The sequence below is a fragment of the Muntiacus reevesi genome, chromosome 3 (genome assembly GCF_963930625.1).
Source record: "Muntiacus reevesi chromosome 3, mMunRee1.1, whole genome shotgun sequence".
NCBI lineage: Eukaryota > Metazoa > Chordata > Mammalia > Artiodactyla > Cervidae > Muntiacus > Muntiacus reevesi.
The window spans coordinates 129,379,888-129,495,124 of record NC_089251.1 but is presented as its reverse complement, the minus strand read 5'-3'; the positions used below and the strand labels follow the sequence as shown (position 1 = coordinate 129,495,124).

At 50.8% G+C, this 115,237-nt stretch overlaps 11 protein-coding genes across 30 annotated transcripts; 6 read left to right on the top strand and 5 right to left on the bottom strand.

Annotated features, from left to right (window-relative positions):
• Window positions 1-7,622: 7,622 nt before the first annotated feature.
• On the top strand, window positions 7,623-10,515 carry ZFAND2B (zinc finger AN1-type containing 2B). Of its 6 annotated transcripts, none has more exons than XM_065930532.1 (10): window positions 7,623-7,698; window positions 7,824-7,885; window positions 8,148-8,242; window positions 8,483-8,614; window positions 8,744-8,895; window positions 9,130-9,225; window positions 9,301-9,361; window positions 9,448-9,515; window positions 9,834-9,906; window positions 10,220-10,515. In XM_065930532.1, exons 2-10 carry the CDS (start codon window positions 7,843-7,845, stop codon window positions 10,271-10,273), a joined length of 774 nt encoding a protein of 257 aa, XP_065786604.1. In that variant the 5' UTR covers window positions 7,623-7,698; window positions 7,824-7,842; the 3' UTR covers window positions 10,274-10,515. The 6 variants fall into 6 exon arrangements, with proteins under 6 accessions (XP_065786604.1, XP_065786601.1, XP_065786602.1 ...); XM_065930529.1 differs by having other exon boundaries at window positions 7,628-7,698; window positions 7,824-7,897; XM_065930530.1 differs by having other exon boundaries at window positions 7,656-7,698; window positions 7,821-7,897.
• Window positions 10,516-10,628: 113 nt separating this feature from the next.
• On the bottom strand, window positions 10,629-18,406 carry ABCB6 (ATP binding cassette subfamily B member 6 (LAN blood group)). The gene is made up of 19 exons (XM_065930528.1): window positions 17,534-18,406; window positions 17,099-17,236; window positions 16,667-16,853; window positions 16,369-16,470; window positions 16,018-16,201; window positions 15,064-15,185; window positions 14,453-14,562; window positions 14,203-14,268; window positions 13,906-14,031; window positions 13,688-13,764; window positions 13,536-13,599; window positions 13,339-13,424; window positions 13,067-13,124; window positions 12,399-12,503; window positions 11,809-11,983; window positions 11,560-11,672; window positions 11,222-11,316; window positions 11,083-11,151; window positions 10,629-10,893 (listed from the first exon to the last, which is right to left on the bottom strand). Exons 1-19 carry the CDS (start codon window positions 18,080-18,082, stop codon window positions 10,785-10,787), a joined length of 2,535 nt encoding a protein of 844 aa, XP_065786600.1. The 5' UTR covers window positions 18,083-18,406; the 3' UTR covers window positions 10,629-10,784.
• Window positions 18,407-18,781: 375 nt separating this feature from the next.
• ATG9A (autophagy related 9A) lies at window positions 18,782-28,274 on the bottom strand. 8 transcript variants are annotated; one of them, XM_065930516.1, is made up of 17 exons: window positions 28,091-28,274; window positions 27,725-27,793; window positions 27,034-27,091; window positions 26,480-26,611; window positions 26,314-26,357; window positions 25,728-25,792; window positions 24,844-25,005; window positions 24,521-24,662; window positions 23,547-24,295; window positions 23,310-23,463; window positions 23,021-23,200; window positions 22,377-22,625; window positions 21,992-22,170; window positions 21,768-21,885; window positions 20,549-20,768; window positions 20,201-20,346; window positions 18,782-19,917 (listed from the first exon to the last, which is right to left on the bottom strand). In XM_065930516.1, the coding sequence occupies exons 4-17, from the start codon at window positions 26,580-26,582 to the stop codon at window positions 19,912-19,914; spliced, it is 2,517 nt and encodes an 838-aa protein (XP_065786588.1). In that variant the 5' UTR covers window positions 26,583-26,611; window positions 27,034-27,091; window positions 27,725-27,793; window positions 28,091-28,274; the 3' UTR covers window positions 18,782-19,911. The 8 variants fall into 8 exon arrangements, with proteins under 8 accessions (XP_065786588.1, XP_065786585.1, XP_065786586.1 ...); XM_065930513.1 differs by lacking the exon at window positions 27,725-27,793; XM_065930514.1 differs by lacking the exon at window positions 27,725-27,793 and having other exon boundaries at window positions 27,034-27,088.
• Window positions 28,275-28,425: 151 nt separating this feature from the next.
• ANKZF1 (ankyrin repeat and zinc finger peptidyl tRNA hydrolase 1) lies at window positions 28,426-34,728 on the top strand. 4 transcript variants are annotated; one of them, XM_065930524.1, is made up of 14 exons: window positions 28,430-28,720; window positions 28,832-29,010; window positions 30,070-30,182; window positions 30,396-30,498; window positions 30,618-30,811; window positions 31,207-31,319; window positions 31,413-31,560; window positions 31,839-32,067; window positions 32,249-32,395; window positions 33,091-33,562; window positions 33,723-33,834; window positions 33,967-34,134; window positions 34,272-34,363; window positions 34,588-34,728. In XM_065930524.1, exons 2-14 carry the CDS (start codon window positions 28,863-28,865, stop codon window positions 34,709-34,711), a joined length of 2,163 nt encoding a protein of 720 aa, XP_065786596.1. In that variant the 5' UTR covers window positions 28,430-28,720; window positions 28,832-28,862; the 3' UTR covers window positions 34,712-34,728. The 4 variants fall into 4 exon arrangements, with proteins under 4 accessions (XP_065786597.1, XP_065786596.1, XP_065786593.1 ...); XM_065930521.1 differs by having other exon boundaries at window positions 28,431-28,720; window positions 28,835-29,010; XM_065930525.1 differs by lacking the exons at window positions 34,272-34,363; window positions 34,588-34,728 and having other exon boundaries at window positions 28,426-28,720; window positions 28,835-29,010; window positions 33,091-33,543; window positions 33,967-34,128.
• A 285-nt stretch (window positions 34,729-35,013) lies between these two features.
• GLB1L (galactosidase beta 1 like) lies at window positions 35,014-42,900 on the bottom strand. Its single transcript, XM_065930527.1, has 17 exons — window positions 42,732-42,900; window positions 41,413-41,539; window positions 41,067-41,233; window positions 40,666-40,816; window positions 40,444-40,504; window positions 38,198-38,292; window positions 37,925-38,099; window positions 37,778-37,836; window positions 37,553-37,674; window positions 37,402-37,442; window positions 37,090-37,208; window positions 36,723-36,797; window positions 36,534-36,623; window positions 36,306-36,419; window positions 35,901-36,032; window positions 35,461-35,676; window positions 35,014-35,292 (listed from the first exon to the last, which is right to left on the bottom strand). Exons 2-17 carry the CDS (start codon window positions 41,479-41,481, stop codon window positions 35,035-35,037), a joined length of 1,944 nt encoding a protein of 647 aa, XP_065786599.1. The 5' UTR covers window positions 41,482-41,539; window positions 42,732-42,900; the 3' UTR covers window positions 35,014-35,034.
• Window positions 42,901-43,033: 133 nt separating this feature from the next.
• On the top strand, window positions 43,034-46,152 carry STK16 (serine/threonine kinase 16). Of its 2 annotated transcripts, XM_065927647.1 has the most exons (8): window positions 43,034-43,175; window positions 43,382-43,571; window positions 44,122-44,341; window positions 44,590-44,723; window positions 44,894-45,014; window positions 45,140-45,235; window positions 45,641-45,762; window positions 45,870-46,152. In XM_065927647.1, exons 2-8 carry the CDS (start codon window positions 43,486-43,488, stop codon window positions 46,006-46,008), a joined length of 918 nt encoding a protein of 305 aa, XP_065783719.1. In that variant the 5' UTR covers window positions 43,034-43,175; window positions 43,382-43,485; the 3' UTR covers window positions 46,009-46,152. The 2 variants fall into 2 exon arrangements, with proteins under 2 accessions (XP_065783719.1, XP_065783720.1); XM_065927648.1 differs by lacking the exons at window positions 44,122-44,341; window positions 44,590-44,723.
• Window positions 46,153-47,207: 1,055 nt separating this feature from the next.
• LOC136164894 (tubulin alpha-4A chain) lies at window positions 47,208-51,610 on the bottom strand. Its single transcript, XM_065930512.1, has 4 exons — window positions 51,547-51,610; window positions 49,555-49,777; window positions 49,092-49,240; window positions 47,208-48,847 (listed from the first exon to the last, which is right to left on the bottom strand). Exons 1-4 carry the CDS (start codon window positions 51,547-51,549, stop codon window positions 47,876-47,878), a joined length of 1,347 nt encoding a protein of 448 aa, XP_065786584.1. The 5' UTR covers window positions 51,550-51,610; the 3' UTR covers window positions 47,208-47,875.
• A 10,238-nt stretch (window positions 51,611-61,848) lies between these two features.
• On the top strand, window positions 61,849-67,794 carry LOC136163205 (tubulin alpha-1D chain). Its single transcript, XM_065927646.1, has 4 exons — window positions 61,849-61,967; window positions 65,388-65,610; window positions 65,918-66,066; window positions 66,811-67,794. Exons 1-4 carry the CDS (start codon window positions 61,965-61,967, stop codon window positions 67,792-67,794), a joined length of 1,359 nt encoding a protein of 452 aa, XP_065783718.1. The 5' UTR covers window positions 61,849-61,964.
• A 4,160-nt stretch (window positions 67,795-71,954) lies between these two features.
• Window positions 71,955-72,641, top strand: LOC136163204 (large ribosomal subunit protein eL15-like). Its single transcript, XM_065927645.1, has one exon. The coding sequence runs from the start codon at window positions 71,978-71,980 to the stop codon at window positions 72,590-72,592; it is 615 nt and encodes a 204-aa protein (XP_065783717.1). The 5' UTR covers window positions 71,955-71,977; the 3' UTR covers window positions 72,593-72,641.
• Window positions 72,642-76,345: 3,704 nt separating this feature from the next.
• On the top strand, window positions 76,346-83,688 carry DNAJB2 (DnaJ heat shock protein family (Hsp40) member B2). 3 transcript variants are annotated; one of them, XM_065930511.1, is made up of 10 exons: window positions 76,346-76,485; window positions 76,739-76,840; window positions 77,523-77,632; window positions 78,695-78,748; window positions 78,931-79,053; window positions 79,955-80,047; window positions 80,254-80,356; window positions 80,545-80,615; window positions 81,458-81,664; window positions 82,764-83,688. In XM_065930511.1, the coding sequence occupies exons 2-10, from the start codon at window positions 76,776-76,778 to the stop codon at window positions 82,772-82,774; spliced, it is 837 nt and encodes a 278-aa protein (XP_065786583.1). In that variant the 5' UTR covers window positions 76,346-76,485; window positions 76,739-76,775; the 3' UTR covers window positions 82,775-83,688. The 3 variants fall into 3 exon arrangements, with proteins under 3 accessions (XP_065786583.1, XP_065786581.1, XP_065786582.1); XM_065930509.1 differs by lacking the exon at window positions 82,764-83,688 and having other exon boundaries at window positions 81,458-81,964; XM_065930510.1 differs by lacking the exons at window positions 79,955-80,047; window positions 82,764-83,688 and having other exon boundaries at window positions 81,458-81,964.
• A 1,516-nt stretch (window positions 83,689-85,204) lies between these two features.
• On the bottom strand, window positions 85,205-105,014 carry PTPRN (protein tyrosine phosphatase receptor type N). 2 transcript variants are annotated; one of them, XM_065930507.1, is made up of 23 exons: window positions 104,868-105,014; window positions 103,383-103,433; window positions 103,015-103,128; window positions 100,213-100,309; window positions 99,026-99,287; window positions 98,589-98,943; window positions 98,029-98,163; window positions 96,768-96,802; window positions 95,821-96,095; window positions 95,521-95,607; window positions 95,134-95,213; window positions 94,857-94,921; window positions 93,986-94,204; window positions 93,360-93,560; window positions 93,112-93,259; window positions 92,887-92,960; window positions 92,600-92,677; window positions 92,358-92,477; window positions 90,935-91,101; window positions 87,687-87,740; window positions 86,967-87,031; window positions 86,668-86,741; window positions 85,205-86,462 (listed from the first exon to the last, which is right to left on the bottom strand). In XM_065930507.1, the coding sequence occupies exons 1-23, from the start codon at window positions 104,980-104,982 to the stop codon at window positions 86,391-86,393; spliced, it is 2,943 nt and encodes a 980-aa protein (XP_065786579.1). In that variant the 5' UTR covers window positions 104,983-105,014; the 3' UTR covers window positions 85,205-86,390. The 2 variants fall into 2 exon arrangements, with proteins under 2 accessions (XP_065786579.1, XP_065786580.1); XM_065930508.1 differs by having other exon boundaries at window positions 85,206-86,462; window positions 98,029-98,160.
• Window positions 105,015-115,237: the final 10,223 nt, after the last annotated feature.

Here is a 115,237-nt window from a genome sequence, read left to right as displayed (position 1 = left end):
CCACAACGAGAGAAAAACCTGCACAACGTAGCCAAAAATAAATAAATAAATATTTTAAATAAAAATCAGACAGCTATATACTAAAAGTATTTATAAAGCCCTGGCAGTAATTTAAAATTAAAAGTAAACAAAAATAAATCAATAAAAATAAAAACAAGTAAACAGAATATGAATCCACAGAATATGATGTCACTGTATCGGGAGTCTTTCCAGAGCTGTGAGGGGAGGCTCTCTAAAGTTGATTGGGAAGTTCAATGATCATTCCACTGCTGCCATCACAGCTACCAATATATGTTGCCAATACATGGCAAAAATTCCAACTGGGTGAATCAAATGTTCATTTGTATTAAGATGAGCTGCCACAACAGGTGTATCACCAAGGGAGCTTTGGGTTGCAAAATGTAGAAAATGTTGCTAATAAGGACATTTACTCTCTTACATAACAAGAGGCCACATGCAATATCCCCAGGCTGGTTAATTTATCAGTGACCCTGGAACTTTCCCATCTTTCTTCGTGTCCATCTTCAGCATGTTGGCTTGTCCTCTCTGCTTGGCTGCACTCATGGTCACAAAACCTGAGTGCTAGATGTCACAGGTGATGTCCAGAGCAGAAACAGATTTTTATCCAAATAGACTGTATGCACACAGAAAGTTTTCATTTAAATCATTAGTGAGGGAGCTGATAAAGAATGCAAAAAGTTAACTGAGTGCTTTCAGGTAAGAAATGTATACATATCAATAAATGAACAAAATTATTAGGTTAGGTACAAAACTGATTAACATTCCACAGGGCTAAAAAACAACACCTTTCAGGTTAATGTTTCTTCAAGGCTATACAAGAACAACACCTTATTAGTTTCTACAGGTTAATGTTACAGAAGTATAAACTCTGTGCTTTTATCAGTAGTGGATTCTTAATCAAATATACTGTGACAACAGTTATAATCCCAAGAGTATTAGGTAAAGGTTAAGTTGGCTTATTAGGAAAACTCTAGAAGTATATTTTAAAAAGAATGATCAATTTTTTTCTTCTCTAAAGTTTGGGATAAATTTTTCTTCCAGACACAAATTGTTTTACATGCCTCAACAAAGGAGAAGTTTTGCTGATTTAGAAAAGTTGCGTGTTTTTGGTTTTTTTTTTCCAAACTGAAGGTTATACAGCCCTTTAATGGGATGGTAGATGAAAATCAATGTAGTATTTGGCAATTAAAATGTTTTAAAAATGAAATATAACAGAATATCAAAGTATATCAAGCACAGTAAGATCAAGTATTAGGGGTGTGTGTGTGTGTGTGTGTGTTAGGTTATAAAATGTAATTCTTCTTGTGAGCAATGGTTTAAAAGTTTGAAAAATATTGACTTAGACCATTTAAGACTCCTCATGGGAGCAGGAAAGGGACCCATGTGAAACACAACTGCTTGGAAAAGGATGATTAAAATCAGAGTTTTGTCCTCAAGAAGGGATCTGGGGAATGGCTTTTTGGTTGAGTAGCCTACAACTGAAGACTGACCAAGCATTGCTTGGTCTTGTTGTTCTCCTCCTCAAACCCCCTAAGCTGAGAGAAATGCCTTCTGGCTATTGTATACCCGTGTTTCACTATCTGCTTCATTACTTCAAGCTCAGGATGGCTCAAATATCATAAAAGTCACTCTTCCCCCCACCTTTTAACACTAGTTGTCCCCCAAATATCTGTTCTCCTTCACTGACATAATTGAAATTTTATTTGGGAACATGGCCACCCAGCTAAAGACTACCTTTCCCAGTCTCTCTGGAGCTAAGTACGATCATGTGACTAAGTGCTGGGCTATACCAGGGTCAGAGAAATGATGTAGGCAAAATCAGGGTCATAACTTTAAATGGCGGGTGATGGGGGGAGGGGGCAGGGAACGGATGGAGGAGATGCCTTGTTTTTCTTCTCTCTCATTCTGCTGCCTAGAACAAGGACTCATTTGGGACCACGCAGACAAAGGCAACACCTTAGGGATGGTGATGCAACAAAATAGGAGGTGTCCAAGTCCCTGACAGGTGCTGTCATACCAGCCAGCCCTATTTAATTACATAAGGAAGAAATTAAACTTCTTTCTTGTTTATGCCACTATTTTTGAGTCCCTGTTATGGCAGCTTAACCTATATCATAACCAATATGCTCTCTTTATACACTGTTAGCAGAAAACAGTGCAAGTTTGAAGTGCTAAGGTACACAGACTTATTAAAAAGCAGAGACATTACTTTGCTAACAAAGGTCCATCTAGTCAAAGCTATGGTTTTTCCAGTAGTCACATATGAACCATAAAGCTGACTACCAAAGAAATGATGCTTTTGAACTGTGGTGTTGGAGAAGACGCTTGAGAGTCCCTTGGACTGCAAGGAGATCAAATCAATCAATCCTAAAGGAAATCAGTCCTGAACATTCGTTGGAGGGACTGATGCTGAAGCTGAAGCTCCAATGCTTTGGCTACCTGATGCGAAGAGCTGACTCATTGGAAAAGACCCTGATGTTGGGAAAGATAGAAGGCAGGAAGAAAAGGGGACGACAGAGGATGAGATGGTTGGATGGCATTGCCAACTCGATGGACATGAGTTTGAGCAAGCTCCAGGAGTTGGTGATGGACAGGGAAGCCTGGTGTGCTGCAGTCCATGGGGTCACAAAGAGTTGGACTCGACTGAGCGACTGAACTGAAGGTGCACAGACATTTGACACATCTGATTTTAAGGTGTGTGGACTTATTATTATTGTTATTTACTGCACTGGGCAGCATGTGGGATCTTAGTTTTCTGACCAAGGATCAAAACTGCACCCATGGCATTGGAAGCACAGTGACTTAATTGCTGAACCACCAGGAAGTCTCTAGACTGTACATCATACTCTCACAGTGCTTGTTTGTCTTATCTGGGCTCCAAAACCCAGCAGGATGAGGATTAGATAGGAAGTCAGAGGAAAAATAATTCTTGCCTGTGACATGTGCTGCTTATTAATAAACTATATGTGATTGTTGTTTTGGTAAATAAAACCAATAGTCAAGTCTTAGCAATTTCATATGCTTGTATCTATCAGAACTGTTACTGGATTTCACAGATTTGGAGTCTTGGAACTTACAAACAACAAGCTCTTCAAAAACTGTCCTTCTAAAGGGCCTAGGCTGAAAGTTGAATCCCCATGACAGGTGCATACCCAGATCAAGAATCTCCCACATATCAACAGCCTGACTTCACGGTGTGACCAGAGAGTGTGATAGTGCCTTGAGAAATATCCTGAATCTAAGGAGATAACTTATAACTATCCTTAAAAGGGACAATGTGAAACTAATTCAATAATGGCATTTAGCCATAGTTTTGTTGGGCAGTGTAGACTTTGGGAGGAGGCAAGAGTCAGGTAATGATATGACTTAAAACCCTGTGTGTAAGCTACAAGATCAGTCTCTTTTTATGGGACTGTGTCCCATCAGTCAGAGGATGGTAGATAACAATCCCTCCCTGTCCCTTAGTGAGTATGACAGTATGGTAGTATGGCAGATGGCAAGCCCACAGCTTATATGCTACAGAATACTTTATGAATACTGATTCTTCTGGCCTTGATTCCAAATTCCCAGGAAGGAATCTGATTGGCCAAATATAGCAGATGCTCCTGATGCCTTGCCTGTTTGGTGCATTGGACTTCAGATGTCACTGTGGACAGCTCCTGAGTCCTGATGGCTTCCCACTTCTAAGCCAAGCCAGATTTAGTATTTCTGCCTCCAGAATTTTCCTCAAAACCCTCGTACCTCAATCAGCTTGAATCAGCTTGCATACAGGTACAGGCTCATTGTGCCAGGAGGACAGGGGGGAGTTATTACCTCCTAGGAGAAACCTTCAACTTGAATACAGGAGTCAGCCCAGCCTTCTGTCCTTTAGAAGGATGATTCTGAGGCATATTTTATATGCCTTCTCTGAGGGTTCCCATTGGAACTGGGAACCACAGTAGTAACCAGTTCAATAACTCTTCACTGGTTTTCCTTCCTTCCCTATCTCCCTCTTCTTTACTCTCTTACTCTGGCTAGGATTACCTCCTACATGCATCATCTGCATCGAAATTCTTGTTTCGGGTTATGCGTTTGGGGAACACAAACTCAGATACCCAGTGTGGGTCAGATGTCCACTCCCAGATCAATCATCTTTGGCAGAAACACTGCTCCCCAGAGCCTACCCTAGGGGTGAGGATGGATGGAGGAGGAAGCTGCCAGAATTTCCCTGAAAGATTTGCTCTTACTGTCAAGGGCTGGGGTTCAATCCCTGGTTGGGGCACTAAGATCCTATAATCCGTGTGGTGTGGCCAAAAATTCTTTTTTCTTTTTTATAATCATTTATTTATTTTTATTTTTGGTTGTGGTGGGTCTTTGTTGCTTTGCACAGGCTTTCTCTAGTTGCAGCGAGTGGAGGCTACTCTTTGCTGTGATGCGCAGGCTTCTGCTTGTGGTGGCTTCTCTTGTGGAGCACTGGCTCTAGGCAAGGGCTCAGTAGTTGCAGCTCAAGGGCTCTAGAGCATGGGCTCAGTAATTATTGCGCTCAGAATTAGTTGCCCTGTGGCATGTGGAATCTTCCCAGAGGAGGGATTGAACCCATGTCCCCTGCACTGGCTGGCAGATTCTTATCTACTACGCTACCAGGAAAGTTTTAGAGTTCTTTTCTTTTTTTTTAACCATTTTATCCTCTCAGTGATTCATTGGATAGCTACTTAAAAATTTTTGATGTGAACCATTTTTAAAGTCTTTATTGAATTTGTTACAATATTGCTTCTGTTTTAAGTTTCAACTTTTATGGCCCCAAGACATGTGGGAGCTTAGCTTTCCGACCAGGGATTGAACCCACACCCTCTACATTGGAAGACAAAGCCTTAACCACTGGACTACCAAGGAAGTCCTAAAAGTTACTTATTTTAAAATATCTATCTCACATCTAAGTTCTATACTGAGCTTTCATTAATTCTAAGCATCATCCCCACCTAGTTCAGGCCATCATTTTCTCTTGCTTCTATTATAGCAACAGCCTTCAGCCTAGCCTCCCTTCTACCAATCTGTCCTCCATTCTGAAGCCAGAGTGATTTTCCCAAAATACAAATCTGATCATATTACTCTCCTTCTTAAAGCTATCTATAGTTCCTCATTTGTTGTTGTCCAGTTCTTGTGAACCCAAGGACTGTAGCCCGCCAGGCTCCTCTGTCCATGGGATTTTACAGGCAAGAATACTGGAGTGGGTTGCAATTTCCTTCTCCAGGGGATATTCCTGACCCAGGGATCCAACCTGAGTCTGCCATATTGCAGGCGGATTTTTTTTACCACTGAGTCACAAGGGAAGCTGATATTATGTTTATGTTAAAATTCTCAATAACTAATGTGGCCTCAATGATCTGAGATTTGACCCCTGCTAACTCTCCGGTCTCTTTCCTGTCTCCTTCGTTTGCTGAACCATAGCATGAGTAGGCCTCCAGGTGCTGTTACTGGGAACACACATTCAGTGTATGGAACCATATTGCTGCTACACTGCTGTCTGCTGGGATTTACGATGGACTTAATAGCTGAATTGACTGCAGTATGCGCCAAGAGAACCTGAGTCTCCCTCCAATCCAATTACCTCCTTTTAGTGTGAACAGTCATAAAGGAATGATGGAACCAAAGATAAGAAGGACCCATGAAAAGCAGGCCAGGTTTAGAGCAAACAATGAAACAGTCATAACACGGGTATGAAACAACAGTCGCAATCCAAGCAAGGCAGGTATGAGTTTCCTCCTCAGGGGTTTTCCTAAAGAAAATGCTCTGCTGGTTGCTGATGGCATCACCAACTCGACGGACATGAGTTTAAGTAAACTCCAGGAGTAGGTGATAGACAGGGAGGCCTGGCGTGCTGTGATTCATGGGGTCGCAAAGAGTCAGACACGACTGAGTGACTGAACTGAACTCTCCAGCTTTATCTCCTGCCAAGCTGTTTCTTACACTCTAAGATCCTGATGCTATCAGCTTTTTAAAAGCTCATCTGAAGAATCTTGTTTTCTCTTATCTCCAGGTCTTTGTCCCTGCTGATTCCTCTGCTTGAAATAGCACCTACTTCCACCTCCTTCCTTTCTCCTTTGGCCTTCACCTAGCCAATATCTACTCACCCTTCAGGTTTTGCCTTGTCAACTCCAGAATAGGTGTACCTGAAATGCACTGCCGTCTTGCCTAGTACTTCCTGGTCTTTGCACATGTCATCCAGTGGCAAGCACATGGGAGGACACTCAGTATATTGCTGAATGAAGGAAGGAATTGAATGGACTTTCTTGGGTTTTCTAGGATTGTCCAAGCCAGTTTGGTAATTTTCACTTTAGTGGTGCTGACTTCCTTCCCCCAAACATGAGACTCAGGCCTGGCCCATCAGAACATCACATACCCTGACCACACACCCTGGGCCACACAGGTCAGTGCTTGGCAGACCATCCAAGTCAAGGCAAATGGGCACAGCCGGAGCTGAAATTAGGCCTTCTGCTTGAGAAACCAGGGAAAAGTGGTTTTAATTTCCAGTAGCCTTAGAGCTGTAAGGATGTAAGAAGCAGACACAGAGGGAAGCAAAACCAAAAGCTGGAGGGAGAGAGGGAGAAGAGAAGAAAGCTGTCTCATTCCCAGTTGTAGCTGGTTCTCTCTCCATTTTGGAGGACATGTTCAACTCTAAGTATTTCATCTGTTTACTTATCTCCATGCCCAAATTTATGGGAAGCTAGGGCAACCAAGCCCATGCATGAAGGGCCAGAGAGGCATGTAAGAAAACGTGTTGAAATGGAAGTCTCAACCTGGGGCTCCCTAGGGTCAAGCAGGACACCAATTCAGCGACTCTCTAGCTTCACTCAAGAAACATTAAGTAAGCATTCAGAATATTTCAGGCATGTGTTTTTCAAATTATAGTAGATGGATAATCTGTCCGAATTCTCTCCTGTGCTTCCTTGGGTGGGGAGGGGGTGGGAGCTCAGGAATCCTCATTTTAAAGCAGGTGATTCACACTAAGGTCTGAAAACCACACAGTTCCAGGCACTGCACTGGGTGCTGGGTCCAACTCAAGGGAAGGCAAACGTGGTTCGTCTTACCACTATATTTATGTGGGAAGGGTGCAGTGAGGGAGTGAGATAAGAGATGATTACAATAAGGTGATAGGGTGCTAGAAAAGAACGACGGGAAACCACAAGAGATGCACTGGGCTCAAACTGAGGAGGGTCAGAGAAGTCTTACCAAAGGACAGCGAAACCAAACTGGAGGAGCTACGGCTCTGAAGAGAAATGTGTATCTCACAGAAACATGGGTGTTTTCAGTTCGTAGAGTAGGTATAGCAGCGGCTGTAAACGAGATGGCTGGGGGAGGGTGCAGAGTGAGAAGCAAGCGAAGGACCCAACTGTGAAAGACCCCAAACCACCCCAGCCTCGAAGATGTAATCTCTCCTTGTCTTCGCCCGCCCTAACGCCTTCGTGGACCTAGGCCCGCGCCCAGGGTCTCCAAACCCACCCGCGGCCACTCGGAAGCCCAGGAGACACCATCCAGCTCCCCGACGCCTAGCAAAACAGGACGGGCCTCGGCTCTTCCGGGATGAGCCCCGCCCCCGCAGACTGAGCGGGACGTGCCCGCCCTGCGCGACGACGTCAGCGCGCCCGCGCGCGCCAAGGGAGGAGTGAGAACTGCGGTCCGGGAGGCGCTGACGCTCCGGTAAAGCGGCCTGAGTCGAGGGGAGGAAGGGGCGTGACGAGGAGTTCCCCCCAGAGTACGGGGTCGCGATTTGGATCCAGAGCTGGAGCCCTTGGGGAGCTCAGCATCGCGTCCTCTCCCAGCAGGTCCCCGTCCGGCCCGGCGATGGAGTTTCCGGACCTTGGGGCTCACTGTTCGGAGCCGAGCTGTAAGCGCTTGGGTAAGCGGGTAAAGGGGTGAGGGGCGGAGCACGCGGGAGGCGGGGCCGGGCGGAGTGGAGGGCTCCTGGGCTGGGAGTGCCCGAGGAGGGCGGGGCTCGAGCTTGGGGCGCGGCTTAGGAGATAGTGGAGTAGGGCCAGGGTCCAGTTGGTTCCTAATGCGGCAGCGTTTTCCTGCCCCTGAGTGGAAAGCTTGAGTGAGCGGGAACGTCGAGGTCCCACTGGACCTGCAGTCTGACCCACTTCCTGCAGATTTTCTGCCGCTCAAGTGCGATGCCTGCTCGGGCATCTTCTGCGCAGACCATGTGGCCTACGCCCAGCATCACTGTGGATCTGCTTACCAAAAGGTGAGGGGGCGGTCTGAGGGTGAAAGGGGGCGGGTGGAGGATGCGTGCAAAATCTCCGGAACCCCTCTGCCTCACACTTTCCCTTCTTTATTGTCTTCTTGAGGCTCAGTGCTGGGAACATTATTTCCTTTTGCGTTTATGGAGGGCATGTCCAGGTTCTTTCAGGGGGATTCTCTCAGGATCAGAGATCTGACTGCACTGGGAGTAGGCCACAGACCGACCCCTGCTCCCTAACTATAGGATATCCAGGTGCCTGTATGCCCACTCTGTAACGTGCCTGTTCCTGTGGCCAGAGGGGAGTCCCCTGACCGTGCTGTTGGGGAGCACATTGACCGAGACTGTCGCTCAGATCCAGCTCAACAAAAACGTAAGGTAAGTGTTAGAGGGATCAACCATGGTCACCTGGGACTATAAACGCCTGGAACTCTGCACAGCTGTTAGGACAGGGTTGAAAAGGGAGCAGAGATCTCAGCAGAGACAATCCTTCCTACTCCACCTCAGATCTTCACCAATAAGTGTGAACGCGCTGGCTGCCGGCAGCGGGAAATGATGAAACTGACCTGCGACCGCTGTGGCCGAAATTTCTGCATCAAGCACCGTCACCCACTGGACCATGATTGCTCTGGGGAGGGGCACCCCACCAGTAGGGCAGGGTAATTGCAACCAAGTTCTCTACTTGCTTTTGGGACCTGAATGAACCTTTGTCTTAACAGTTGGGAAGCTTCACCCTGTCTCCTTTGGCTAGGGAGTCTTTTCTTTCTTTTTCAAGTGCATGTTTTCCAAATCTTTTGGAGGAGCTCCCTTCCTGACTTCCTGGGTCGGGAGGTGAGAGGAACCTGTTAAGCCGAAGGTACCTGGAGGCATGCCCAGAGTGTCTCTTCCTACAGACTGGCTGCCATCTCCAGAGCACAAAGCCTGGCTTCTTCTACAAAGACCATCCCCAGCCCGAACCAGACCTTGCCTTCGTCTTCCTCTGCCAGCAGGTAGGCCTGCCTGTTTCCCTTCTCCCTTTTTCCCCTTCACATCTCTGACCTGAGCCTCTTGAATGTCTGCCATAGAGCCACAACTCAGTCTCCAACCCGGACAGCCCCTCCAGTGATTACTTTGCAGAATGGCTTGGTGAGTGGGGCAGAGGTTGGATGGACAGAAGCAGACCCACAGAGAGTGAAGTCCAAGGCACCTGGTCTTATTTTTTCCTTTTGCAGAGTGAGGATGAGGCTCTGCAACGAGCCCTGGAACTGTCCCTGGCAGAGACCAAACCCCAGGTCCCAAGGTACCTACTCACTGGTAAAGGGTGGGGCGTGGGTGAAGGCTCAGTTTGGAGGGAGGGAGGGAGGTGGGACTGCTTTCATCCAACGCAGGATAATAGGAACTTGGGCTCAAAATTAAGTTTTTGAACTATATGACCTTGGACAAGTTCTTTGGCCCCTTATGGTCTTAATATGTTCAACAAAATGAGGACAATACCAACACCCTGTAAAAACCTACATGTGAAAATTGAAACAATACTTAGAAGGGCTCAGCACAGTGATGCCTAACAGATGAGATGCTCACATTTTAGATACTAAGTTAAGCCGTTCCTCCCTCCCAGTTCTCAGGAGGAAGAAGACTTAGCTTTAGCACAAGCACTATCGGCCAGTGAGGCAGAATACCGACAGCAACAGGTATGAGGACGGCGTAGAGATGGGCCCTGTGCCGGGAATAAGTAAGGAGTTTGCGGGGTAGGGGGGAAGGCAGGGAGCATGTTCTTCCAAGTGGTAGAGTTTACAGGGGTGTTTATCCTTTTGTTTTCCTATGACTCCACTCAAGGACTGTCCCTCATTTCCTTGACGTCGCACCCTGTCTTCCTCTCCTTCCCCTCCCCTTGCTCCAGGCTCAAAGCCGCAGCTTGAAGCCGTCCAACTGCAACCTGTGCTAGGGCCCTGGGCTTGGGGAGGGAGGCTCAGCTGAGGAAGACTGTGGCCCTCGCACCTCTAGGGTCCACAGGGAGAGGAGGCCCGGAGCAGCCGGAGTGAAGACGAGGAGGAGTGACGTGGAGGCCACCTCCAGGGAGCATCTGGAGAAACAGCATGTGGAGCTGAGCCTACAGAGGGCTCTGCTGGCCACTCCAGCTGCGTGGGAGTGAGCCGCTCTGAACTGCTCCCTGGCCAGGTCCCACTTGGCCCCCCTGCATCTTGTCATCCCCCATATACTGGGGCTCCCCTTCATGTATAGGGGGCAGGGACGGGGACTAGAAACAATAAAAGGATGGGCAGTCTATAAGACACCAAAGTGGTGTGTTTCTCTTTTCCAATCAAAAACACAAGAGTCCCGTCACGAATGCTCATCTGACCTGTGGTGGAGGCCTGCTGTAGTTCCCCACACCACAAAGTCATAGTGATCCTAACACAGTCCACACTTTTATTTCCCCCACAATGCTCTTCTGAAAATCCCATCACTGTAGCTAGCACCAAGACCAGGATGAAACATGGCAGGGAAAAGGGATACAGTATATTCCCCTCAGAGTTATCCTTCAGGAAGGAAGTGGCCACAACTTTTGTCATCATGCCTTAGTCTGGGGCTTGGTGTCTTCAGAGACTTCTTCTTGTCCCTGCTGCTGTAGCTGCCACATGTCAGCATACACCCCACCTCGGGACAACAGAGCCTCGTGCCTGGGGCAAGGAGAAAAATGTAAGTCCCAACCAACTGTTATTTGTACCCCAAGAGTCCTTGCCACCAGTCTGTGAGATGACAAGGAACTGGTGAAGGAGATCCTTCCAGAAACCCCTGGGATTCCACAACCTTTCCTTGGGGCCCCCACTTCAGAGGCCCTTCCCTGTTTATCACGCTGTGTCCCTTACCGTCCTCGCTCCACGATGCGGCCATCCTTGATGACGAGGATCTGGTCAGCACTGACCACCGTGGAAAGCCTGAGAGGTCAGAGGTCAGTCACCCACCACAACATCTGAGGGGGCCCCCCACCTGCTGCCTGTCCCATACCTGTGTGCCACCACGATGGTGGTGCGGTTGGCGCAGACTTTGGCCAGAGAAGCCTGGATGGCCCGCTCATTGTGGGTATCCAACGCAGATGTTGCCTACAGAGAGGAACTTAGGTAAAACTGTCCCTCCCACCAGATCCCTGGTGGGAGGAGGATGCAAGTGGCTAGCCGAGGCTTCAGGAATCAACAAGGACCTTGTTTTGAACTTGAAAACTGTAAAGTGTTTTTGTGAAACATGCATTCGTGCCAGCTCTCCTACATGAGAACGGTGCTCAGCAGGAATGGCTGGGCACAGGCTCGGGGAGGAAGGAGGTGGGGAAGGCGTCTCAGGGCCCTCACCTCATCCAGCAGAACAATGTCTGGAGCCTTGAGAATGGTGCGAGCGATGGCGACACGCTGTTTCTCCCCACCACTCAGCTTCAGTCCCCGCTCGCCCACCTGCGTATCATACCCTGTGGAAATTGCCCACCTCTCTCAAGTCACATGTACTACACTTGGTTTCTGTGACCAGATGGGCAAGGACGGGGTAGACCAGAGGCAGTAACGGGTCTGAACTGGGCGGGGGGAAACCCTGAAGGGGAGGCTCACCTTCAGGGAAAGCCATGATGGTGTCATGGATGCCTGCAGCCTGAGCCGCAGCCTTCACCTCGTCGTTCCCAGCTGTGATGCGGCCGTAGCGGATATTGTTGGCAATGGTGTCGTTGAAGAGGACAGTGTCCTGGGGCACGACTCCAATGTGAGACCGGAGAGAAGTCTGGGTCACCTGGGGCCAAAAGACCATATACTCTGGCCTGTGAGATCCCTCCAGGCCTGGAAGGTAGGATGGGCTGGTGGGAAGCACATGGGATGAGAGGCTCTGTGTGAGTCCTGCCTTCACCTCCCCAGACCCCAGCTGTGTGGGCAAATCGCTTAATCTCTGTTTCCCCATTGATAGAAAATTCATTTTCTCTCCCTGCTGCCCTGGATGGCTGCAGATCTTTGTGTCTCATACGGCATCCTAGGAATCGCTCCCGTGACTACTTTCCTTATACAAACCATGTGCCGCTAGAAAAGATGAGGTATCCTGACCCAACTTTTTGTAGGGGTGACAGCTCTTTCTCTACTCCCTGGATGCCCAGCACGCACTGTTCTTTCACATACGGGCCCCTAAGTTATAGTCTTCCCCTGAGCATCCTTACCTGTGAAATATCCTGCCCATCTATTCGAATGCAGCCAGAGCTGATGTCATAGAAGCGAAATAGCAGACGCAAAACTGTGCTCTTCCCTGCTCCCGATGGGCCCACCTGTTGCATGAAAAACAGAGGGAGAAAGGACTTCCCTGGTGGTGCAGTGGGTAAGAATCTGCCCACTTGGGCACATGGGTTTGCTCCCTGGTCTGGGAAGATTCCACATGTCTCGGAGCACCTCAGCCCATGCACCACAACTACTGAGCTTGTACTCTAGAGCCCGAGAGCCGTAACTACTGAGCCTGCATGGTACAACTCCTGAAGCCCATGTGCCTGAAGCCTGTGCTCTGTAACAGGAGAAGCCACCACAACAAGAAGCCTGTGCGTGGCAACAGAGTAGCTCCTGCTCGCTGCAACTAGAGAAAACTTTCACACAGCAATTAAGACCCGCCACAACAACAACAAAAAAAAGCTTAAAGAAAGAAAAACATTCTCAGGCCCGTTGGCTTTTAAGACTTTCTCTCCAAGAGGCCACCAGTGTCCACAGAGGAGCCACATTCAGTCCTGTGACCCAATATGACAGGGCTCTCTGACTCTACAACCTGGATCCTCAGCTACCACGGGCACTGGAATAAGGGAAGCTCAAGGAGTCTTGGTCAGAGCGCTGGGTCTCCTCTCACCAGGGCCAGTGTCTGTCCAGGCATCACGGTGAAGGACATGTCCTGCAAGGTCTCCCGCCTGCAAGGAAGGGTGAGCATGGTCGGCAGGCTGGCTATACTGCCAGGGGCCCCTCTACCACTAGAGCTAGTACTGGGCCCTGCCGCCTCTCCCTCAGTCTGTCTTCCCAGATGGTGGTGGGCTGAGAAGCAGGGTGGAGGGGCAAGGGGAGGAGCAGTGTGTAAATGGACACAGGAAAAGGGGGCTGTGGGAGGGTGGAAGGGGAGGGGCTCACCCATCAGTGTAACTGAAGTGCACGTTTTCAAACTCAATCTGACCCCTCTGAAAGCGAAGGGGCCCTGCGCCGGGAAGGTCCTTCACCTGGGAGAGTGCCAACCATTGTATGCCATTATAGGCCTGGTATCCTCCAGACACGAGGGACACCATGCCAGCTCCCACTCCCTACAAACCCACTCCTCTCTCCTCACTCACTTCTGTCTTCTCTTTCAGCAGGTCAAACATGTTCTCCATGTCGATGAAGTTGGTCTGAATCATCCTGCAAGAAGAGGGCTGGTTGGAGCGCCTCCCGGGAGCTGGGGAGATAACAGTGCACCCTGGACAGGTGAGGGCTGGCATCAGGTTACCTGTAGTAGGTGCCAAACCAGTTGAGAGGCATGTATAACTGGATGATGTAGGTGCCAAACAGCACAAAGTCCCCGACCTATGGACATCCGGGGATGAGGACAGAGTCACAGGAGGCTGGTGGGCTGTCACCCTGCCCACTAGCTACCCCCCTACCTACTTCCCACCCATGAACCTGATGGCCCAGACAAAGTCCCCAGGCCCAGGACAGTTCCCTCACCTGTAGCTTCTGCTCAGTGACAAAGTAGGCACAAAGCAGGGAGCCGGCGAGGAGCCCAAGTCCAATCACCAGGTTCTGGGTCTGATTTAGTAGAACCAGTGAAGCATTTGACTTCCACTCTAAACTCTTGGGCAAGGACAAACAAGGAAGGAATGTCATACACATGTTGACAGTCACCAAATCCCAACCTGGGCCCAGGCACATCAACCTCACAGCCCAAATTTTACTCCTCTCAGGCCTGGTGATTCCACAAGTCCTGGCTGTTGCTCTCAGTAGGCCGCAAACCAGCATCCTGACCTGATATTTGATGATGGCCTCGCGATAGCGTTCCACTTCATAACTCTCTGCGTTGTAATACTTCACCTGATAAATTTCAAACCAGTGCTGTTTCACATGGCCACAACTTTCAGCTCCATTCCCCATCCCTCCTCCCTGATTGTAAGCAGCACACTTCGCATCCTCCCTGCTCCTTGTCAGCCCCAACGACCCCAGGCACACTCCTCTACATCTCCAAAACTCACAACACTGCCACTGAGGTCTCCGTTACCGTCTCAAAGTTTAGCAAAGAGTCCACAGCCCGGGCCCGGGTAGCATTCTCCTGCATGTTCATGGCCCGTCGAAACTTTGTTCTCCACTCAGTGACCACGATGGTCAGGGCTAGAGAGTGACAGGAGAAGCGAGAGGGAGGAGGAGAGAGCAAGTCACTCCCAGCAGCAGAGACCACGTGTATGTCTGCTGCTGGTCACGTGTACACTAACCCTGTGTTATAACCCAGGGACCCAGATTCCCAAGGGAGGGAGTCCTAAGCTCCCTGAGGGAAGGGGCTGTGTCCAAGACATCATCAAAGTCTGCATAAAGCCTGTGTGAAAACAGTTTTGGTGAACCAATGGAGACAAGCTGCATCCTATCACGTGAAGTTCCTCCTTGACTTGAGGTTCCACAGCAGGAATCTAAAGTGACCAGGATGTCCTTCCCTAGGGAGAGCTGGGGCTTCCTTGACAGAGGATGCTCACCCATCACACTGGGAAGCAGCAGGAGCCTATTGGAGCCCATTGATCTACAGCTTCTCAAAGCTGGGCCATCTGAGTCGGGGAAGGACTCACGTTCAAGGCACTCCGTAAATGATTCAGGGAGATGGTTTCACCAAGCAGCACTCACCAAGGTAAAAACCCATGCACAGGAACACAATGAGGCCAAACCAAGCATTGAAGAACATGCTGAAGTAGACAATGCCAATGATGATGTCAGCCAGCGTGGGGATGATGTTGAATACCAGGTAGCTAGGAGGCAAAGTCAAGCAATAAAGAATACGTTAAGGGCTCAGGGTCAGTAACTCTACCTAGAAGGTTTCAACATAGTGTTGTGTTTTCTGTAGCAACAGACTAGAATCAAGCTAAATGCCCCTTAAGCATCGATGCCCCTTACCTTATTATGGCTAAATAAACCATAGCATGCCCAAACTATAGAATGCTTTGGATCAATTATAATGCATGAGAAAGATCTTCACGTATGGATGAGACTGTTGTTGTTTAATCACTAAGTTGTGTCTGACTCTTTGCAACCCTGTGGACTGTAGCACGCCAGGCTCCTCTGTCCCTGGAATTCTCCAGGCAAGAATACTGGAGTGGGTTGCCATTTCCTTCTCCAGGGGATCTTCCCAACCCAGAGATTGAACCTGCATCTCCTGCTTGGAAGGCAGATTCTTTACCACTGAGCCACCAGGAAAGCCCGGATAAGAATACAACTCCATAACATTTTGATAATAAAGCCATTCTGAGAAATGACGCCTACGTCACGTCATGATACCATCTGTTTTAGGAAACACCTCCACAATACCTACTAGTTCTACATGTATATATGTAAAAAAATGCAAAAAAGCAGAACTCTACATACTAAACAGAGTGGGAACCTCTAGTGAGTGGAATTCAAGAGATTTGCTCTGTCTGCTTTATTGGAATTATTATAAGGGCATGTGTATATTAATTTTATAATCTAAGAAAAAAAACAAAAGACAGAGAGGCAACTCCTCCAGCTGGGTGGGTTGTCCTGACAGCCCCTCCACCCGTTTCCCCAGCCCTGCCCTCCCGCAATTCCTTTCCATTGGCATGGCACCTGAGCAGCCCCGTGACACTGGACGTGCCCCGGTCCACGATTCGCAGCACCTCCCCCGTGCGGCGCCCCAGGTGCCAGCGCAGTGAAAGTTCGTGCAGATGGGAGAAGAGGCGCAGTTCCACCTGCCTCGAGGTGAACTGCTGCACTCGGATCCATAGGAACGTGCGAAAGTTGGTCACAAAGCCTGCAGGGAGCCAGCGGAGGACTTGGTAGGGCTGAGTGGCCCAATGACGTCAGCCCAGCAGCAAGATGTGAAAGGTCTGAGAGCACCAAGGGGCCCCGGGGAGGGACGCCTATGGAAGGAGGGACAGTGGCCAATGCCAACCAGGGTAACAGCAGAGTCCCTCATACCTGTACTGCCAGTGCCACCCCCCTGGAGGAACTTGAGGAAGACATAGATGATGACCGTCCAGACCAGGGAGTTCCAAGGTGCCTTCTGGGTCAGCAAGTTCACTACGGAGAAAATGAGTCCAAGCCCACTCAGAGACCCGAGCACTCTCTTCGGGAGAAACTGCCCTAGGCATCAGCCACAGCCGCTACTGACCACCCAGTTCTCAACTCTGTCACACTTCCCTGGGCTAGTCTCTGCCACCATCCAGGCCAATGAAGGACCAGAGTGCTAAGCTGACCCCCTCCTTCTCCCCCTCACCTATGTCCCTATAGAAGATGGGGACCAACACGTTCAGTCCCCGCTCCAACCCCATGAGCCCCAGGCAGAGGAGCACAACGAACTGCAGAGCTGGACTCCCCCGAGGCCACAGGTAGCCACTCAGTAGGCGGAGCTTCCTGCCTAGGTCTCGCCAGGTAGACCTCGGTGGCCCCTCTGTTGATGGAACCTAGGATGGTGAAACATGTATAGGGGAGGGGAGCTCAGAAATCAAAATGGTATTAGGCAGAAACCCCCTAAGGAAAATGTATGGGATTATAGCTCCCAGGTAACTTGGACCCACATGTGACCCCTGATGGGCTCAGGAAGGCTAACAGGGATTTAGATTTAGGAAAGTGAGTTATTATGGTGAGTAGAAATGATGACGGGGAATGGAATTACGATAGACCCTAAGTTTTAGAAATTGAGATGTACCTGGCTCCTCTCTACATCTTGATCCTCTTCATTGACCCGCAAGGTGTAAGACTGCGGTCGGAGTCCAGGGGCCCAGAGCCCCAGGACAAAAAGTCCTCCAGAGACCACATACCGCAGCACCCACAGGCTAAACTGAACCTAGAATTAAACAGAGGCGGGGAGACTATCACTGAGGGCCAAAGTCCCATTTTCACTACTTGTAATATGGCTGGGCACTGGGGTAGTACACACACCCAGGTCCTCTTCAGGGGCCCAGCATCTAATGGGCTTTAAAAAAACCTACAGTGACTCAGCACTGCCACTCCCCACCAGCTGGCTATCAGCTCGCAGCAGTACTGGCCCCTCCTTTCTTTTCTTTCTTAAAGGCATTTGAAAAGCGTGGAAGCAATGTGAGCAGACACGTCACGCATCCCTTCCCCCCACGAGGTCCCTCACCTGCTGGCTCAAGTTCGTCCTTGCCCACCACCATTGTGGGTTGTTCCAAGACACCAGGGCCAAATTCTCGGCTGCAAAAGACACAGTCCAGAGGAGCAGGAGACCCGGGCTGTGCCTGAACTTGATCCAGACGCCCATTGCTAGCTTCTGCAGCGCCTGGCTCCGTTCTGTTAGGAGCATCGCCAGACCACAGGCGCTGGCCACAGTCCCCAGTACAGAAGCCAGGAAAAGGTAACCTGGTAGTGGGGCACCCTGGGCAGTGCCCACCCGGCCAACGAGGCCGGCTAGGGGCAGCGCTACCTGAAGTGTGGCCAGAAGCAGCTGCAGCACGTAGGGAGCGACGCGAGGGCCGGCCGCCCAAGACACCCTGTCGGCGCCACCAGGCCGCTCCGGACGTCTGCAGGGAAAAGCCGGCACAAGGGCCAGAGCCCCCAGGGCTAACAGCGTCGAGGGCACGAGCGTGAAGAAGAAGCAGGGGCTGAGCCCACCCTTCGCCCAGACCGGACCCGCGGGGCCTTCGGCCTCACAGTAGTTGCCCACAGTCACCATGGCAATGCGTGGCCACCGACCGAGACTGCGGGGACTAAGGGACCGGAGAGCCGGAGAGGCGGCCGCTCGGGGCGGGGCGCGGAATCCCGAGTGTCTCGGATCATGGATACTCTGGTCACTGAGCCGCAGGGGTCGCCGGGCTGGGTCGCACGTGGACCCAGCCACACCACCCACTCGCTTCGCGCACGCGCCGCCGCCACGCACTCACGCCGGGCACGTACGCGGTCTCCGCCGTTCGCCCTCTGCTCGCGGCAGTTGACCCTCCGGCCAGGTCCGGGCCCACTGGAGTGTTCAATGTCCGACTCCGGCGCCTCTCTTCCGCAGCAGCCCCGCCCACCGGGGCCGCCCCTGGCCCCTACCCAGGTCCCCATTGGCCGAGAGTCTCCGAAGGGGCGGGGAGGGGGAATGGCGCACGCAGAGAAGGGCAAAATAGAAGGGCGGAGCCGGCACGGTCACGTGCTCAGGGCGGGAAATCTGACCGCACGTCCTGCCGGAGTCCTTGACCTCCGAGGAACCGTGGCTTGGGAAGCTGCCCTTCTGCTCGCCCGCTAGGTCGGTATATCCAAGAGATCGCATAGACCAGCTTTCTCACGGGGCGGACACCCAGTCCCCAGCCACCTGGGTGGTTCACAGACACCCCACCCCTCCTGCCCCCCCAAACCCTAGCCGCTCCGGACAAGAAGCCACGACTTAGTCAGTCCCTTCTTTATTAAAGGTTGTCAAGCTGTACACGGTCCCCCACCCCATTCCGCTGTAAGTTCGGCTGCGTAGTTCAACCGCTCACCTGCAGCGGACCCGAGCTGGGGGAGAGGGGCGGGGGTGGGGGGGAGGGAAAGGAGTTGGTTCCCAGCATGCAGTGCGGCAGCCCAAAGCCGAGGGCGAAGCCATCCTGTCGCCCCTCCATCCCCCTCTCGGGACAGCGGGATGCAGGCCAGAGCGCTCTTGCTGGGAGACAGACAGCCGAGGTCACACTCTGGCCCTTTCCATCCCATGTGCAGGTGGTACGGGGTACAATAAGCAGCAATGGGGGCCAGGAAGGCCGCAAGTCTCCCGGGGCCCATCCTAAAAAGTTGGACAGGACAGCAAATCCCTGCTGTCCATCCCTGCTCCACAGTTTAGAAACCTTCCTTCTTAGTGTCAAAAGATAGCATGAGGGGAGCTGGGAGCTAAAGCCTCCACACCAACACAAAGCAAAAGCTGAACAGAAGGGGGGAGCAAGGGAACAGAAGGGAAGCAAGTGGCAAACATGCCAGTGATGTATGTGCAGGAAGCAGGGGAGAGGTGAGCAGGCTGCAGCACTGGGAGAGAACTGGGGGTGAGGTAAGGGCCACAGCCTGAGCTGCTCATCTGTTTGGGGGTGGGGAGGGAGGCTGCAGAGGTTGAGGGTCCAGGCCCAACCTCCCCACTCCACAGTTGGCACACGTTCTCCCTGCTTGGCAGCTTCTGGGGTGGGCAGTCCTCTGGAGACTTGCAGGGGTGGGTGCAAAGGTGGCAGTACTGGGGCTGGGCTGGGGACCAGTTTCTAGCACCACACTCTGAGCCAAGGGGGGTCCTGGGGATGAGGCTAGAGTCCCATGTGCCCTGTTTCCTAGGTCCCCTGTCTCTCTCCTGGGGCTGTGGCGAGCCCAGCATTGGCACCTCCCTTGGCCAGGCACGGACACACAAACAATACACGCGTGGAGCCAGGCAGCACTCGGGAGCCCTCCATGACGGACGGATGGGGTGGCAGGGCAGCAATGGCCTCCATCCTGGGGCACAGGGACCCTCCTCTGGGATGGCAGGGCAACGATGGCCTCCATCCTGAGGCATAGGACCCTCCTCCGCCTCGTCTATACCTGTGGAGAGAAATGGGTTGGTTATGGAGCTGGTCTTCAGCAATCTGCTTCCACAACAGAAGCCTAGAGATAAAGGAAAAGGAAAATTTGATTCTGAGGCAGGTAAGCAAAGGAAAAATCGAGTCCTGGGTTTCACAGTTGGTGAGGGGAGAGAAGGCAGTCTACTTTGGAGGAGAAGTTGCAGCATCTGTGCACAGGAGGCCACCTCCCTTCACATGAGAAGCTTGACCTCAGCCTGAAGTTACTACTTCTGGCTGTCGGTTTCAGGTCTTGGAGCCCTTACCTTATGCACCTGAGGGGGGAGCTCATCTTCTGAGCCCTCTTCGGGCACAGGCTCCGGGTGCCTTGATGCTGACTGCCCATCTTCAGCCCATCCTCCCAGGGGCAGCCGAGAGAAGTGAGAGGGAGCCCGGGGCACTGTGCCAGGATCTACAGACACAAGTGAGTACTCTTAGTGTGCACACAGACAGGAATGAAGAGATGGGCTCTGGGGCTGCTGGGGGAGTTGGAGGCGCCAGGGAGGGACTAGTCTTCTTGGGTCTGGTCCCTCTGACCTCTCTCCTCCCCTAGAGGCCCCAGAAGGACCACTCTTCCCTGAAGGCTCAGTCTCTTCTGCATCCCCAATGCATACCTGTGATGCCTCCGTAGCGCCTCTGGAAGCCCCCCTGCAGGGCAGTGGTCTCAGGAGCTCCAGGCCGGGGTGCAGCACAGGGATAGCTTGCAGAGCGGGGGATAGGCTGGGCCCTGGCCCCCTCTCCCCCCTCTTCGGGGGCACTCTCCCCACTCTCATCACTCTCCCGGCGGTGCCACACATGCCGCTCAGGTTCAGCCTGGGCCTGCTGCTTGTGGAGCTGAGAAGTGGGGGATTCGTTAGTTGGGGACAGAAAGTGAGTCGCTCAGTCGCGTCTGACTCTTTGCGACCCCATGGACTGTACAATCTGTGGAATTCTCCAGGCCAGGATACTGGAGTGGGTAGCCTTTTCCTTCTCCAGGGGATCTCCCAACCCAGGGATCGAACCCAGGTCTCCCTCATTGCAGGTGGATTCTTTACCTGCTGAGCCACAAAGGAAGCAGTTGGGGACAGAATAATATCTGAAATAGTTACCCTCCACCATGGTATTGGCCAGTTCTGGTTATAAATTATAAATCGCCTCATCTAGAACCACTCACCCAGAGTACCTGTTATGTTAATAACATGTAACATACATGTGATGTTTTACAAGTTAAATTCTCAGCAGATTCCTGGAACAAGCCTGTGCACAGATTGTAATGGCTCTCATTTTTCCCAGTCATTTGATTCCAGAATAAATTGTTTGTGAATCTAAGTGCCAGGAGCTCTTTTAGGTGCTGGGGATACAGCAGTAAACAAAATAGACAAAAACCCCAACTCCCTGGGGCTTATATACTTGGATGGAGTGGGGGGAGATAAGACAATAAACAAATAAATAAGGAAAAAATACCAGTGTCAGATGATGCTAAATGCTATGGAGAGAAAAACAGAACTGGAAGATTCAGGAGGGTAGGCAAGGGAGGCTTTTACTCAGGGTGGCCAGAGATGGTCTCATAGCGTGGGAAAGAGCAGACCTGAATGAGAAAGAGGGAGCCATGTGGATATGTCAGGCAAGTGGATTCTTAGCAAGGGAAACCACAAGTGTGGAAAAGCCCTGGATGAAAGTAAGCTTGGCTGAAAAGGATAGGAAGAGGAAATAAGCGGGAATGGAAATTGCAGAGCAGGTACATGGCAGAGAAGGGATTCGAGCCCATGTTTTGCTTCTCCACGTCTAAAACCCTCTATTCTATTTTCAGCTGCCACCTTGGTTCTACAGCCCTGCCCCTTCCTGCCCACTCACCTGGTGCATGTAGAGGGCATGCAGGCTCATCTCAGTGGAGGCATATTCTGACAGCACCAGGCTCTGCAGCTGGCCTTCCCACACGCTGCTCCCGGAGCTGGTGGTCCTGGCATCCACCCTGTCCCCCACGCCAGCACAGACAGCAGTCATCAACATTTCCGAGACCCGCACAAACTGCTGGGGGCTACTGCCATGCCCTCCCCTCTCGGCCCACTGCTACTCACCCAGAGCCTGTCATGGTGCTGGGAGCCCGGCCTGTGGGAGCCTGACCAGGCTGCAGAGGCGAGAAGGAGCGCAGAGCAGAGGCGACTTCAGCCCTGTGCCTGGAGCCCTGCAGGTCTCTAGGCAGAGGGGGGCCCCGGCAGGATGAGCCGGCTACCACATTTGCAATAAGGCTCAGTGGCTGTGAATAAAAGGGGTGGTAGAATTCTCAGGGCACAAGGAGGCCTCTGGGTCCCCCAGGACTCTGCACATTAGGACCCAGTGGCACAGACTGAATGAACAGAGAGAAGGAAACCAACAGGAGGGTGGACCCTTCTGCCCCACACCCTCAAGTCCCAGCTCCTGGTGTCCACTCTGCCCATCACCTCCCAGTCCCTAGGAACGCACCTCAGACTCGGATTGTAAGGACTGGATGGACGTAAAGAGGGCATTTTCCGGGAGCAGGCCCCCTTGGGCAAGGCCAGCAGCTGCTCCGTCCCGCTGAACTTGCTCCTTGAGGAAACCTAGGAAGGCCGTGCTCTCACGTGGTGGCTGCCAGCCAGGGTTGGTGATGGCAAAGTGCATGAGTGACAACTCTGTCTTTCCATCCTCGGCCTGCTGGTACACTGAGGCCTCCGTCTGCCCACCGGACAGCCACTGCACAAGGGAGGCTGCAGTGAGCAGGACTGGCCCCTTACAGAAGCCCTTTTGGTAACTTTCCTGCAGTGGAGGGGGGAGGCCTTGCCCCTGGAGGACAGAGACCACAATGCACTGCTGTATCTCGTCCGGGGGCCCTAGTGGCCGCCCTACAAGTAGCCACATACTGTGCTAGCTGCTTGGTTTGTGCCTTTCTCAGGGGAGCTTGGCCAAGGATGCAAGTTTAAGGCTATAATCCAGTCTAGGCTCCTGTTTATAAAGCTGTGTGTGCCCTGGTGCAGGGCTGCCACTTTGTGATTCATTGGCTCAGAAGGGGTATCTTTTTGCAGTATACCCCAAAATGCTGTATAGGCCAGCATCGCCTCTGGCCAACTGCCCCCCTGCTTTCCTAATACCTGGGGATGCCCATGCTGGCGAACATCCATCTGCGCGAAGGAGCAGGTGTCTCCAACACCGACAACCTCCACAGTGAAATTGCGGAAGAAGTCTATAATCTCCAGGGCCCGTGGGCGCAGGCAGAAGATGAGGATGAGAGGTGTGACAATGGGGCTCAGTAACTCCTCCAGGATGAACACCTAGAGAGGAAGAAAGGGACTGAGGTCACAAGAGAGCAGGAGGGAGACCAGCCCTCGGCACCGAGCTGTCAGCCAGTCTCTAGCAGGCCCTGACTCCAACTCCACTCACTGCCTTGTACTGGAAGAGCTGGGCAAACTCGTCCCGGGTCTGCGAGCGGTGGGCATTACCCTGCCAGTGGTCAGGCATGTAGTGGATGTGAGCGAGGATCACGCGGAGCAGCTGCTCAGGGCAGAACACCATGTGCTGGTCCGGGATAAAGGACCTGGTAGGATCAGGGACATGGTGAGATGGAAGCCCTTCCTGGAAATGACAGGCAGCCTGCTCCCCTCTGCTGCCCTGGCCCACCTGCACACGGTCACGGTGACCCCCAGGAGTGTGACGGTGGTGAGGACGTGTTCCACAGCCAGCACGTCTTCATCATAGATGGTGAGGGCAATAAGCACGGCCAGGATGGAGCCAGCGAAGAAGGCGCAGTTCTTGGCCAGCAGTGTCAGCAGTGGTGACAAGAAGCAATTCATGTACTTGGACGCGGGCTTGTAGCCTCGGTTGAGGCGGGACTGCAGCTCATGCTCCAGCTCGTTGAAGTGGCGGAGGTAGCAGCGACCGTAGAGCGACCAGCAGCGCGCACCCAGGGCGCCCGGCTCCCGCTTGAGCACCTCGGCATAACTGAAGAAGGCGTAGAGGATCTGCCAGATGAGGATGAGGGGGCACAGCAGGAAGTTGGCAACGCCGATCCACAGGATGCGGTTGCTGAGGCGCTGGGCCAGCTCCAGCCGTTGCCCCCCACGTTTATACTCAGCCTTGAGGCTCCATTCGTTGAGAAAGAGAGAGCCAGGTCCCCAGAAAAGGATCAGCTCGAAGTTGTACTTGAGGCCCCGGGTGAAGAAGACAACCTCCCCGAGACCCGGCAGGCGGAAGCGCAGGGGCAGGAGGGACTTGTTCACCAGGGCCACCATGTAGTTCTGGAACCGGAGGATGCGGTGGTAGATGTCCAGCTCTGTCAACTCACGCTTGTGGATGCAGATCTGGTGCTCCTTCTGGGTCTGCACGATCCGGGCCTGCACTTCTTGCCATGTGCAGTATGGAAGTGCTGACTGCGGTGGGGAAGAGACGGGGGATGGAAGGCAGGGTGGTTGCCTCAGCCCCTTGCCCTCCATGAGCTGTGAGGCTCAGGGGTCCTTGGGAGCCTTTAAGCAGACCCTGCCTGACCTACCAAGGATGGAGGAAGTTGCCTGATGCCCAGGAATATACCCCACCCTTCCCAGTCTGTGGAAGACATCCTGGACTGTGGTGCTAATTGCCCAACTTCCCAGTCTCACCATGGGGATGCGCAGAGCATGCAGGTAGAAGGAGTGGATCTCCCAGTAGCAGCAAATGTTATAGATAAACTTGATGAGCCGGTGGACCCAGAAGACACCAGCGATGACCAGGATGGTGATAAGGGAGCCATTTTCCTGAATCCTGGTGGGGGAACAGGGAAGGGGAGGAAGAGTGGCCTGAGGCCTCTGGGCAGAAATGCTGCTGTCCTGAAGGATTCGGAGAGGCTGAGCCTGTGTTCTGGGGAATGTTACTGCCTCACACCCCATCTCCCACCTGCTAGCTGAACTACAGGTTCTAGTGCCCTCTGACCTGCAGTGCTTACCTGGCACTACAGACTTGGGCAGGCAGAAAGGCATCTGGCAGAGTGACCTTGACAGGCTCGGTTGGGTGAAGACTGTGGTTCACCATCTTGTTGGCGAATAGGATGTCATAGTCCACACAGCTGACCAGGAAGGTGGTGAAGGCAACCACAAAGAGGAACTGCCTGGGGAATTGGGCAGAGGGGGTGCGGTCTGAGAGTCAGAGAGACACCAGTGAAATAACCGGGAAAAAGTGAGAGTCTGGAAGTGGCAGACCAAGACTAGGGAGCAGCCTCTGGGGAAATGGAGGGCCTTTCTCTACTGCTTGGCCCCAGGAGACCCAAGGCAGTACCTATTTTTGGCTCTTAGCTTCAGGCACCACAGAATCAGCCTGCTTTTCTATCTCATGGTAATCTCTGCCACCACTCACTCTTTCAAAGGTCTTAGACTGTGGTCTCTGGTCGCCAGTCCCTGATTGAGATCGTAGAACCCCTTTGCAGGTTTCCACCCCTTTACTCTTTGGCAAAGCCATATGGCTCCTTCCTCCCAGAAGGCCCTCTACTCAGCAGTAGGTCTAAGGTACATCCAAGGCAGAACAGAGGCATTTTTCTCAAGTAAGCATCTGGCATCTGATACCTCCTGACGGAACCATGCTCATTCTACTGGAGCTCTGATGAGTCTGACTTCTCTTTGTGGAAGACACAGGACTTGGAAAGCTTTTCTTATAAGGGTGATTAAAAAAGATAAGTCTGTAAAACTTGGTGCCACACCCAGCCTTAAACTATAAAGGTTCGCACTTTTGAGCCTTGCACCTAGTTGCCCTGGCAGTTTGGGCCAGGGGTTGAGCTCAGAGACAGGAAACACTGTGATGTGTTCCTTCACCGCACCATCCGTCCCTTGTACTTACATGAGCTCAAAGATCTCCCCGATGAGCATACAAGTGAAACCATTCTTCTGGTGTAGATTATAAACGTGTAATTGTTAAGAAAAAGTGGTCGGTAGAGACAGCAATTAAGAGCACAGACTTTGGTGTCATGTACCTGAGATGAAGACCTGGCTCTCTGACTTTCAAGCTGTGTGACTTTGGCCAAGTTACTTAACCTCTCTAAGCTTCTGTCTATAGTAGTATAATAGCATTTGTCTTATAGGATCGTTAGGTCTGAGATAGCGCATGTAAAGTATTTAACACAGAACTGACACAAAGTCAAAAGACAATAATTATTATGATTATTAGCATACCATCAAGAGAATCACCCTCAGAGAGGTTCCTTATAAATTAATGCTACAAAGTACAATGCACATGGCTCTTAATAGATGTGGGATATCATTATTTATAACTCATTATTTCCCTAGCCTCTACTTAGGTTCAAGGTGCACTCCACTCCCCTTTGAGGGATTAGAGCCAAACCCACACCAGGTTCTTCCCCTCAAGGAGCCTGGCTTAGAGAGGGGCTGAAGGTTCAAGAGCTCCAACACAGAGACACAAAGGATATTCGAGAGAAGAAGAGGTCAAGGTTTTCGATGTGATGCCAAGGTGCTGTGGGTACAGGAGCAGAGATGTCAGAGCCCCGAAGAAATGGAAGCCCCTTGCTCCCTCAGTGTCCCTCCACCAATTTTCCCCCCAAGTCCCAGTTCTGACTGTCATGTCCAAGAACTCACACTTGCTCCCCTCAGGGACATGCACCAACAGGTCCTCCTCTCCAGGGGGTGAATCGCTGTAGGAGGCCTCTAGGCGCTGGTATTCAGTGTCAAACTGCGCCATCACCACCGCCCCCTGTCCACCCTGTCCACCTGTGGGCACAGAGGAAAGAGAGACCCAGGTTCAGACCTTCTGCTGTCATCTTACCTGCCTATAGAACAGAAATGAACGAGAAAGAATCCTTGGGCTTGGTCTCCACTACTAGTCGTCTTGGATCAAAGGCAGAGGGAGTAGTAACCCAAGGAAAGCAATGTGCTCAGGGCTTGGGAGGCCCTCACCGACCAATGAGCTCAGTCATTCCTGTAGTCTTTACTGAGTGTCTACTGAGGCTTTGCTGGCCTGAAGACAGACTCTACCCCTTTATGGGGTGGGGCAGCAGGGTCTGTTTCATCTTCTATTCAGTGGAGAGAAGGGGCCCTCCCATTCCCCTCCTAGAGAAACCCTGGTCTCCCAAGAGGCTAACAGTTTGGAAGCACTTTGTAAACAGAAGTTTGAGATAAGCACATGGCCCTACCAGCTCCATGGACAGTGTCAGCTCCGCTCCAGCCCTTGATGCCCTGGCTCTGCAGCTGCTGGAGGAGAAGGTGTCAGGCCCCAGAGAGTGGGGAGTGGGAATAGAAATAAACCCAATGCTACCACTCCCCCCTGCCCCCCAAACCCCCCACCCCCACTCAGGGGAAGCCAAGCAAGGGGCAGGGAGGCTGCAGTGGGAAAGAGGCACCCCTCCTAGCCTAAGGCTATGCACACTTCCTCTGGTTGTGCCATATGAGGCCACTCATTCAACTCTAGGGTCCCATGCTGTGGCTTAATGAACCTGCGGAGACTGTCTGTACAGGGCTGGACTGTTCTCTATGCCCCACCTCAGCCTAAGGAATTAGGTGGGCCTTCCCAGGTCCGCAAGGTCCCAAACACAAAACCCAAGAGAATCTCTCCTAAAAAGGAGCTGCCCTTGCTTCCCTAGCAAACACCCAGCAGGCAGGCAAAGTTCCTAGATGGGATATCCTGACTGGGTCAGTGTAGACCCAGATCCTGGCTCAACTGTGGGTTCCCTTGGTCCTGGAGACAGGCATGATCTAGGTGGCACTCACCCAGTCAGTGCAGACCTTGAAGCTCTGGAGCACTGCCCAGCCTGGCCCCAGTGGGGTTCCCCAGGTTAGTGAGAGCCCTGGATCCTAAGAAGCTGACCAAGCCCTCAGGGAACTCACCACTCACTGGGTCAGTGTAGACCCAGGGCCCATAGAGCCCCTGTCAGCCGGGCCCGGGCTCAGGGGTTCCTGCGGACGTTGGAAGAATCGAGCCAGTCCGACAGCCGATACACCCAGCCGAGCTGGGTTGCTTTTCTACACCCAGCTGCCACGACCCGAGCCCAGCGCGCCCCCAGACCGCCCGGCCCCAGGCCAAGGGCTCGGCTCCCAACAGCGGACAATCTTGCGCGCGGCCCCGCCGCTCACGCGCGCCCCCGTCCGCGCGCCCCCGCTATCAAAACATTCCGGCTGCGCGCCTCCGCCCCGCCCGCGTTGCCCCTTCCCCCGTTACCCACCGCAAGTCCGCTTAGGACTCCGCGGTCATACCTGGCCAGGCCCGACACGGGTCGTGAGATTTCGGTAACCGGGCTCGCGTTTCACCACAGGAACGGTCACCCGGGTGATTCCAGGGGCTCCGTCGGCTTCACTGGGCTCGGCCCGACCGGGAGCGCTAGGCCCGGCGTCTGCCACTCACTGTCAGACTCAGTTAGCCTGACCAATGAACGTGGGGGTGGAGACACGATGGCCAATGCTCGGCGTCCGAGGCGGGACTAAAAGCTAGAGGCGGGCTCTGGAAGTCAGGGAACCAATTGCACGCTCTACGTGGGGCGGGGCTCAGATGCAGCCAATACCTTTTGTCCTCTTCGCTACTCCGTAGTGAGGAGTTTGTTACGGTATTGCAAAAATCCGGCTTTGGTACTGTAGACTTCCCGTACCTCTCAGCTCCCTCTGACCCTAAGTGCAGCTTCTGCGGGCGGTGGCGAGTCCACGCGGTGTAGTCACTGCTGGAACTCACCGCACTGGTAACGAGGAGAGGACCTCGGTGATTTTAACTCTGCTGGAGTCGATTTGGTTGCTGAGTTCACGCCCATTTCACTCTTGTGTGGTCCGAGACTGCGGATTTGAGAAAGCAGGCTGGGATCACGTATTAACCTTGGGCCCACCCCTGGTACCCGGGTGAGTGACCGTGGTGTCTTGCGGAGTAGGGGAAACGAAGTCACGCTGGCTGGGGAGGCGGCATAGGACCTTGCTTTAGGAAGCTGTTTCTTAACCACCTTTCTGCTCCAGCAGCTGCTTCTAAGTAAATTTCTGCTCAGCCATGTCGCCGGCTCCAGCTGCAGCCCGGGCTCCTGTGTCGGTCTCCCTGTTTGACCTCAGCACGGATGCTCCGGTCCTTCAGGGCCTGCGCCTGGTGAGCCACTTTCCCGAGGAGGCCTTGGCCCAGGCTCTGCAGACTTCCTGTCCAGGTATCTGGGAAGGTGTGGGGTGGACCCGTAAGAGAAATGACAGGACACTTTGGAGCTTATTGCTCCTCCAGGGAACACATTCTTATTGGTGTTTCCCAGCTTAGGAGCTCTTGTTGACACCTCCTTCCACTGGATAAAATTTATTAGCTCCCAACTGCAGAGTGTTTGTTTTTTACTTTTACGCTGAAGTTTGTGTATATTTTTCTTAACTGTTAGGAATTTAAGGCAACATTTGTACATGTTTTCTGATTAAAAAAAAAAAAATTTCACTCGATCGCTGGATTTCTAGAACAGGCTCCTGAATTGTCTCCAAGCAAATCTCTCATCACATTAACACCACTGCCTGCAAAAACACTTCACCATTCCTTGATATCACCCAAATTTAACTATTCCAATCAAATCATTCCTTCTTGCTGAATATAGAACAACTTACTGTTGGTTTCATCCTACTTGAGTTTGACTGTTTTCTTATACTTAAAAAAAAAAAACCACTGCACACTGTAATTTGGAAATATAAGCTAAAAAGATGGTAGTGGGGAAGTGTTATTTGCACAGTTTAAAAATAATCTTAACCTTACCAGAAACCATTCACTGGTGGCTCAGATAGTAAAGAATCTGCCTGCAATGTGGGAGACCCAGGTTCAATCCTTGGGCCGGGAAGATCTGGAGAAGGGCATGGCAACCCACTTGAGTGTTCTTGCCTGAGAATTTCATGGATAGAGGATCCTGGTGGGCTGCAGTCCATGCAATTGCAAACAGTCAGACATGACTGAGCAACTAACACTCACTTTCAGGATTCCTCTAAACAATTCCTGTTGTTAATTTACATACAGTGTTTATATTCTTCCTATGCATATCTTTTCAGAAGCATATTTATTCTATAAAGTGATTGCTGTATCATTTATTTCATGATTACTAGATTGTTAAATTCCCTGAAGGCAATGACATGCCATCTTTTTCATTTGTATCTTCTGCTTTGTATATCAGACACTGAATGTAATCCTAGATAGTGTGGATTTGGGCCCCCTTTCTACATCTGTTTACCCTCCCCTTATTTAGGTTCAGAGGAGCAAATAAGCCCAGAAAGAAGACCACTCCAGGGTCCTCTGGATATTTCAGAGAAGTTGTTTTGTTCAACCTGTGACCAGGTCTTCCAGAACCACCAGGAACAGGTAAAAGACCAGGTGCAGAGCTAAATGTGGAAGCAAAAATGTTATGGTTGGGGAAAAGAGGTAGAAATTTGTTTTTAATGAAGGTCTACATTAACTAAGGAAGTTGGTATTACCTGGTCATACTTCATGGAGTTCTTTTTTAGGTCTTGGGTACCATAAAAGGCTGGCTCAGGCATATTTCCACATTGTCCTTCCCTCTTTGTCTCATACCAGAGGGAACATTATAAGCTTGACTGGCATCGGTTTAACCTAAAGCAGCGTCTCAAGGACAAGCCTCTCCTGTCTGCCCTGGACTTTGAAAAGCAGAGTTCCACAGGTGATGACTGGTGGGAGAGCATGTGCGAATCAGTCATGGGGATGGAGAAAGACCCTAGTTGAGGAGCTTGAAGAAAGGTCAAAGATGGGGTACCAAGCTTTCTTAACTTTTGTTCTCAGGCGATCTTTCCAGCATCTCAGGATCAGAAGACTCAGATTCAGACAGTGAGGAGGACCTGCAGATACTGGATGAGGAGCGGGCTGACTTTGAGAAGCCTACGCGACCCCGAGGCTTCCACCCCCATCGGGTTCTTTTCCAAAATGCCCAGGGCCAGTTTCTTTATGCCTATCGCTGTGTCCTAGGCCCTCGCCAGGCAAGTGCCAGCACACGTTGTGTGGTCAGCCCCAGCCTGCTGTACACTCAGCCTAGATTTCCCCTCAGCACAGTCTATTTCTTACTTCTTCCCTTCCTTCCTGTTCAGGGTGGGTGTCACATTTGATGGCACAGTCTTGAACTGGCCTGAATCTCACAAGGGTCAAGTGGAGTGGAATTCAATTTGGAAATAGACGGATCTAGGTTGGAATTGTGGTTCTCCTACTTGATCTTGACTACCTCTGCAAGCCTCCAATTTTCGTATTTATAAAATGGAGACAATAATGGAGCTGTTGTATCAAAAGAGATGCTGCCTGTGTATCACGTGGCACTGGCACTTGTTTCTTACTCCCAGTAAGTGCCACAGAGATGCTTGCGCTGCTCCTGTGTCTCCAGGTGCCCCTTGAAGAACCAGAACTGCTGCTTCAGAACCTGCGGAGTGGAGGTCCCAGGGGCTGTGTGGTGCTCATGGCTGCTGCTGGGCACTTTGCTGGTGCCATTTTCCAAGGGTGAGAGGGTGCTGCATGGGGCAAGGATGGAATGGATCCTGTTAGTCTGGGAGCACCATCCAATTTCCAGTACTGAGCCTGTGCTGTCTACAGACGAGAAGTGTTGACACACAAAAGCTTTCACCGCTACACAGTGCGGGCCAAGCGGGGCACAGCGCAGGGGCTCCGGGACGCGCGGGGTGCAGCTGCTCCCTCTGCTGGGGCCAGTCTGAGGCGCTACAATGAAGCCGCACTCTATAAGGTGAGTTGTGTGTCCAGGTCTGGCGCGCCTCTAATCCCCACTTCTCTCCTCTTGACTGATTAAATGGTACAGCAGGGAGGCTGGCTCCTGTGTCCTGTCTTTGTTCTTTCTGGGTAGATGAAGGTAGAATGGGGTGGATGCCCAGGAGTCTTAATCCTCTCATTCTCCACCCCCCATTCCCTGCACGTCATCTGTACATCATCTGTGGGTCAGTTTTTGGTTGGAAGTTTAAAAGCAGCAAGTGAAGAATTACAGAGCTGAGTCACTGTCTTCTCTAGGAAGTTCGTGACCTGCTGGCAGGGCCAGACTGGGCCAAGGCACTGGAGGAGGCTGGGACGATACTGCTTCGTGCCCCCCGCTCTGGCCGGTCCTTGTTCTTTGGGGGCCGTGAGGCCCCCCTGCGCCGGGGTGATCCCCGACTTTGGGATATCCCCCTTGCTACCCGAAGACCCACCTTCCAAGAGCTACAGCGTGTACTCCATAAGCTGACCACGTTATATGTCCATGGTGAGCTTTCTTTCTAGATCTCCATACGCCCCAAATGTTCCACCCAAGCCTGGGGTTCTCATTCATGCATCCAGATGGTTTTCTACCGCTCGGACTGCAGTCTGATGACATTTCCATTGACAGAAACCTGAGCTGGCTTCTCCTCAGCTAAATTTAAGAACCATTTTTTGTTTTATGGCAGGAGAAGACCCCCGGGAGACAGGCAGGTTGGATTTACCTCAGACACACCGGAAGAGAGTGAAAGAAAGGAAGCCTATCGAGGAAGAAAGAAAGGTCCCCAGTGATGAAAATGAAGCACTTGGGCAGAACGAGGAAGCTCCCAAACAGGGTTTGTACACCATCTGGCAGTTGTCAGGTCTCTCTCTGGGGTTCCGTTCTAGAAATGCAGTGGTAAATCCCCTACTGTCATAACTTTATCCACTTCCCTATTTATAAGTAAGCCCTTACATACTCCCACCACTGCCACCCCCCGCCGCCCCGAAAACAGACACATCTGTTCAGTATGTGGTAGCAATTATTTAAATATGTTTTGGGATTTTTCCAAATCTCCTATCATCTCTTTTGTTCACTGATGTATCTCTAGTTCTTAGAAAAGTCTTAGCCTGAAATCGATGCTTGGACATGTGTGGATCTTAACATAATTTACTTGCCTCCTTGGACGCACTGGTTTGGAGCTAGGACTTGCTTCTCCTGCTGCAGACTGTCACCTGCATGATTGTCAGCTGCTCCAGGCTCCTCTGCTGACTACCCTAAGGCTGTCATGGGAATGTCCAGGGACTCTCGTCCCTGAATAGCTTCTTCTGGGCCTGCCCTTACTGGGGCTGTGAGCCTCATTTCTTCACATGATACTAATGGCTTCAGCTCTTGATATGCTATTTTATCTTGGGTGACAAAATACAATTTTATTTCAAGTGATCTGGATTATCTCGCTATGTACATTCTTAGGCATCTGGGGCAGCCCACACCCTTCTACCCTCTGCTTATTCCTTAGGTGGATCTAACATAGCAACTTTTTCCCCCTAGGATTAGAGTCAGAGGGAGAGGATGGCTCCCAGGTAGAGCTGGAGCTAGTAGAGGTGACACTGGGAACGCTGGATCTTCGTGAGTTTGAGGTATTTCCCAAGCAAAGGAGGAGAAAAAGGAATAAGAAGGAGAGAAAGCAAGACCTGGAGTCTGGGGTACAAATGACTCTTTCCCAGCAACCAAAGGAAGATGAGGCCCCTTCAGGGTCAGCCCCTTTGGGGCTTCCCTGGGATGAGGCCATGTCCCCCGGTCAGTTGGAGCTCTGGGATGTGCTTCTAGCTGCTTGCCGAGCTGGAGATGTGGGGATGCTGAAGGACCGGCTCACTGCCAGCCCCCTAGACCCTGGAGTTCTGCCTCTGCTCACTGCCCCCTTGGGCTCCGGTGGCTTCACTCTCCTGCACGCAGCAGCCGCAGCTGGGAGAGGCTCAGTGGTTCGCCTGCTGCTGGAGGCAGGTGCGGACCCCACTGTGCAGTAAGTGAGGTCCTCATGCCGATCCCTGCTAGGGTACAGAGGATGATCTGGACACTAATCTTGGCCTTGCCTACTTGACAATATTTCCCTTGGTCTGCTTGGGCAACATTGGGAGGTGCAGCAGGCAAACGGAACCTGTTTTGGGGGTTTTCGCACCTAGGGATTCCCGAGCTCGGCCACCGTATACAGTTGCAGCTGACAGATCAACACGCAATGAGTTCCGGAGGTTCATGGAGAAGAATCCAGATGCTTACGATTACAGCAAAGCTCAGGTCAGCTGAAGAAGGAAGCAGCAGAGTGGGGAAGCATCAGAGATGCTGGCTAGATCTTTTCTATTCTCCTACAGTCTTATCAAGGATAGTTTGTACAGATCTTTACCTTATGCTTTCCTGGAAATCCTCCAGGTGCCTGGGCCGCTAACAGCAGAAATGGAGGCACGGCAGGCCACTCGGAGAAGGGAGCAGAAGGCAGCCCGGCGGCACCAGGAGGAGCAGCAGAGGAAGCGGCAGGAGCAGGAGAAGCAGGAGCGAGAAGAGCAGCGGCGATTTGCTGCCCTCAGTGACCGGGAGAAGGTGAGGCTGGGGCTTCTTCCTTCCACAGCAACACTTCCCCAGAGGTCTGATCGCTTCCCCCGTGTGTAGCCGTCACTTCCTGGACACACTCTCCACCACTGAGGCCTTGTGCTTAACACGGCTTCTTCTCCCCTCAGAGAGCTCTCGCTGCAGAGCGCCGACTCGCTGCCCAGCTGGCAGCCCCCAACCCTCAGACCTCCGACCCTGCCGTCACCGTCAGCAACATTCCGTATGTGGAGGGGGCAGCTGTGGGGGGTGGGCTGTGATGTGGACGGGGCCATCCTGGACAAGTAGAGCAAGTGCTGCTCTGTGTTCGGAAAGGCTGTTGAGGGGATTTGAGATGTTTTGGGAACCTCTGGAATAAAAACAGAAGTAACAGGAGGGTGGGTGGGGAAGGCTTGGATTGGAACGTTTCTGGGATTCCTCTCCAGCCATTTTCTCCCTCTTATTCAGACGCTGCTGGAGTTGTGGGATGTCTCTCCAAGGCCTTGTTCCTTTTCACTACCTTGACTTCTCTTTCTGCTCCACACGCTGCCTCCGGGATCACCGCTGTCGGGCTGGGAAGCCCTCTTCCTGATCTCTTACTGCTCCACCTGGGGCCAGTGCTAGGCCCTGAGAGGGCACATCCCCACTGGCCCTAGGCTGCTGCTTCCCCCACAAAACCAGAGAGTGTTTGGAAGATTAGGGTGAAGGACGTTCAGGAACCAGGGCAAAGACAGGGCCACAGAGGTGTGTGGAGCTGGTACTGTCTCTGGGACTTTAATCACAATAAAGTTTGGCAAGGAAACTGCTCTCGTACTTCATTCAGGCCTGTGGCCTTTGTTTCCTTACGGTCAGCATGGCTAGCATGAAGGGATCCTGCCCACTGCACTCATCCCATGTCCACAGATTACCTTTCCTTCAGTGCCCACTTAACTCCATTGGCTCAGAGGCACCTGAGAGGGAATAGATGTAGGTCCTGTGTTTCGTGCTATTGAGGATGGGCCTGTCCAGGAACTGGATTTGGGGCTGAGGAGGCATGTTTTCTAGCTCCAGCAACGTGATTCTGTTGTGGGTTCCCCTGGGAAACAGCAGGGGTCTTGGCACGAAGAGGGTCTGCTGCGGCCCCCGCTTTGTCCAGTAGCGGCCCAAGTTAAACCCATTGATCCAGACTTGGCCCTGGGGGGTAAAGGAAAAGAAAGGATCAGCTCTCAGAGGGGTATAATTATCCCCTTGCTGGGGGGTGGGGGTGTTCCTAATCAGAGGAATAATTTGTGCTCTCCCTTTTTCCATGGTTTTCCCCTCTTACCACCCTACCCCTCACCCCACCCCCACTATCAGCAATACCTTCGTCCATCCAGGTAGAAACAGAAATGTGTCCCCGCCTGAGTTTAAAATTCGGAAGGTGGTAGAGTAGAAGGTGGGGCCAGAGGGGGCCTGAGGATGTGAGCTTTTCAGTGGCTGGATGGGAAACCACCATTTGACAAGATTATCAACTTTCAGGGGGAACATCATCCACTGGGTAAGGATTGTCTGCCCCAGAATTGGTGGCTGTAATAGGCCCTGTGAAGAAGACAAATGAAAAGTCAACATTCACTAAGTTCTAAGGCCAGATTGCTGCTACTCAAGCCCTGGGATGCACCTAGTGGCCATGTCCAGATTCCCCACCAGCTGCTGCTTTGCTCTCTAAGTCCTAAGGCTGTAGCTCTTCCTTTAGGCCCTTATCTTTTCTAGGGAGTTCAGTAAAGAAGAGTATGGGGGCGAGGGACTGGGCAAAGTGAGCTCACCTTGAAGTCACTGCTGTTAGACCCAAAACTGAGCCTCCCCATGTTCTCCAGCAGGATATCCAGTTTGTCCCCTACTTTCCCCATCAAAAATACGTTATGTTTCATGTTTCGTTCCAAAACACCCTGAAACACCTGTGGATGAGAGTATCTGTGAAAGGGAGTGGCTCAGCATCTAGCCTGTGGCCACCACCCAGGAAGCTACATTAGGACACTATTATTTAGAGGGCAAAGAGAACGTAGCCCTTCTGTCAGTTCCTTCTAGAACCGTATCCTTTGTCAAACTCTTCCTCATCCCAGCTTATCCTCTGCAAATGTGAGCAGGCAGTGGGAAAAGGTAGATACCAGAAACTCTGCTGGGGAGGAAAGGAAATGGGCTCACAAGGTAGCCTGGAATTAGGTTCTCACCCCATCCACCATCACGTAGGCACGGTCATGGACTCCATTGTTTGGCACCCAGAGTTGTGTTGGCTCAGAAACAGTATAGGTCAGATAGGTCCTATACAACATATAGCCATGGACCTAGGTGTGGAAGAACGAGTAAATGAGATGTACTGAGAGACAAGAAAGGATACTGTGGGGAAGATGCAGAACTGAGGGGACACTTGGTAGAGCTGTTGGTGGATTACGCTTTACCTGGTTGACAGCCTCAAAGGTCATTGGCAAGATTGAATGAATGGGCCCTTGGGGGCATAGCAAGTCTAAGAAATCCAGCAAATTCCCATCCTATCAGAATAAGGGGAAAGTATCAGAATATAAGGGAACTTTCAGAATAGAGAGCAGGACAGGCTGGGCAGAATCAGAGAATAATGGGGAGGAGCTTACCAGGTGTAGGGTCAAAGGTCCAAGCTTCATCTTGGGGCTGGGGGGAGGTAAAGGTCCCAAGGGAACTTCCTGGAACTGAGCCCAAATTCTCTCAGGAGCCATAGGAAAAGCACACAAAGAAACCCTATTCCAACACCCTAGTGCAGGGTTCTTAACCTGGGGTCCAGGGAAGGGCTTCAGGGGTCATGAAGATTCTCTAATATTGTATGTATTTGGATCTCCCCAGGAAGTCCCATCTGAATAAGTGAGAAATGCTTCAATAGGCTGCTCAGAGGGTTTTGTGGTTCAGACAACAATCACTGCCTTATGAGCACCCCTCCCCCTAAATTAGTAAAAGCCTTTGGCACTTAATGAAGTGGTAGGGCACCTTGCTGATGACATTTCGAATAGCAAAAAGCTTGGGTGTGGGGTCCCCCGCTTCGGATATGGGTGCGTCGTAGTCATAGCTGGTAGTAATTGGTAGAAAGCGTCCCTTCTCATCAGCACCTAGTCAAACCAATTTAATTAATTCAATGCATCTTTCAGATGATAGGCAAAGAAATTCATGCAGAGAATTTTGCTCTCAGAAGGGGCGGTGGTAGCCATATCCAGCTTCTAGACATCCTAATCCATGCATTCCTCAGACTCTTTAATTCCTTGCTGCCTCCCTGCCTCCACCCCAGAGACCGTCTAGACTCACCATTCCAGTATCCAAAGTTGGTACCTCCATGGAACATGTACCTGAAGTGGGGAAGAGTGGGGGGAAAGGTAGAAGCTGACTCATTGAATCTTAACCTTCTTCCCCAACACCCAGTTACAGACTTTATGTTGGCCCCAGTGCCTCCAGTTACATGTTCACACTGGCTCCCAACTTGAGCATTTTCTCTAGTCCTTTGGTTACAGCTGGAACGGAGCGTGTGGAGTGATTCTGGCCCCAGTAATCCAGCCAGCCTGTGTAGTACTCAGAGTTCACCTAGAGCATGAAGTGAAAGGAGCTGTGAGCAAGATGGGACCTGAGCGCCACTCATTCCCCACACTGCCTCTTGCTTTGATTGGCCTCCCCTCTGGCTCCTCACCAGGGGCCCACGGGGTTCATACTTCCGAAGCAGGCCAAAGATCTTGGTCATGTTGTCAGCTGCAGAAAGGAGGCAAAGGTGCAAGGTAAGCAACATGAAACAGGTGCCCCTTCCCCAGACTTCATTCTGAACCCTTGCTTGGGAGACCTGGGCCAAAATCTACAGTGGTATAGAGTCCCTGGAGGGAGCCACATTTGAGTCCTTCAGGCCCATCTGTGGTGAAGAGCAAGATCTTGTCTCCCAGCAGCGCTCGGAAGAGCCCAGCTAGGTGCCTCATGTAGCTCACGTCGCAGGCTCTGTAGCTACCATATTCATTCTCCACCTGCCAGGGGAAAGGAAAAGTGGAGGTCAGCTCTGAGGTGGAGAAATTAAGGGCACTGGCACCTCCTTCCCCTAGCCCAGTCAACTTTCCACTGGTACCTGAATGCTAATGATGTTGCCCCCATTGTGGTAGAGCCATGGATATATCCTGGGCAGCAAGACCTTGAACCAGGAGTCCACTGCGGCAAGGAAGTCTAAAGGAAGGATCAGTGCTCTGCTCGTTAGGGCACTGCCACCTCCTTGGCCCCCACCCCTAGCATCAGTGCCAGCATCTTGAGTGCCACCTCAACTCGGGGAAGCACTGTGTGTCATCCCACTTGTCCATAACTCCATCTGGGGAGCAGTGACTTGTCAGAGGAAACTCTGAACCCTAAGCACTTGAATATTTTCATGGCAATGAAAATTTGAGCACAGGACACAAAGCAGTGTTTCTAGAGAATTCATTTTTTAAATATCAGGAAAAAAATGTTAAAACACATCACATGGAGCTATTACATAACCATATATAATATATACTTGAGATAGCTATGAAGTAGTGTGCACACGTGTGTGCTCCGTCGCATCTGACTCTTTGTGACCCCATGGACTCTAGGGGTTACAGGCTCCCACCAGACTCAGGTATGAAGTAGCATGGGAATTCACAAAATTGTAGAATATCTGACCTGCACCCTGATGGAACTGCCAGTTCAGGACATTTAAGTCAGCAAATGAAAGATCATTATATGAGGTGGCATGCCTTCAGTTCTCAACTCCTGTTGGTGATTTTTGTTGACTCACCCTCAGGGTCTTCATGCATGACCTCTGCCTCCTTACCTAGGCGACTCCAACTCAGGCTTCAGGTCTCAACTTACATTTCACTTCCCCAAGAAAACCTCTGATATCCTAGATGAGGGTAGATTCCCCCTGTTACACTCTTTCACATCACCTCATACTCCCTTTTCAAGTGCTTAAGAAATTAAAATTAAGTGTGTGTGTCTAATTGTTTCCTGTCGGTCTCCCCTACTAGTGAGCAGGAACCTTGTCTGTCAGGCTCATTGGCTGCATCCCTGTCATTGAGGACAGTGCCTAGCAGATAGCGGACTCTCAAAGTTGGAGTCAATGAAAGACATTTTAGAGGCTATCTTTACACTTTTAAAACATTCAATTCCTTTACATTTTGTGTTCTGTATAAAGGAGGGCCAGGTTGCACTGCCTCCTTTAATCCAAGCATACATTAAATCTCATCCCTTAGAATGATAAAAATTTAACATGACAAGAACTATTGTTTTTTCCCCAAATGTTGATCTTTTGCCACCCCTGGTCTTCTCTGTCTTCCCTAAGTCAGTGAGTGGCACCACCATCTTGACTGGCTGGACGCTTGATTCCTCTCTCTCCTCATCCTACCCACACTTCCCCTGCCCCTCCACCACTCCCTTTCTCATCAACATCTGTCAGTTGAGTCCTGCTGACCTTTCCCTCCAACCTATAGCTCATTTCTGCCCTCTTCTTTGCATTTCCACTACTATCACAACCAGGAGCCATCTCTCTCCTCAACTATGATCACAGTCTCCCAGTTAAGTTTCTCCACCTCTACCCTTGCTCCCCCTCAATCCATTTCCCACATCCAGGCTAATGTAATCTGAAAACAAATCAGATAATTTTGGTTAAACTCTTTCAATGACTTTCTACTGTGCTTATAATAAAAGGCAAACCCCTTACAGTGGTCCTGCATTAACACTCACTATATAGCTCTAATTTCTCATACTACTCTCCTTTACCCACTGTGCTCCATCCATGCTGGCCTCATTCATGCCGGTGTTCTGTCCTACCTCTGGGCCTTAAAACACACCATACCTGGGAATTCCCTTTGGTCTAGTAGTTAGGACCCCGAGTTTTCACTGCCAAGAGGCCAGGTTCAATCCCTCATCTGAAACATGATCCCACAAGACTCACAGCACAGCCCTCCCCCCAGAAAAGTACACCATTCCGTCTACCTGGTCATTCTGACTTCACTCTTCATATGACCAGTGCTTTCCCCTTCCTAGAGTAACTGAAATGTCATCTCAGAAAAGCCTTTGCTGGCTTTCCTACCTAAAAGAGGCCCTGTTATTCACTATCTCAACTCCTTGTCCATTTTCTTGTGTAGTATTTTTAAAATAACCTTATATAGGTTTTGGGTGTGTTGTTTTTCTTTTTAAACTAAAGTGTCTTCCACACTGAATCTGTCTGGTCCCCCAGTTCCCCGCATGCTGCTGGGCATGATTAAAACAGTAAATAATTTGAATGAATGATCTCTGTTTTGGGTACCCAAATGACCCATTTTGTTGTTTGCTTTTTTCTGAGTCCAGTCTATTTTCTCTACTCACCTGGATCTGAGGTTCTCAGATGAATTTTAGGTTTTCGAAGCAACCAGGCTGGGAGACCCCCCTGAGACAAACATAAAGACAACAAAAAAGTGAGTGGGCTTTGTTGTCTGAGACTGGAATAGGGTAGGTAAGAAAGGAGGGAGCTGAGGGTAGTGATGGAAGTGGCCCTAGAGTGGGGGCACATGGGAAACTTTGCTTCTATCCCTTCTCCAACTAACTCACCATCTCCCACTCTGCACAGATGTAAGGTCCTGGTCTCAGTATGACCAACAGGTTGGCTAAAGTTGCCTCTTTCAGAAATGCAAAGAGGTCACGGCTGCCATTAAAGTTATAGACCCCAGGCTCTGGCTCATGGTAGTTCCAGGGCACATAACTGAAAAAGGAAGAGGTTAACAGGGCCCAAGACAGAGAGAAACCAGGGAGGCCAAGGGGCTCAGGCCTGCAGGAATCTCCAGGAAGCTGTGGGAAGGAGGTCCTGGCCCTCCCCTTTCCCACCCTTGGCAGGGAAGCGCTGGAACTGCAATCCTCATACCCAGCCGGTCTTCCTGTCCTGATCCCCTTCTTAAGGGCATGGTAGGAGGAGTGAATCCCACCCTTCCATGGCTCTCATGAGCACTTCTTACAACTGTACTACGTTGAGGCCACTCATTCGCATCTTGAAAAGCCGGTCTGCCCAAAGAACCCGCGGTACCCGAAAGTAGTGCAGGCTGCCAGACACGTATCTGAACGGGGCCCCGTCCAGGAGGAATCTGTTATGGTCCCGATCCACTACGAACGACCGAGTGTCTGCCTGTAAGAGGAGAAACCGTGCTCACAGTGGGCTTGAGTCCGGGGTCAGCGTCTGCCAAGAGCAGAGGAGATGGAACTAGCCCTTCCCAGTATTTTGTTGTTTTCACTTTCACTCTCTCCTCCGCCAGATCTGAGCCTTTCTCACCGCAACCAGCGGCTGGCTCGATTCTCCCATCCTACCTGGGGCAACAGCAGCGTCAGGAGCGGGAGCAGCAGGGAGGGAAGGCAGAGAGGTTTCTCGGGAGCCATGGCGCTTTCGGGGCTCTTCCAGTCAGAGACAGTGGTCCGACCGTCACGTGGCGGATTCCTGGGAGAGAACCTCAGCGAGCAAGTGGGCGGAGACCACCGCAAGTTGCCAGGCGATTAGCCTGGACTTTGTCTCCAGCCTGCAGCTATCTGCTACTCTACTAGTTTGTAAAATCCTCTACATCTTGCTACTGGTTCATGAACCAGCTTCATCAACATTACCTGGGAGCTTGTTAGAAATGCAGAGTCTCAGACCCTACCTCAGACCTGTAGAATCAGAATTTGTATTTTAACAAGATTACCGGGTGCTCTGAGCACATTCAGGATTGAGAAGTAGTTCTCTGCTGCATTGAGCCCCTGAGGATGGGGAGAGCCTTGTCTATCCTGAGTCCTCTGCTGCTATCGCAGGGTCCAGTACACAGCAGGTTAAATCTAGATGAATGTCAGATCCAGGTTCAGACCCAAGGGAAACCAGAGGATATCTTCTCAGTATATGAAAGGGGAGTGGGAGTTGGGGTGGGGATCAGGTTACAAGAGGAATCTTCCTAGAGAATCCTGTCTTGTTTCAACAAAAGAGACCATCTAGGCCATCCTATCGTCTTTGGATGTGCGCCCCTTTCCAATTTACCCCTGCCTGGGCAAGAGACATCAAGGTTCCAAGGTTTGGGAATTTGTGAATTTCCATCACTCACTGCCTTCACAGTCCCAAGCCTGGGATGTGAAGACCAGGATAATAATAATAGTTATTATTATTATTTCTGCTTATGGACACTACTCAGGGCTATGCATCAAACGCTATAGTAAGCAATTCACCTCTCATTTAATCTTCAAACAACTCCATGAAGTAGATAATAATCTCCATTTTACAGATGAGGTGATTGAAGGATAGAAATATTAGCCTGTTAACAAGGTCACATAACTAGTTTAGTAGAGGTAGGATTTGAATGAGGCAGTCTGGCCTCAGAGTTCATGCATTTAACTTTAGGTACTCTTACACCTATTTTACAGTTAGGGAAAGTGAAGTTCCTAGAGGCTAAGTAACTTGTCCAGGCTATTAAGATTCAGACCCTAGTCTAGTTCAAGAGCCTGAGCTCTTAACTACCGAGACTACGGTAATAGGATACAGGCCAGAGCCCCAAGGTTGTACTGATCAGAGTTGCAAAGGTCCAGGCTGCCAGCACCCGCCCCCTCTGAGCATCCACCTCCGGGCTGGACCCCAGTCGGCCGTGCACGGGAGGTATAACGCCTCCTACCTCTGGCATTGGGAGATGCAGGTCCTGGGGGCCTCGGGCCGAGCCCGGCTTTGCTCCCTTTTGACGTAGGTGCCTGCGTCTTGACCCCCACTGCAGGCCAGGTGTGGAACCCTCACCCGGGTCCTGGGACCCGTCCTCCCCCAGGCCTAACCCGCCCCCGGCCTCTCAGCTCCACGCCCCCACATCGTCCTAGTGCTCAGCGGTTGCTAGGATACTGCGGGCCGTTACACCGGCGCGGGCTGATGACGTAATTACTGCTTCCGGTCCCTGGCGCTTCCTTCCAGCTAAAGCCGGGTGAGTGCTGTGTCCTGGCTGGCCCACCCAGACCGAGACCTGGAGTGGGCTCTGCAAGTGGTTGGTCCGGGCCTCGCACTTCTCCCCGGAACTACCCCGTGCCCTGCCTCTGCAGCCCAATGGGGCGTGCGAGTGAGGGGCCGCCTGAAGGTGGGCCGGGGTTGGAGGAAGTGGCCTGGGAGTCGCCGCGGGGCCTGGGGCTTTTTAAGGCACCTGACCCCAGTCTTCTTGGAGCGAGCGTTGCCAGGGCTTATTTTCTCTAGGTTCGAAGACCTGGGCCTGAGCGCTCACGTTGGCCCTTTAGGGGGTCTTCTGGATTGTACTCCGCCCATGATCTGCTATTCTTTTCCTTCCAGCATGACCTGCTGGAGCCCCAGCAACTTGCCTGAAAAAGACCACTCGACCTGGACGAACCCTTTGGCAGCTTCAGACCGTCACTGAGGAGGATGACTGAGACAATATGGGCCACGCGCTTTGCATCTGCTCTCGGGGAACTGTCACCATTGACCATAAGCGCTACCTCTTCATCCATAAACTGGGGGAGGGGTGAGTGTTTTGGAAATCATTTAGTCCCAAGAGTTGTGGTTTTTTGAAGGACAGCAGTCAGCACAGGATAGGGACACAGAGCCTCTAATTCACCAGACAGAGCCCAGCTCCTTGGTGGTCAGGAAAGTGGATTGAGGAACCAGTCTTCCTAGATTCACCATGTATAGCCTTGATAAGCCCTAGTTGCCTTATCTGCTTATTAGAGCTAATTGTGCTTCAGTGGCGGGGCTGTGAGGACTAAATGAGATAATTCGTATCAAGTGTCTCCCCTATTGCCTGATTCATAGCACTTGATAAAGGTTGGCTGTTATTTATCTAATATTTATTGAAGCCCTGCATTAAGACCATAGGACCTAGAAAGTGACTGTCCTTGCTCTATGTTAATAATCTTCAGACTTCTTTTTAGTGTCACACCTTGGGAGTGTTGCTATTAAATGGGAAAGACGCCCCCCACCCCACCCCACCCCCGCACTTCTCCCCAGGGACTTCCTCTGGATCCCAGCAGTATGGGAGATGACCTTGGTCCTTCACTGACCTCTTTGGCCCACAGTGGGTTCAGCTTTGTGGACCTAGTGGAGGGGTTGCATGATGGACAGTTCTACGCCCTGAAGCGAATCCTGTGTCATGAGCAGCAGGACCGGGAGGAGGCCCAACGAGAAGCAGACATGCATCGCCTCTTCCATCACCCCAACATCCTTCGCCTCGTGGCTTATTGTCTGAGAGAGCGAGGCACTAAACATGAGGCCTGGCTGCTGCTACCCTTCTTCAAGGTCAGAAAGTCTCCTGGCTATGGAGGGGGTTGCAACAGAGCCGTGTGTGCCAAGGACTATTATGAGCAGTCATGCACGTTAGGAAGCAGAGGTCATGTTCTGATTTGAGCATTTCAGATTTGGGTTTTAAGGAACCCACCTGGGGTGTAGGGTGTGTGGTGAAATTACTATAGACTCTGACATAGGGAAAGAATCAGGTCAGGGAGCGGAGGCTAAAAACATCAACTGCGGGGAAACTTGTTTTGCAGAGAGGTACGCTGTGGAATGAGATAGAAAAGCTGAAGGACAAAGGCAACTTTTTGACTGAAGAACAAATCATTCGGCTGCTGCTGGGTATCTGCAGAGGCCTTGAGGCTATTCACGCCAAGGGTTATGCCCACAGGTCAGTGGGAGGCTCCATGTACTTGCTGGACAGAAAGGAAGAGCCTCATCAAGAGAAATGAGAGATCTCTGTGCTCTTCTCCAGGAACAGTCCCTGTGATTCTTTTACCCCTCTAGGATCCCAGCCTTCTGGTTCAGGGATGCCCATGGGTCATTTCTACTTCCCCGCAGGGACCTGAAACCCACCAATATCTTGCTTGGCGATGAGGGGCAGCCAGTTCTAATGGACTTGGGGTCCATGAATCAAGCATGCATCCACGTGGAGGGCTCCCGCCAGGCTCTGGCCCTCCAGGTAAAAGTTTCTAGAGTCCTTTGCCCACCTCTTCCCCATCCTCAACCCCTTCTGGTGCATGCCCCGGTTTGGTCACATGACCAAGACCCGTGCCCTGCTTCTGAACTCTGGGGCCACTGTTCCAGGACTGGGCAGCCCAGCGGTGCACCATCTCCTACCGGGCCCCGGAGCTCTTTTCCGTGCAGAGCCACTGTGTCATCGATGAGCGGACTGATGTCTGGGTGAGGAGCATGTGGGTGGGAATGTGGGAGGGAAGGAGTGCTGCTCTGTGGCTGCTGTGAACTGGAGGAGCAAGTCTTTGGTTTCCAGTGCATGGGGCCCCAGGAAGCATGTATGTCCCCATCCCCCCTCAACTTCCTTCCTGGGAACTGTCACTGACACTGTACTCAGTTGCTCAGGAAGTGGTATAATCTTGCCCTTTGAGCAGGATAAGTATAACTAAATGTCAGGGCTGGAGGCAGCAGCTCAGCGCAAGATGCAGAGGCCTCCAGCTAACTGGCAGTTTCTCTGGGGCCCTGGTGGTGTCACGTGACTGAAGTCGGCATACTGTAGTCTCCTTTCACTACAGAATGAAACAGAGATGACTCCATTGGTCCCCTTCCAAGGAATAACCAAGTTATGCTCAGTCCCTAGGCTGTGTGCTATATGCCATGATGTTTGGGGAAGGCCCTTACGATATGGTGTTCCAGAAGGGTGACAGTGTGGCCCTTGCAGTGCAGAACCAACTCAGCATCCCACAGAGCCCCAGGTGAGCTCTGAAAGGAGCAGGGGCACTCCAGGCTCCTCCCTTCCGTTTGCAGGGATCAGAGCACAGGGGGCGGCCGCCCTCCTCACCCTCCCCTCCTCCTTCTGCAGGCATTCTTCAGCCTTGCGGCAGCTGCTGACCTCAATGATGACCGTGGACCCCCAGCAGCGCCCTCACATTCCTCTGCTCCTGAGTCAGTTGGAGGTGCTGCAGACCCCGGCTCGGGACGAGCACACTACCCACATCTGAACAAACCTGTGGCCACATTGAGAAGGTGGCCCCCGTGCCTTGGCAAGGAGCCGCCCTCCCTCAGTAGAATCTCCATCCATTCAGTCCAGGACCGTGCCCTTGTCACTGGGGGCAGCTGGGGGCTGGGACAGTTTGCTCGGCCTTCTGTCTCTGATTCTGCTCTCTCACCCCCAAGAGCAGTAACTGGACTGGAGGCCTGCCTGGGTAGGGGTGGGGGAGGGTGGGGGATGGGGAGAGGGGAACTGATAGAATATAGTCAAGGCTCTGAGCAGGACTGCTGAGCATACATCATGATCTGCCTCCAAATCTGGGGGCAGGAGAATGTATAAAACAAGAATAAAGTGAAAGCAGCTTGGTGTGATCTTAGTCTCATTGTTCCTGGAGTGAGAGGAGGTGCAGGGCGCCCAAAGGCTGGCTGCCTTTTCTGGGGGAGAGCCTGGAGAGAAGAGGGACTGGCGAAGCCTCAGGAGTGGCGTGACCATCCTTCCACATTCGGAGGCAGGTATCCCTACCTTAGATCTGGTTGGTGCGGGAATGGGCACTTCTTCTCCTAGCTTGTCTTAGTCAAAAACTTCAAACTCCTCTGGCCTGAGCTGGTTTCTATGCCAAGAACTGGGCCAAGGGCCCCCTTAAAGCACCCTCATCTCATTCTTTCTTCATTCCCATGGCTGGGTAGCTTAGTCAGAGCAGCCCAGCTGGTTTTCCAGGAAGGGCTTCTGGGTGGAGACACCTGAGGAAGCTTCGGGAGAACCACACAACTGGTTTCCAGCCTCTGCCTTGGGGCAAGGGGAGTGGAAGTGGTGGATATTTTAGCCCAGAATCTCTCAGAGATGGTTCTGGTTCACACATGGTTAATGATTAATGGGGCCTGTGTGATGTGGCAGTATCCAGCTGCCACTTCCTGCCTCCTCTGCTGAGTAAACAGGGGCCCTGCCTTTGCTGGGCTGGAAACCTGTTCCCTCAGGAAGGGCACTGTCTCCCTAAATCACCAGGGAGGGGAGGGAAGGGCAGGGTTGACATCTCCTGCTCCTGAGAGTGATGCTCCTCCCCCCCAAACTGTGCCCACCCTCCAACTGCTGACGTCAGTGTGGGTCCTGGGGTGCCTATTAGCAACCTTGAAGTTTTCCCCAGGGCCCTGGCAGGAGGCTCCCACCAGTTAGCACAGAAGCTGAGGCCAGAAAGAAAGCACAAAACAGAGGGGAGATGACCTGACTTTTAATGGCACAACCCTAGGCCCCAGCAAAACAGCAAGACCAAAAGTAAGCTTTGCAAAGCTGCTGGGAGGTGCACTGACACAAACAACTCTAGGAGATCACCCTTGTTCCCTCCCAGCCCCCAAGCTTATGACTAGGCTCCATGCCCAGGAACTCTGGGCCTGCTCAGCCCCACTCCCAAGCCCTTAAAACGCAGAGGTGTCTGGGCCAAGCTTTGCTTCCAGTGTTGGTGAATGCAGAGCAGCAGGAAGAATAGGTTAGCAGTCTAACTCAAACACAGAAACTGCTGGGTTTAAACTCCTACTTGGAAAGGAAGTGAAGCCTCAGATCCTTTAACGGCTCATGTTGGACAGGTCCAAGATCCGGTCCTCATCTCCCCCCTATCCTGGGCACTCCTAGGATGATATATGGGGTCATGTTTCCCGGGCCTGACAAGGGCCCCTTGGCAGGTCTAACCTTCAGCCACGGAAGGAAAAAGTCATGAGCAGCACATAGTGAGGGCAGTAGCAGAAACAACAGCAGCAGCAGCAGCACAAAAGGGGAAGGCAGCAAAGCTCAAGCACTCACAGAGGGGACGAGAAACCGTGCAAGGAGACTGTTTATTTCGAAAGGATTTTGCAATAAACATAGTGAGTGGGCTCCAGGCAGCGGTTCTATTCTTCTCCCTCATCCTCGTCCTCATAGGAGTCGATGCCCACTTCCTCGTAATCCTTCTCCAGGGCAGCCATATCCTCCCGGGCCTCGGAGAACTCACCCTCCTCCATGCCCTCGCCCACGTACCAGTGCACAAACGCCCTCTTGGCATACATCAGGTCGAACTTGTGGTCCAGGCGGGCCCAGGCCTCAGCGATGGCGGTCGTGTTGCTCAGCATGCACACGGCACGCTGCACCTTGGCCAGGTCACCCCCGGGCACCACAGTGGGGGGCTGGTAGTTGATACCGACCTTGAAGCCCGTGGGGCACCAGTCCACGAACTGAATACTGCGCTTGGTCTTGATGGCAGCAATGGCGGCGTTGACGTCCTTAGGCACCACATCTCCACGGTACAGCAGGCAGCAGGCCATGTACTTGCCGTGGCGGGGATCACACTTCACCATCTGGTTGGCAGGCTCAAAGCAGGCGTTGGTGATCTCTGCCACTGACAGCTGCTCGTGGTAGGCCTTCTCTGCAGAGATGACTGGTGCATAGGTGGCCAGGGGGAAGTGGATGCGAGGGTAGGGCACCAGGTTGGTCTGGAACTCCGTCAGGTCCACATTGAGGGCGCCGTCAAAGCGCAGGGAGGCTGTGATGGAGGAGACGATCTGGCTGATGAGGCGGTTGAGGTTGGTGTAAGTTGGGCGCTCGATGTCCAGGTTGCGGCGACAGATGTCATAGATGGCCTCGTTGTCCACCATGAAGGCACAATCTGAGTGCTCCAGGGTGGTGTGGGTGGTCAGGATGGAGTTGTAGGGCTCGACCACGGCCGTGGACACCTGGGGGGCTGGGTAGATGGAGAACTCCAGCTTGGATTTCTTGCCATAATCAACAGAGAGCCGCTCCATCAGCAGTGAGGTGAAGCCAGAGCCGGTGCCCCCTCCAAAGCTGTGGAACACCAGGAAGCCCTGAAGTCCTGTGCACTGATCAGACTGAAAGGCAAGAAGGAAAAGAGCAATGTGGGTGGGGAAAGGGCCTGAGGATTTCATATGTTCTAGCTTCACAAAAGCCTAAAATTTCTCAGGTGTTAAGGCAGACTAATGAGTATCCCACAGCCACAGCACGCTCTGAGAAATGTACAATTAGAGATGACTCTATGAAGTGGATTTGGAAAAAAATGTTTCTGACTATTAGCATCATTTCAAAAGCTTCCTTCCTTCCACCCCCAATTCTCACCAGCTTGCGGATCCGGTCCAGTACTGGGTCAATGATTTCCTTGCCAATGGTGTAGTGACCACGAGCATAGTTGTTAGCAGCATCCTCTTTCCCAGTGATGAGCTGCTCGGGGTGGAAGAGTTGCCGGTATGGGCCATTTCGGATCTCATCTGAAAAATCATACACCACATCGTTAGGGCAGAAACCACAAGGCTGTGCTCAGCACAGACCTCCCTCCCTCAGCCTGGTGGCTGTGGTCAGATATATGGAAGCATTCATCCTCCTGCCAGCCTGAGATAGCAGTGTGTGAGAGAAACCCAGATCTGCTGCCCAGTCCAGTCTGCGATCAGCCTCCTTTCTTTAGCTTCCAGCAGGGCAAGGGGTTTTCAGGGTTAGGAAAGCCAGGTCTAGACATCCTCTCTCCAGAGAGAAGCTTAGAGTCACTTTCCAGCCCCTCAATTCCACCCTCTCTTCCTCTGCTCACCAATTACAGTAGGCTCCAAATCCACAAAAACTGCCCGGGGCACATGCTTTCCAGCACCAGTTTCACAGAAGAAGGTGGTGAAGGAGTCATCCCCTCCACCAATGGTCTTGTCACTGGGCATCTGTCCATCCGGCTGAATTCCATGTTCCAGACAGTAGAGCTCCCAGCAGGCATTGCCCATCTGGACACCTGCCTGCCCCACATGGACCGAGATGCATTCACGCTGAAGGGTAAAGAGAGGGGACATGGCATAAGCTCCACATACATAAGTCCTTACCTCATGAGCCTCTCTCCCACCCTATCACCTACCAGTTAGGATGACTCAGTTGGCTAAAGGGCCTGAGCAGAGGTCAAAGAGGCTGGCATCCTGCCCAGGCTCTCCTGCATAGGACTTCCCAACTAGAGGCACCCAGTAGGGCTGGCCAGATCCCTCAGTCTACTTCTCCATGGGGACCTTGTCAAGTAAGAGCTGTGGCTCCATATGACCCTGCCACATTCACAGGACATTCAGGCAGGACGGAGAGGTCAAGTGCATGTGAGACAGGCAGACACTGCAGTTGCTGAGACAAGGACAAGCCGATTTTTTCAGCTGTTCCCAATCCTTACTCCCACAGATCAGCTTCTCAAGAGCCTGAGAAGGGACAGAAGGTTTTCCAGAGCTACAAATTTATAGCTAGAGGTCTGCCCTTGATTAATTCTTTGCTTTGAGGATGAACAACTAGAATATCATATAACCCTCTCACCCTTTCATTCTTGCGAACTGTAGAGGTGTCTCAGCCTTCCAGTCAGGCATCAACTGACCACGCTGGCCAGCAGGTTGCCCTGGCCCTCACCACCTTTAAATCCCCTTTGGCTCTGGGGATCAATCCCATCTGGCTGCTCTCCCCACCTCTACCCCCACACCCTGGGTATTTTCACCACGTTCACCCACTGCTGTACCCTCAGGGAAACTGCAGAGAGCAAAACCGGCAGGCGCCGGCAGTAAGGTTGTGGGCACTGGGGCACTCACTGCCCTAGGCTCATCCCTGCCAGTCTGGAATTAACCTCTGAAGAGCCAAAGTGGTGCAGAGCAGGGCCGGTGCGGCCTCCCTTTTCGACACCGAAATGGCGGGGTGACGGTTTGCAAACACCCAGAAAAGGAAGTGGAACCTGCGGTGAGGCCCTGAAGGTAACCTGCCTTGTCCTGGGCGGGGTGAGCGCCATCCTGCGCTCTGGCCCCGTATTCGCCCCTTCTAGATTCTTTCCAGGTCCATCCCAGTGGAAAGCGAGGATTGGATTTCGGCCCCCGTCCCTGGGCTATAAATACCACCCCCTACACACACCTCTTTCCCCTCCCCCCAACCTGGCCTCGGCCCGCGCTCTCGCTCATCGCCAGCTGTCTCTGCCCGTCCGTGCACGCGGACTCCGGCTGGAGAGATTCCGGCTCGCCTCACTAGGCCGAACCCCATTCTTGCCACCCCTCCAGGTTCAAAAGAGGGGTGCTGAGTCACGGGGGGGGGGTGCTGTGGGTAGAAGGGATGCGCCCACAGTCGGAGGAAAGGGGGATGCTGAACCAAGTGATCCGACCCCTTCCCACCTTCTTACACCAAGCGCGTGTTTGGTCAGTTCCAAGGACCCCGGGAGTGAGCGGGAGGCTAAGGGCGGAGGGCAGCCAAGCGGGGTCTCCCTTGACCGCGGAAAGGACGGGCCGCGGGACCGCGTGACTCCCCTCAGGAGGGTTAGGACACAAATTCTTGGTGGAGCAGGAGGGGATTCCAGGAGGACTCCTCTCTACTACTGAAGATTCCCACCCCGCTCCACTACCCTCTCCAGCATCCGAAAGTGGACAACTTGGCCCAGCCAAAGTCACCGGGAGGGGGTGGGGGAAGGCAACCACCCCCAACACCTCGAGAACTGAAACTCCAGATAGAGGGCCTGGCGGACCTAGCGGGAGGTTCCCCGAAGAAGAGGAGAACTTAGGGACGGGCGCGATGCCGGCAGGGCCGCACTCACCATGGTGAGTCCGGGCGGTGGGTCTCACGTAGAGTCCGGGTGACGGGTCTCAGTGAGAACTGCGCTAGCTGCAGTGCCGCACCGCTCTTATAGGCGGGGGGCGGGCCCGCGCGCTCCGACCGCCCACTAGGAGCGGGGCGGCCCAGACGCCCCGCCCCCGAAAGGTAGGCGGCCCGGAGGGGTGGGGCCAGGGCGAGTCCCCTCCCCGGGGCGTGCCAGAGTCTCTCACCTGTCCCGCGTGAGTGAGCAGTAGCGACCCGAGCTTAAACCCTTCTTTCCCGGCTTTGCGCCGACACTCGGAGCTCCCGAGCTCCGCTGTTGGGACGCAAGGCGCGGTGCCAGGATGTGTCTCTCCTGCACCTGCGTCGTGGAAGCGCCTGTCTCTAAGGTGTTCTGACTTAGGCCGGGTGCTGTAGAGGCTGTTTTTCCGGAGTGGCTGCAGCCAGCCTTCGCCGGTGCCCTCCCCGCCCCGCCTCTCTGAAGGCTCCGGCCGACTGCCTGGCTCTGGCCCGTCCCCCAGGAACGGCTTGCAGTCGCACAAGGCCTGCTGGTCCGCGGCCGGGACGGCTGGCCTTCGCCAACGCCCGCGGGCGGCCGAGGACCGGGAGCTGCACAGTCTGAGCCCCAGGTTGTCGATCCTTTAGGTTGCTCCGCAGAGCCGAACCCCACAGTCTGTCTGCGAGGGCCGACCCCCGGAATCTGTCGCGTCTCGCAGGCTGCCCGCTGGTCAGTGGCCCCGTCATCAGCACCGTCACTATTAGCCGGCCCTCGCCATAGCCACCTGCCCACTTTCCTGCAGCCAGAACCGCCGGAGTTTCTGGGATTCGCAACCTGACTGCCCTCTGTGACCTTGGGCAAGTGACTTAACCTCACTGAGTTCTTGAACCTCACCTTCACCGGTGAAAGGAGATAACGATCCCACCCCCATAAAGCATTGTGAGGTGTTATAACGTTTGTTGACTCTGAAGAGGAAAAAAGAAAATGGAGATTCTGATGTCATGGATGGTTTTGACTTTCCCATCCTCTTCAGTCCCTGAGCCATGGGCAGGATCTGCTACCTGCATCTCAAAGCCCTCGGAGCTCAGGCAGCGGTCTCAGCTAAAGCTATTCCTTCTTTCTACTTTTCATTCCCATGTCTTGCAAAAATGGGCTTTTCAACCTACTTCTGCTTTCCGTTGCATGCCTTACATTTTCTACCTGCATTTTCACTGCAGAAATCATCAGAAGTGCCCTACGTGCCTATTGGTGCATTCTGTCTCCTGGGAAAAGATTCACCTGTCTCTCCTATCATAGTATTTCCTAGGGCCAAGGCTGCCTGACAATATAACCCAGCAGGATAAAATAACTAGCAATGGCAACTTTCTACCGACAAAATAGCTAACTGATACCTTATTTTAGCAAGGCATGGAAAGAAACACTGTGAAATATGACAAGGTCTCTTTTCCCAGTAGACTAACCATATGGTTGGGAGAACAAGACTCATTCATAGAAAAGAAACCTGGCAAGGGCACATAATGAGGTTGCTTTGGGAAATGGGGTCACGGTCTCTACAGAGCAAGAAGCCTTGGTGACTACAGAACACGTGACCTCGTTCAGACCTTCCCTGGCCCTCTGTTTTCCTTGTGCAGCCCAACCCTACAGAGTGAGTATTTTAAGAGACTTGTGCTATCTTAGGCAAAACCCAAAACCTATTTGTTCTTCAGGTTCAGCTTCTTTTTCTGTAAAACTGGGATAATAACTTTGGATTGTGAGGACCAGATGAACTGGAGGATGCATACGTACACAGCAAAGAACTATATGTCCAGCTGCCTGGACTCTTAGATCATTTTGTTCATTTATTTTAGTGTGTGTAGCACCTCATGCTGCAGTTATTCATGCGTATGTTCATTTTATTAGACAGTGATCTTGCTGAAGGAAAAGACTGTGTCTTATTCACTTTTGTGTTCCCCGGTTCCTAGTATGGCACTTGGCACATAGTAACATTTGCTAAGTGTGTGTCAGATGAATTGTTTCACTATAGAGATGGGACTGAAATTAAGGTAAAACTCTTAAGCAGCCAGAAGTTTCAAATTAGCAGCCTGGAAAACAAATTCCCTCTCTGAAATGTTTCATCTGGCACCCACAGTGTTAACCCACATTGCATTTAGAATATGAAAAAAAAAATAGGAAATTTTTCTGTATGGGGCATCGCCAAAGACCACCCTTATGTTAGGAGACTTACTAGACAGACTCACAGGACTCAGCATAAGCTTGTACTCACAACTAGGGTTTATTACAGTGATGCAAGAACAATATGCACCTGGATAAAAAGGGGAAAAGACACAACAGGAGTCAGAAGGAACCCATGTCCTCTCCCTCCCATAAGGACTTACACAACGTATTCTTCCTAAATGAAAAGGGAGCAGTATTTCCCTGTAGTGTTTTTGCCCAAGAAAGCCCACTAGAGACTCAGCACCCCAGGTTTTTAGTGGGGTCTGTTCACAGAGGCACCTCTGCCTTACACGTGCCAAAATTCCAGACTCAGAAGAAAAATGGGTGTTCAGTATAAATCACATTGTTTACCCACACTGTCCAGGCACAACTAACTATCCTGATCAATCAGCTGTTGACTGGGAGCACTCTAAGAGCCAAGTTCTCAGATGCTAGCTGAGGGCCAACCTTGCGAGCAGGCCTTTCCAAGGATAGCTGTCTCAGGCCTGCTAGGTTAACGGTTTCAATCATGTAAAAAAATCCAGATTCTAGCTTATTGTGAAACAAATTGGAAGAGATGGCTATTCTAGGCCTGCATTCCCATTTAGCAACTGTGATAGGCAGAATAGCACTCCCCCCAAGATGTCCACATCCTAGTCCCTGGAATCTGTGACTACATTACCTTCCATGGCTAAAGATGGTGTGAATGTGATTAAGGTAAAGGTCTTGAGATGGGGAGATTTTGGATTTTCTGGTTGGGCCCAGTGTAATCACAAGTCCTTTTTTAAATTAAAACAGGTTTGTTTTTTTTTTTAATTATGAAAGTATGATAACACATTAACAGGAGACTTGGAAAATACAGAACAAAGTTACATATAGTTCCACTATACATTATAGTTATTTTTAAAAATAGATAAATTAAGATTTTTAGTTGGGCTTTCAATATCAAACTCTCAAAAATTAATACAGTGAATACAATACCATTTTCTCAAAAATTAACAATTCTCTTCTACAGAGTAGAAGGATCTAGTAGACCTGAAAAGCACTATGAACCAATTCAACATAATTAAGATTTATACAATTTTCACTCAGCAGTAGAATACAAATTCTGTTCAAGTTCCCATAGACTATAAACTAGAAGACACTGGGAACACATCCAGGGGCATAAAACAAGGTGCAAAACTTTCACCGTCTAAAGGTATTGAAATCATATAGAATCTCTCCTCTTATCACTGTAGAATTATGTTAGAAATTAGTATCAAAAGATATTTGACAATAACCCACCTATTTTCAAGTGGAATGTGACATTTACCAAGAGAGATAGAAGGGTCCTTCTAAATGGAAGAAGGAAGCAGGAGAGTCAGAGTCAGGGAAGGCGAGAGGTCAGAGTGAAGGCTCTCAAGATGGAAGGAAGCCATGGTGAAGGAATGCGGACAGCCTCTAGAAGACAGAAAAGGCAAGGGACGTGTCTTCCTCTAAAGTCTTTAGAAGGAAGGCAACCATGCCAACGCCTTGAATTTATCTGTAAACAGGTTTCCAATTCCAATGGTGGGAGAGGGGGCTCCCCCACACACCACCAAACAATTCTCAGACACCAGCAAGGGGGTTGAGAATACAGCTCGATTCTGCACTTTCTGTCTGGAGATAGCATCAAGTTCCACAGGTTAAAGGTTTGATCCTACAAAACTGTCCCCCCATTTCCTGCTTCAGATGCCAGTCACAAATCCCAGTTGTTACCTAAGCTTCTGACCCTCCAGCTACAAACTGGAAGTTCCAACAACCCCCTCCAACTCTGGATACCAACCGCAAGTCCATGTGGTTACTTGTCCTGACTGATGGGCTGCAGATTAGAGTTTACCATCACCTCTTTCTTGGGTTCAACTAAGTTGCTAAAGATGCTTGTAGGGTTCAGAGAAACATTTTACCTACTAGGTCACTGGTTTATTATACAAGGATATAAGCCAGGAGCAGTCAGATAGAAGGGATGCAGAGGGCACTGTATGGTAAAAGGACATGAGCTTCCATAATCTCTAGGTTCTCTACTCTGTCAGCATCTCCATGTGTTCACCACCCGGGAAGGTCTCCAAACCCCATCCTTTTGAGCTTTGATGAAGGCTTCATTACATAAACAAGGTTGATTAAATCACTGACGATTTGGTGATTGAGCTCAGATCTCCAGACACCCACCCCTCTCAGGAGGTCAGAAGGGCATGATGGGACTGAAATTTCTAAACCTCTAATTGCTCAGTTGGCTCCACTGGCAAGCAGGCCCCATCCTTAGGTGGGTCCAAAAGTCACCTCATTAACATAGCAAGACACCTTAATCACTCTCAACACTTAGGGAATTCTCAGGGTTTGGGGAACTGTGAGCCAACAAGAATGGACAAAGAACAAATAACATATAAGAAATACGTTTTGGTCATCTAAGCAGCCACTTTGTTTTCTTATAAATCATAAGATTGCATTCCCCATAAGATTTATTTTGGACTTTTGATCTCCAGAACATGGGATAATAAATACATTTGTGTTATTTTAAGCTACTAAGTTTGTAGCAATTTGTTACAGCCTCGATAGGAAACCAGTGCAGCAACAAATGTAGCTGGGTGATGGCTACCTTCTTAGGATGGGCAACATGCTGTTCCAGTTCACCCAGCCCTGTTACTCTGTGTCTCCCTGACACAGAAGACCAGGGCCCACTGCCATTTAACATCACATGCGCAACCCACATCACACATTCATGTTAACCTGGCTGCTGCAGCAACGAGTTCACAGTCCTAAGCAGGCTTCCTGGCAGGGAAAACGGAGAAGACAAGGGTGCAGGGAGACACGCCCAAGGCATGTTGGTGGAATATAGAGTCCGCATCTGGTTGGGCATGTGTGTCTGAGCATGCATGCTCATGCACATACAGGCATGACCGAGTGTCTATGTATTTTCTCAGATATAGACAGATCCCCTGAATAAGGGCCATAAGCTCTTGGTAGGTGTGCAGATAACAGTCCACATCGCCAAACAGAAAAGTCTTGAACATTCATATAGAATCTAGAAGACAATGCCAAACACTTTTTCAGTCTTCCTGATGAGGTATTGTTTAGTCCGCTCACCCAACGTGGGTGTCAACTCTCTCTTTGGATCGCTCTCCCTCTTCACCATGCCTATTGTTATCTCCATCTTTCCTAACTCTTTCTCAGAGTCTCACCTCCATCTTGAAGCAGTGTGGCAAGGTCATCAAAGTTCTTTGTTTGCTTTTGGCTGTGTCACATGGCACGTGGGAGCTTAATTCCCTGACCAGGGATCAAACCTGAGCCCCTTACAGTGGAAGCTCAAAGTCTTAGCCACCAGGAAAGTCCCCATCAAGGTTTAAAATGTCTCCATGGATTCCATCTGGGAGAGGTGGAGCTGAGCCTTACCGCACATCCATTTTTTTTTTTTTCCAGTCGGAGCATCTACTAGCTGTCCTTCTCCTCACAGCACTATCTTTCCTACGGGATAGTTCCATGTCTTCTCTCCTCCCTGCTGTCCACACTGGCTTGGTTCACATGTTCCACTGAGATGTTCTTGCTAAGGTCACCAGTGACCTCCATCTTGCCAAACCAGAGATCATGCCTCTCTCTTCATCTTTCTCAGCCTCTTAGCAGTATGTGACATAACTGATCCTTCCTTTATAATGTTTCATAGTTGAAGTACTTCCTTCTTGGCTTTGATGACACTTCCACTCCTGGTTTTTGTCCTAGCCACTCCTTCTCGGTGGTCTTTGATGGCTTACCTCTAAAGGGTGTTCCTCATAGCTCATTCCCAGGCTTTCCATGTGCTCTTTCTCCCTGAAGGAGCAATAGTTGAAAGTGGGTGATGAGTATATGGGATTTTATTATGTTATCTCTACTGTGGGATGTATTTTCAAATGTCCATAATTAAAAGCAATTGTACCTTATCTAGGGTTACTCAAAAAAGAATAGTTAGAGTGAATAGCTGGAGTATAAACATCCCATGCTGCAGTGAAAGAATAGAATAAAAAGAAAGCTGTATCACCTATATGTTGATGACTCTCAAAGGTACTCCTCCATTTTGGACCTCTCTTCTGAGCTTCAGAGTCACATGACTGTTTGCCTTATTGATATCATACCTTGAAAGCCCCTTAGACATCTCAAAACAACACACTCAAAGTAGAACTCTCATCACACTCCCTGCTAAACCTGCTTCTGTCCTAGGCTCCTGAAAGTGAAAGTCATTCAGTCATGTCTATACCAGTCCGTGGAATTCCCCAGGCCAGAATACTGGAGTGGGTAGCCTTTCCCTTCTCCTGGGGATCTTCCCAACCCAAGGATCGAACCCAGGTCTCCCGCACTGTAGGCAGATTCTTTACCAGCTGAGCCACAGGGAAGACCAGAGTCTGGGTGAATAATACCGCCTTCCTCCCAAGTCCTTAGGTAAAAACGGTGGACTGTCCTGTGTTCCTCTTTCATTTTCTTCCTCCCCTCTTTTATTAATGAGAATGTTTTAGCTTCAAATCATGGAAAGCCTAGCTACCAACAGCTTAAACAATGGGTGTATTATTATCCCACAAGAAATCTGAATGGAGGGTGGTTCCAGGATTGGTTCAGTGATGTCACCAATAAGTCCAGTATTTCCAGCTTTCTGTTCTGGCATCCTCAATGGCCTGGTGACGTCTTTTCTCCTAATCACAGGATGACTGCCACAGCTCCAAGTATCATGCCCTCATGTGACACCATCCTAAGGCAGAAAAGGGGGGGGTGGTTTCCTCCCACATCTCTTTTTATCAGAGAGAAAAACCTTTCCTTAAAGCACCCCAGCAGACTTTTCCTTGTATCTCACTGACCTCAGGCCTAAACTAGTCATTGGAAGTGGGGACTGGAACTACATGAATGGTTTGGACTAGCCTATACTTACTTTTAGGTCTAGAGAAAGGCCATCTTCCTTGACCAAGTGGAAGGGTGAAAAATTATACACAATTAGGACCACACCAACAAAGAAGACACGGAGGCATGGGTCAGGTAAGGCTGTTGGGTAGGTCTGCACAGCCCAGATTAGCATGTCCTATCACTTCAACCCGGTTACTTCCCTCACCCCCAGTTTAGTCCAAGCTACCATCCCCTCATTTCTGGATATTAGCCTTGGTCTCCTCACAGTTTCCTGCTCCCATTCTTGAACCTCTATAATGTACTCTCCACATAGCCGCTGCAATACTCCCTCTAAAACAAAACACAAAGTAGGCTGTGAGGCTTGCTTAACCCCCCACCCCCATCACATTTGTAATAAAAGCCATTCTCAGGACTTCCCTGGTAGTCCATTGGCTAAAACTCCAAGCTCCTAATGTGGGAGGCCCGGGTTCCATCCCTGGTCAGGGAACTAGATCCCACGCACCACACCTGAGTTTGCATGCTGCAGCTAAAGAGCCCACAGGCTTCAACTAATACCTGGTGCAGCCAAATAAGTAAATAATTTTTTTTTAAAGCCATTCTCCTTCCTAGGCCCCTTTACCTCTGTGAACTCCCTCCCTCCATTTCCTTGTATACACCAAGCTTGCTCCTTTGCACTTGCTATTCTCTCTGCCTGGAGCACTACAATTCAGATCTTGGTGTGGCCCACTCCTCATTAATTTCAAACATCACCTTCCTGGAGAGTGGCTTCTTCTCAGTAGTAGCCCCCTCTCCTGCTCTCCCCTCACCCTGTCTCTTTCTGTGCCATTATCTGTTTTGTTTTCTTCAAATGTTCATTGCTATCTGAAATTCTCTTGTTTGTTTAGTTATTATGTCTTCCCATAAAAATAAAAACTCCTTGAAAGCACAGACTCTTTTGTCTACTACCACTGCATCTCTGGCAACAGTGCTCGGCACACAGCAGACAATAAACATTGCTCAAGGAATGAAGAATATTGATTACCTCTCATTTTATAACTTAGATATATTACATGCTCTTTAAAAAAATTCTCAGGACTTCCCTGGTGGTCCAGTGGTTAAGGCTTTGGCTTCCAGTGCAGGGGATGGGGGTTCAATCCCTGATCCAGGAACTAAGATCCCATATGCCTCATAGCCAAAGAAACAAAACATAAAACAGAAGCAATATTGTAACAAATTAAATAAAACTTTAAAAATGGTCCATATTAAAAAAAAAACTTTAAAAAAATAAGTCTCTTTATTCTTGTTTTATATGAGGTCCCTCCCCCTGCCTGCTTTGAAGAGAATTTTCTTTGCAAAATTAGTGTTGTCGACGTTGACTTTGAGATGCCTAACTTCAAAGATCCGTTGGGGGAAGTTGGAGTGCTAGCAGGAGACTCTGGGGCCCAGTGGGCCCCAAATCCTTCCTTCTGGATAATAATTCCAGAGATCTATGGCTTTGTGGACCAACCCAGTGTAGATTGGGCTTTCTCACCTTTGAAGTGTTGGTTGGTTGTGTCTTCTCTCCAGGGATCCTGGCCTTTTAGTTCCAGGTAGGAGAGAGAAGACCTAAGTTCATGGCCCAAACCAGGGTTAACCATCTTAATATTCTGGGTCACACCCTGGTATACTAGGATGAAAAGGGCTCTGAAAAAGCCCCACCCTCAAGATAATTCTTTCACCATTTGCCATACTGACTGAAGAGTCACATTAGAAACTACTTCCTGGAGAGGGTTGCTATTAATAGACAAGATTCTTTTATTTGCTAAATCTGACATTCCTATTCCTGGTCAAGGCACCGGCTGGAAGTATGACTGGAGAGAGGCAACGTGGTTTCCAGGCAGCATTAGGCACCATTTGAGGTTAGCAGTCATGCATTTGAAGTCAGATCAGTCAATATAGTTCTGGGGTTTTCTACAGCCACTGTTTAGCGGGTCAGTGCAGGCAGAATTGGTGAACAAATGGATTTCACCAGAGTTGTGGTTTGGTCAGTCAAGGAAACTGAAGCTAGAGGGAGACAAGGGAGTTGAGGGGTATGTAAGGAAATGATCACCACTGACCACGGAATTTAAAATAAAAACACAGGAGAGGATGAGGAACATCGAAAACTCTGCCATGTGGAAATGGGAGAGGCACAGACCCTGAGTCCCAGAGGAACCGTAATTCTGCCACTAATTAACTCCCTCATGCCAAGAGGCAGCAATTTCCTTTTCTTCCTCCGGGAGCAGAGGCCTTCCCTTGCCTACCTCACACAAAGTTGTTGAGGGACTCAAAGGAGACAAGGGCGTGGGGGGTGGGGGGTTGAGGCTGCCTTGAGAACAACAAAGCAGGATGCAAATGGGAGAGAGTAACATTTTTATTTCATAATTTTGTCCCAGGCCATATGGTGACTACTTCTGTGGGGAAATAAGGCCAGACTAGACAAGCAAAGACTTGCATTAGAACAGGGAGAGACAGTTAGGAATAGCCTTGAAACTGCTCGGTATCTTGCCTTGCCCGTTGGACAACAGTCAATTCTGGAGCACATGTATCTTGTTTAATCTCACAGTATACTACGTCTCCCCAGTCTACAGATGAGAAAACTGAGGCAAAAGAAGTTAAGTGTGTGCTAAGTCACTTCAATCATGTCTGACTCTTTGTGACCCTATGGACCATAGCCCACCAGGCTCCTCTGTCCATGGGATTTTCCAGGCAAGAATACTGGAGTGGGTTGCCATTTCCTTCTCCAGGGGATCTTCCTGACCTGGGGATCAAATTCATGTCTCTTAGGTCTCCTGGAGATGGGGCTAACCTGAGCTCTAGTTTCTGCTATTCTCTAATATTCTAAGTTTCCACCCAGAAAGCCCCAAGTTGATCTCCTGCCCTAGGTAACTCATTATTTCTGGTCCACTGCAGACTTTTCTTAGCCCCGCCCACTCCTCTTCCAGTCCTCACCAGTCCTGGGGGGTCGGGAGGGGTGGGGGGGTGGTGCTGGAGCTCAGACGGCTTAATTTCTAAATCCTCTCCCACCTGTGACGGCCAGGCTGCGGCACCAGGGGTTGTGTGACTGAGCAACGGACGCCGTGTACCCAGAGACCTGGATACCTGTGTGGGGCTACCAGGGCCCCTCCTCTGCAGGCACCTCCTCCCCTGCCTGGGCCCAGGCCCAGCGCCTGCCTGCTGCCCGGTAACCAAGTCAACAGACCTGCCCTCCTGGGGCCGTTTCTAACAACATTCCCCCCCACTGAGAGCAGACCAGAGAGTATAAGGAGGCCAGCAGGCTCTGTGTCCCTCACAGACCTGTCCCCGCCTTCTGTCTTGCAGCAGACCACCCCAGCTAGTCCCAGGCAGGCAGTATGGTAAGCAGAGGTGGGGGCTGAGGATGCAAATGAGGGTCCCTTGTGTCCAGGGGTTGGTGGGCTACAGTGTGGAGGCACGTGAGGTATGGGAGAGGGAAAGAGACTTGCAGATGGGTGTGTGCCCCCCCCCAAATGTGCTAGTATGTGGGGGCCTGTTCGGGGGGTGGAGAGAGATAGGTGATGGTAACTAGGACCTGGGTAAGAGCCTCAGCAGTTGCTGAAGGGCTTTGAATTTAGGGGTAGGGAGAGCGGGGTGAGTAGGACACAAGTAGAAAGTGCAGGCAATTTCCTCTAAACCTGGGCCCCTGCTGGCCTCTGGTTCCAGCTCCCAGCTGTACGGACCCATCCTCCTAGGTTGTCCTTTCCCTGAGCCTTGACCTGACTCCTCATTTCAGCTCTGTACCAGGGGGGAGAGTAAGAGGGGGTGGGAGGGTGCTGTGTGGGGGAGTGGGGCTTATTTGGTATCTTTTACCCAAACCTGCCCCCCAGGCGGGACAGAAAAGCAGTTAGAAGTGTGGTTGGAGCCAGGCTGTCCCTTCTCTGAATATTTCTGGTTTTGCTCATGACCTTGAGCAAGTTGTTTGACTCCTCTGAGAGTCAGTAAAATAAGGTAATAAAAATACCTACCTAAGGGGGCCGTTATGAAGATTAAATGAGATAGTGTGTGAAGCGCTTAGCACAGTGCCTGGCACCTAATCAGTGCTTAACACATGGAACTAAGTACCCGAATGACAAAGCCTGCAGAGTATGAAATTATAGTATTTTCACCGACAAGGAAAGGTAATGGGAGCAGCCGCCTTGAAGCAACTCTGTCCACGTCCCAGAGGGACAGGGGTTTGAGGCCAAGTCTGTGTGACTCCAGGGCCTGGGTTCTGTGCCCACACCCAGAGTGAGGGGCATTGTTTCCAGAGTCTCAGGCATTCTCCATCTCAGCTGTGGGGGCCAGGTCAGTGTCTGGCTCTGTGCATGGGACCTGGGCAGGCTCTGAGATACAGCAGCAGGCATTGACCTTGCTGGGTGATTGGTGAGCTGAGTCAGCCCTCTCTCATGGACCTGGGGATTTTTGGAGTCCTTTGTCCCTGAACCCCTCCCAGCTTAATTCATTATTTTCTCTTTTTAAATTTTTCTTTCTTTCTTTCTTTCTTTCTGTGCTGGGTCTTTGTTGCTATGCAAGCTTTCTCTAGTTGTGGCAAGCGAGGGCTACTTTCTAGTTGCAGGGTGTGGGCTTCTTGTCATGGTAGCTTCTCTTGTTGTGGAGCACAGGCTCTAGGGAGCCCAGGCTTCAGTAGTTGCAGGTCGAGAGCTCAGTAGTTGCGGCTCCTGGGCTCTAGAGCATAGGTTCAGTAGTTGTGGCACATGGGCTGAGTTGCTCTGCGGCATGTGGGATCTTCCTGGATCAGGAATCGAACCTGTGTCTCCTGCATTGGCAGGCAGATTCTTCACCACTAAGCCACCAGGGAAGTTCCTGTGACTTTCTCTTACTATGACTTCTAGGGTTGGGTGATGGAGGAATGGATAAGGGGATCCAATAGAAATATGGCCTGCCCTAGTCTCTGTTGTGCAGTGAGCCAGGCAACTTGCATTCTTTCACCTGCAGAGTAATTCTAGGAGGGGGCTCTTATTATTGTCATTTCTCAGGGAAGATGCCCTCAGAATATTGAAGACTCTTGCTTGAGGCAAGTGAGGAAGTAATGGGGCTGGGATACAGATGGTCACTGTATTAATCCCAGTCATCCAAAAAAATCACAAGAAGTTAAGGCCCTTGCGTCATATTTACAAAGTCAGAGAAGTGTTAAATTTGTGGAGAAAGCATCCTCTTTAAAAAAAACTCTGAAATATTTCAGATATGCAAAAAGGTATAAAGGATAATATGATGAACACCTGCTACCCAGCTTAAGCAACAGAATCCTCTGACTGCATTCACTTCCCTCCTCTACCAAACAAAACCATTATTCCAAATTGGGTGTTAATATTTCCTTTGCTTTTTTTTTAATTTTTGTAACACATTCCAAGAATATATAGCCAACATAAAAATGTATCTGTAAATGATGCATACAAGTTGAAGATTTACATAAATAGTATCATTCCTCTTAATTTACTTTTTTTCTGGTAAGAATTTTTTGGGGTAAGTTTCTTTCTTGTATTCACCCACGCCCACTTCTGAATCATTCTTTATCCATTTTCTCCTGTTGCGGGCCTTCTAATTGGCTTCTGTCGCTATGGTGCTGTGACTGTTCCTGCACCTGTTTTCTTGTGTACCTGTGTGAGAATTTCTCTACAGCAAGGGCATCTTCAGCTTTTCTGATATTGCCAAGTCACTTTCCAAGACAGATGCATCACTTTGGGCTTCTAGCAGCAGTGTGAGAATTCTCATGTCTCCACAACTGCCACATGATTAAGCCTTAAAGCTTGGGGAAATTTGGTGGATGTGCTTGAGTTTTCTGTTTTGTTGTTTTTTTTTTTATGGCCATACAATGGGACTGGCAGGATCTTAGTTCCCCATCACGGACTGAACCCTGACCCTCATCAGTGAAAGTACAGAGTCCTAATTACCAGATGGCCAGGGAATTCCCTCGTTTTTAAGGTCTGCCATAAACACTTCTCAAGGGGAGCAGGGAGAAACACTCTGAGATCCCACTTCCCACACTGTCACATATCTTATCATGTGAAAGTCTCCCTTTCCTAGACAGTGAGCTTCTTAAGCACAGGGACCAGGTGTTAAGTGTTATGAATTTCCAGTACTTGCACAATGTCAGGCACATAATGGAGGCTCAATACAAGATGAAGCAAGTGAGTCAAGTCTCTCTGATGCTCATGGGGCTCCCCAAGCAGAGACCTTTCTCTTTTCTAGGACCAAGCAAGTTACCCCAGTCCTGCTTCAGGGGCAAGAGTTCTTTGACCACCAGCCTTGAACCATGTGAGGAACAACTTTCTTCCCAGACTCTCTTCACTCCAGAACCACACACACCCAAGAGGAAAGAACAGCACACACACATCCATTCCAGACCCACGTTCCCCTTCTTCACTGGCATTTCTAACTGTAAAGTGAATCCATAGTTCTTTCTGCTCTTATAAACTTCATCCTTGTCTCTGAAACCTCACTTGGTTCTTGCTTTCCTTATTAATGGATGCTATGTTCTTTCTGGACGTGAGTGGGTTGACTATCATGCTCTGGCAGACTCATCTGAGCCCCTCAATATTCCTCAAGATGCTTAGTCACTGAGCAGGACTCTAATCTTAGAAATGGTCACATCTTCTGCTTCCCCTGAGGGTTTTATCCCCATCCCACACCCCCCGGAAGATGGGGCACAGAAAGCAAAGTCTAGGAACTTCTGCTCCCAGCTGGAGAACCACTCAAGGAAGGAAGGCAGAAATCGTGTCCAGGCATGATACCCTTCTCTCTGCCCTTTGCCCACTCAGCGTGAGTGCATCTCAGTCCACGTGGGGCAGGCCGGCGTGCAGATTGGCAATGCCTGCTGGGAGCTCTACTGCTTGGAACATGGGATCCAACCAGATGGGCAGATGCCCAGTGACAAGACCATCGGGGGAGGGGACGACTCCTTCAACACCTTCTTTAGTGAAACTGGGGCTGGAAAACATGTGCCCCGGGCGGTGTTTGTGGATCTGGAGCCCACTGTGATCGGTGAGTGATGATCAGGCCCTGTCATGCCTTGTCCCAGGTACCCCGGCAAGTCCTCCTTCATAACTGGAGAGCTCTGGAGTTGTGGTTCCCAGTTGCTGCAGCCGATCAGAACTCCAGATCTGCTATCACTCAGCTCCAGAGTCTCAAGGTCACCACACATCCCTTTCCTTTTTATTGACGTACCCTTAAAGCCAAGAGCAATAGCAACTGCCTGAATGGGCCTGGTGACCCCACCCTTTCTGTGTACCCTGGGGCTCTGGGAGCCAGGCTGCAAGGGGAGGGGCACCTAAAATTCTGTTTATTGCAGATGAGGTTCGGACAGGCACGTACCGCCAGCTCTTCCATCCAGAGCAGCTCATCACTGGCAAAGAGGATGCTGCCAATAACTATGCCCGAGGCCATTACACCATTGGAAAAGAGCTCATTGACCTGGTGCTGGACCGGATTCGGAAGCTGGTGAGAGAAGAGTTGAGGGCTGGGGAAGTGGGAATTTGCATTCCTGTCGGGAAGTGATCTGGAGGCCAGATGAGGAAGGGCATCTTCCATCCTTGGGAGAGTCTCCCAGACAAGAATTAAACACACAGGATCAGGACTAGTGAGGAGGGGAGGCAGAGGGTGGGTTCCAGCCCAGAGCTGGGTGTCCTATTTATCTCCTACAGTAACTGGCCTGATGCTGTGCAGAGTGGCCACCAGTCAATAGGCTGCCTGGCCAAGCTATGAACGCCCATAAGCAGTCCCAGATTGTCAACCTGTATTGTAGAGATGTGGACAGAAGGCCCTGTGAAAAAGAGGGATTCAAACAACACTGGTCCAAGGCTCTCTGATCAACTTGGGCCTCCAGCAAGGATGTGGACCAGGTTTCTGGGTTGTTGATCTCAGTAAAGAAGCTCTCCAGAGACAACAGAAGTTAGATCGGGAGGGGGGCATGGGTAGGAAACCAGGTGGAATTGGCAAGTTGTGATAATAAATGACCGTTGGCACAGGAGTCAAGAGAAATGTCTGTGGAAGGTCTCGGGAGGTTTGAGAGAGGAGGAGGGGCAAGGAGAGGAGAGTGGGACCACCATATCAGAGCCTATTTTTTGCCCTTGGAAAAGTCTTCCAAGGATTTTATGAAACTTTTGGGGAAATCGCAAACAGCACAAGCTGGTTCTTTGCTGTTGGTCACCAGTGGTTCAGATCCCACGTTTCTCTTCGCTCTAGGCTGACCAGTGCACAGGACTCCAAGGGTTCCTCATCTTCCACAGCTTTGGAGGGGGCACCGGCTCTGGCTTCACCTCACTGCTGATGGAGCGGCTCTCTGTTGATTATGGCAAGAAATCCAAGCTGGAGTTCTCCATCTACCCAGCCCCCCAGGTGTCCACAGCTGTGGTCGAGCCCTACAACTCCATCCTGACCACCCACACCACCCTGGAGCACTCAGATTGTGCCTTCATGGTGGACAACGAGGCCATCTATGACATCTGTCGCCGCAACCTGGACATCGAGCGCCCGACTTACACCAACCTCAACCGCCTCATCGGCCAGATCGTCTCCTCCATCACAGCCTCCCTGCGCTTTGACGGCGCCCTCAATGTGGACCTGACGGAGTTCCAGACCAACCTGGTGCCCTACCCTCGCATCCACTTCCCCCTGGCCACCTATGCACCAGTCATCTCTGCAGAGAAGGCCTACCACGAGCAGCTGTCAGTGGCAGAGATCACCAACGCCTGCTTTGAGCCTGCCAACCAGATGGTGAAGTGTGATCCCCGCCACGGCAAGTACATGGCCTGCTGCCTGCTGTACCGTGGAGATGTGGTGCCTAAGGACGTCAACGCCGCCATTGCTGCCATCAAGACCAAGCGCAGTATTCAGTTCGTGGACTGGTGCCCCACGGGCTTCAAGGTCGGTATCAACTACCAGCCCCCCACTGTGGTGCCCGGGGGTGACCTGGCCAAGGTGCAGCGTGCCGTGTGCATGCTGAGCAACACGACCGCCATCGCTGAGGCCTGGGCCCGCCTGGACCACAAGTTCGACCTGATGTATGCCAAGAGGGCGTTTGTGCACTGGTACGTGGGCGAGGGCATGGAGGAGGGTGAGTTCTCCGAGGCCCGGGAGGATATGGCTGCCCTGGAGAAGGATTACGAGGAAGTGGGCATGGATAGTGTGGAGGGGGAGGGAGAAGAGGAGGAGGGGGATGAATACTAACAGAATCCTTTGTGTCTGTCCTAAATAAAGTGCTGTGGCCTCATTGTCTCCCACATGTCTTTTTCTCTTGGGAAAACCAGTGGGGGTGGGTTCCTTCATAAGAGATAAGAAGGCTAGTATCTTAGACTGGGTTCCCCAGAAAGCAGATCTGACTTCAGATTTCATTCCAGGGAGCAGAATGAGCGCTGTGGTGGGTAAAGCAGAGAAGGAGGGAGAATTCATCCTGGAGAGGATGTAGCGGGATAAATGGCATCTCAGAAACATTCCTTGGGAGATTGGGCAGGAGATGAGGTGAGGGTGGGGAATTTCTACACTGGCTCCTTTCTCGCCTTGGTTAAACCTTCCCTGCATCAAGCATTAACTTGCCTGTACTTCCAGGTTGCACACACTTTGGCTGCAGGGTCAACAGGGAAGCCCTGGGGGCAGGAGATGAGGCGCTGTGAAGTTGTGAAGCTGGTCTGAGCCACACAGGGCTGCAACAAGAGCCTGGTTGAGGTCAGGGGATTTGACATGGTGTCTGATAGAGCTGGTGCTCACTAGCGCCCCTCCTGTCCTCTTCAGGCAGGAGGTTTGAGTGAAGAGAGGTAGAGAGTCCAGAAGCAGGCATCAAGGCAGAATGATGGCACAGCGGCAGCAACCGAGGAGCAATGACTGGGGGTCAAGGGGGAGCCTACCTCCCTGAAATCACCATCACACTCATCACTTTTCGATAAAGACAAATGACTTGTCTTCAAACCTATGCCACAAGCACAACTTCCAACTGGACAGTTGCCCTAAAATCCTTGTGGGTAGATTTTCTGTAACGCCTTCTGGGCTAGAGGGATGGTTTGACCACTGGAGATCTAGAACTAGGGCAGTCCCCACCCCCACTCCAGCCGCAGAGACGCAGTGCCTAGTGTTGTCCTTGGCACTGTCCCCCCTGCAGCCTCCCTTTCCCAGGCTTGGATGCTGGCAAGGAAACCCCAAAGTCAGCAAAGCCAGGAAGCTGCTATCACCCTTAGGGCTGGAAGAGTCAAGGTATGAGATGGTGATGCCAGAGCTTTGGAGCTGAGATCACCAGGTGAGAGCTGGAGCCACAGCAGAGCTACCCAGAGGGAGCAGGAGGGGGGAGGGGGGAGGGGTGTTTGTCGGGGTCTTCCCTGGTGGACTGAGATGGTAAAGAATCCACCTGCAATGCAGGAGACACGGGTTTGATCTCTGGGTCAGGAAGATACCCTGGAGAAGGAAATAACTACCCACTCCAGTATTCTTGCCTGGAGAATTCCATGGACAGAAGAGCCTGGCAGGCTACAATCCATGGGGTTGCAAAGAGTAGGACATGACTGAGCAAATAACACTATACTATACCAGAGCCATGCAAGAGACACAGCATCACCTGAGTCACTTTCTGATTTTGAGAGAAGGAGAAATAAACTGGCTTCGCCTTTCCTTACACCCTCAATCTCCAGCCAGTGGGAATCACTGGCTGAACCAAGACAGACACTAGTTGGTAAGAGAGGACCTAGGGAAAAGGGGGTGCAGCCTGTGAGATACAAAGCAGGGCAGGAAAGGTGGGTGATTCTCAGAACGAGGTGAATAAAACACGCACCTCCACACACCTGCATCTGGGCCTAGCCCAGGAGCCCACTCAGGTAAAACTGGAAAGGGAGTGACTCCTCCCCTTCCCCATATGGTTCCCCTCACCTGTCCCTGTCACTCTTGTCTCTTGTCTCGATAATTATTTTGTAATTAGAGGATGGAGTGGTGGCACCACGATGGTGAGAAGTTTAGAGGAGAAAACAGGCACACCCAGGCCGACAGCTTCCTCCCTCTATTTTGCAATGATTTGCTCAGAGACAGAAAGGATTCTCAGTGCCGCTCTGAGGATTTCAGCTGACAGGTAAGCTCTGTCTTGGGGAGACAGAGGCCTGCAATTGTGTGTCGACTTGTGCGACGGGCTTCGGAGAATCATTTAATTATTCTGAAACCCATTTTGGCTGAATAGCTAGCTCAGCTATATCCTCCAACCTGTTTTTATTGATTTTTTTTCTCCTCTAAAAGGGCTGAATTTCAAGTCTCTATCCTGTGTCTTTCTATCAACTGGATTCAAAGTTGGGGAAGGAAGAGGGATTATTTGAGGAGCTTTTAAAACCCCAGAAAAATTGCTGTTGTTTATTAAGCACCTACTATATACTAAGCCCTACATTCATACTACCCTCTTGTTTTTTTAATTAATAAATTTTTATTGGCCGCCCCTCAAGGCTTACGGTATCTTAGTTCCCTGACCAGGGATCAAACCTGTGCCCCTGCAGTAGAAGCATGGAATTCTAACCACGGGATCACCAAGGAATGCCCATACTCCCTTCTTTAATCCTGAGGTAAATATAATTATTGTACCCACTGGACTGGAAGGTCCTTGGGAACAAGGCCTATTCTTCCCTCAGGATCCAGAATGCTGCCTGACACATATTAGATTCTCAAATCTGTTTAATGAATGCCTCTTTTATAGATGTGGTGACAGAGGCTTGGAGAAGTCACGTGACTTGCACAAGGCTACTCACTGAGGAAGTGGAGTGGGGATTGAAACCCGGGTCAGTCTGGCCCAAACTGCTGCCTTCTCTTCCTCGGTGTTCTCTCCTCCGGCCTGCAGTAGATCGGGGTACCCCTCCAGACGTCACTTCGTCTAGACCTGCTGGGTCCCTGGTGCCCAGACGGTGACTCAGTTGCCTCAAAGGCAGGGAGGGGGTGACGCTTGACACACCCCTGCCCAGGCACTGTGGGAGAGGGCGTGGGGGGGCCGGTGCAGGGACCCAGCTGCCAGGGCTGAACAAGGGCCAAGGCCTTTGTCTCTGGGGCCAAGCTTCAAATGTTCCCCACAACTGACCTCCAATAGGTGAGGGAAGGCCCTGAGAAAGGTGAGGTCTTCACCTGCCAGCATGGCTGGGCATCCACAGAGGCGGCCGGGCTCCCCTCCTGATGGCTGTACCAGCCAGCCCACTCTGGGCAGTTGGAGGACCACCTCCTCTCGGATCCAGTGAGGCCTCCCAGTTAGTAACTCTGTGGGCAAGCCCTGGCAGGCCTAGGTTGGACTGGGTGTGGGTGTGGGAGGTGGCAACCCAGATCTCCATGGGGTACCTGGAAGCGCCCATCCAGCTCGGCTCCTGAGGACTTCCTCAGTGTAGGGGAATGCTTTCATCCCGGAGGCTTCTAAAGCCAGGGTACAATTACCTCCTGCGTGCAGACACAAGAGACTGAGCCCCAACTTTGGATTCCACCCAACACATTTCCTCCCTCGCCTCTGATGTGTCAGGAACATGCCTGCCTCCAAAGCTGCATTCCCTTCTAGCCTCCCGCCCCTTGCTTGCCTCACTGTTGCCATTCCTTCCAGTTTAGGTCACAGTCGCCCAGAACCCGTCCAGCTCTGAGACCTCTCCTTCCTCTAGAGTCTCTCTCTTCCATCTCTATCACTCATTCGATACTTGGCATGGACCGCCTTGTAGCGTAGCACTCAGCTTCTTTCTGATATCCCATTTCCCCAGCTAAGATTTTAAAGGATTACGTGTGTATTTGACCAGTTATTATGTACACACACTTCAGAATTCAAAAGGTACCAAAGAGATTTACAAATAGCAAAATAAGTCCCCTTCATTTATTCCCCTCTTGGCAGCCATCATTGTTCATGATTTTTGCTATTATAGTATTTCCTTCCAGACTGCTGAAGTGTGCACACCAATGTATATTAATGTGTGCACACATTTAAATATACTTTGCTCTACATCTTGTTTTTTCACTTAACAATAACATAGCATTACATATAGATATGCCTCATTCTTTTTGGTGACAATACAGTATTCCATAGTGCGCTGTATCATTGCTTATTTAACCAGTCTGCTATTAATGATGTAGTATTTAGGTTATTTCTAATTCTTTGCTATTGAAAAGAATGCTGCAACACTTGCACATACTTCTTTGCATATATGTACAACTACAGATTACAATAACTGGCATTACTGGGTCAAAGGGCACACACCTTTAATTTTGATATATACCTCATATTGCTCTCTTTAAAAGTTATATCCAGGCAGTGTCAGGATATTCGCCGCTTCATCCGCCGCTGATTTCCCTTCACTTCGGCCATCCAGGCTCGGGGGCCTTGCGTCCTGGGAGTTTCTCCTGGCTCCTGCGCGGCGCGGGGTGAGCCGACATGGGCGCCTACAAGGACATCCAGGAGCTGTGGAGGAAGAAGCAGTCGGACGTGAAGAGCTTCCTCCTGCGGGTGCGCTGCTGGCAGTACCGCCAGCTCTCGGCGCTGCACCGCGCCCCGCGCCCCACCAGGCCCGACAAGGCGCGCAGGCTGGGCTACAAGGCCAAGCAAGGCTATGTCATATACCGGATCCGTGTGCGCCGCGGGGGCCGCAAACGCCCCGTTCCTAAGGGTGCCACCTACGGCAAGCCTGTCCACCATGGTGTCAACCAGCTCAAGTTTGCTGGAAGCCTGCAGTCTGTTGCAGAGGAGCGCGCTGGCCCCCACTGTGGGGCCCTGAGGGTCCTGAATTCCTACTGGGTTGGTGAAGATTCTACATACAAATTCTTTGAGGTTATCCTCATTGATCCATTCCATAAAGCTATCAGAAGAAACCCTGACACCCACTGGATCACCAAACCAGTCCACAAGCACAGAGAGATGCGGGGGCTGACGTCTGCAGGCAGAAAGAGCCGCGGCCTGAGCAAGGGCCACAAGTTCCACCACACTATCGGTGGCTCTCGTCGTGCAGCTTGGAGAAGGCTCAATACTCTCCAGCTCCACCGCTACCGCTAATATACGTAATGTTTGTAAAGTTCTTATCTAATAAACAATTTAGGACGTTCTTGTCTGAAAAAATAAAAATAAAAAAATAAAAGTTATATCCAGGGGCGGGAAGGGGGAGCGGGAGAAAGAGGAGGGGAGGGTCGGGGGAGGGGGGTTAGGAGTCTATTGAGTAGACGGCAGTGCGGCCCGAAGAGAGTGGAGGTCCTGGTGCCAAGCGGGTCAACGCTGCATTGGGCCTAGAGCGGGCAAGCGATTCCGAAGCTAAGGTAGCGAACTTTGCGATTAAGAGTCGGCCGCTGAGATCCAGAGGGCCGCCGGGGGCAAAGCCCCGGCCTAGGCTCCGCGGAGATGTCCGGCTGCGGAGCTTGCACTTGAGGTGCGGCGAGCGCGCGAATCTTTAGCTCATCACTCATCTCCGCTCAAAGAGGCTCATCGTTTTCCTCTTTGTAGAGTGGAAATTGGAGTAGCTACTAAATGTATTATAGGTAGTCCTCCAGAAATGACTGGGAGATGTTTCAGTCATAGCAACTTCCGTTTGGTTTTGAAAGTTGTTAACAAAGCATAGTTGATGTTTTTAAATTAAACACACCTACGATTTGTATCTTGAAACTTGTTTTGGCATTTGAATAAAACAAAAAGATTAAATGAAAAATAAATAAATAAATAAAAGTTATATCCAAATTATCCCTCCCACTACCAAAGACTCACAGCCTTGCCCATATAACATACACTTTTTGATCTGCATCAATCATCTGAGAAGTGAAAGTATTTTCTTGCAGCTTTCCTTTATAATTCTCTTACTATGAATGAGATTGAAGTTTTTCATATTGAAAAGGCACTAGTTTCTCTTCTGTGAACTGTTTTTTCTGTGCCCTTTGCCCATTTAAAAATTACATTGCTCGTCTTTGCTCATAAGTTTGTCGGAATCCTTTGTGAACAAAGGAAATTAACCCTTTGCTTGCTAGATGCGTTCCACATAATTTCCCTCAGCTGTCATTTGTCTGTGCCCCAACAAGGTTTTCATCTTCCTCAGTACAGGGACTGAAACTTAAATCTCTTTATATTCCTAGTCTTAACATAATACCACATACATGGTAAGCGCTAGACAAAAGTCTGTTGAGATAAGAGAAGTAAAAAGAAAGAGATTTGAAAGACTTTGGAGTGACCTAAACTAACCAAGAAAAGCTATGACAAACCTAGACAGCATGTTAAAAAGCAGAGACATTACTTTGGCAACAAAGGTCTGTCTAGTCAAAGTTAGACTATAAAGAAAGCTGAGCACTGAAGAACTGATGCTTTTGAACTGTGGAGAAGACTCTTGAGAGTCTGTTGGACTGCAAGGAGATCAAACTAGTTAATCCTAAAGGAAATCAGTTCTGAATATTCACTGGAAGGACCGATGCTGAAGCTGACACTCCAATACTTCGGCCACCTGATTCGAAGAACTGACTCATTGGAAAAGACCCTGATGCTGGGAAAGATTGAAGGCAGGAGGAGAAGGGGATGACAGAGGATGAGATGGCTGGATGGCATCACCGACTCGATGGACTTGAGTTTGAGCAAGCTCCAGGAGTTGGTGATGGACAGGAAAGCCTGGCATGCTGCAGTCCAAGGGGTCGCAAAGAGTCGGACACGACTGAGTGACTGAACTGACTGAAACTAATCGATTCCTTCCTCTTACACCAAGGTCTGTCAAGACTGGAAACAGCAGAAACTCTGGAAAAATAAAAAAAAAACAACAACAGGAAATCATCCCCCCCAATCCCACCCCTACCCAACACACACACACACACACACACACACACACACACACACACGCACGCACGCACGCACGCGCGCGCGCACATACACATAACTGGAGAGATACTGGGTAGCATACAGAATCGATACAAGGGCTGTCAAACAAGACTGCAAACAGGTAGGCATCAAGGGAAGCTGGGCAGTCCTTCCCACAGTCAAGGTCAGGGCACGGGACAGGCTGCCTAAAAGATCCCTGTCCCCTCCATTCACTGCAGAGAGGCCTCCTCCCACCCAGGCATTGAGGTTGACATTTCCTCCTCCAGACACTAGAGGCCACTGCTGGCTCTGCTGCCACCGCTGGAGAAATAAATTCTCAACTGCCCCTGCTTCTCTGTGACTTGTTCCAGATTCGAGTCCCAGCTGGCCCTCCCGACTGGCAGAGTGTCTGGCTTTTGCCTGCACCCTTGGAGCCAGGGAGTCTGGAAGAGCAAGGGTCGGGTTTTGTGGCAGGTAGTGGCTTGCTTCCCATCAAAGCTGACACGGTGGGAATTCGCCAGGTGTAGGTAGGTAGGAGGCTCAGAGACTGTGAGCAGCCAGGAAAACTGGACAAATGCACTCCAGGTTCTGCTTTCATGTCTGGCTCAAGCCCTTCTCTTTGATGAAAGCATTTCTGGGTCACCCAGCCTAAAATACTGGATTCACATAACCATTATTGTTCAGCCTGTCATGATGCCAGAGTTTTTGTACTAAGAGCCTGTGCTGTGTGCTTAGTCGTGTCTGACTCTTTGCGACCCCATGGACTGTAACCTGCCAGCTCCTCTGTCTATGGAATTTTCCAGGCAAGAATACTGGAGTGGGTTGCCATTTCCTACTCCAGAGGATCTTCCCAACCCAGGGATCGAACCTGCTTCTCTTGTGTCTCCTGCATTTGAAGGCGGTGCACCGCCTATTCACTATACCTCATGTTACTTTCAAAGAGCCCTAGGCATTACCTGTATTTAGGGAGAAAAAAAACAAGTACTTAGAGGTTTTCCTGTCACACTGTAGCACCAGGTTGCAAACCCAGGTCTGTCTGTTTCCAAAGCCTTGGGGTTTCCCAGTGGTCTATACTGCTGGGCTGGTATCTTAGGTTGGAGTTCTGTGAAGTTAGGGACTGGACTACAGTCTTCTTTTTACATCCTGGCAGTTCTACAATATATAAGATGCTCAATTAATGTTTGTGGATTGGCCTGGAGAGCAAGTGGAAGCCAGTTCTAGAAGGTTCTCTCAATTTCCCATGAGGCCATGGGCTAGAAATCACTTTAAAGTGGAAGAGGTCTACTCAGGATCAGTTTGGAAAGAAAAACTTCGAATCTAGGGAATTTCCTCTCTTCTCCCCCCGACCCCAGTGTGTCAAAATTAACAACATGTTCCCATCTGTTCAGTATTTAATCATCCAATGGATTATTTTTGAATCCCACTAACTGTCCTTAATACTCTAGTGAGAGAAAAAAAAAAAAAAAAAGGACATAATCTCTGCCCTCCGAAACTGACATCCTAGTGGGGAACGTGAATGTCAGTCAAGTAAACAAATAAATGCTAACCTGTATCTCTGACCAGTGTAAGGAAAGATGCCAAGAACAGCTATGAGAGGCAGGTCTGACCTACTCAGGGAAATCGGGCGGCCTCTTTTGACGATGGGGCTGGAGCAGGGATCTGGAGAAAGGGGAGGATTTAGGCCCCGAGGGGAGTCTGTGAGCCCTTGAGGTGGCGATTTTCCCCGGGTCATCGAGCCTGTCTGTAGGAAGGCCACAGAAGGGCCAGAGGCTGGGCGACTTGTTTGTTGGAGAATGCGTCACGCCTGAATGGAACCTGCCGCTGTCTCCCAGGTCCCATCTGGGGATGACGTTGTCTTGGTGCAAGCCCAAAATAGCCGGCTCCGCCTCCATCTCCCGGCAGCCCCTGCAGCAGCACGCCCCCCCAGTCCACCCCCCAGGTGACAGGCCGAGCCGGCCTCCTCTGGGTCTCTAGTAGTTTCCGTGCCGCTGACGCACGCTTGCGCGCACAGCTGGGCCGGCCGCGTCCTACGCAGCAGCCGCGAGCCGGGCAGCCGGTGCCAGACGGTTCCCGGAGGGGGGCAGGGGCGGGGCGCTGCAGGAGGCCAGGGACTCCCGGCGGAGGAGGTGCGGGCGGGGGGCCCCGGCCAGGCTGGGGGGCCCTTGGCGTTTGCGGGCTGCGATAGGGCGCCACGGGTCTGAGTCCCGAGATAGCCGGTGACACCCGCCTGCCAGGGCCGATAAGGCTGCCGGAGGGAGTCTAGTCAACGGCCGCGAGGAGAGCCAGCGGGCTCTGCTGCCCCCTGCGGGGGTCTCCAGCCCCAGGGAGGGGCTGGCTCTCGGTTCTTTCGGGTCTGACTCTACCTTCTCTACCCCGCAGCCCCCAAGGAGGCCCGCCTGACGACTAACGAGTTGCCATGGCATCCTACTACGAGATCCTAGACGTACCGCGAAGTGCGTCCGCTGATGACATCAAAAAGGCGTAAGTGCCTCCGCCGTGCATCAGAAAGCCACTCACCCCACCCCACCCCACCACCACCACCCCGGGGCCCTTCAGAGGCAGTGCGGGGAGAGCCAGGTCCTTAGAAAGGACTGGGGTGGGGTGGGAGGCTTCCTGAGAGTGACCCCCTGCAGGGAGGAAGGAAACCCCTGGATGAGTGGGGGAAATGTGTAGCGAGTTCTGTTTACGAGCTGCAGTGTGGGCTGTTTTTCCAGTGCACCCTCCCATCCTTTCCCTCAGTCTTCACTCCTACCGCATCCCCCAGCCTCTTAAGTGTGGGCTTTCTGAACATGCAGTGCAGACATGCTCAAGCATTGAGACCAGGAGGGACCAGCGACCCCCCTACCCTCCATGGATACATGTACCTACTGTCCTTTGCAACCCCAGACCAAGCTAGCCCCTGGGAGAGGTTAGGGCTGGGACTTTCTCACCCTCAGGTTATCATCTGCTGATACAAGTATGTAGTCCTAGCACTGGCTGCGGAGGGGGGAGAGAGGGACTCCATTAAAACACTGCTGCAGAGGCAGCCCTAGCAGCTGGGACTGACCCGGATCTGAGTGGTGGAAGGGCCATGGTGGGCTAACAGGAAATGGGTCATTGTGTTCCCTGGTGGGAAGTGCCTACCTTTGTCCCCTGACCTCCCCTCTGAACCCACTTCCTGCAGGTATAGGAAGAAGGCATTACAGTGGCACCCAGACAAGAACCCAGATAATAAAGAGTTTGCTGAGAAGAAATTCAAGGAGGTGGCCGAGGCGTATGAAGTGCTGTCCGACAGTAAGGGCCAGGGTCAGGGGTCAGGGCAGTCCAGCACCTGTCACTCCCACTTCATGCCCATCACATTGCTTCCCAAAGCCACGCTGCCACCACCCTCGTTGCCTCCATGCCTCTTTCAACCTGGCAATTAAGTGCTCCTCTCTCACAGGGACTCTGGAATTCTTTGTTTCAATTCAGAGGAACACCTACTGTGTGCCAAGCACCCTTTTATTCTTCCCCTGATCCCGTCTCAGTGTCTGTTCCCCAGGGTCTGGTAGTTGGTCCTAACAAGGAGAAGGAAGCAAGGCAGGGAACCAAGGTGTGCTGAGCCTCCTCTGAGCCAGGCCTTAGGGCGTGTAATCTCCCTGAGTCTTCATAGCCATTCTTCAAGACAGGATTTACCATCCCATTTGTCAGGCAAGAAAACTGAGGCTGAGAGAAGTGAGGTAACTTGCTCAAGGAATATGACTCCAGGTCTTTCATTCGTTAATTCAAAAAATATTCACTGAATGCTTAAGGTACCAGACTCTTGTTGGGCAGAGGAACAATGAAGGACAAACAGGCTATGTCCTTGTCCTGATGGGTTTATCACAGTCTGGTCAGGAAAGATGGACATTAACCAAGTAAACGCAGAGACAAGGTTATTCTAAAGGAATAATAGGGTGATGTGATGGGAACAGGGAATCACAGGCACCAACTTTTGTTAGGTAGTCACGGAAGATCTCTCTGTGACATTTAAGTTAAAGCCCTGATTAATGATAACACAGTAATTAATCATTAGTTAACAGTTATGAAGCACTGAGTATCAGGGACTGTGCTAGGTAGTTTAGGTGGATTGTCTCATTTAATCCTTGCAGCTATGAGGTCGGTGCTATTATTGTGTCCATTTTACAGATGGGAAGGATCCCCGGTGTGAAGGGCTGAGCTGCTGCTAAAACCATGACCGTGTTCATGTCCCCTGTTCACCCTCCTGTCCCCCAAGTGTCAGTCTCTGGACAGTTTTCAGAGGGGCCTAGCCTGCAAGGGGGGGGGGGGGGTTGTCATCCCAGAGGGAGGGAGAAATGATCCAGTCTCTCTTTTCAGAGCATAAGCGTGAGATCTACGACCTCTATGGCCGGGAAGGGCTGACTGGGGCAGGTAGGTGGAGTGGGGACACCCCGGGACAGAAGTGGGTCAGGGAGGAGCAGGGAGGCCAGTCTCCTGCAGTGGATTCTTGCTGTCACTCCCGGCTCCTGCAGTCTCCAAGTCTCGGGTGGGGTCTCCTCACTCAGGGCAGGATGCCTGCCCTAAGCCTTCTCCCCATCCTGCCTTTCTTCCAGGAACTGGTCCGTCTCGTGCAGAAGCTGGTAGTGGCGGGCCTGGCTTCACCTTCACCTTCCGCAGCCCAGAGGAGGTCTTCCGGGAGTTCTTCGGGAGCGGAGACCCTTTTGCAGAGCTCTTTGGTGAGTGGACTTGGTGGGCATCTGACGAACTGGACTTCTCCCTCCAGGCCCGCCCTCCATCAGTCGGGAGGCCCTAGGCAGGAGGCTGAGAGGGAAACAGAATTCCACAGACAGAAGACTTTGTGGGGGTGGATCCAAGTGAGCGCTGGGACAAAACCTCACACATGCCAGAACCCACGTGACCCTATAGTGACACTTCAGAGACTCGCCTTACGTAAATGATAACAACAGTAATTCATTGTTAAACCTCCACAGTGACAGTCATGCAAGCAAGACTCAGAACATCATGGGACAGTGATAATGCCGTTACAGACAACAACAGACGCCACATATTTGAATGGTTAAATGACCCCTGGGAGACAGATAACTTTATCCCCACTTAGAGATGAGAGAACTGAGGCACATTCAAGTAACTTGCTTAGCTAGAGTCACGCAGCAGATGGCAGAGCGGAGACTTGTGTCTGCCTGACATCACACCAGGCTTATGCCTAAAACTGAAGGAGATGTTCCTTTGCTCCCCACCTCCCCGGCCCCTTCCTTTATTTACAGTGGCCACAATTGACCTGGGAACTTTTTCATATATAATACTAAAGAGGAATTTGATTTATAAATCAGTTCAAGCTGAAATGTACCCAGTTGCTTAGCAGCTTGTATTTCAAAATTTAAGATTAAGCAGGGTTCAGGGTCTCCTTTGGTGGTCCAGTGGCTAAGACCCCATGGTCCCAATGCAGGGGACTGGGGTTCAATCCCTAGTCAGGGAACTAGATCCCACATGCCATAACTTACACCCAGTGCAGAAAAACAAATAAAAAAAAAAAAAAAGAGCAGGGTTTACACATTCTGGGGGGCAGGGGGGGGGATCTTTTCACCAGATGATGGTTCATCTGCTTACTCATTGCAGATGACCTGGGCCCCTTCTCAGAGCTTCAGAACCGGGGTTCCCGACACTCGGGCCCTTTCTTCACCTTCTCTTCCTCCTTCCCTGGGCACTCTGGTAAGTGCCATTCTTTCCCATGCCTGCAAGCATTTGGAGTCCCAGAGCCCCTCACCTCAGCTCGTTGTTCTCCCACGCCTTCTCTCTCATGTCTCCAGAGCCCTGCCTCACAGAGGTTCCCGGCCCTTTGTGAGCGCAGCCTGCCTGCCGGGCGCAGCCTCTGTCTAATGCCCCCTCCTCCCCCACCCCCCTTGTCCCGATGCCAGATTTCTCCTCCTCGTCTTTCTCCTTCAGTCCTGGGGCTGGTGCTTTTCGTTCCATCTCTACATCCACCACCTTTGTCCAAGGACGTCGCATCACCACACGCAGGTGAGGGCTTCTTCTGGAACCATGCCGGGGTTAGGGGGTGAAGTGGCGGTGGGGGGGCTGCAGACAACTCGAGAGGCAGCTCCCTGAGGGCAGAGCCCAGTCTGTCCTGTCCAATGCAGCGCGGAGCCCGGACAGACTCCCACAGGATTCAGGCCTGCCTGCCCAGTGAACTATGCTGTCTCCCACAGGATCATGGAGAACGGGCAGGAGCGGGTAGAAGTGGAGGAGGATGGACAGCTGAAGTCTGTCACAATCAACGGTGAGGAACGGCCCAGCCACCAATCCCTGGCAGGAAGCCCGAGGCCCCAGAGCCCCCTCCCCAACCTACTCCTCTCTGAACTCCCCTGGGCCAGGGAGGCCAGACTGGCAGGATTGGAGATGGTGATCCGGGGGAAGGGGAGGGGGCTGGGACACAGATTGGTGGGCTCTCAGAGGGCACGCTAGTCACCATTGTCATGAGTTGGGATGCCTGGAGTTTGCAGAGCACGCGACTATTTTTAAAGCCCTTGCACACACATCACCATATCCCCAATATTCTTACAAGAACCACAGGAAAGCAGGGCAGTTTGCACTTGCCCTACTTTTCATTTACAGAGACGGAGCCTCAGCATAGCTAAATCCTAACTCCCGGGTAGCCCCAGGCCCGAGGCTTTGACCTACTTAGTGAAGGGTGAAGCCAGGAATGAAACTACAGGACGCAGGGTTCCTGGGGCTGACCTCTTCTTCCCACAATGCCATGCGGTACAGGATGGTCACCCTTTGGTGCCCGCTGACTCTGGGAGCTCTGCGTGCTAATAAGGGCACTTGGCAAGCTGTCTTATTTAATCACTGGAACCATTTGACAGTGTAGGCACTCTTTGTCATTCCCATTTTATGGATGAGAAAAGGGAGGCTTAGGGAGGTTGAGTAATTTGTCCAAAGAGACAGCTCGTATCTGCTGAAGCTGAAAAACTGGCCATGCTCATCATCATGCTAGGTTTCAAAATGCATGCACCCCCACTTCCACAGGAGGGGCTGAGAGTGGCCAGAGTGCATGAGTCTCCCTGGCAGGCTTCCCGAAGCGGGGATCAAAGGGCCTCATGGTGGCCGTGACTCCTGCAGGTATCCCAGACGACCTGGCCCTGGGCTTGGAGCTGAGCCGCCGTGAGCAGCAGCAGTCTGTCACCTCCAGGTCAGGGGCCACGCAGGTCCGGCAGACCCCTGTGTCACGACCCCCCGACGGCAGCCTCTCTGAGGAGGACGAAGACCTGCAGCTTGCCATGGCTTACAGCCTGTCAGAGATGGAGGCAGCTGGGAAGAAACCAGCAGGTGGGCGGGGGGCACAGCGACGACGGCAGGGGCAGCCCAAGGCCCAGAACCACGATCCAGGCGTGCGGGAGCCCCATGAGGGTGCAAGGGGTGACACAGCCAAACCCAGCCCCTCTCCGGAGGAGAAGGCAGCTCGCTGCCTCATCCTCTGATCATCAGGCCCAGCCCACCCGATTCAGGGGGACCGGGAGTCCTGGTCAGAGAAGGGCATGGCCTGAGTTGCAGGAGGCCCTCTCCACCTCGGCGCTCCCTCCCAGGTCCACCCCTCCCTCCAGCGTGGATTTGCTGTGCTCAGCCCACGGCTGATAGGTCCCTGGTGAAGTCCAGGGTGGGGGGACCTCAGGGCAGCGGGAGGGCCTGAGGAGCCAGGATGAACTTAATTCTAATTAGACGGGGAGTTTCTAAGGGGCATTAGTGGCTTGGGTCCGGCCTTTCACGCCCAGGCCTTCTGCCACCTGTGTTGCTGAATGATGTCAAGGAAGGAGGACTTGGCCTGAGGTTCTCTGAGCCAGAGTGGGCAGCCACAGCTCTCCTGGTCGGCTGCAGACACCCCCACCCCAGTTTCCGCGCAGTGTTGAGCTCTGACGTCTCTGTTGCTTCCCTCCTGGTGCTGCTGCTCCTCCCTCGCACTCTTCTCTCTGCAATTCCCCGCGGGCTACATCGCTTGCTTTCACTGCCTCCTGCCTGGCTGGGACTCCCTTCTTCCTTTTCCCCAGAAGGCCTCTTTGTGGCGAGGAAGATGCTGTGGCCCGCAGGGCCATAAGGTCTTCCGGGGAGGCTAGCTGGGTGGGGCGGGAGCCTCTCGGCCCGTCCAGATTCAGAACCGGAGCCTACTCCTCCTCCCTTCCTCTTGCTGCCTCAGCCTGCCCCCAGCCTCCGGACTAGCCAGAGGTGAGGCCGGCTAACCCTGGAGAGGGGGGATAGGGCCAGGGTGCCCCAGGAGGGAGGCCTAGGAGGGACCACACCCCGTCCTCCCGCACCATGCATCAGGGCTCAGGGAGAGGCCACAGGGCTAGCCCAGGGCTGCATGCTTAGCTCTGCCCTCCTCGGCTTGCGGCTGATCCTCTCTCCTGTCACCCCACCCCCGCTCTCTCCCCAGATGTGTTCTGAGCTGGATGTCCGGGACCCAGAGTTGCTGCACAGTTCCAACAGGACAGCGCCCAACCCTGTGCACTGGGAGGGGACCCTCCATCCCTCTCTCTCACCCGTGCTGAGCATAGAGCCGGGCCTGGGCGGTGGGCGGGGGCTGGGTGGGAGGTAGGCTTAGCCTGTAAAGGCTTCCCAGGGTGTTTGGTGTTGTTTCCTGGGGACTACAAGTCCCAGAATGCAACGCACCTCGCCTTTCTGTTAGATCATGCTTGGGGGAAGTGGTGCGCAGTTAACGGAGCTGTGCATCTTGGGATATGTAGTTCCAGCTCTGGTCGGCCTGTTAACTCGTGAGATGGGGACATCTTGTCATTTGATTTGTCCCTGGCAGGGGTCGCAAGAATGTGGATGAAGGGGGAATGGTCTGAGCTTCATTTCCCCTGATACCTCTTGCTAGCGCTGGGGTTAGAGTGTACAAATCAAGGCCCTGAGGCATCTGGGAGAAGTTCTTTTCCTGTGGGCAGTCCTAGGGTCTGAGAATGATCCAGGGCAGATTGGCTGAGCAGGGTGTGGTCTCAAGAGGGCTGATGGGCGTGGGTTGGTGAGAGCTTGGAAGGTGGAAAGCTACTCTAGTGCTCAGGGGTGTGTGTGTGTGTGTGTGTGTGTGTGACTGGAATCAGCGTGTGATGGGTGCTCCAGGCATGCTGCTGCTTGTGTGGCTCCTTTGGCCTCTGACCCTGCTGCCCATTCCTTCTCTCCAACACCACAGAAGCTGCCTCTCCTCCTCCCTCCCTGGGGAGCCCGGTGGCCGGGGAGGGAAGTGGTGGAGCTGGGGTGTTGCCAGCCCCTGCGCCGTTGAGTCCCAGTGACCTATCAAAGCCAGCTGGGCTGAGCTCAGACCAAGAGGGAAACACTGGAAGTCAATAAAGCTGAGTTTCGAGAGCTTGGTGGTGTGCTGTGTCCTCTGTGCTTCCTTCCCGCCGGCCAACCCTGGGGCCAGCGGGTGACACACCTCCCTTTATTTCTCAGGCATCCAGAGGTCACACGCCTTCCCAGCTGACAGCAGAAGCCCCTCTGACCAGGCGGCCCTCCCCTAATATGGTGTGGAATCCCAGGCCGTGCGCACATGCCTCACCTCTGGGGACCCCACAGCGGGCTTTCACAGGCAGCTATTGTTCTCCGAATGCAGGACCCCACCACCCGACTACTGCAGGGTCTGCAAGCACAGCTAGGACCAGATCTGACTGGACTGAAAACTGAGGCCAACAGAAAGCCAGGAACACGTGGTGAAACACCTCTAAAAACCTCCGGAGGCCCAGAGACTCAGCACCCCCTCCACAGGTCCTCTTAGCTTATGGCTAGCATCCAGTGGCAGAAGCCTGCCTCTCTCACATGGAGTGGCGTAAGTCTGCCCCACACAGGGTCCAGGGCCCAGGGAGGTGAAAACTAGGTACCTCCCCCATCCTGTCTCTCCAGACCTGCAGAGATGCCCTCCCAGCCACAGGACAAGCACTTTTCTATCCTCATGCAGGTCAGTGTTGCTCGCCTCCGACTCTCTCTTCCATTCGGGGGTAAGCACTGGGCTTCATCTTCAATGGCCAAAGGACCTATTTGTATTTTTCCTCAAAACAAGGAAGCAGCATGCCCTGAAAGGAATTGCAAGCCTCCGTCTTGAGAGAGAATCCGTTGGAAGTTTCTGCCCACTTCCAGCCTTTGAGATGACCAACAGTGGTGTTGAGCAGCAGCAGAGCACAGGTGAGGGGTGGGGGGCCAGAGGTTCACTCACTGTCCCTTCGCTCTCTGAGCAGGACAGGTGGTACTCACCCATCTTTCATGTGGGGGCCTGAGCCTTGGGCTTCCCTGGAGGCTCAGATGGTAAAGAATCTTGCCTGCAATACAGGAGACATGGGTTTGATCCCTGGGTCAGGAAGATCCCCTGGAGAAGGAAATGGCAACCCATTCCAGTATTCTTGGCTGGAAAATTCCATGAACAGAGGAGCCTGGTGGGCTAAAGTCCATGGGGTCGCAAAGAGTCGGAAAGGACTGAGTGACCAACAGTTTCACTTTCTGAGCCTTGGCAGTTCAGTTCAGTCGCTCAGTCGTGTCCAACTCTTTGTGACCCCATGAATCGCAGCACGCCAGGCCTCCCTGTCCATCACAAACTCCCGGAGTTTACTCAAACTCATGTCCATTGAGTCGGTGATGCCATCCAGCCATCTCATCCTCTGTCGTCCCCTTCTCCTCCCGCCCCCAATCCCTCCCAGCATCAGGGTCTTTTCCAGTGAGTCAACTCTTCGCATGAGGTGGCCAAAGTATTGGAGTTTCGCAAGGTGACCCTAATTAATTCCTGAGTAGCTCCAGGCTCAAGGCTCTTTCTGCCTCATTTCTATGTGTACCACTGTTGTCCCAGGACGCCACATGACGTGTGGATGGAGTCTCCTCTGAGGCCACACAGGGTGGGGGCATTCTGGGGGAGTGGGGAGAAAGTGCCCTTTGCCCCCAGGTGAATGAATGTTGTGACATCTCACAGGCCTGGTCTGTGAGTCGTTACCAGAGTTTAGCTACTTCTGCTGAAGGTGTGGCGAGCACTTGGCCTGTATCACCTCGTTTAGTCCTAACTTTCATCCTGTGTGACATATATTATTCTTGAGGCTGAAGGGTGCAAAGCTCCTGCCCGAGAACCAAGAGGAGATGCAGCAAAGAGGCCAAGCATGTCTGTGTTGGAATCCCAGCTCCACCACTTAACTAGTCGTGGTACCTCAGGCAAGTTCTGTGCAGTCTCTCTGTCTGTAAAATGGGGCTAATAACTGGTAGCGAGTCCTGAAGATTAAACCAGTTAATGGTTGTCAAGCACCTCGGAGACTATCAGACTCATAGGAAGTGCAGCATAAAAACTACTGCCCGATTGTCATTTGCTCCCATGGACGCCTTGGAGAGCCTGACTCCACAGCTCGGCTCTCTCATAATTGTCCGCATCTCCTGAGAAATGCAGCAGGGCCCGCTCCAGGCTGAGGCTGGGGCTGAAGCCTGGAAGCAGAGCAGAGAAACGCGTAGGAGGTCTGGTTGCAGCTGCACACACACACACTAACTTTATTCACATTGATACAAAAGTAGATTTTTCCAGAAATGTTCTCTTGTGCCAGGGGGAGCGAGTTGAGTGGCACTTGGCGGAAGGGTGAGGGGAGGGGGCAGGAGGGGCAAGGGCCACAGTGTGAGTCGTGGAGGCAGGACAGCGGGCAGCAGGGGCTAGGAGAGCAGGACAGTCTGGCCATGGTGGCCCCTCTGCCCCATTCTAGCCCCACTGGAGGGCGGAGGGCGTCCACACAGACATATTAGGAGCATCCAGAGTGGTGGGAAATGGGGGTCAGGGAACTTGGACAGGAGGAGACTGTGGGTAGAATTTGGTGCCCATGACTTTCCTCTCCTTCTGACCGGCTGCCAGCTCCCCCAGGGGACACCCGGGGTTCCTGTATGCCCCCTCTGGCTTCCCCTTCCTTACACACTCCTCTTGGAAGGGCTGGACACGCCCAGGAGGGGCCGAGGTGGCGGGTGTGGCGGTGAGATCGAGTGTGCAGATAGATGCTCACACAGGCAAGGAGGGAGTGGAGGCCGGGCTGCCCGCCAAGGGGCCCCAGGGGTCTCACTGGGGCAAGGCCTTGAGGATGGCATTTACCTCCTCCGCCACAGCTGTCAGGGCAAACTCAAACTGGTCCTGGGGAAGGGCAGAGGGAGGAGGGTCATGGGGAGGCCCGGCCTCTGCTCCTGCCCTGGGATGGGGGCGGCTTTGGGGTGACCACTTGGGGGAGAAGAAGGGAGCCCTCCTGGGGGAGATTTGGAGGCAGGCAGGAGAGGCAGGCCACTGCCACTTTCCCTGGGGAAAGGTCGTGGCTAGGGAGGGTGTAGAGAGAAACAGTCACCTTCGAGCGAACAAGGCCAGGCCGCTGGTCACGGACATGCTCCAGGGTGGCAGCGATGTCAATCTCCTTCACTCCTGGCCGGGAGGGGTGTGGGGACACAGAGATGCTCAGAGGGTGTCCAGAGGAGGTTAGGTCCCAGAAAGCCTAGGGCATCTTGGGATGGGAGGCTCAGAGGACTGGATAAAGCCTGGGGGTGTGGCGACCTGCCCTCCACGAGCTCCTGTAACTCCAGGGGCTGGGGAGACCCTAATCTGGGGCTGGGCTGGGGCCGTGGCGGGGGGGGCGGGGGGGGGGCTCACCTTTGGCCATGCGGTTCAGGACCATGTCGATGAGGATGTAGGTGCCGGTCCTCCCGGCACCGTCGCTGCAGGAGGAGATGGTGACAGGCTGAGCTGGGGACGCAGCAGGAAGGGGGAGGGGAGGGGACATGGAGGCTTGGGGTGGAGCCGTGAGGGTTAGCTGCGGGGTTGGAGGGCATGAGTGAGCCAAGGATGAGGGATGGGGTCATAGCTCCTGGGTCCTGGGAATTGGGCCTTGAGTGGGGAGCCTGTGACTCATGGGGCGTGTCTCGGGCAGTGAGTCAACTGGAAAGGAGAGCCCTGGCTCCACCCCGAGGTGGAGGCAGTGAAAGGGAATGGCAATAGCCATTTCCAGTCACTGGCCAGGCTTTCCTTCAGCCAACGTCTTATGTAAATGGCAAGATGGTAAATATTTTCAACTTTGTGGGCCACATATAGCTTCTGTCGTGTGTTCTTTTTTTTCCTTCAACTATTTAAAAATGGGAATGTCATTCTTAGCTCATGGGCCATTAAGAAAATAGATGGTATGCTGAATTTGGCCCATGGGCTGTTGTTTGCTGGTATCAAGGGGATAGGCAAGCAGCGTGCTTGGGAGATGCTCACAGAGAGCAGGACCAGAGAGGGGGAGGGAACCAGGAAGGTGTCCCCTTCAGGGCCCTCTGGCTTGGACCTGGCCTGCCCCCATCCATCCCCCCCACCCCCCTCCAACCCCGTACGCACCTGCAGTGCACAATGATGGGGCAGGAGCGGCCCCGGTAGCACTTGTTCACCTTCCTGCAACAAGAAATGGTCATGAGGCCAGGGGGCACCCGCAGAGGGAAAGGGGAACTGAGAAACACACCTGTGGGCCTGTCTTCCTTTTCTCCCCACCTGCTCAGGGCCGAGGAGGGAAGAGGGCTGGACGGAGGAATTGGGGCTGGAGGCCAAGAACCAGAGATGGTGTAGGGGGCACTGGGCTTGCCTTGTCACTACGGGCCTAGGCTCTGCACCTGGAACAACTGATAAATCAGTTCTGATTTATCAGATAAAACCTGATAAATCAGATCAACTGATAAAAACCTTTCAAGCCTCAGTTTTCTTACCTGTAAAATGGGGATGATAGTAATAGTAACCTCCTTCTTAGAGTTCTTATTACGTGCATTATGAGATAATCCATGTAAAGGACTAAGTGCTAAATCCGGCACACAGTAGGTGCTCATTAAATGGTGGCACTATTAAAGATAATACGTCATAATATTAACAGTCTCCCCTGCCTGAAGATCAGGGAGGATAGGTGTTCTGGTGACTTCAAGGGTGTCTGAGCACACCATTGCTCTGCCCCTGGGTGTTCCCCTCCCCACCCAGGCTCCTTGTGGTCCTCACCAGCAGCGAGGTCTGGTTGTAGCCCTGGGTGCAGAGTTCTGCTATCAAGGGGATGACAACCCGTCAGCTCTGAAAATGCTGCTGCCCCCTGTCTCCCTGGATAAGTCTTACCCCAGCACAGGTGCTCTGTGATTGGGTCATATTCAGACTGTGGGTCCACCTGGACCTCAGACTCTGCTTCTTGGACAACAGCTCAGCAAGGAGCAGGTGGGCTCTCCCTCTTTCGTGGCCCAGTCTAACCTGCTGTTGTTCCTTACGACATTCCTGATTTGAGAGTCACTTGCAGACTCCTGATACTCCCAAAGGACGAGGGCGAGGGAGAACCTTCTGAGGGGTTATTAGAGCATTTCAGAGGAACTTGGAACTTAGTGGTCCCCCAGTCTGGTACCCCCAGGCTTGCTGGGGCCAGGTGACTTTGAATGGTTTTCTAGGAGTCCACATGATTCCTTAGCATATCGGCTGGTAGATCAGGGCTGGGGTTGAACAGAAGTTGTCACGGTGGCCCCCAGTCAGTTAAAAATAATGACAACAAATAGTACTTAGAATTAACAGAGCCTTTGCTATGTGCTGGGGCTTCCCGGGTAGCTCAGCTGGTAAAGAATCCACCTGCAATGCAGGAGACCTGGATTCTATCCCTGAGTTGGGAAGATCCCTTGGAGAAGGGAAAGGCTACCCACTCCAGTATTCTGGCCTGGAGAATTCCATGGACTGTATAGTCCAGGGGGTCACAAAGAGTTGGACACGACTGAGTGACTTTCACTTTTACTTTTGCTATGTGCCTGGCACTTAAAGTAGATTTTATAGATTTCATGCTGTTGGCTTTTGTAACAATCCCTTAAGGTATGGGTCATCAATCTCATTTCACAGGTAAGAAACAGATGCAGGTCAAGGAACTTGATCAGAGTCATTTTCTAAGACTTAAAAATTTATTTTGCCTTCCTCTGATGAACCTTCACCAAAACAGTATTTATTAAGCAGCAATTAATTTGTTCTGGGTGCCTAATGCCAATTGAGTTTACATAGTTCCAGTCTGAAGTAAAGAAATATAACTTTTTCACTTACCTGTGCAGTCTTAAAATAGGTCCATGCACTCATTTTATAAATATTTTTAAATATGGAAAACAAAAAATACCCCTGGTGCCTTTGAGAAGCCTGTACTTCAGCTTGCATGGACCCCAATTAGAAACCATTGTCTGAGGGTCAGAAACTACCCCCAGGTTCCCACCCCAGTTCTGCTCCTCTGCTTTCTGCCCAGCACCTAGAGACCTCAGACCAGCCTGGCAAGGGGCAGAGAAGCAGGAGGAAGCTGCAGTGTGGGTGAGGTCCCTGCCACGGCAGCAGGCTTCTCAGCCACCTATCTGTGGAGAGAAGGCAGGGTGCTCTGCAGGCCTGGACATGGTTTCAGCATCTGAAGAGGGCAAGTCCCCCTGTCGGTTTCCTGTCCCAGCCCCCACCTGGTTCTGTGAGTCCCCAGGAGTCCAGAGATTCCCCCCCCCCCCCACTGATAATATTTGTCCCTTCCCTGAGTCTCCACAGCCCCCCAGCTCTCCCAGCGCCCTTCCGGCTGGTCCCTGGGCCACAGGTCCTCACGTCCCATCCGTGCAGCGGCCACACCTGCCAGTGATCACTTTTGTGACTATGCAACTGGAGTGAGAATACTAGCTGCAGATCACAAAAATGACGCTGGCAGCCGTGAGAGAGAGAGAGAGAGAAGAGGGAGGAGACAGAGAGGGGAGACAGACAGAGCAACGGAGAGACAGAGACATGTAGAGAAAGAGAGGAGGGGGGAGACAGAGACAGAGTAAATAGGCAGAGATGGGCGGGAGGTGGAGGAAACAGCTGAGAGATGGAACAGGGAGAGGTACAGAGCGGGGAAATGTGGCTGGAGTGGGGGAGTGAGACAGACTGTGAGACAGAATGATGGAGAGAGAGCTGAGGGCGAGAGGGAGGGTGGGGGAGAGAAAAGCGGGAAGGAAGGGAGGGCAAGAGGGAAAGAAATAAAAACAGAGGCAAAGAGACACGGTAAAGAAGGGGGGAGGCAGGGGGGAGTGAGAGAAAGCAAGGGGACAGCAGACGTAGAGGACACCAGGAAACGCAGGACAGGAGGAAATAGCAAGGATCAAGAAGGAGAGGGGAGAGGAGGGGGTTAGAAATAAGATGAGCCTTTCATGGTATAGGGGGTGGAGGGAGAAGAAGGTTATGGAGAAAGAGTGGGAGAGAGAGGGCAAGAGAGAGGGAAGAGGCAGGCAGCCAGCAGAGAGAGCGAGCAGTCAGGAGCTGGACCACAGCAGTGGACGGATGGGCACAGCGAGACAGAACGTCAGTCCTGGTTTTGGGGGGAGGGGGGTGTCCGGAAGGGGACGCCAGGAGGTCAGAGTCAGTCCTGGTTTGGGGGTGTCTATAAGGGGGCACCAGCGGACCAGAAGCTGAGGCTCCAGGTCGGGCGAGAGGGCCTGCCTCTCCTGACCTGGGGCCCCAGGAGGAGCTGATGGGCTGCGGGGAGACGCCAGAGCCCGGCTCCCGGCCCCCTTGCTCCTGGGCTGCTCTCTCCCGGGCTTCCTGGAGCCTTCCTCGGGCTGCCCCTCCGCCCAGGGGCGCTCGCTCACCTGCGGAAGTCCAGGAGGGGCCGGGTGGAGGCCGGGGTGCCCTCTGCCGGCCAGCTGAGGAAGTGGAACTGCGTGAGCGTGCGCGTCTCCTGGGTCTGCACGTTCTTCAGGTAGAAGCTCCGCACCAGGAAGTCCTCGCACCAGATGTGCTCCGACACCAGGTTCACCTGCGAGGGTGGGGGCGCAGGCCTGAGCGCGGCAGGGCCTCTCCAAATCCTCCCGGCCTCTGGGGCCGGTCGGGAAGCTCACCCAACTGTCCCCAAGAACCCTAGCCGTCTGTATCACCTATGGACTGCTCAGGACAACTGGTGGCTTTTCCATCTAGACACAACTAATCTTTTTGGCCGCACAGTGGGCTCTTAGCTCCCCGATTAGGGTTCGAACCCGTACTCCCTGCAGTGGCAGCTCGGATTCTTAACCACTGGAGCCTCCGGGAGGTCCTGTGTGCTTCCTGAAATCAGTTTCTCCTTCCTCTTTTGCGCAGAGACTAGCAAAGTGTCTGTGCTACACACACACCATAAACCTTGATAAAATTCTGTATTTTCATTTGATTTTTTTCTTTAACCCCAAGCAGGACCAATTTTTAAAACTTAAAAAAAAAAAAAAAGAAAGAAAAGAAAAAAAGTATTGCGTGCTCATCTAATGCTGAAAATTTGTTATCCAGAGCTCGTTTAGAGATAAGAAGCTTCTGTTATGCAAATAACATCTCTTGTTTTATGGGAGGGGGGTCACTTCCCATTGGTCAGGAATGTTTCTCCTTCCTCTACTTTGTCTCTTCCCAGACACCCCAGTTTTTTTCTATTTTTCATAAGCAACATATGTAATTGGCAGCATTTCCTTCTTTGCTTTGGCCTCCAGGAAACTCAGATCTAAACTAGACTCAATAAAAGTAGGACTAAGTCTTGGTCTTTGAGTATACTTATCTTCCCTGTCTCAAAACTGTACTCCTGGCTCCTAGCTTTTTACCTTAGTTTCGGTGGTCTTATAGTTTTATATCTGTACCTTTCATCATAGGTCCCTACAAGTGCTTTTCAGCCCTAGACTGGACACACACTTACACACATGTATATGCATATATGTATGTATGTGAATGCTTTCCTGGTGGCTCAGACGGTAAAGAATCCACCTGCAATGTGGGAGACCTGGGTTCAATTCCTGGGTTGGGAAGATCCCCTGGAGAAGGGCATGGCAACTCTCTCCAGTGTTCTTGCCTGGAGAATCCCCATGGACAGAGGAGCCTGGCGGGCTACAGTCCATGGGGTCTGAAACAGTTGGACACGACTGAGCGGGTAAGCACAGCACAGCATGTGTGAATAAGCGTAGTACCTGGGTGTTTATATACACATATAGTTGCACGTGTATAAATGGTGCACCGTCCACTTTCCCCACCCCCATTGTCTCCTGGCCGTGGGGTTCTGCTGACCTCATATACGTGGTAGAGGGAGGAACCCTCGTCCGGCCAGTAGCGATCACACTGCTTGACACCATCCTCCACCAGCGGGGTCAGCATGACGATGACAGTGCAGCCACTCTCCCACACCATCTAGGGACAGATGATGTCTAGCACCCAGGTAAGCTCCATTCTAACCTCCCTGGGACCTGGTTGACCCTGGCTGCCCACAAGGGCCCCCAGTCCCTGGAGACACCCTCCCTCCAAAAGCCCACCTGCCAGAAGTCTGCAATGGTATGCGACAGCGGGCCCTGTGTGGCTATGTAGGCTGGCATCCGAGGGTCATGCTCAATCTGGGGGTAGGGAAAATATATCGTGAACCAGAATAGGAAATGCCATTATGGAGAGGTCTGGTCAAAGAGAGCAGACCAGGGTCTGGGGGAGCCTCAAAGCTCCCGTTTCCATGCCGGATATCAGGCCCACAATTCCAGGGCCTTGGGGAGTGGGAAATGGAGTTTGTGGGGGCAGGATGAAAATGGTGGAAGAGATGGGAGCCACTCACAATGGGGCTGGCATTGATGTAATCGCTCCGAGAAGGGCTGCTCTCCACCTTCAGCTTGATGCGAGCATGGTCATCTGCACAGACCCCACACCCCACCCCAGAAACCCCTCTGGTCACTGGGGTCCTGGCACTTCTGCCACTCAGCCTGAGCCAGGAGCCCAGCCCCTACCCCAAGCCCTCCGGACTCCCAGCAGACGGAACGCTGGGCCAGCAGGACTCACTCACAGGGTAGGAAGTCAGGGTGGCGGTTCTTTTTGATGTTGCCCTCGCCCTGGGCGGTGGCACAGGTGTTGGGCTCCGCCTGGTAGGCACACAGGGCCTGCCACTCCTTGGCCAGGCGGTCCCGGTTCCGGAGGTGGTCCTCCATGTAGGCCTGCAGGGACACCACCGCCTGGCGCCGGCCCCCGCTGCCAGCCCTGCCCCTCCCACCGCCCGGTCCCCTCCCCGCCTCTGGGCCCACGCCCCATCCTGACCAGAATCATGTGTCCTGTGGAGATGTCCATGTTGGCTTGGGCGGGCTCCTCACACCAGGACGGAGTGCTGCTGTGGGAGCTGGGGCTGGCCTGGGCGGCGTCGCTGAACTGCGAGGACACGCTGCTCACCCGGGAAGGCTCGGGCGGCCCCTCCGCCCGGTTGAACAGAGACTTTGTGGCCATGTGCTGGCGGCATAGATCCTGCAGAAGAAGGACAGGGTGGGATCCATGTTCTCCTGAAGCCTTTTCAGCAGAGTCCTGGACTCAGTTCAACAGAGTCCTTAGGATGGTCCTGGATTGCTTTTGAATGAAACCTGTCTCCTCTGGGGTGGGGTCTTCTGCCCTGGGTCTCATCCTTTCCAGGGCTGTTCTGCTTGGGTGTGGCCCATGACAACCTCAGATATTACAGAGCAGAATCCAGAACCCCCTGAATGGTGGTATTGGGGAGAACTTCAGGAACCACCTCTTCTCAATTCCCATCTATTCAAAATGCCCCCACGACACCCCTGCTGGGGCTTCTCCAGCCCCCGCCTGGATATCCAACTCCCTGCCCTCATCTTACATGAGACCCAGACTCCTGAGCCCCTTCCATCCCCTTGCATCAACAAGCTTCTGGGGATGCATACCTGGTACTCAAAGGTGGTGTCACCATGGGCCCCCTCGGGCCCCAGGGCGGCCAGGCGCTCCTTGTCCCGCTGTCGCGCATGCTGCCGCACACACAGAGCCACTGCCAGGGCCACGAGCAGCCCAGCCACCCCCGCCAGGGCCACCAGAGTAAGGAGCACGGACCGCATGGGAGAAGCGCTGTGGGCCGGCCGGGGAAGGACGGCGGCTGCCTCCTCCCTCTGTGGGAGCAAGGTTAGAATCAAGGGGGGCAGTGGTGGTGGGGGGAGACTTAGGAGCTGCTCCTCATCCCTGTCCCACACCCCACTCCCTGCTAGGATGCCTCCTGGGGAAAAGCTGAGAGGCAGTGGCATGGTGGTACAGGCAGAGGGACTCATATAGACCCAAGATCCTTCTTTCTCAATCCCCATGGGACCAACTCAACCACATTGTACTGCCAGAGACTTAGTGGGTGACTCTCCCTAGGAGTTTTTGCATTTAAAAATGGATGTAGAGAAGTATAGAGACCTAGGAAGTCATATAGTAGAACATGAGGCATCAGTGTTGGATGCATAACAGAAGCATATTTTGAGTTCAAAGTCCTTTCTGTGTAATGTTTTCCCTTGACATTAGACTTTGCTCTAGCACATCTATGGACGGCTAGGGCCATCTCAGGTTGTTCTTCCAGGTGAGCTGGCTGCCCACAGAAGGCTGATCCTGTGGGGAGCTGGAGCCACTGGGGCCATCTGCTGGTCAGAAAGAAAACTGCATGGAGGAGGGCTGCTTCAGCAAAGGTGGAGTATTTCAGCTCTTGTTCTGCCAAGACTGCCTTCATTTCTGGTGGGCAGCATCAGCCAGAGGGGATTTTTGACTGATTCTTCGGTTATCTCATACCTGTCCCACTCCTGTCTGCAAGATCTGGAGCCCTGTCTGTGCTTCTAGTTCAGACTTCACCAACCCTGCAGGGAGAACGGAGGTCAGATCCTCTCCAGCCCCCATATGGTCTCCACCCCATGCCATGCAATGCCCCGTGGCAGGCCGGGCCCATATGGTCTGGGTCTGGGAATATTCCTGGGACTGGGAATATTCCCGAGTCTGGAAATATTTCAAGGAGAGCATCAGCCACCGGCCTGGGTCTATACAACCAGGACTGGGGCCGAGAAGTATTTACCGGCTTGCTGGGTCACATCAGTCAAAGACAGATTCTGTTCATTGTGCCGGATGCGGAAGGTAAGGGCTGGTCCCACGACACTGCCGAATAGGAGGTATATTACTGCCTCACCCATCACAGACTCCAGATTCAAAATGAGAGATCCGCTCTGTCCCTCTCCCTATTAGAGGATGGGGCTGAAACCCATGCCATACAGGGGTGTTTCAGGAGGGAAGATACTGGACAGGCCAGCAGCAAGGCCAAGTGTGACTGTACCTTCAATGCAGCTGGAAACATCTGTGACCTAACCTCTGCCTCTTACCCGGAGTTTGTCTTTCCCTCCTCCCCTAAGCCCCCAGGCCCCACCCCCTTCAAGCTACCTGCTGCCCCAGCCAGATAGAGCCCCACCTGATGTTGATGAAGCTGCCCGACGACATGTGCACGTGCTCAGCCAGGATCTCCAGTAGCCTCACTCCTGCAGCCAGACTCAGGGGCCTGGAGTTGCGGAGCCGGTAGAGGAAGGAAAGTGGGGACCCTCTTGGCCACTTTCTTGAAACACCCTCCAAGGGTGCTGAGACATCCAGGGGTGCAGAGCAGTACCCCCTGCCCCATCTACTTCACATCTGCACTTCTGCTCTTTGCTTCTGGCCAGGCAGGCCAGCCCAACCCCCAAGGGACCAAGAGGCTGCCCCACGTAGGAGCCCTTACTTCTGGTCGGTGACAATGTAGCCGTATTCCTCTGCTGATGGCCGAGCAGAGGGCTGTCCCGCCGCCGTGGGCTGGCTCTGGCCCAGTGGGCTTTTCTTCTCTACCAGGACTGGCGTGGCAGGGGGGCCAGCAGCTTTGGTGGACTCAGAGGATCCGGCGCTCAGCTCCTTCTGGGCTTTATTGGAGGTGGAACCACCAGTGGGGGATCCAGGCAGGGAGGGCATTGGGGGTGGAGGCTCCGCTGGGTCTACACCCTGAACCTGCTTCTCAATTGTCTGTTTAGAAGAGAGGATAGAGGTAGGGTCTCTAACAGTGAAAGGGTTAGGGAGAGGGGGTCTACAATCTGGATCCTGAGCTCCTATAGGGGTGCTTATGACTTGTTTCTCTTTCTATCCCCAGGCCCAGGTCAGCATTGGATACTGAGAGGGCATCCAGGAAAGTGAGCCAAGTAGATGAATGAACGAATGAATAAAGGGCTGAATGAGTGACTATTCATGATAAGGAATAATCCACAGGATGGGGCTGGACTGGGGAAAAACTCCAGAGTGAGGAAAGCTGGAGTTAGGGGAGAAGATGAACAGGCAGGCAGTGCTTTTTCGACTTTGTTTAGCCACACAATCTTAGAAATCCAACATGTGAAACAGACAGAGTGCCTCAAGCTATAGGGAAGTCAGGAGCCTGCCTGCCCCCGTCCCTCCCTTCACCTAAGGATCTCATGTCAGCGTGGTCTGACTTGACTGTAGTGAAAAAAAGCAGTGAATCAAGAATTCTCACTTCCGGTCCCAGCTCTGCCTTCAGCCTGAGGTGAGACTTTAAACAATGTCTTGCAACCTCTGGGCCTCTGTTGAAGGGTCAGAGAATACAGATTCTGGGTCCTGAGCCTGAGATTTAGATTTCAGCTAAGGGCGTTTGCTGCCTTATGGGTCAGGGAGGTGTTGCAAACTCACTTTCTTGACGTCAGCTCCAACATTTACACCCCCTCCTGCAGAGACAGGAAAAACAAGACTCTGGGCAAAGGGCCAAGGCCAAGGTCCACACAATGCAGGTAGGAGAAAAGGCTCGGAGTCTGTGACATTTGCCATGGGCTCTCCCCGAAATCAGTGACCAAGGCTGTTGTTGGGTTCATCCTAAGCATGGCTGCATGCCTCTGTGTGTGTTAGTCCCTCAGTCGTGTCTGACTCCTTGTGACCACAGGGACTGTAGCCTACCAGGCTCCTCTGTCCATGGGATTCTCCAAGCAAGAATACTGGACTGGGTTTCCATGCCCTTCTCCAGGATATCTTCCTGACTCAGGGATTGAACCCAATTCTCTTGTTTCTCCTGCATTGGCAGGTGGATTCTTTACCACGGTACCACCTGGGAAGCCCCATGCTTCTGGGCTTCTGCATTATGGGCTCAGTTACTTCAGTTGTATTCACCTCTTTGTGACCCCATGAACTGTATCCTGCCAGGATCCTCTATCCATGGGATTCTGGAGCGGGATGCCGTGCCCTCCTCTAGGAGATCTTCCCAACCCAGAGATCAAACCCACGTCTCATGTCTCCTGCATTGGCAGGCAGGTTCTTTACCACTAGCGCCACCTGGTAAGTCCCTTCTGCTTCATGCATGCATGCTCAGTCGCTTCAGTTGTATTCGATTCTTTGTGATCCCCACAGACCGTAGCCCACCAGGCTCCTCCACCCGCGGGATTTTCCAGGCAAGAATGTTGGAGTGGGGGTTGCCATTTCCTTCTCCAGGGGATCTTCCCAACCCAGGAATGGAACCCGGGTCTCCCACATTGCAGCAGACTCTTTACCTTCTGAGCAACCATTGCTTGATCAACTCCTCCCTGTTTTTGGCCACATCCCTCAAAGCTACTCTTTGCGCAGTCCTCTCTCACCTGTCAATCATTGGTTTCTTGGCAATGGCCATGCCTGCCTTAGGTCCTCAGCATCTTCCGCCTAGCCTTCCCGGTGCCTCCAGATCCCCAGCTCACACTCTCATTGGCTTCTTTTCCCATTACTTCCATCTCCCAGTCCTTTCCTGCTTTAACTCCTCAGCTCACCACCTCACCCCTTGCTTGCTGACTGTGGCTGTCAATGACTCCGGGTCTCAAACCAACTCCCTCCCCTAAGCTTGGCCCTTCCCCTCTAGATTGTTTCTTGTGGCCTTGAGAAGTGGGGCAAGAGGCCTCCGTGGGGCTGGCAATCTCTCTGCCCCAATACTCACCCGGATTTCGTCCGGCACCCTTGGGCAGCAGCTGCAGCAGGGTTGAGAGGGTAGAGAGCTGCTCCGGGGTCAGCTGACGCAGCTCCACGCCATAGCCCGCCAGCACAGCAGCCACTCTCTGCAGAGTCACATCTGCTGGGAGCCAGACACAGAGCTCGGGACTGGTGCCGGGATGCACTTATGGGATGAGTTTGCAGGTGGGTGGGGACCCCCACATTTAGGAACTTCTCAAACACCAGGACACTGATGCCTTCCCCTTCCCATCCATGTCCACACTTTGGGGGAAAGCCTTTTGGGTGCCAAGACCAAACTTCAGGCCCAGTAGGGACTCCTTGATTCCCTAGCTGGAGAAGGCATGTCAGCTCCACCCGCTACTGTATCCCCAGTGCCTACTTATGCCTGGCAGAGAGCAGGTAGTCAGTAGGCATTAGTTGAGTGTACAGATGACTTTAAGGACAAATTAACAAGTGCATGCATAGTCAGGACAGAACCCCCCTCCACACTCCCCCCTCCAGGAAGCAGCCCCATAGGCATGGAGTGGATGCTGAGGCCGCAGTTACCTGGCTGCTCTGCTGGGGCGGGAGGCTTCTCCCCACGACCCTCTAGTCCTTCCTCCTCATAGCCCTCCGAGGAGTCCCCTGCCCGGCTGCCGCCCCCTGGCTCTGGCAGCCTTGGTGCCCTGGCCCTGCTGGGCACTTGTGACTCCTGGGCCAGGTAGAACAGCTCTGACTCCTGGAAAAGCGGAGCAGGTGGAGGCCCTGGGGGGTCCCCATAGGAGTGGCCAGGGAGAGCCCCAAACATGCCCTTGGAGGCAGTTCGGCTGAGGAAGGCAGGGGCTTCAGCCTTGGGCAGGGGGTCAACACTGACCATTCCTGGGGAGCTCTCTGAGCCCCGGGAGCCATCGCGGGAGCCAAACTGTGGGAAACCAGAGATTGGGATAAGAGCAGATGTCAGCATAGGGATTGGGGTTGGGAGGGGGCCAGTGTCTAGGGCTCACCTGATGGAACAGGTAAGGCTGCAGCAGGGCAGGTTCATAACTCAGGGCAGGATGCGGGGGCTGTGCGGGCAGCAGCAGATGCTCCAAGAGAGGTGGCAGCAGCTCAGCCTGCAAAGGGGACAGGGGGGAGCCCGCCCCAGCTCCGCCCCCACCTGCGGAAGGTCGAGGAAGCCGGTGCTGCGGAGCTGGGGCGGAGCCAGTGGGGATACCCTGTAAAAGCAGCTCCCCAGCGGGACCAGGTCTCCTGGGCACCAAGCCAGATCTGAGGAGGAAAGCAAAGTGTGTGTGTGTGTGTGTTGGTTGTGTGGGGCAATAGTGTACAGAATCTAGGAAGCAGAGATGCTGGGGGCCAGGCAGGCTAAGCCTAAAGTAAACCTGATCTCTCAAGAGATGAGGTAGCCTCAGGAGAGGAGAGAATAGCATGGAGAAGGGCCAGAGGTCTACACCTGGGTAGAGGTCATCACCTCCCTGGTAAGCGTGCCTGGGTCCCTGAAACACAGCAGCAGAGCTGATGAAGCATGAGGCTAAGGACAGAAAAGGGGACAGTGGGGAGCAGGGGGAGGGAGCTGGGAACTGCTCTAGATGAACTGTGGCTGAAACTTGCCCCGTTTCCCCTGTGTGCATGTCCCCAAGTACACATCCAAACATTCAATGCCGTGTCCCGCCCTACCCCACTCTGCCTTCTTCACCTGGCATCATCCTCTGAGCCCCAACCCCTCATTTACTTTCCTTTGCTTTACAGGGCCTGATTGATGCCTTCAGAGCCCCTAGCCACAATAAGAAGATGGTACCTCCTACCATGTAGTAATAAAACTGAACATTAAACAGTCTCAGTCTGACAAAATTCTAATCTGTTCCATGATGACTGCTTTGATGCTTCTTTTAAAATGCCAAATGTCCAAATGTTTCAAAACAGTCTTTAACATTGTGAATCAACTATGCTATGATAAAAATTTTAAGAAAATACTTTATCCGGCAAAAAAAAAAACCATAAACTCAGTTTTGAATCCCCTTGTTTTGCTAGATGCCCAGGGATGAGCTCAGCTCATGTTGGGCATGTGAGCATATCAAATGACCACTCCAGAGCCTCAGCCTGCTGGTCTCTGTACATACTTTCCTCTCTCCCTCAGGAGGACCACAGATGCACCAGCCTTGCCATGCTAGAGCTGATGACAAATGATGCCTACCTGTCCCTTGGATGAGGCTCTGGGGGGCGAAGCCTGGGGATACGCTCCATCTCCTGGGAAATCACATACTGGGTAAGGTCATCATGCCAGGACAGTCCTTCCAGGGAGAGAAAAGAGTGAGATGGAGATTGTCCCTCAGGCTTGGAACAGTTTGAGGGCTTAGTAACAGGGGCCAGGGCAGATCAAAACGGTACCCTCTACCCTGCAGTGTGCTGAACTGGGCAGAGCCGAGGAGCAATGGAGGGGGTCCAGAGACCTGGTGGGTGATCTGAGCTGTCCTTTCCGCACCCCCCAACCCCACACCCAGGTGCAGATCTGGAAGTGAGATGGCCTCCGGTGAGACTGGGTTTAAATCCTCTGCCACTTACTAACTGTATGTCCTTAGCTGAGCCTCTCTGAGCCTTAGTGCTCTCATCTGGAGAATGGGGGTTTATACCTCCTAAAATTGTTGCGATAATTAAAACACAATATAAAATGGTTAGAATAGTACCTGACACACCATGAGTATTCAATAAATGTTATTATCATCATCATCATCATCAATATTATTATTAATCTTATTTTTATTGATCCTGAACCTTAGTTTTCTTTATTTGTGGTGGTGGTGGTGGTTTAAGTGGGAATAACATATACTTTATGGGTCTGTAGTAAAGATTAAATGCAATCAGGGACTTGAAAATGCTTGGAAACCTCCAAAGCATTATACACCTGTTTTAAGCCTTCATCAACATCATCTTATCCTGAAGGCAGATCTCCTATTTGACCATTTGCCTCCATGAACTCTGCTCACAGGAAAAGTCAGTCATCTATTCTAAAAGGATAACCTCCCACTCTATCGTCCCACCTACTCCCATTCCTTTTTCCTTGCTTCTGGATTAATACTCATACTGCTCTTAACTCATATCATGGGATCTATAGCTGCCTTTTTGCCTATTAACATTAGATGAACTATCTGTGTTTCTATAAAAGGCCAATCCTCCACTTGGGCACTAGATTTCATCCCCTGCTATCTATTCAAGAACATCTTCCCCACAATTCTCCCCTTCCTCCTATATCATCATTTTCACCTGTTGTCTACTGAATTATTCCCATTCACATACAAACACAATGCAATTTCTCCCATCTTATAATAAAAATACTGCTTGAATCCCACATTCCCCTCCAACTGTCACCCCATTTATTTGTAGCAAGACTCTGAAAGTGTTATCTCTGCTGGCTGTATCCACTTCCTTTCCTCCCATTGCCTCTTACCCCCTCTATTCAGGATCCCCCCCCAACAACTATTCTACTAAAACTGCTATCATCAAGATCACCAGCGGCTTCTGAAAATCTAAATCTAAGGTCGGTTCTCAAATCTCATCTTACTTAAGCTACCACCATCATTTGACACTGTTGATCCCTCCTTCCCCCTTGATACACTCTCACTTAGCTTCTAGGACACCAAACACTCTTGTTTCTCCTTCTACCCCATTGGCTCCCCCTTCTCAGCCTCCCCTGTTGATTCCACTCCTTCTCCTGGTCCTCTTAATAGAATTCTTTAGGGTTTTTCCTCATATTGACTCAATCCTTTGACTATTTCATCCACCTCATAGGTTTAATTACCTCTGTATGCCAAAGAATTCCAAATTTATATCTCTGCTTCAGACTTCTCTCTCTCTTCCAAAACCCAATCTTATATACTCAACTTTCCATTCTAATTGAGTGGATATCTTGAACTCAGTATAATCAAAACTGAGTTCCCCCCCCCTCCCCAAGTTGATACTTCTGCATAGTTAATATTTTAATGTTTAGTGTTTCGATGTGTACCATTGATTCCCTACATTCTATTCTCAACACAGCAGCAAGAGAGATCCTTTTAAAGTAGAAGTGATGTCAAGCACCCCTATGCTGAAACCTTGTGATGCTTTCCTCTTTTACTCAGAGTACAGCCAATGTCCACACATTCTCCTATAAAATCTTAGAACATCATTACCTACCTGACTGCATCTTCTGCTCTGCATCTCCATCACGCCTCCACAGCCTTCTGTAGAGATGTTTTCCCTGGTGTTCCTCAAACTCATGCTCCTATCTTAAGGCTTTTGTTCTAGATCGTTGGCCAACCAAAACACTGTTTCCTAAGATAACCTTCTGGAAAACATCCCCACTTCCTTGATGTATTTATTCAAATTTCATAGCCTCAATAAGATCTATCTTGACCACTCATTTTAATACTATGGCCTCCTACCTCAACATTTCTGATCCCTTTATCCTGCTGTAATTGTTTTTTTCCGTGGCTCTTATCCCCTTCTAACATACTAATGTTTTCTAATTTATATAATGTAGTCCCTCCCTTCATCTCCTGAATATAAACCCCAGTAGGCAGAGATCTTCATTTCACCCTTTGATAAATCCCAAGCACCTAAAACTATGTTTGCCACATAGAAGTACCCAATAAATACTGGTTGAATGAATGAATTGAATGAGTGGGGTGTTCTCCTGGCTGAGGACCCCAGGATTCACAGCTCTGGAGTACTCAGTCAGTTCCAGAGTGTGGGCTGATCTCAAAGAGATGAATGCTGGCCTCTTCCAGTGGCTTCTTCTAGCAGCCTCCTCTGGATTCCTCCAGAGAGTCTAAGTGTGAACAGCCTATCTCTAGAGTTTCACCCCCACTCTTGTCTCCAGGAAGGTCTGGGAAGGTGAGGCTGCACAGTGAGTGTGATAGGAATGTTTCATGAGAGAAAACCTGGAGTCAGGTGGTCCCTCCCTTCCCCATCTCATCCACCCAAGTTACAGCCTCTCTCCTCCAATGCATCTAGACCTCACCTTGGGACATGAGCTGCCGGAGCACGCCTTGTAAGCGCTGAAGCACTGGGGATGTGACTTGCAAAAGGGGCCGGGCCTGCCCCACTCCCACCTGGCACTGTCCAAACAAGCCATCTAAGAGCACAAAAGTGGTGTCAGCAGGGGGATTGGGCAAAAGGCCTTCCAAAGTCCAGGTTGCAAATAGACAGCTCTGTCTCTATCTCCTCTCTTGGCTTCAGAGAGCTTTGCTCCTCCAGGCCATCCCCCCCTCTTCTCTCCGAGTGCATTTCCCCTTCTGACTTCCAGGCACCCACCCACACTCACAATACTTTCTCATTGTGTACCCTCCCCCACCCCGGCTTGTAACTCCTATGTTTGGTTTCACTCACCCTGAATGCAGACTTCAAGGTGAGAGCAGAGTCTGCGATCGAACAGACAGCCTGTAAAGAACAGGTGAGCAGAGAGGCTCAGACACCCCCATGCACACAGTGGTCAGATGGATGAACAGGCTAGGGAAGGGGGAAGCAGGTGGGATCCAGTCTTTCATTCTAAGGAAGGCTTTAAGCTGGGAGGAGAGGAGGGCAGAGGCCTCCTCTTCTTAAGAGGAGGATCTGGCTTTGGGTTTCAAAGATCTGCAAGTTTGGATTCTTTCCCTAAAAGCCTCAGTTTGTTTAACTGAGTAATGGGGAAAAGAAGCCTTTCAGGTGCATGGGGGTGGTGATGGAGGAGAATCATAGATTTCTACTCTGATAGAATTACTGCGGGGTAGTTTATGTCCAAATTCAGAGGGAAAAGGGACTTTCCTTCCCATATCTCCAAAAGTATCTTATGATGGCCTGGGACTCAGAAGAGATGGGAACCCTAGCATACTTCTGCTTCGCACGGGAAAGGGTGGGATGGCTCTAAGGCAGTGCTCCATACACGGTCCCTATAGTCCGTGTCCCTAGCCCTGTTGGCGCTGTTCGCGGTGCTGAAGCTCGGAGCCCGCGCCTCTGAGGGTTTGCCTGGAAGCAATTATGGGGGAGGGAAGGGCGACAGGGTGAGGAGCCTTCAAAGGACCTGACCTCTCCGCCATTCCAGCCTTCATCTTCCACCCTAACCAACCCGCAGCGCCACAGGAAGTACCTTGCCCTGGCCTCCAAGCCGGATGGGGAAGGAGGGCGTCAGACTGCGAGCCTGCGCCCCTTCCCCCACGCGCCCCCGGCCCCCACCCTCCCCCTGCCCATGAGTCAGCGCTGACTGTCTCCGTCCGCTCAGATGTGAGTCAGCACCAGGCCTGGCTGTGGGGAGGGGGCGGGAGACGACCCCTCCCTCTTCACCCTCTTTGGCCCCCTTCCCCCGCTGTCCGCTTCGTATCGGAGATCAGATTACAGCGATTGGCCTCTCCAGAAAAGAAGAGAAACCCTGGCCCTTCGCTTGGCCTGATCCTCTACGGAAATCTGGGACCCCGGAGCTCGTGGGCCCGACTTCTACTGCCTGGAAATCGCGGTTCTCTCTCCTTCCCTCCCCTCCTCCATCATTCAGCGCCGCCACTTTTTGGCGCCTCGGGGACACTTCCTTCTCTTGCGTCCCGTCTCTAGGTCCCTCTGCCCACACGCACCCCCATTCCTTCTCCCCAAACTTGCCCTGAGCCCTCTTCTCTCTGGTCCCGCCCCCGGGTTCCCAGCCCCACCTCCAGGCCTACGCCCCTTTCCTCGCAGACGCCCTCTCTTCTCTCTCCGCTCACCGGGCACCCCCCGACCCCACTCCACACACACCTTCCAGCCGAGGTTCCCACCTTCGTGATACTTCCCACTCCCTCCCCTCCACACCCCCGGCACACCCCACCGAGTTCTGCTCTCGGCACCCTCCCCCACCCCCCGTTTCCTCCTGACCGTGGGCACTAATGGCGTTGCAGCCTCCCGGGCGGCTGCCCAGCAACAGCAGACAGAGGAGCACCCGGAGACCCCCCGATCCCCCGGGACCCCCAGGCCGCCCTGGAAGCCGCATCCTTCCCGGCTCGGCTCTCCAGCCCGGCAGCCAGAGCCGCAGCTACGCCGGCCCGAGCCTGCCAGCGGGGCCGAGGCGGGGCCTGCCACTCCCCACCCACCGAGGCGGGGTCTACACGCCCCTCTCGCCGCAACTCTGCCAACCCCAGGCGGCTGGTGACGACATCCCCACCCCCGGCTCTGGCGTCGATTTGCGTCATTCGTGGCGTAAAAGCTCAGTCTTCGTGGGGCTCGTACTCACCCCAGCCCTCCTACACCCAACAGTAGGTGCCTCTTTAGAATTGTCACTTGGCCTCAACTTGACATATTCTTCTCCCCAAGGGCCACCGCCTCTATCACCCAGTCTCAGGGTTGGCGAGATGGGTTCCCGTTGGGTGGGGGCCAGGAAGGATGAGTGAGTCGGGTAGTATAAACCTTAAGATGTGGAGCATAAAAATGAACAGAATGTGTCCTCTTTCGCATCTCAATGAATAGTTCCTCTCCCATGACTTCATGGCAAATGGATGGGGGAAATGGAAACAGTAAGAGACTTTATTTTGGGGGGCTCCAAAATCACTGCAGATGGTGGTGACTGCAGCCTTGAAATTAAAAGACACTTGCTCCTTGGAAGAAAAGCTATGACCAACCTAGACAGCATATTAAAAGGCAGAGACATTACTTGACCAACAAGGGTCCGTCTAGTCAAAGCCATGGTTTTTCCAGTAGTCATGTATGGATGTGAGAGTTGGACTATAAAGAAAGCTGAGCACTGAAGAATTGATGCTTTTCAACTGTGGTGTTGGATAAGACTCTTGAGAGTCCCTTGGACTGCAAGGAGATCCAACCAGTCAATCTTAAAGGAAATTAGTTGTGACTATTCATTGAAAGGACTGATGCTGAAGCTGAAACTCCAGTACTTTGGCCACCTGATTAGAAGAACTGACTCACCAGAAAAGACCCTGATGCTGGGAAAGATTGAAGGTAGGAGGAGAAGGGGATGAGAGAGGATGAGATGGTTGGATGGCATCACTGGTGTGATGGACATGAGTTTGAATATGCTCCGGGAGTTGGTGATGGACAGGGAAGCCTGGCGTGTTGCAGTGCTTGGGGTCACAAAGAGTGGGACACGACTGAGTGACTGAACTGACTGACTGACTGTCATCCTTAAGAGCAGGAATGGTTACACATATGTGCTTGGACTCCAGTTTTAGAAATGCCACCTACTAGGGGTATAAGTTTGGGCAAGATGTTTAACCACTCTACTCCCAAGTTTCCTGATCTGTGAAATGAAGGTGCCAGTAGTACCAGGTGGCTGTGAAGACTGAGAATTACGCTCATTGTACTAAACACTGGATAGGTACTGGCTTTTTTTGTTAGCTTCGACTCACCTTTCTTTCACCCCCTTCCATGGCTGGTCTATCAAAACCTTGTGGTTTCTGCCTGAAAAATATATTTCCCAACAGCCCATTTCTCTCCATGCTCACGGTCCTACCCCAACCATTGTGCTCTTTCACGACTATTGCAGTAATCATCTAACAAGAATTTTGCTTCCATTCTTGCCACCCAATAAGCTTGGGAGTGAGCTTTCTAAAGTTCAAAATTGATCACTTTACTCTTGCTTTTCAGTAAAACTTTTCCAAAATACTATATATATATATATGTATATATATATATATATATATGTATATATATATAAAGATAAAAAAGATAGTGGTGCATAGAAAATACTCATATACTCGTCACCTAGCAGTTGTGTTGGACTCTTTGTGACCTCATTGACTGTAGCCTGCCAGGCTCTTCTTACCATGGGATTCTCCAGGCAAAAATACTGGAGTGGGTTTTCATGCCCTCCTCCAGGGGATCTTCTTGACCCAGGGATTGAACCCAGGTCTCCCACTTTGCATGCTGATTCTTTACCACCTGACCCACCAGGGAAGCCCAACAATACTGGAGCGGGCAGCCTATCTTTCTTCCAGGGGATCTTCCTAACCCAGGAATCAAACTGGAGTTTCCTGCATTGCAGGTGAATTCTTTACCAGCTGAGCTACCAGGGAAGCCCCAAGTTCCCTTCTAAATGTTTCAACATGCATCTCCAAGAAATAAGGATATTTTCCTATACCACCAATTTGCTATTATGACCTAACAAAATTGACAATAATTTCTGAATAGCATTTCATACTCAGTTCATATTCAAATGTCTCAAACTGTTTCCAAAAATGCCCTTTTTTCTGCTGTTTTGTTCAAAATAGCAGTCAATCAAAGACCACCATTGCATTTGGTTATATTTCTTAATTCTCTTTAAATTAGCATAAACAGTGCTTTCCTCGCCACCCCCTTCCCCCCATTTTTGACAGTTTCTTGTGGAAGAGATCAGGTCAGGTTTTCTAACTCCTCACCTTCTGGATTTGTCTGACTGTTTCCTCATGATATGTTTCCCTGTATTTCCCCTGTATGTATACTGTGCATTCCTTGTATTTTTTGAAAAATAGGATTTAAGCCTTGACTGGATCAGGTAAAAATATTTTTAAACAAAAAATTCACAGGTGGTGCTATATGATTCCAATTGCATTTTTTCAGGAAGTGCATAGTGTCTGGCTGTCTCACTATTAGTGATGCTAAACCTGATCACTGATTTAAGGTAGAGACAGTCAGATCTCTATGGTAAAGTTACATTTTCCTCCTGTGACCAGTATGGATGCAATCCATTGAAAGATATTTTGGCACTGCGAAAATATCTAGTCCCCCATCGACTTTCCACCTAATGGTTTTGCCATTCATTGATGATCCTTGACTAAAATGGTGATTTTCTATCATTCTTTTAACTGATTGTATTTCCTTTAGCTGACCTTATTTCATAAAGAAGAATTCAAAAGGTAGTTTCTTCTCTTTAACTATTCATTTGCAAAGTAATGAGTTGGTATAACAGTTACTGTCAAGGGTGGCAAATAAGTTTCTAAACATATTTGTTATCACTTTTCTTGTTTGAGCATTACTATGGAAATATGGATTTTTATATATTCAATGTGTATCAGTCAATCACAGTAATATAAAAATTGTCCTGAAGTAAGTAAGTGAAAGCCTTTTTAAACTGGCTCTTGTTTCCTTTTGAAACATCCCATTAATCACTTAAAGCTTCTTTCCTTGCTTTGTACAATTCCAAGATGTGTTAGTCTTTTTTATTCCTTGCCCTAGACGTGGAAGCAGCCATTCCTCCAGAGACTCAGTAGCTTTTAGTAAAAACTGATTTTAGGGACCACAGTCTGGGTCCTAGGGGTCATAATGACTGCTGAGATGATTGATGTTGCTTCTAGGCCTTTTCATTGCATAGACTTAAGACATAAAGATACACTCACACATACACACACACCTCTCACACACTAATATTTCCAGTTAAAATTTAGCTGTGATTTTTACTGAACTCTTAATTTTATATATGTATCTCTTTATTATACTGAAAAATTTGGTTTCTAATAACACTAACATAATCATTTATATGTTTGATCCTACAATATGCACACAATAATTTGCAAATAATGTAAATATTATTCTCTTAATAAAACAGTGAATATACCTAAGACTTTGGGTAGTTTATTTTGTCCTTATAACCCCTAGGGTTATGCCATCAAAATACTGTGTTCTAAAGTCATTTGAAATAATTATTTTGTTTGTTTAGTCATTTTTTTTTACCAATCTGATATATAATTTGGTTTGTTTGTTTTCAGTATTAGGATTTGCTTTTTATTTTTATATACTTTTATTTTTTGAATATGTAAAATATTTGCATTGTTTAAAGATCAAACTCACATAATAAAATATACTCAGGAGAGTCTTCTCTACACCATCCACAATTGCCCCTGCCATCTTTATCACTTCATTCCATTTATTTCCTTTTTAAAAACTTTGTAAATTGTGAAACATAAAAAAACAGAAAAATGCATAAAGCAAAAAGGAACAGCTCAATAAATCATTATGAAATGAACACCCATGTAATCCAGGTCAAGAAACTCAACATTTCCAGCACCCTAGAAGTCTTATTGTGTACACCAGACATTTCCTGTGATGTGCTCAAAAAAAAAAAAAAAATGATTCTGTGGTTAAACCAGCTATCTTCTTGCTGTTAGAATGAGTCTTTATCTTTCGAGTTTCCTGCAACCCAGACAGAAGTGGAACTCTTTCCTTTTGAAGGATAATTTTGCTAGTTATAGAATTCTAGGATGACTGTTATTTTCTTTCAGCACACTTAAGATATTATTTCTCTGTCTTCTGGCTTTTATTGCTGCTGTCTTAGAGTCAATTATCAGACTAAATGTTGCTCTTTTGAAAGTAATCCTCTCCTCCACCAAATTCACAGCTGCTTTAAAATTTTTTTTCCTTTTCCTTTGCTTTCCTGCAGTTTCATCATATTTTTTGCTTTAGTTTTAGTTTTTTAAATAGTTTGCTTGAGATTTGTTGGCAATCTTCAATCAGTGGGTTGATATCTTTTAACAGTTCTGGAAATTTTTCAGCCATAATCTTTTAAAATATTGCTTATGTCCTATTCTCTCTCTTCTGTTTCTGGGATTTCAAGTAAATGAACAGTGGACCTCTTCACTGAATCCTCTAGGTTTCTTACCCTTTCTTTCTGCATTTTCCACCCTTTGCTTCTTTGTATTTTTTGGGGGGAAGGACCAAGTTTCTTGTGACCTATCTTCTGGTACACCAGTTCTCTTTCAGCTGTCTCTAATCTGTTATTTTATCTATTCAATTAATTTAAAATTTGTGTTCTCACATTTTTAAGTTTTAGAATTTTTATTTTATTCTCTTTCTTTTCAAAGAACCAATTTTGAGTTTTACTGATTTCTGTTTATTATTTTCTTTGTTTTCAATTTTTTTTATTTCTGCTCTCATTTCTGTTATGTGTTTTCTTCTGCTTGCTTTAAACTTCAATTGCTCTTCTTTCCCTGGTTTCTTAAAGTGTGAACTTGATTTATTTATTTTAGATCATTCTTATTTTCTAATGTATGCATGCAATGCTATAAATTTCCTTCTAAGTACTGCTTTCACTTCATGCCACAAATTGTGATAAATTGCATTTTCCTTTTTGTTTATTTCAAAACATTTTAAAATTTTTCTTGAGATTTCTTCTTTGGCCCATGGATTGCCTAGAAAGGTGTTTTCCAGATTTTGGGGGATTTTCTAGCTATCTTCCTGTTACTGATTTCTAGTTTAAGTCCATTGTGGTTGAAGAATGTATCTTATGATTTCTAGTCTTATAAATTTGTTAAGGTGTGTTTTATGGTGGTCTGTATTGATGAACAGTCCACATGAGTTTGAGAAAAATGCGTATTCTGCTGCTGTTGGATGGTATATTCTAAATGTTAGAGTGAAAGTGATAGTCACTCAGCAAAGTCCAACTCTTTTTTTTTTTTTTTTGCGAAGTCCAACTCTTTTTGACCCCATGGACATGGAATTTCCCAGGCAAGAATACTGGAGTGGATTGCCATTTCCTTTGCCAAAATCTTGATAAGATCAAATCAAATAACTGTTCTGTTCAGGTCATCTATATCCTTACTGATCTTCTGCTTGCTTGATCTCTCAATTTCTGACAGAGGAGTGTTGAGGTCTTCAATTATAAAAGTTAATTTTTCTATTTCTCCTTTCAGTTCTATCAGTTTTTGCCTCATGTATTTTGACATGTTTGATTAAAAAAAAAAAAAAACTTCCAATCTTACTTTCTGTGATTTCTAGGTCCTTGTCAAAAATTACAATTTGGCATTTATATGCTTAAACTTGGTAAAGTACAGTTGCTTTGCTTTGGAATCATTGAATTGTGGTGGGTCTGTTTCTGTTATCTGTTGTGTTGGGCCATGCTAAGTTACTTCATGTGTCCAACTCTTTGCAACCCCATGGATTGTAGCCTGCCAGGTTCCTCTCTCCTTGGGATTTTCCAGGTAAGAATGCTGGAGTGTGTTGTCATGCCCTGCTCCAGGGGATATTCCCAACCCAGGGGTGAACTCAGATCTCTTGCATTGCAGGTGGATTCTTTAGCACTGAGCCACCAGGGAAGCCCTATTTATCGTGCTGAGTATGGTATTTGAAAAATTATTTGTAGAAATAATTTAAAGTCTTAGAGGATTTTAATTTACTTCTACAGGTGCCTAAAAGCACTACTGATCTGGTACAACTTTAACCTTAATACGTGCTGCAGTCTGAGTAAGGGTCGATTGACTTCATTTTCTCCTTATTCCTAAAGTTTGCTTCTTGGTCCCAGATCAAAGCAGAGAACAGTTCTTCCTTTCAAGGGCTTGGACACTGATACCTGCTTCTCTAGCTCCACGGGCTATCTATATCAGCTTTTTGTCTGCTTCTTAAAATGCAGAACTTCCCCAGGCCAAAGCAACTGTGAACATTGGGTTTACCACCTCTGGATTCTGTTCCTTTCCTGGATCTTGACCCGAGTTTATCATTTTTCAGTCTCTTGCTAGTTTCTTAATGCTTTTAAGAAGATCTTGGATATTTTTCCAGTCAACTTTTAAGGTATATCAGACACCATTTATTGCTCCATTTTGCATCCTCCTCGGTTACCTTTTAACTCTAGCCATCACTGCAGTCACCACCTACATACAGATGTAAGCTGATACCACTTGACCCACTGGCAAAAACAGTGCAGATCTTTTGTTTTTGGCCTGGGTCCTCTCTGTTACCACAGCTTTAAGTATCCATGGGAATCAGCTTAGACATTCTCATGCAAGAAAAACCTGAATATACATTCAGGAGGAGTTTAGCATCTTACAGTGCAACGTTTGATCTAATGGAGGTTGGGCCTATAGGATACTCTCCTTTTCTCTATCTCAGAGGACAGTTCTGAGGTGCACTGTACTTGATGCCTAAGACAGTCCCACATTTCAACCTTAGCATTCTCTCAGTCTTCATCTTGAAATCTAATCCTAATTTACATGATCTCCAGGTAAGCCCTTACTTCAGGCTTTGATTTGAGGAGGAACCAGATTAAGACAAATTGTCAGCAGATCGGATAATGTGAATTACCTAGTGAACTATTACCAGAAAAAGCAGAAATTGAGAAAAAAAACTAAATTTAGGAGATATTGCCAACATCTGTTGGATCATAGAAAAAGCAAGAGAATTCCAGAAAAATATCTACTTCTGCTTCACTGACTATGCTAAAGTCTTTGACTGTGTGGATCACAACAAACTATGGAATATTTTTAAAGAGATAGGAATACCAGACCACCTTACCTGCCTCCTGATAAATCTGTATGCAGGTCAAAAAGCAACAGTTAGAACCAGACATGGAACAATGGACTGGTTCCAAATTGGGAAAGGAGTTCATCAAGGTTGTATATTGTCACCTTGCTTATTTAACTTAAATGCAAAGTACATCATGCAGAATGCCAGACTGGATGAAGCACAAGCTAGAATCAAGATTGTGGGGAAAAATATCAATAACCTCAGATATGCAGATGACACCATCCTTATGGCAGAAAGTGAAGAGGAACTAAAAACCTCTAGATAAAAGTGAAAGAAGACAGTGTAAAAGCTGGCTTAAATCTCAACATTCAAAAAACTAAGATCACAGCATCTGGTCTCATCACTTCATGGCAAATAGATGGGGATACAAGGAAACAGTGACAGACTATCTTCTTGGGCTCCAAAATCACTGCAGATAGTGACTGCAGCCATGAAATTAAAAGACACTTGCTCCTTGGAAGAAAAACTATGACCAATCTAGACAGCATATTAAAAAGCAGAGACATTATTTTGCCAACAAAGGTCCATCTAGTCAAAGTTATGGTTTTTCCAGTAGTCATGTATGGACGTGAGAGTTGGACTATAAAGAAAGCTGAGCACTGAAGAACTGATGCTTTTGAACTGTGGAGTTGGAAAAGACTCTTGAGAGTCCCTTGGACTGCAAGGAGAGCAAACTAATCAATCCTAAAGGAAATCAGTCGTGAATATTCATCGGAAGGACTGATGCTAAAGCTCTAATATTTTGGCCACCTGATGTGAAGAACTGATATATTGGAAAAGACCCTGATGCTGGTAAACATTGAAGGCAGGAGGAGAAGGGGATGACAGAGGATGAGATGATTGGGTGGCATCACCAAATCGATGGACATGAGTTTGAGCAAGGTCTAGGAGTTTGTGAAGGACAGGGAAGCCTGGTGTGCTGCAGTCCATGGGGTCGCAAAGAGTTGGACACAACTGAGCAACTAAACTGAACTGAACAAAGGAGATATTGTAGTGTACTTATATGTTAGTGAAAATTATCAGGCATGCAGGTGATAAGTAATGACTTAGGAGAGAATTGCCTTTTTTGATGTCCTTGAGTAGGCTTTTAGCTTTAAGCTTTAAGAGAACATCCATTTTTCTTCCCTGACCAACCATCCAGATGTCCCTTATTCACTGAGACAGAACATCTCTAACAAAAACAAAAGTTATTTGAATTAGTTTCCTATGGCTGGTGAAACAAAGTACCACAAACTGGGGACTTAAATGATAGAAATTTATTGTCTCACAGTTCTGGAGGCTAGAAGTCTAGACTCAACATGTTACAAGATTTGGTTCCTTCTTGGGCCATAAGGATCTATTCAGGGCCCCTCTCTTTGGCTTGTTGGTGGCCATCTTCTCCCTGTATCTCTTCATGTCATCTCCCCTCTATGCATGTCTGTCTCTGATTTCCTCTTTCTATAAGGAAGCTAATCATACTGGACTAGGGTCCACCCTAATGATCTCATTTTAAATTACTTACATCTATAACATTCTTATTTCCAAATAATGTCATGTTTTGAGGTACGGGAGATTAAGACTTCAGCATATGAATTTTAGGGGGACAGGATTCAACCCATAAGAGTTGTCAAGGCTTATTAATCTATCCTTCAAAATATCTCTCTGACATGTCCTCTTTGACTCAAGTTCAGGTCCTTGTGTGGGATGCCACACTATTTCAGCAGTCTTTATGGCATGTTTCCACCCTTTTCCCAGTCTCTAGTCCATCCTTACACAGAAATGTGAGATTGCTCTTCTTAAGCTCAGCTTGCATGGTGTCAGTCCCTTGCTCAACAGACCTTCAATGGCTTCCCATTTTCTATCAAATTATATCATCCAAATCATATAACCTGCTCCTCTGATATAAGAACTAAACTTACCTTCCTTTAAAAAAAATACCCATCTTTTTCTCCCCATTTTCCTTCTTAGAAAGAAAAAGGGAAAGAATAAGGAGGATATATGGGTGAGTGGCAGGAGTTGCCCAGTCTAATGAGAATTAGGTACAAATGAATGTGACTGGTCTAGTGTTGGGTTTAGAAACATTTCCTGAACACACCAAATAGAGGCGGAGAGGGAAAAAATAGCAGCATGACCACGACCCTGTGCCATCAAGAACTAGTCACTTAACTTCTCTGGGTTGCTTAATTGGATGAGTTGTGTGGCCAAATCCCAGTTCTTCAGAGGAACAAAATCTTGTTATCTGCCCATGTGCTTACATCTGGGAATGTCAAATGAGTTTGAGAGTACCTTGAAAGTATAAAGCTTTGCAAATAGGACATTCTGGTGTTTGACTGGGCTGACTATGAATGATCAGATCACTCACTCCCCTGTAAGATTTTTAAGCTACCATTACTTTGCAGACAAAGGTCTGTCTAGTCAAAGCTATGGTTTTTCCAGTAGTGAAAGTTGGACCATAAAGAAAGCTGAGCACTGAAGAACTGATGCTTTTGTTTTTTGGGTTTTTTTTTTTTTAAGAACTGATACTTTTGAACTGTGGAGTTGGAGAAGACTCTTGAGAGTCCCTTGGACTGCAAGGAGATCCAACCAGTCAATCCTAAAGGAAATCAATCCTGAATATTCCTTGAAGGGACTGATGCTGAGGCTGAAGCTCCAAAACTTTGACCACCTGATGTAAAGACTGGGGTGATGCTGGGAAAGACTGAGGGCAGGAGGAGAAGGAGCTGACAGAGGTTGAGATGGTTGGATGGCATCACCAACTTGATAGACATGAGTTTGAGCAAGCTCTGGGAGTTGGTGATGGACAGGGAAGACTGGGGTGCTGCAGTCCATGGGGTTGAAAAGAGTCAGACATGACTGAGCAACTGAACAACAACAAGCTACCAGGAGCAAACGGGAAAGAGTCAGCAAAATATCATTTAACGTGTGTACACTTTGATTGTAGCACCTGTGTGTTGATTTTTCAGAGCACGAAGAGTAGGGCAGCCCTGGCAGGGGCTATAATACTGGAGGTAGAGACCCTCATAAAACAGCAGAGTCCAGGCCCGTCCAGG

Excerpts from the sequence above, each read along its gene's own strand:
- ZFAND2B (XM_065930529.1), top strand. The coding sequence starts at position 7,843 with ATGGAGTTTCCGGACCTTGGGGCTCACTGTTCGGAGCCGAGCTGTAAG. Across the intron at positions 8,615-8,743 it reads CAGCTCAACAAAAACGTAAG|ATCTTCACCAATAAGTGTGA; the intron begins GTAAGTGTTAGA and ends ACTCCACCTCAG. Across the intron at positions 9,362-9,447 it reads TTACTTTGCAGAATGGCTTG|AGTGAGGATGAGGCTCTGCA; the intron begins GTGAGTGGGGCA and ends TTCCTTTTGCAG.
- ABCB6 (XM_065930528.1), bottom strand. The coding sequence starts at position 18,082 with ATGGTGACTGTGGGCAACTACTGTGAGGCCGAAGGCCCCGCGGGTCCG. Across the intron at positions 14,269-14,452 it reads CTTTGCTAAACTTTGAGACG|GTGAAGTATTACAACGCAGA; the intron begins GTAACGGAGACC and ends GAAATTTATCAG. Across the intron at positions 14,032-14,202 it reads AGGCCATCATCAAATATCAG|AGTTTAGAGTGGAAGTCAAA; the intron begins GTCAGGATGCTG and ends TCCTTGCCCAAG.
- ATG9A (XM_065930516.1), bottom strand. The coding sequence starts at position 26,582 with ATGGCGCAGTTTGACACTGAATACCAGCGCCTAGAGGCCTCCTACAGC. Across the intron at positions 26,358-26,479 it reads TGTCCCTGAGGGGAGCAAGT|CACCTTGGCATCACATCGAA; the intron begins GTGAGTTCTTGG and ends CTGTACCCACAG. Across the intron at positions 22,171-22,376 it reads CCTTACAATCCGAGTCTGAG|CCACTGAGCCTTATTGCAAA; the intron begins GTGCGTTCCTAG and ends TTTTATTCACAG.
- ANKZF1 (XM_065930524.1), top strand. The coding sequence starts at position 28,863 with ATGTCGCCGGCTCCAGCTGCAGCCCGGGCTCCTGTGTCGGTCTCCCTG. Across the intron at positions 31,320-31,412 it reads GCTGGTGCCATTTTCCAAGG|ACGAGAAGTGTTGACACACA; the intron begins GTGAGAGGGTGC and ends TGCTGTCTACAG. Across the intron at positions 34,364-34,587 it reads GTCACCGTCAGCAACATTCC|ACGCTGCTGGAGTTGTGGGA; the intron begins GTATGTGGAGGG and ends CCTCTTATTCAG.
- GLB1L (XM_065930527.1), bottom strand. The coding sequence starts at position 41,481 with ATGGCTCCCGAGAAACCTCTCTGCCTTCCCTCCCTGCTGCTCCCGCTC. Across the intron at positions 36,798-37,089 it reads TTCGAAATGTCATCAGCAAG|TTCCAGGAAGTTCCCTTGGG; the intron begins GTGCCCTACCAC and ends ATTTGGGCTCAG. Across the intron at positions 35,293-35,460 it reads TTCTACCTGGATGGACGAAG|GGCCAAGTCTGGATCAATGG; the intron begins GTATTGCTGATA and ends TTTACCCCCCAG.
- STK16 (XM_065927647.1), top strand. The coding sequence starts at position 43,486 with ATGGGCCACGCGCTTTGCATCTGCTCTCGGGGAACTGTCACCATTGAC. Across the intron at positions 45,015-45,139 it reads GCCAGGCTCTGGCCCTCCAG|GACTGGGCAGCCCAGCGGTG; the intron begins GTAAAAGTTTCT and ends CCACTGTTCCAG. Across the intron at positions 45,236-45,640 it reads ATGAGCGGACTGATGTCTGG|TCCCTAGGCTGTGTGCTATA; the intron begins GTGAGGAGCATG and ends AGTTATGCTCAG.
- LOC136164894 (XM_065930512.1), bottom strand. Across the intron at positions 49,241-49,554 it reads TTTGGAGCCTACTGTAATTG|ATGAGATCCGAAATGGCCCA; the intron begins GTGAGCAGAGGA and ends ATGATTTTTCAG. Across the intron at positions 48,848-49,091 it reads TGGACCGGATCCGCAAGCTG|TCTGATCAGTGCACAGGACT; the intron begins GTGAGAATTGGG and ends CTTGCCTTTCAG.
- LOC136163205 (XM_065927646.1), top strand. Across the intron at positions 65,611-65,917 it reads TCTGGAGCCCACTGTGATCG|ATGAGGTTCGGACAGGCACG; the intron begins GTGAGTGATGAT and ends TGTTTATTGCAG. Across the intron at positions 66,067-66,810 it reads TGGACCGGATTCGGAAGCTG|GCTGACCAGTGCACAGGACT; the intron begins GTGAGAGAAGAG and ends TCTTCGCTCTAG.
- LOC136163204 (XM_065927645.1), top strand. The coding sequence starts at position 71,978 with ATGGGCGCCTACAAGGACATCCAGGAGCTGTGGAGGAAGAAGCAGTCG.
- DNAJB2 (XM_065930509.1), top strand. The coding sequence starts at position 76,776 with ATGGCATCCTACTACGAGATCCTAGACGTACCGCGAAGTGCGTCCGCT. Across the intron at positions 76,841-77,522 it reads GCTGATGACATCAAAAAGGC|GTATAGGAAGAAGGCATTAC; the intron begins GTAAGTGCCTCC and ends CACTTCCTGCAG. Across the intron at positions 80,048-80,253 it reads CTCCTTCCCTGGGCACTCTG|ATTTCTCCTCCTCGTCTTTC; the intron begins GTAAGTGCCATT and ends TCCCGATGCCAG.
- PTPRN (XM_065930507.1), bottom strand. The coding sequence starts at position 104,982 with ATGCGGCTTCCAGGGCGGCCTGGGGGTCCCGGGGGATCGGGGGGTCTC. Across the intron at positions 95,608-95,820 it reads TACATTGTCACCGACCAGAA|GCCCCTGAGTCTGGCTGCAG; the intron begins GTAAGGGCTCCT and ends CCGCAACTCCAG. Across the intron at positions 87,032-87,686 it reads CCCATCATTGTGCACTGCAG|CGACGGTGCCGGGAGGACCG; the intron begins GTGCGTACGGGG and ends CTCCTCCTGCAG.